The following is a 144,179-nucleotide window of genomic DNA, read 5'->3' as shown; positions in this document are numbered from 1 at the left end:
AGTGTTAATTCAACTTTACTTAGTGTTAATTTAACTTCCTCTAGTGTTAATTTAACTTTTCTTCATGTTAATTCAACTTTACTTAGAGTTAATTCAACTTCTCTTAGTTTTAATTTAACTTCTCCTTTTATTAATTCACCTTTTAGTGTTAATTCAACTTTTTTTAGTGCTAATTCAACTTTACTTAGTGTTAATTTAACTCCCTCTAGTGTTAATTCAACTTCCCCTAGTGTTAAATTAACTTACCTTCATGTTAATTCAACTTTACTTAGAGTTACTTCAACTTCCCTTAGTTTTATTTTAACTTCTCCTTGTATTAATTCACCTTTTATTGTTAATTCAACTTTACTTAGTGTTAATTCAACTTTACTTAGTGTTAATTCAACTTTACTTAGTGTTAATTTAACTTCCTCTAGTGTTAATTTAACTTTTCTTCATGTTAATTCAACTTCTCTTAGTTTTATTTTAACTTCTCCTTGTATTAATTCACCTTTAAGTGTTAATTCAACTTCCCCTAGTGTTAATTCAACTTTACTTAGTGTTAATTCAACTTCCTCTAGTGTTAATTCAACTTCCTCTAGTGTTAATTTAACTTTTCTTCATGTTAATTCAATTTTACTTAGAGTTAATTCAACTTCTCTTAGTTTTAATTTAACTTCTCCTTGTATTAATTCACCTTTAAGTGTTAATTCAACTTCCCCTAGTGTTAATTCAACTTTACTTAGTGTTAATTCAACTTCCTCTAGTGTTAATTCAACTTCCTCTAGTGTTAATTTAACTTTTCTTCATGTTAATTCAATTTTACTTAGAGTTAATTCAACTTCTCTTAGTTTTAATTTAACTTCTCCTTGTATTAATTCACCTTTTAGTGTTAATTCAACTTCCCCTAGTGTTAATTTGGCTCCTCCCACCCACCATTTCAAACTCTGGCGAGAGAGGACCAGTTTGAACCAGTTTTGTGCATAATTTCATTTTAAATGAACAAAAATAAAAAATACAAAACAAAAACTCTGTATAACTCTACAAAGTGTTACTCTCAAAACGTTAATATAACTCTTGATTTCAGTGTTAAACAGGAACTTTGGTCCAGTGTTACTTAATTGACAATTCCATAAAATGTTAAATTAATTCTAGAACAGATTGGACTCATATAAACTCTGAGAAAATGTTAAAATTGATTCTGTGAGAGTCAATTTTAACTCTCCACTTTTTGCCGTGTGTAGTGGTAAACATAAAAAAAAATAAAAAAATCACAGATTGAGTAGGTGTGTCCAAATTTTTGACAGGTACATCTGTATATATGTATGTAATTTTAGTATCATATATGTCCTCCAGCTCCCCAGACGCCTCCCTCTGCTCTCCCCCTCCCCAGACGCCTCCCCCCCTCCCCGATCTCTCTCAGCACGGAGCCTTTTATTCCAGGTTTACGGTTAGTTCCGCACTTGTTCAGTCAGAGCCCCGCGGCGCTTCATCCATCACGGCTCTGGCTCCTGTGGCTCCTTTACCTCCTCTGGCTCCTTTAGCTCCGGCACTTTCTTTGGTCTGAAAGGTCATTTTTTATTTGACTTTTTATGTTTTTTTTTGTTTTTTTTTACTTTTACCTTCCTGGTCACACCTCGTCGCAGAACTGAACTCGTACAAAAATACACTTCCAGTCTTTGATGGATTTTTCTGGATTGCTTCCCAAAATGATTCCCACAGTTTCAAGGATGTGCGGGAAAATCATGGTTGGTAGTTCAATCCCTGCCCTTTGTTTGTGTCGCCTTTGAGTCCTTCTTTTTCAAAATCTGCCAAAATTTTCACTTATTTTCCCTAATTTTCCATATTACTTCTCAGAATTTTCCCCACAATTTCACTTTTATCTCTGGTCCTGTTTGTGTCGCCTTTATGTCCTTGAGCAAGGTTCTTCGCCCACTTTTTCTAAATCTGCCAACATTTTCACTCACTTTTCTACACGTGATTTTTCCAGATTACTTTTGAAAATGTTTTGTAATTTGAAGAATGTGTAAAATATCATTGTTGGCAGTTGAATCTCTTACTTTAGTGTCATTGAGCAAGGTTCTTTACGCAATTTCCCCACGTGAGTTTTCATGATTACTTTTGAAAATGTTCTACAATTTCAAGGATGCACAAAATATCATTGGTAGTTCAATCTCCGCACCTGTTCATGCAACCTTTGTGTCTTTGAGCAAGGTTATTTCCTTTACTTTTTTTGTACAAATGTTCTTGGGTTTCTTTTGTTTGTGTTTTTTTTTTTGTTTTCGTTTTGTTGTTTGAATTACGCAAATTTACCCTGTATTACAGATTAGATCTTTTTTAATTTGATCCGAACTCATTCATCTATACAAAATATTATAATATTATGAACAACCTGAAACTTTAAGAAAAATGCAATTTCAACACAATGTTTTAACATGAACTTGTCTGTAAATAGGAATAAGTCTAATAACCAAGACTGGGACTGACACCGGGATCAGACCTGAACTGAGACCAGGTCTGAAACCAGGACTGAGACTGGGACCAAATCAGGACTGAGACCGGGACCAGACCGGGACTGAGGCCGGGATGAGATTAGGACCAGACCAGGACTGATGCCTGGACCAGACCGGGACCAGACTGTGATTGAGAGCGGGACTGGGACTGAGACCGGGATCAATCAAACCAGAACTGAGACCAGGATTGAGACTGGGAACAGGACCGGGTCTGAAACCGGGACCAGACCGGGACTGAGACTGGGACCAGACCAGGACTGATGTCAGGACCAGACTGGGACCAGACCGGGACTGAGGTCGGGACCAGACTGGGACCAGACCGGGACTGAGGCCAGGACTAGGACGGGACTGAGGTCGGGACCAGACCGGGACTGAGGTCGGGACCAGACTGGGACTGAAGCCAGGACCAGACCGGGACTGAAGCCAGGACCAGACCGGGACTGAGGTCGGGACCAGACTGGGACCAGACCGGGACTGAGGCCAGGACTAGGACGGGACTGAAGCCAGGACCAGACCGGGACTGAAGCCAGGACCAGACCGGGACTGAGGTCGGGACCAGACTGGGACCAGACCGGGACTGATGCTGGGACCAGACCGGGGCCAGACTGTGACTGAGACCGGGACCAGACCAGGACTGAAAATGGTTTAGTCCTGGTTTAGTCCTGGTTTAGTTCTGATTTAGTCACGTAAACGTTTTTTTCATTTTGGTTTTGGAGACAAATAATGAAGAAAACTGTTGTTTTTTCGTTTTCTTATTTTTGGTTTTATTTTGAAAAACAAATGATTCACGGATTTATAGTGACGAAATCGAGTGACAAGAAGATTGTGCCGTGGTCAATGGAGGAGACCAAACATTTGCTGTATCCGTGTTCTTCTGGTAAGTTTCCATCGTCGGACTGGGCGTCGCTGCCTCCTTCTCCTCCGCAGATGTTGTAGCAGAGCTTGACACAAATAAATAATGTTTTGTCTGAGCACAAAGACTCGCTGGTGTCAGTGATTGTTATTTTCCTCGCTGTCACATCCGCTTTTGTACGGCCTTGTTTTGAATTCGGTGGCAAATCCTCAACCTCTGTCGACGTCGCATCATGGGTTCACTTAAACGGTTTGAACGGTTTGAACAGTGAAAGTAGACGGATTCCAGTTCGTACTATTGTTGTGTCCTTCAGCAAGATGTTTCACCATACTTTACTGATATGGATAATTTGCTTTTCTCTAAATCACTTTGTTACAATAATTTTCACTATTGCAAAGTGGAAGGTTTTTGGTTGGATTCCATTTTTCAAACTGTCATCGTGTCCTTGGGCAAGATTCCACTTTGCTTTTGATTTTAGTAACGTTCCCACAATTCCACAAATGTCAAAGGACGGTAGTTACATTTCCATTGTATCTTTGAGCAAGATTCTTCCACCCACTTTGAAAATACTGTATTTATTAGACTATAAAGGCGCACTTAAAATCCTTTAATTTTCTCAAAAATCGACAGCGCACCTTATGTATTCATTCTGTTTGTGCTTACTGACCTTAAACTGATTCTATGTGATACACAGCGCTTAAAAATCTGTCAAAATGTTTTAGTAGAACTTTGGTAAGTACGAAGTTGCACCATTTGATGGATTGTTGGAGCATTACGGCTGCTGTAGTCAGGAGCCTCGCGGAGTAAAGCCCAATTTACGGTTCTTAATCCAACAGAAACTGAACTGCATCAGTACACAAGGAGCGAGCTGTTGTTGTTGTTTTTTCAGCGTTTGTAGTTTATGCAAATGAGCCGTGTGGTTTTAAGTTTTGTTTCTGTAAAATGTAAACAAATGTGTGCAAAGCTGCATTAAACACATTATTACTCAATGTGTATTTGAGTCGTCCTTGTAGGAAATAAAAAAAACAAACTTAATTTATCCACCTTCACATTAATAATACACATTCACTAGCCAGGTTGGCGCCACCTAGTGCCTCTGCTCAATTTCATTTCTCTCCAGCGACTATGTCACTAGACAGTTCACAAAAACCTCGGAAGTGCGAGTTCGGGCACCAGTCAATCAGCGAAGAGACATGCATTCTGTGTTGTCAACGATTCCCAAGATCGAGGATTTAAAGCCGGAACAAAGAGAATGTTTGGTGAATTTTATCAAGGGGAAAGAAGAATTGCCCTTCTTCCGACGGGATTTAAAATTTGGCCCTTGATACAATTATATTTGGCCCGTGAGATCATATCAAACATGTATTAGAGCTACTCGCCAGCTACAGATAGACTATAGAAACATTATTTATTTAAAATTTTGTTATTATTTTATATTTTGCTTGGTCTGGATTCAAGGTTTAAGCAAAACCATTATTAAACACTTATTTTAATAAGAAATGGTTTTACATTACATATCTCAAGAAGAGAAAACATTTTTCAATAAATATTTAGTTTGAACCATGACTTAGTCCCAGGTTTTAATTTTGGCCCTGTGTGAATTTGAGTTTGACACTCCTGGGTTAAATTATAAAAAGTACCCGCTTACTGTCGAGCGAACGAAATCTAAGAATGCGAGGTCAGACGCTTTCTACGAAGTGAAATGATGTAAAACCGGCTGATGAATCAGGCTGCATATTCACCAAGACAGTGGAGGCAACGTCTGACGAATTACGTCACGATCTGCCAATGGATCTAGGACGCCTGGACTAAGGATCAGTCTCAAGTGTTGTCAGTTTGTTTCACTTAGGCTACATTCAGACTGCAGGGCTTAATGCTCAATTTGAATTTTTTTTTTGTGAAATCCGATGTTTTTGCGAGGTCGTTCACATTTCCAATTAAATGTGACTCCAGTGTGAACATTAAACGGCCCAAAAGTGTCCCACATGTGACACTGGAGACACGACGACGTCAACCGCAGCGAGCGTCTCTGTGTTTACGGAAGTTGTCCAAACATGGACGCAGCATCGAGCACCTGGAGATTTTAAAGTTCCTCTCGTACCGGAGCCAGAACATGAACAACTTATGTGTTTTAAGGGAGGAGATTGAGAAGGAGAAGGACGAGGTTTTTGGTCGTGGTGTTTTGTGGGACAGCGGCAGCGACGTCCGTTGAAAGGAACGTGTGGATGTGGAGACGGAGCCAAGAGTGGTGAGTGGTGATGTGCTTCGCTTCAGTGACACGGAGTTTATTAACAATTTTCGCCTACTTCAGCGCAGAATAGTGACGTTTGTGTCTTGTTGATAACGTGTAGGTGGATGAATGCACTTTGGCCGTTCAGACTGAAGTCACATGTCAAAAGATCAGATACAGGTCACATAGGATCTGCGTTCAGACTGCAGCCTGAAGTGACCCAAATCCGATTCTTCTTTTAATGACAGTCTGAACGGCACAGATCCGAATTTTTCAAATGCGACCCAGGACACTTGGATATGTGCTCCTGAATCCGACACATATCTGATCTTTTCACATGCGACTTCAGTCTGAACGGCCAAAGCGCATTCCATCCGACCTACACGTCATTAACAAGCGACAAACGTCACTATTCTGCGCTGAAGCAGGCGGAAACCGGAACTGTAAAATCGCCAGGTGCTCAATGCTCGCGACCATATTTGGACAACTTCTGTAAACACAGAGCACGCTCGGCGGTTGACGTATCATCGTGTCTCCAGTGCGCATGCGGGACACTTTCGGGCCGTTTACCGTTCACACTGAAGTCACAGACAAGTCGCATTTAATTGGAAATGTGAACGACCTCGCAAAAAACATCAGATTTCACAAAAAAATCGGAATTGAGCATTTAAGCCCTGCAGTCTGAACGCAGCCTCAGTGTGCCTTATAGTCCAAAAAATACGGTATTATCCCTTCCCCACTCAAATACTACACGTTAAATTATGTTGCTGCATTTTCCACCAACGCGCAAAACAAAAGTTGGATGATTTGACCCCTGATCTAGATTTCAAGATTCAATTTGGGTTGATGGTTTGATTCCTGACCTTCTTTTTTCTTACAGCAGCAGCACGTCGAACAGGATTTGATGTTCATTAAGTGATTTTCTACGTAAAATCCGTCATAATTACAGCCCATGCTCGTCGTGTGTGAACAGAATAAAGTGACAGCGGCGTCCCGGGGAGTAATGCCTTTAACACACGGACCAATCACGTGTCATTTAAACAGCAGGGAGAGGCGTTCAGGCACAGTGGGAATTCTAAAGGTCTGCGCTTCTGTACAGACGGTTCACACATGTAATGGAGGGCTTTGGCACAGAGTGTTTAGTGGGTTTTTATGTGAAGGAGAGTGCTGTATTGTCCCCCGGAGGGAAGTGTTGTTTTGAAATGACAGATGATTTGAATTATTATAGTCTCATCTGTCCTCGTTCTGTTTAACACAAAATCTCAACCATATATTTACTGGCATGTGTTAGAGTTTTTTTTATCTTTTTCTTTAGTAAAAACAACAGAATTTAACATTTAACAAAATACAATAATCAACATAAAAACATAGAGCAACACCCACAACAAATACAGAACAACAAAACTGCCCACGCCCAGAAAATTTTATATAATTTTGATTGGAAAAAATCTGTTTTGCACATCAATATTGGTTTTGTAAATTAAGTAAATTAAAGTATTGTAAAGGAACATCTTTAATGAGTTGTATGTTAAATAAAATGTGTTAATATGTTGGTTTATTTTTATTTCTTCTATAATAATTCTTTGAATTACTTAATTTACTTAATTCTTTAAATTATTATAGTCTCATCTGTCCTCGTTCTGTTTAATACAAAATCTCAAGCATATATTTACAGGCATGTGTTAGAGAGTTTGTTTCTTTTTTCTTTATTAAAAACAATAGAATAGAACATAAAAAAATAATATATATACAATAATCAACATAAAAACATAGAGCAACACCCACAACAAATACAAAACAAAACTGCCCACCCCCAGAAAACTGTAAATTATTTTGATGGGAAAACCCTATTTTGCACATCAATATTGGTTTTGTAAATTAAGTAAATTAAAGTATTGCAAGGGAATGTCTTAAATAAAATGTATTAATATGTTGGTTTGTTTTTATTTCTTCAGACTGAGATCTTATGAAACCCTTGATTTATTAGTTGCTTCCATTTTTGTTAGTTAGTTTTCGATACATGCAAAAATATTACCTGAGAGAAGCAAGATTTTTTAGTAGATTTTCTTTATTTGCTTCTAAATTGTGTCTTTTTGGCATTTAAATTTTAGTTTGACACAATTTAATGGAGCTTACTGTACTTTATGTCTCAGTTAAAGTGCAGTTTAGCAGGTGGACTGGTCAGGGAGGGTCAGCAGATCTGATGGAAGAGCCGTTTGAGGAGAGGATCAATCCTCAGGACAAAAGTGCCCCTTCTCTGTGTCCTGTAACATTACTCTGTATTTCTTCTGGAAGGTCTTCTGAAACACATTTACTGCCACATATGGAGTAAAAATAGCCAGGCTTGACACCACCTAGGTTGACCTCTGCTGACCTCTGCTCAATTTCATTTCTCTTCAGTGACTAGGTCAGGAATCGGACGGTTTGCAAGAACCTTGGAAGTTGTAGACCGTGCACCAGCCAATCAGAGAAGAGCTGTGAAGCCATGACGTCAAATTAAAGCGTCTGTCTGGGTCCCTTTTGTGGTGCAGCACAACAGTAAACAAAGCGTCGAGATGGATGTAGACGAAGACAGACATTCTGTTTTGGCAACGATTCCCGAGATTGAGGATTTAAAAGAGAATGTTTGGTGAATTTTATCAAGGGGAAAGACGTTATTGCCCTTCTACCTACGGCAGGGGTGCTCACACTTTTTCATCATGCGAGTTACTTACAAAATGACCAAGTCAAAATGATCTACCTAATACAAAACCAAGCAAACTGCACTGAAACACTCTGTGCCCCATTTTTTGACCCTCACCCACAGTTTGAGAACCTCTTCTTTAAGAGAACTTCCTCTGGCACTTTACACAAAACTGTGAAAAAAGTGAAGGAAGATTTTTAAACCTGTTTTTTAAAGTTCCAAACTGGAGTTACATTCTTTTCTGGTTTTGCAGTGATATTTACCAGCCTCTGCACGTTTACCAAACCAAACGCACATCGTGACAAACACAGATGCATTTGTGCACTTTTGTTAGACAAACTTCAGCCAAATGTGGCAGTAGGTCTGTTCTGTAGATCCGCTCTATGCTGTAGACCTGCTTTGTGCCAACACTGGAACACTAAATTTAGACTCGTTTTTGCTTCACGTTTGGTCTTGCTCTTCTAATCAGCCGCACTGTGGGAGGGGCTTGTGTTGGCTGTACGCAGGAAGGAGCGAGAGCGTGAAAAGGCGAGGGGCGGCGTGCTGACGTGAGGCAGATGGACAGGTAGGATGTTTAGGAAGTTGAACCTGCCCTGTGATGCACGCTGGTACACGAGGGCACACGCTGTCGCAGACGAGCCGTGCATAGGGAGCGTGTGTGTTTGTGATGCGCCGTAGAGTCTCCGCGGGTTTCAAATGAGCGCACAGGCTGCACTGAGACGCCCCACACGCTCCTGCACCCGCTACAAGTTTATTACCAACAGCAGCGGCCGTAATGAAATATGATCACACTTGTTGAGTGTCAGACCTCGAGTGAGAGACAAGACCGAGTCCAAACGCGAGTCCAAGACGAGTACTAAGACATGGCGATCTACCCACACGACCTTGGCGATCGACTGGTAGATCACGATCGACGTATTGAGCACCCCTGAGCTACGGGATTTGGCGCATTTCATACATCACGACCAAATAGCAGTGACTGATTAAATAAAAAAATACCCGCTTACTGTCGAGCGAATGAATCCTAATGCTGCCAGGTCAAACAGTTTCCACAAAGTGAAATCAGCTGATGAATCCTGTAGCATCTCAAACGTTCATAGTTAACTACTTAGTCTCCAAGGATACGGGAAAAATAAACAGTGAATCGTGCGTTCGTTTATCTGTTATCTGACCTCAGAAGAACTCAGAGGAGACCGAGCAAAGCCTTGTAGTATGAAGTGTTTTCATTGTGTTTGGACGCTTCGGTGGTTTAAATCACAATTTCAGTCACTCGTATTACTGCAGTACTTTACTGCGACCGTATCTCTGCCTGTGGGTTTGGTAGTCGGTGTCGTCTATGTTTTTAGCCCTTTTCCTGCGAGCTAACGTGTCAAAATGATCGACACCAACATTTTCACCTCACTAATATACTGAATTATATTATTTATACCGAATTCTTGCTTGAGGTTGTGCAGTTGAAGCACAGACTTATTTTGAAGTGCCGGGTACTCAGGAAATGCTAAAGCAACTACAACTTTCCGGTTAGTGTCCACGTTTTTCTCCGAGTCGGACACACGAAACATAATAAAACGAATGATGAATGGTTAAACGAACACAGCATAATTTCACACAATCCAACCGTCTCTTACTTGTGCCCTTTGAACTTTTGAGCACAAAAACCAAAATCTAGTCAAGTTAAGATGACTTGAATTAAGAAAGTCTGATCATGATTTGAGTAAATTCCACTTGACGAGTAAAATTATCTGCTAGAGGAACAAGACGTTTTGTAATTAAATTGAATGAAAATGAAAATGAAAATACAGCTTGCAGCACTTAAAATAAGAAAAACAACACATTTTTGTACTGAAAATAAGAAACAAAATCGATCGTTGCTTGAATTAAGAAAAACACACTTATTCCATTAATAGATAATTTTACTTGTGAAGTTGAATTGACTCAAATAAAGTAAAATGTTATTAATTTAAGTCATTTTAATTTACCTATATTGTTTTTTTTTCCAGTTTGGTTAAAATCTGATGATATTATGTTAAAAATTTAGCTCAGTGTGTGAACCAGGTAGCCACAAGAACAGTCAACCTCTCTGCTGCCATGGGAGTAAAAAAAAATCATATTGAAACACTTTTTTTTTTAATATTATGTTGAGATATCAGTGACAGAATGTTATTATTTGTCCCGCTGTTCACCCTCCACAGCCTTTTAAACTCAACGTGACTGGTGTGTGGTCAGTGTGCTCACGTCCGAGTCAAAAAGCAGCACTTTGGTTTGGCTCTGACCTGCTTTTTGTGATTTCGTTTTAATCTGAGATAATCTCCGTTCAGAGAGGACACGAGGACACGGGGACAAGCTCTGTCAGAGATTATATAAACGCACATCTGCTCCTCTTCCTCTCACAGCCGCTGTTAATCCACACACACGTAATCAAATCAAACACACTTCTGTTTGGTTTTTCAATCTGCAAACAGGAAAAAACGTGTACATTTTAATCAAACGTGTAGTAGCAGGAGCAGCAGTAGTAGTAGTAGTAGTAGTAGTAGTAGTAGTACACAGTTGTAGTACAGTATAACTATCATACTTATGAATAAATTTAGTACATTTGTCTTGGAAAAATCATGCTTTTTATAAATTTTACATTTATTGTGATTTTCGTCAAGCGTGATGAATGACTTTAACTCATTGAGTGCGTTTACATGCACATCAATAACCCGGTTATGATCGGGTTTTTTGAGTATCCCGGTTTCTTGATGGTGCATGTAAACGCAGTAACCCGGTTTCAGTATCCCGGTTATTAGAAACCGGGTTACTGTAGCTGGTTTATTCCGATAATAACCGGGTTACTTGTGGCATGTAAACGCAGTATCCCGGTTACTGCAACATAAAGTTGAGTCGCATGCGTCCAAAAGACACTTTCCAGCCTTTCACCACAACAGTAGTCACATAAATAAATTGACCAACATAAATAAAGTGACCAAACGAGTGAAATGACTGTAAAATTAAGAGCTGCGCTAAACCTGCACACGTACAATCTGCACTCGTACGACCTGCACTCGTGTGACGCTGAAAAGCTAAAACATGAACTATCTCCTATACTCTATATGCACAGAACACACTTACCATCATCAGCACCTCTTCTGTCACAGAAATAACACACATAATCCACAGAGTCGTGTCATTTAGTCCAAAAGAAACTGATCGCATCAGCGGCGCAAGGAGCGAGTTGTTTTTATCGCCGCTAACAGTTTATGCTAATTAGCCAAACGGTCTTAAGTTTCGTTTCTGTAAAACGTAAACAAATGTGATCAGAGCTGAATTATCTGATCAAACGGCCTGATGTGTCTATAGTGTTTATGGTTTATATGTTGTAAAGTTGAGTTTATTTATGCAGAAGATTTTAATGAAGAATCTGCACAGTGGATTGTGGGAGATCTCGTAGCTCCTTAGCTTCTTATGCTAAAGGAGCTCACGGTTTGTATTTTTCCTGGTTTATGAAATTGATTTAAGTTAATTTTTGCGCCTGCGCATTTGTAAGATTATGTCAAGAAACCGGGATACTCCATTTGATCATGTACACGCGGATATGAGTGTCCCGGTTTCTCAGTGCGCATGTAAACGCAGTAACACGAATACTGACATAACCGGGATATGGCTAATAACCGGGATACTGATGTGCATGTATACGCACTCATTGTTGATGGAAGAAACCAGAAACACTTTTGCACTTTATTTTCAGTAGATACTTCAGTAATCTACAAAGCCGCACCACCCGCAGCGCACGCAAACACACACGGAGCAGACAGCGACCGCACAGCGAAACACACCCACAGACACACTCATCACTCCACGCCGACGAGGAACGGACCGAAAAAGTGAGCGCGACGTGCCACTTCTAGACACGACTGAACAACTGAGTCACTGCGAACACGCCGACAATCCGTTGATCCCAGACAGCACCCTCCCTACACGCCACAACTGAACAAAGCCCAGAGTCACCGTGAACAACACAAACAAACAAAACCACTCACCCATCACACTGTTGTGTTTCCTTTAAAGTCCGGTGCGGTTTATTTGTGAAAAAAGTTCGAAAATAGACCATTCAGCGCCTAATAGCCTGGAAAATATGGTATGTACACGCTGCAACTGCCGAGCCTGTTTTTAACTGTGTTTTAATGTAATAAATACACTGAAGACTCTCTCTCGTCCTGGAAATCAAGGCACTTTTTCTACCGTTCATCTACATTGTCCAAGATGCTCACTGGGGGTGTCTGAATTCAAGTACAAAGGCGTCCAACTAAAGGTGTTTAGTGCGTTTTTTGACTCCCCGCTCTGAGCACAGCATAAAAACTCTACCTTATTTTTATTTAGGTGGTTTTATAGCTCAAAAATACATTGCATTCTGACTGTGAGCCGGGTCGTCCCTCCACAGATCTGCCCCGTAACTTGGTCTGGTTTGGTCTCAATGAAGTTTAATACCACACTGTGAAACATTCCAAACAAAGCAAGAACATCTCCATGCAAAAAAAGCATTTAAAGTGACACAGTGCAACTTTTAAGGCTCATTTCTGCTCTGCTTTCGTACGTAAACAGATTGTCTTCCGAGCTTCGTCACGGCGTTTCGTTTATACTTCCAAACGTTTCTGACTGTGTCCTGTTAAACCACCACCAGAGGGCGCTGACAAATTAAACAGAGCGACAAATAAACAAACCCACTGGGAGTTTTTAGATCTGATTTGTTAGAAAAGATCTTTGTTTGAGTTTTGCTTTGTTCACTACTGCCCCTAGTGGTCGGCTCAAGTACAGCTCCACATGTTCTGAGGAGACGGAAACAGAAACCGAAAAAAAAAAAAAAAAACACAGAGTAAAAATGAGTCTTTAATCCAGCTCTTGTCCTGACGTCTTTGTTTCTATATTTTGATTAAAGAGAAAGGACCTCGCCCCTCTTCCTCTTCCTCTTCCAACCCGCTCGGTTTCTCCTTCAGTCCGAGAGGAAGAGGAGAACACGAGCTGCTCACATTTTCCACAATCATCAGGCCGCAGTGATTGAGATGATTGACAGGAGCGCTGAACAGAGAGAGAGAGAGAGAGAGAGAGAGAGAGAGAGAGAGAGAGAGAGAGAGAGAGAGAGAGAGAGAGAGAGAGAGAGAGAGAGAGAGAGAGAGAGAGAGAGAGAGAGAGAGAGAGAGAGAGAGAGAGAGAGAGAGAGAGAGAGAGAGAGAGAGAGAGAGAGAGAGAGAGAGAGAGAGAGAGAGAGAGAGAGAGAGAGAGAGAGGAGAGAGAGAGTGAGAGAGAGAGAGAGAGAGAGAGAGAGAGAGAGAGACTTAAGACTAGAGAGAGAGAGGAGAGAGATAGAGAGAGAGAGAGAGAGAGAGAGAGAGAGAGAGAGAGAAGAGAGACTGCAGAGAGAGAGAGGAGAGAGAGAGAGAGAGAGAGAGGAGAGAGAGAGAGAGAGAGGAGAGAGAGAGAGAGAGAGAGAGAGAGAGAGAGAGAGAGAGAGAGGAGAGAGAGAGAGAGAGAGAGAGAGAGAGAGAGAGAGAGAGAGAGAGAGAGAGGAGAGAGAGAGAGAGAGAGAGAAGGGAGATAGATAGAGAGAGGGACAGAGAGAGAGAGAGAGGAGGAGAAGGGAGAGAGAGAGAAGAGGGAGAGAGAGATGACGGAGAGAGAGAGAGATGAGAGAGAGAAATAAGACTACAGAGAGAGAGGAGGGGAAGACATAAGACTAGAGAGAGAGAAGGGCGATAGAGGGAGAGAGAGAGAGTGATGAGGGAGAGACATAAGACTACAGAGAGAGAGAGAAAGAGAAGAGAGAGGAGGGGGAGAGAGAGAGGGAGAGAGAGAGATGAGGGAGAGACATAAGACTACAGAGAGAGAGAGGAGGGAGAGAGAGAGAAAGAGAGAGGAGGGGAGAGAGAGAGGAAGGAAAGACTTAAGACTAGAGAGAGAAGGGCGATAGATAGAGAGAGAGAGGAGCGAGAAGGGAGAGAGAGAGAGAGAAGAGAGAGGAGGGAGAGGAGGAGAGAGAGAGAGAGGAGAGAGGAGAGAGAGAGAGGAGAGGAGGAGAGAGAGAGAGAGAGAGAGAGAGAAGAGAGAGGAGAGAAGACATAAGACTGCAGAGAGAGGAGGAGAGAGAGAGAGAGAGAGAGAGAGAGAGAGAGAGAGAGAGAGAGAGAGAGAGAGAGGAGAGAGAGAGAAGAGAGAGAGAGAGAGAGAGACTAGAGAGACTAGAGAGAGAGAGAGAGAGAGAGAGAGAGAGAGAGAGAGGGAGAGAGAGAGAAAGATAGAGGGGAGAGACATAAGATTGCAGAGAGAGCGAGGAAGAGAGAGAGAGAGAGTGATGAGAGAGAGACATAAGACTACAGAGAGAGAGAGGAGGGAGAGAGAGAAAGAAAGAGAGAGAGAGGAGGGGGAGAGAGAGAGGGAGAGAGAGTGATGAGGGAGAGACATAAGACTACAGAGAGAGAGAAAGAGAAAGAGACATAACAGTACAACTTATTCATAACTTGAAATGTCAATACTCAAAACAGATCCCATGATGATGAGAACACTTTCTTTAGACAACAGAATGAAGTGATTTTCCACATTAAATGGCACAACTTTCTTTTCTATTCCCATGTTTCCTTATATATGTGTGTGTTTGTAACCCTTTAATGGTCTCTAACTAGTCTGTGTGTACTAGTTTACTCAGAAAAGGTTCATTTCTGTCCTGTAAATGTGATTTTTTAGTATCGATAAAAGCTCAAGTGAGTATCTAGTTTCGATACTAGTGTTTTAGTTTTGGTTAGTGTCTGATTTTCGATACTTTTGAGACGTGGGTGCTCCATGTCGACTCGCTCTTCTCACATTTTCTCCCATGAAAGATAGAAAAAAAGATAAAAGAATCGTTTCGCTCGTCACATGACCGGTGTGTTCTGTCTGATGACGGATAAACATGCAGCTATCGCCACGGAAACCACAAAACGTTTCCTCTGATTGACAGTTTTTCTGCATTTTCACAGCACAGATGGAGGCCAGGAATTTAAAAAAAAAAAAACTGTGATATATTGCGAATAAAAGTGTTATAAAAGAGTGAGTGACAGAGTTAAGCAAAAACGACTTTGGAGCTTTGAGACCAGTGAGTAAAAGAGCAGACGGAACAGAGGAGCAGGCGAGGGACAAATAAAGAGATGTTTATGTTGGGAAGAGTTGGCACTGAGGGCACAGACTGTACAGTGAATGGGGTCACTAACTTTACAGTGTTCAACTTAGAAATCTCCAGAGTAAACCCAGACCAGAACTGAACTCAAGCAAGAATAAAACAGGACTAAACCGGGTCTAAAACTAACCCTGGGGTCGCCGCCTATTCCGACATCCCTGCATTACGACATGTCTTTATTTAGATGTGCCGGTTTTCTGACACTTTTTAGTATCGCTATTCTGTCATGTCTTTTTTTTTTTAGGTAGTCAAATGTTCGTTTTGGGCGGTGATTGAGTTGGTACAATAAACTTGATTAGTTATTTATTTAGGCTGTATGGTGTTCTCCGCAGATCACCTAAATCGGGGTCCACAAAAGCGCAAACACCCCCTGCCATATGTTGCATGGACCGTGCCTCCTCTTGTACATCGCATGGACTGTGTCTTCACGCGTACGCTGCAAGTACGTTTCTCCTCCTGTGCGCTGCATGGACCATGTCTTTATGCATACGTTGTGTGAAATATGCCTCCTTCTGTACAGCACGTGGACCGTGTCTTCACTGTACGCCACGTGGACTGTGTCTCCTCCTGTATGCTGCGTGGACCGTGTCTTCCCCCATACGCCGCATGTACCGTGTCTCCTCCTGTACGCCACATGGACCGTATCTTCACGCGTACGCCGCATGGACGTTTCTCCTCCTGTATGCCGCGTGGACCATGTGTCCTCCTGTACGCCGTGTGTGACGCCTCCTCCTGTACGCCGCGTGTGGACCGTGTCTCCTCCCGTACGCCGCGTGGACCGTGTCTCCTCCCGTACGCCGCGTGGACCGTGTCTCCTCCCGTACGCCGCGTGGACCGTGTCTCCTCCCGCGTGTACGCCCGCGTGGACGCTCCTCCTGTACGCCGCGTGGACCGTGTCTCCTCCCGTACGCCGCGTGGACGTGTCCCTTGTACCGTGTGGACCGTGTCTCCTCCTGTACGCCGCGTGGACCGTGTCTCCTCCTGTACGCCGCGTGGACCGTGTCTCCTCCTGTACGCCGCATGGACGTTTCTCCTCCTGTATGCCGCGTGGACCATGTGTCCTCCTGTACGCCGTGTGTGGACCGTGTGTCCTCCCGTACGCCGCGTGGACCTTGTCCCTCCTGTACGCCGCGTGTGGACCGTGTCTCCTCCCGTACGCCGCGTGGACCGTGTCTCCTCCCGTACGCCGCGCGTGGACGTCTCCTCCGTACGCCGCGTGGATGTTTCTCCTCCTGTACGCCGCGTGGACCGTGTCTCCTCCCGTACGCCGCGTGGACCGTGTCTCCTCCCGTACGCCGCGTGGACGTGTCTCCTCCCGTACTCCGCGTGGACCTTGCCTCCTCCCGTACGCCGCGTGGACCGTGTCTCCTCCTGTACGCCGCGTGGACCGTGTCTCCTCCCGTACGCCGCGTGGACCGTGTCTCCGTACGCCGCGTGGACCGTGTCTCCTCCCGTACGCCGCGTGGGACCGTGTCTCCTCCCGTACGCCGCGTGGACCGTGTCTCCTCCCGTACGCCGCGTGTGGACCGTGTCCCCTCCCGTACGCCGCGTGTGGACCGTGTCTCCTCCCGTACGCCGCGTGGAACTTGCCTCCTCCCGTACGCCACCTCTACTACTTCTAAGTCTACTTCTGCTGCTGCTACTACTATGTCTACAATTACTACTAGTATGTTTACTACTACTACTATAATTGCTATGTCTACTACTACTAACACAACTACTACTACAAGCTCTGCTGTTATACTACTACTCACTGTAATGACTACTACAGTACTTCTACTATTTCTACATCGATCTACAATAAATACTACTACTACTACTGGTTCTAAAACGATAAGTACTACAACAGCTTCTATTCGTGCTCGTAGTAATGTTGTTTTTGTGTGATTGTGGAGCAGTTGTGTGTTTAAATGTGACGGAGAGTGTGTGACGGTTGTGTGTGATCGGGGACGGTTGTGACAGTGTTGTGTGTTTAAATGTGACGGAGAGTGTGTGACGGTTGTGTGTGATCGGGGACAGTGTTGTGTGTTTAAATGTGACGGGGAGTGTGTGACGTCTTGTTTAAACGGCGCGGGTGACGTATGGGCTCTGAAGCCGTTTAATAATGCAGAAGCTTCTATGCTGCGCCTTCACTGTGCCATGTATTATTCATCCACTTCTATACACACTGTTATGAAACCACAACAATACACAGACACGCACTGGAACAGGACTAAACCAGGACTAAACCAGGACTACTAAAACAGGACTCAGGGACTTAAACAGGACTAAACAGGACAGGACTAAAGGACTAGGACTCAACTCAGGACTAAAACAGGACTAAAACAGGACTCAATCAGGACTAAACCAGGACTAAACAGGACTAAATCAGGACTAAAACAGGACTAAACAGGGGACTAAAACAGGACTAAACAGGACTAAACAGGACTAAACCAGGACTAAACTCAAAGGACTAAAACAGGACTAAACCAGGACTAAACAAACTAAAACAGGACTAAACAGGACTAAACAGGACTAAAGGACTAGGACTAAACCAGGACTAAACCAGGACTAAGACTAAACCAGGACTGAAACAGGCTAAACTAAACCAGGACTCAACCAAGGACTAAACCAGGACTAAACAATCAGGACCTAAACTAGGACTAAAAGGACTAAAGGACTAAACCAGGACTAAACCAGGACTAAACAATCAGGACTAAACAGGACTAAACAGGACTAAAAACAGGACTAAACAGGACTAAAACAGGACTAAAGCAGGACTAAACAGGACAGGACTAAACCAGGACTAAACAGGACTAATAAACCAGGACTAAACAACTAAACAAGGACTAAAACTAGGACTAAACCAGGACTAAACCAGGACTGGACTAAACAGGACTAAACCAGGACTCAAACTAAACAGGACTAAACCAGGACTAAAACAGGACTAAAACAGGACTAAACAGGACTAAACTAAACAGGACTAAACCAGGACTAAAACAGGACTAAAACAGGACTAGGACTAAACAAGGACTAAACTAAACAAGGACTAAACCAGGACTCAGGACTAAATAAACAGGACTAAAGGACTAAACCAGGACTAAACCAGGACTAAAACCAGGACTAAAACAGGACTAAACACAAGGACTAAAGGACTAAACAGGACTAAACCAGGACTCAATCAGGACTAAACCAGGACTAAACCAGGACTAAACCAGGACTAAACCAGGACTCAGGACTAAAACAGGACTAAACAGGACTAAACCAGGACTAAACAAGGACTAAACCAGGACTAAACCAGGACTAAACAGGACTACTAAACAGGACTAAACCAGGACTAAACCAGGACTAAACAGGACTCAGGACTAAACCAGGACTAAACAGGACTAAAACAGGACTAAACCAGGACTAAACAGGACTAAACAGGACTAAACTAAACAGGACTAAATCAGGACTAAACCAGGACTAAACCAGGACTAAAACCAGGACTAAACCAGGACTAAAACAGGACTAGGACTAAAACAGGACTAAACTAGGACTGAAACAGGCCTAAACCAGGACTCAACCAGGACTAAACCAGGACTAAAACAGGACTAAACCAGGACTAAAGCAGGACTAAAACAGGACTAAACCAGGACTGAAACAGGACTGAAACAGGCCTAACCCGGACTCAATCAGGACTAAAACAGGACAGAAACTGGACTGAAACAGGACTAAAGCACAAGACTAAATCAAGACTAAATCAAGACTAAAGCAGGACTAAATCAGGACTAAAGCAGGACTAAAACAGGACTAAAGCAGGACTAAATCAGAACTAAAGCAGGACTAAATCAGAACTAAAGCAGGACTAAAGCAGGACTAAATCAGGACTAAAGCAGGACGAAATCAAGACTCAATCAGGACTAAAACAGGACTAAAGCAGGACTAAATCAGGACTAAAGCAGGACTAAAGTAGGACTAAAACAGGACTAAAGCAGGACTAAATCAGTTCTAAATCAAGATTAAAGTAGGACTAAAACAGGACTAAAGCAGGACTGAAACAGGACTAAAACAAGACTAAAACAGGACTAAAGCAGGACTAAAACACATGGCTAAATCAAGACTCAATCAGGACTAAAGCAGAACTAAATCAGGGCTAAATCTGGACTAAATCAGGTCCAAATCAGCCCAGTCCGGCCTGTGTTTGCTCACAGTAAACTTCAGGTCTATCTGAGGTGTGAGGGCTGATGGATGGAAACTTTAACTTGGCCTGGACGACCTGAAAAGCCTCTGAGGAAACTATTATTATTTTATTTAGACTAAACCAGGACTATACCAAGACTAAACCAAAAACACAGGACTAAAACTAGACAAAGGAAAAAGGACTAACCCAGGTCTGAAACACGAAAACCAGGACAAACAAGGACACATTTGGACACTTTAGACATGTGCCAGAAGCCCTCAGATCCTTTTAGTCCGGCTTTAGTCCTCTTTGGTCTGGACTAAATCCTTAAATCCACACTTGGACTGAAAGCGGCGTACGAGCTCGTCTGTCCTCATGGAGAAGAAAATTTAATGAGGTCTGCATCAAGACTAAAACAAACAAGAACTAAACTAAAACTAAACCTAAATTAAACCAGTTTTAAACAAGAACTAAACCGAATTAAACCTCGACTAAATAAAAACAAAATAAATAAATAAAAATTAAAAAGTTAAAACAATTAAACCAGATCTAAACCAGGACAAAGAAGGTCTAAACCGGAACTAAACCAGGACCAGACCAAGACTAAACCAGGATCAAACCAAGACTAAACCAGAACTAAACTGACACTAAACCTAGACTGAACCAGGTCTAAATTGAGACTAAACCAAGACTGAACCAGGTCTAAACCGAGACTAAACCAAGACTGAACCAGGTCTAAACCGAGACTAACCCAGGACTAACCTAAGTCTAAACCAAAACTAAAACACATTTTAACAAAACAAAATTTAAACTAAATCAAGACTAAACCAGGACTAAACAAAGACTAAACCAAGACTTTACTCAGCAAAAAACAGGACTAAACGTAGACTAAAACAGGACTAACCCAGGTCTCAATCTAAACTTAACAAGGACTAAACCAGGTCTAAGCCAAGACTAAACCAGAATCAAACCAAGACTAAACCTGAACTAAACCAGGACTAAACCAGGTCTAAACTGAGACTAAATCAAGATTAAACCAAGACTCAACCAGAACTAAACCAGGACTAAACCAGGTCTAAACTGAGACTAAATCAAGATTAAACCAAGACTCAACCAGAACTAAACCAGGACTAAACCAGTTCAAAACCAAGACTAAATCAGGACTAAACTAGGTCTAAACCGAGACTCAACTAAGTCTAAACCAAAGCTAAACCACATTTTAACAAGACAAAATTTAAACTAAATCAAGACTAAACCAGGACTAAACCAGTTCAAAACCAAGACTAAATCAGGACTAAACTAGGTCTAAACCGAGAGTCAACCAAGTCTAAACCAGGACTAAACTAGGTCTAAACCGAGACTCAACTAAGTCTAAACCAAAGCTAAACCGCATTTTAACAAGACTAAATTTAAACTAAATCAAGACTAAACCAGGACTAATCAAAGACTTAACCAAGACTAAACCAGGACTAAACTAGGTCTAAACCGAGAGTCAACCAAGTCTAAACCAGGACTAAACTAGGTCTAAACCGAGACTCAACTAAGTCTAAACCAAAGCTAAACCGCATTTTAACAAGACTAAATTTAAACTAAATCAAGACTAAACCAGGACTAATCAAAGACTTAACCAAGACTAAACCAGGACTAAACTAGGTCTAAACCGAGACTCAACTAAGTCTAAACCAAAGCTAAACCGCATTTTAACAAGACTAAATTTAAACTAAATCAAGACTAAACCAGGACTAAACCAGAACTAAACCAGGACTAAACCAGTTCAAAACCAAGTCTAAACCAGGACTAAACTAGGTCTAAACCGAGACTTTACTCAGCAAAAAACAGGACTAAACGTAGACTAAAACAGGACTAACCCAGGTCTCAATCTCAAAACCCCGGACACACTAGAACTGACACGTCTGAACCCTTTTGACATGTGCCAGAAGCCCTCAGATCCTTTTAGTCCGGCTTTAGTCCTTCTGGAGAGTCTTTGGTCTGGACTAAATCCTTAAATCCACACTTGGACCGAGAGCGGCGTTCCAGCTCCCGTGTCCTCGTGGAAAGGAGCTGTACCGCTGCATATTTAATGTTCAAATCTGGGACACTGCGCCGCAAAGCCTCATGGGAAAAAGAGCACAGGCGATTCATCACCGGCTCTGACCCGGCCTTCAAAATAAAAGCTCGGGATTGTTCTAATTCCTGCGTTGGTTGGAGAGCGGCGGGATCTCGGAGGAGGGAAGAGGTCGATGAACACGGCCGAGCATTGTCCTGTGTCCGCGGGGTGAAGAGGGATCGGATGATAATGGAGGAGTCGAGATCGGGAGTTTAAAGACGGGCAAGTCCGCGAAATCAACTTTTTGGAGAACAAACGAGAACTAAACTAAAACGAAACTAGGACTAAACCAAAATGAAACCAGTTTTAAACAAGAACTAAATCAGAATTATACCTCGACTAAACAAAAACTAAATCAAAAACTAAAAAACTAAAACTAAACTAAAACTAAAACTAAACAAAACAAACAAACAAAAGATTAAATCAGATCTAAAGCAGGACTAAACCAGGTCTAAACCAAGACTAAACCAGGACTAAACAAAGTGTAAACCAAGACTAAACCAGGACTAGTCCAAGACTGAACCAAGACTAAACCAGGACTAAACCAGGAATAAAGCAGGACTAAACCCAGACTGAACTAGGACTAAACCAGGATCAAACCAGTTTTAAACAAGAACTAAATCAGAATTATACCTCGACTAAACAAAAACTAAATCAAAAACAAAAAACTAAAACTAAAATTAAAACTAAACTAAAACTAAAACTAAAACTAAACAAAACTAAACAAAACAAACAAACAAAAGATTAAATCAGATCTAAAGCAGGACTAAACCAGGTCTAAACCAGGAATAAAGCAGGACTAAACCCAGACTGAACTAGGACTAAACCAGGATCAAACCTACACTAAACCAAGACTGAACCAGGTCTAAACTGAGACTAAATTAGGTTCAAACCAAGACTAAACCAGGACTAAACCATGTGTAAACCTAGACTAAACCAGGTCTAAACCAAGACTAAACCAGGACTAGTCCAAGACTGAACTATGACTAAACCAGAACTAAACCAAGTGTAAAAAAGTGAAGAGTGAAGAGGTCGATGAACACGGCCGAGCATTGTCCTGTGTCCGTGGGGTGAAGAGGGATCGGATGATAATGGAGGAGTCGAGATCGGGAGTTTAAAGACGGGCAAGTCAGCGAAATCAACTTTTTGGAGAACAAACGAGAACTAAACTAAAACGAAACTAGGACTAAACCAAAATGAAACCAGTTTTAAACAAGAACTAAACCAGAATTATACCTCGACTAAACAAAAACTAAATCAAAAACAAAAAACTAAAACTAAACTAAAACTAAAACAAACAAAACAAACAAACAAAAGACTAAACCAGGTCTAAACCAGGAATAAAGCAGGACTAAACCCAGACTGAACTAGGACTAAACCAAAATGAAACCATTTTTAAACAAGAACTAAATCAGAATTATACCTTGACTAAACAAAAAGTGAAAAAACAAAACAAAAACAACAAAAAAACAAAAAATTAAACCAGATCTAAACCAAGACTAAACCAGGACTAGTCCAAGACTGAACTATGACTAAACCAGAACCAATCTGACACTAAACCAGAACTAAACCAGGTCTAAACCAACACTAAACTTGTATATGATTTTTTCTTCTTTATTACACATTTTTTGTGTGGTGCGACTTACACTCCGGAGTGATTTATAGTCCGAAAAAATACGGTATTTGAAATTAAACTTAATTCCGAAGTAAGTGGGTGATTTATTCCGATTTTAAAGCCAAATTAATTTATTCCTCGATCATGTAAATGTTTATTTTCCTTAAAAAAAAATTCCAGGACTAAACCAGGACTGAACCAAGGCTAAACCAGGAGTAAACCAAGTGTAAACCTAGACTAAACCAGGACTGAATCAAGACTAAACCAGGACTAAACCAAGACTAAACCAGAACTAAACCAAGACTAAACCAGGTCTAAACCAGGACTGAACCAAGACTAAACTGAGACTAAATCAGGTTTAAACCAAGACTAAACCAGAACTAAACCTAGACTAAACCAGGTCCAAAATGAAACCAAACCAGGACTAAACCAAGTGTAAACCTAGATTAAACCAGAACTGAACCAAGATTAAACCAGGACTAAACCAGGCCAAAACCAAGATCAAACTAGGACTAAACCAAATGTAAACCTAGACTAAACCAGGACTAAAACTAATCTAAACCAAGGCTAAACTAGGACTAAACCAAGACTAAACCAGGACTAAACCATGTGTAAATGTAGACTAAACCAGGTCCAAACCGAAACCAAACCAGGACTAAACCAAGAATAAACCAGGACTAAACCAGAATTAGACCAAGACTGAACTATGACTAAACCAGGACTAAACCAAGACTAAACCAGGACTAAACCAGAATTAGACCAAGACTGAACTATGACTAAACCAGGACTAAACCAAGACTAAACCAGGACTAAACCATGTGTAAACCTAGACTAAACCAGGTCTAAAACTAATCTAAACCAGGACTAAACCAAGGCTAAACTAGGACTAAACATAGACTAAACCAGGACTAAACCAAGGCTAAACCAGGCCTAAACCGGCTTATTTAAAGTCCACCCGACATGTTTTAAATGACCATTACCTGCTCTGCCCTCTTCCACACACAGAACCATTCTTTCTATATTGACTTTCCCTTCTGTCCCAAACGTCCCGAAGATAAATGTGAATAAACCGTGATTAATTGGCCGCTATCTTCCATCCAACACCTTTACAGCATCCAACAGCATCTCCCCCTGAACGATAGCGCGCTAAATTAAAGCCACCCTCTGATAAATGAAGCGTTTGTGGCGGTTGAAAACGCTCGCTCCCACTTTCAGACGACGCGGCGTTCGCTGGCTCAGACCGCGCGCCGTTATCAAGAGCAACACGTTTTGTTTTAATGAAAATGTAGCGGCGCGCCACAGCCATCAATCACCTCAATTAGCCACCGGGGGCAGCGGCGAGCGGGCACATCCTTTACGGCGCTCTGAGTCTGTGTGGCCAATGAGAGAAGACGGATTAAAGGGGGAGTTCATGAGGAAAAGTGTGGAGCGGTGTGCGGCGGAGGAGAGGAAATCAAAGCAGAACAAACGGACGGATGTATGTGTGTGTGTGTGTGTGTGTGTGTGTGTGTGCGGGGGTGGTTTCGTTAAACGTCCTGTTCTATATTTCTCATGTTCTCAGACTGCGGCAGAGGAAGTTGTGTGCAAACTATTAAACCGCTCTGATTTCTGAAGTATCGTATTTTTATCGCAACTATAAGGCTACGTTCAGACTGCAGGGCTTAACGCTCAATTCCGATTTTTTTGTGAAATCCGATGTTTTTGCGAGGTCGTTCACATTTCCAATTAAATGCGACTTGTATGTGACTCCAGTGTGAACATTAAACGGCCTGAAAGTGTCCCGCATGTGCACTGGAGACACGACGACGTCAACCGCAGCGAGCGTCTCTGTGTTTACAGAAGTTGTCCAAACATGGACGCAGCATTGAGCACCTGGAGATTTTAAAGTTCCTCTCGTACCGGAGCCAGAACATGAACAACTTACTCGTTTTAAGGAGGAGATTGAGAAGGAGAAGGACGAGGTTTTTGGCTGTGGTGTTTTGTGGGACAGCGGCAGCGACGTCCGTTGAAAGGAACGTGTGGATGTGGAGACGGAGCCAAGAGTGGTGAGTGGTGATGTGGTTCGCTTCAGTGACACGGTGTTCATTAACTATCTTCAGCGCAGAATAGTGACGTTTGTGTCTTGTTGATAACGTGTAGGTCGGATGAATGCGCTTTGGCCATTCACACTGAAGTCGCATGTCAAAAGATCAGATATGTATCGGTTTCAGGACCACATATCCAAGTGTCATGGGTCACATTTGAAAAAATTGGATCTGTGTCGTTCAGACTGTCATTAAAAGATCAGATACAGGTCACATAGGGGCCAAAAAATCGGATTTGGGTCTACTACTACTTCAGGCTGCAGTCTAAGTCGCTCCGGAGTACAAGAATGCTTTCCCACCATCGATCATTTCCATTCGAACCAAAAGCTCTTAGTTTGGTTTGTTTTCGTTGGTGTGAAAGCGTCAATCGGACTCGGACCAGCGCCAAATCAAGAGGAACCGAGACCTCAAAAAAGAGGTGGTCTCGGTTCACTTGACAAATCCAAAATTTTGGTGCAGTTCCTCTGGTGTGAATGCAAACTCATTTCCAAACCACAGACAGCAGGTCCAAACGAACTATTCTAGATGCATCATGGGAGGGGCTGTACGACTCCAGCGCAATAACAGATTGTTGTCCAGACGCAGCCGCGATTCATTTACAAATTATTTTGATAACAATGACCAATACAGAGGATGTAAGGGTGCTTTCACCGTGACAGTATTTGGTGTGCACCAAACGGTCCATTCGAACCAAAAGCTCTTAGTTCAGTTTGTTTTCGTTGGTGTGAAAGCGTCAATCGGACTCGGACCAGCGCCAAATCAAGAGGACCGAGACTTCAAGAAAGAGTTGGTCTCGGTTCGCTTGGGTCCGAACCAAATGCCAAACTCTGGTGCGGTTCCTCTGGTGTGAACGCAAACTCGGGTCCAAACCATAGAAAGAAGGTCCAAACAAACAAACATCTCCTCTGCCTGAAATGACGCACTGTACGACTCCAGCGCAGTAAGAGATTGTTGTTCAGACGCAGCCGCGATTCATTTACGAATTATTTTGCCAACAATGACCAATACAGAGAAAGTAAGGGCTACTACTACTACTACTACTACCACAACAATTACTACTACTGCAACTACTACTGCAACTACTACTACAACCACTACTATTACAATTACTACTACTACCGCAACTCCTACTACTACTACTACATCTACTACCACAACAACCACTACAACAATTACTACTACAACAACTACTACTACCACACAAACTACTATTATTACTACAACCACTACCACAACAATTACTACTACTGCTACTACTGCTACTGCTACTACCAAAACAACCACTACAACTACTACCACCACAACAACTACTACTACAACTACTACCACAACAATTACTACTACTACTACCTTCACAACAACTACTATAACTACTACCACAACAATTACTACTACTACTACTACCGCAACAAGTTCAGCTACAACTACCAAAACAACAACTACTGCTACCACAACTACTACTACTACTACCACCACACAAACTACTACTACTCTCCTACTGCCACAACTACACACAGTGCTACTTGGTCTGTGGGAAACACTGATATCGCCTTGTTCCTGATTGATGTTCATTAATTTAACGCAGCGTTACCAGTACCAAGATGGCCGCTTTGTTGACGCATTCATTCCAATAGATAGCGGTCGTCAACGTGAGATCTAGTGTTTTATATCTATGACGAGCACCAGCAGCCACATGTGTCTCTTAACAATAGCATTTGAACGGCGAGTTGAACTTGTTTTGGTGTTGAACTATGTGCGGCTCTCGAGTGCTCAGTTAAACTACAACTTGTACAATAACTACTACTACTACAACTACCACAAAACTACTACAACTATCACAACTACAACTACTACAACAACCACAACTACTACTACAACTACTACCACAACAATTACTACTACTACTCGTACTACTACAACCACAACAACCAGTACCACTTCAACTACTACTACAACTACTACAACTACTACCATAACAATTACTACAACTACCACGACTACTACTACTACAACAATTACAATTACTTACTACTACTACTACTACCACAACAATTATAACTACTACTTACTACTGCAACAACTACTACTGCTACTACTACTACTGCTACCACAACAACCACTACCACAACAATTATTACTACTACAACTACTACCACAACTACTACTACTACAACAACTCTACTACTACCACACAAACTACTATTATTACTACAACCACTATCACAACAACTTCAACCACCACTACAGCTACTACTACTAATACTTCAACTACTACCACAACACTACAACTACTACTGCAACTACTACCACAACAATTACTACTACTACTACTCATACTACTACAACCACAACAAACAGTACAACTACTACCATAACAATTACTACTACTACAACTACTACTACTGCAACAACTCTACTACTACCACACAAACTACTATTACTACTACAACCACTATCACAACAACTTCAACCACCACTACAGCTACTACTACTAATACTTCAACTACTACCACAACACTACTACCACAACAACTAGTACTACTACCACACAAACTAAAACTACTACCACACAAACTACTGTTACTACTACAACCACTACCACAACAACTACAACCATTACTACAAGTACCAAAACTGCTACAACTACTACTACTACTACCACAACAGCTACACACAATGCTACTTGGTCTGACTGACGTTTATTCATTTAAAGCCGCATTTCCCAGTACCAAGATGTCCGCTTTGTTGACACATTCGTTCCCATAGATAGCGGTCGTCAATGTGATATCTATGACGAGCACCAGCAGCCACATGTGTCTCTTAACAATAGCATTTGAACGGCGAGTGTAATCTGCCGCCTCGTTTGGGATCAGCGCTTGTGTAAATAGTCGGGAGCTTGTTTTGGTGTTGAACTATGTGCGGCTCTCGAGTGCTCAGTTAAACTACAACTTGTACAATAACTACTACTACTACAACTACCACAAAACTACTACAACTATCACAACTACAACTACTACAACAACCACAACTACTACTACAACTACTACCACAACAATTACTACTACTACTCGTACTACTACAACCACAACAACCAGTACCACTTCAACTACTACTACAACTACTACAATAACAATTACTACAACTACCACGACTACTACTACTACAACAATTACAATTACTTACTACTACTACTACTACCACAACAATTATAACTACTACTTACTACTGCAACAACTACTACTGCTACTACTACTACTGCTACCACAACAACCACTACCACAACAATTATTACTACTACAACTACCACAACAAACTACTTACTACTTACAACTCTACTACTACTACTATTATTACTACACCACTATCAAACAAACTACTACAGCTACTACTACTAATACTTCAACTACACACAACACTACAACTACTACTGCAACTACTACCACAACAATTACTACTACTACTACTACTCATACTACTATAAACCACAACAACAGTACAACTACTACTAACAATTACTACTACTCAACTACTAACACAACTACTACTACTGCAACAACTCTACTACTACACACAAACTACTATTATTACTACAACCACTATCACAACAACTTCAACCACCACTACAGCTACTACTACTAATACTTCAACTACTACCACAACACTACAACTACTACTGCAACTACTACCACAACAATTACTACTACTACTACTCATACTACTACAACCACAACAAACAGTACAACTACTACCATAACAATTACTACTACTACAACTACTACCACAACTACTACTACTGCAACAACTCTACTACTACCACACAAACTACTATTACTACTACAACCACTATCACAACAACTTCAACCACCACTACAGCTACTACTACTAATACTTCAACTACTACCACAACACTACTACCACAACAACTAGTACTACTACCACACAAACTAAAACTACTACCACACAAACTACTGTTACTACTACAACCACTACCACAACAACTACAACCATTACTACAAGTACCAAAACTGCTACAACTACTACTACTACCACAACAGCTACACACAATGCTACTTGGTCTGACTGACGTTTATTCATTTAAAGCCGCATTTCCCAGTACCAAGATGTCCGCTTTGTTGACACATTCGTTCCCATAGATAGCGGTCGTCAATGTGATATCTATGACGAGCACCAGCAGCCACATGTGTCTCTTAACAATAGCATTTGAACGGCGAGTGTAATCTGCCGCCTCGTTTGGGATCAGCGCTTGTGTAAATAGTCGGGAGCTTGTTTTGGTGTTGAACTATGTGCGGCTCTCGAGTGCTCAGTTAATCTATCGGCGTGTTTACAGCGTACACAGCGGGACGGATTAGACGGGCACAGGTTTGTTTAGCACGTCGCGCGTTAACACTCCGCTCACCTCTGAGGCCGGAGCTGCACTATCTGCTCTCAGCGTTTACTCACAGTTTAGACAGAGCACAGGTGAAAGACGGAAACAAAAGCAGATAAATACACACGGATACGAACCAGGGGGTTTTCAGGGATCTGGAAACAACAACAACTATCACAACTACTACTACTACTACTACTACTAAACTACTACCACTACTACTACTACTATCACAACAACAACAACTATCACAACTACTACTATTACTACAAACTTACTACACTACATAAACAACTACTACTACTACTAACTACTACAACACAACTACTACTACAACTACTACTATCACAACAACAACTAACTACACAACTACTCACTACTACTACTACAACAACTACTACTACTATTACTACAAACTACTCCTACTACTATCATAACAACAACTACAACTACAAACTACTACTATCACAACAACTACTACTACAACTACTACTATCACAACAACAACTGCTACTATCACAACACCTACTACAACTATCACAACTACTACTATTACTACAAACTACTCCTACGACTATCATAACAACAACTACTAACTAACTACTACAATACTACTACAACAACTACACAACTACTTACACAACTACTACAACTATCACAATAACTACTACTACAACTATCACAACTACTACTACTACTACTACTACAACTATACACAACAATACACTACTACACAACTACTACTACTACTACTACACTACTACTACTACAAACTACTACTACTACTGCTACTACTATCACAACAACAACTACTACTACTAAAATCTACTACACTATCACAATAACAACTACTACTACAAAACTACTCACAAAACTACTACACTATTCTACTACTACTAAACTACTACAACTACTACTACTACACTACTACTACATACTAACATACTACTACTACTACTAAACTACTACTACTATCACAATAACAACTACTACTATCAAAACTATCACAACAACTACTACAACTATCACAACAACTACTACTACAACTATCACAACAACTACTACTACCACTATCTACTAACAACTACTACTACTACTACTACAACTATCACAACTACTACTACAACTATCACAACAACTACTACTACCACAACAACTACTACTACTACTACTACTACTACTACTACAACAACTACTACTACAACAAACTACTACTACTACTACCACCTCAAACTACTACTGCTACTATTACTACTATCACAACAACTACTACTACTACTAAAATCTACTACTACTATCACAATAACAACTACAACTACTACTTTCACAGCAACTACTACTACTACCACAAACACTACTACTACTATGACAACAACTTCTGCTACTACTACAACTACTACTACTACCAACACAACAACAACTACTACTACTGACTACACTACTACTACAATACACTAACTACTAACTACTGTACTTACTACTACTAGCTACTACTACTACTACTACCACAACAACTACTCCAACTACCACAACAGCAACTATTACCACAACAACTACTACTACTTCTACAACCACTACCACAACTACAACAACTACTATTACAACAACATCTACAACAGTACTAGTACTACTCAGTGTTGGGAAGGTGACTTTTAAAATGTATTCTATTCCCCTACAGATTATAGATTACATCCCCCAAAATGTAGTTTGTAACGTAATCCATTAAATTACTTAAAGTGAGTAACGTAATCTGAATACTTTGGATTACTTGATATTGTCATGCTTTTTAAAACGACATGAATGTAGCAAACACATCCTGAAAATTCTTGTTTGTTTTCTTCAAATTGTCTGTTGAGCCCAAGTCTCCATGAATAAACAACTGTTTACTGTAGAGAAGCAAAGACCAGGAAATCTTAACATGAGATGTTTTGTTTTTTCTGCTAAAAGAAAATAAAAAGTCCAGACTTTACTTAAGCATATAAAAATATTATTGATAGAGAAATGATTTCTATATGAGATCACTGCTGCTTTAAATTATGTTCACTCTACTGTTAGTGTCTGGTTTAATCCTGGTTTATTGTTTTGTCCTGAATTTGTCTTGTCGGTTTAATCCTGGTTTGGTTTAGTCCTGGTTTTAGTTGTTGTCCTGTTTAGTCTTGTCCTGATCCTTTAGTAGTCCTGGCTGATTTAGTCCCTGGTTTAGTCCTGATTTAGTTTTAGTCCTGTTTGTCCTGGTTTAGTCCTGATTTAGTCCTGGTCCCTGTTTAGTCCTGATTTATAGTTTAGTCCTGGTTTAGTCCTGGTTTAGTCTTGATTTAGTCCTGGTTTAGTCCTGATTTAATCTGGTTTAGTCCTGATTTAGTCCTGCTTTAGTCCTGGTTTTAGTCCTGGTTTAGTCCTGGTTTAGTCTTGGTTTTAGTCCTGATTTAGGTTTATCTGGTTTAGTCCTGGTTTAGTCCTGATTTAGTGAGTCCTGTTTCTGAGTCCTGGTTTATCCTGGTTTTAGTCCTGGTTTAGTCTTGATTTTTAGTCCTGGTTTAGTCTGATTTAGTCCTGATTTAGTCCTGATTTAGTCCTGTTTAGTCCTGGTTTAGTCCTGATTTAGTCCTGGTTTTAGACCTGGTTTTAGTCTTAGTTTTAGTCTTAGTTTAGTCCTGCTTTAGTCCTGATTTTAGTCCTGGTTTAGTCCAAAATGTGAAAACAGGAAAATACCGCCCTGTAATCCATTTATTTCAACAAAGTAACTGTAATCCAATTACCACTCACTGAAACAGTAACTGTAACTGAATACAGTTACTCATAATTTGTACTCTGATTACATAACTCTGGTACATGTAATCTGTTACTCCCCAACACTGGTACTACTGTTTCTACTGTCTTGCTGTTACTAGGGAGTGATTATCCTGTCTCCTCGTCTCAGTGAGGAGGTTGCGGGTTAAACTCTGTGACTCTATCACTGAAGAAAAGCAGAAAATACAATTACATTTGCACACATCTCGTTAAAAATCTTCCAAAATCCAAAATTCTGTCAAAATTCCGGCGGCGTTCTCGCGGATCTCAGAGTGATTTCACAGCCCAGTCGTAATAAATGCAAAATAAACATGAATCCTGCCAATCACGGAGAATATATTCTGGGAGCCGATCCTGATCAAAAGGTGGAAAACTGTAGAAATGCCGAGTCCAAGTAAAAATATCTGGATGAAAGCAGCGCGGCGTGTACTTTCAAAGAGAATACGTAATCTCAAATCAAACCGGATCACACGGCGCTAAAATGCTACGCTAACAGTCAAAACATGCATTATTAATACGGTTTAATATATGCAGGGTTTAGCTAAAAGGAGTATTCACGGGGGGGGCTGCGGAGAGGTGAGTCAGATGCCCTCCCGTTCGCATGAGGAAGGAAACGTGTTTGTGCAGCACATTTCACATTTTCACCGTTTTGATGCAATATTAACTTTGCACAAAAAAAAAAGGTTTAACAAAGACTTTTAATATCACAGACATGATTTAACTACTACTACTGCTACAACTACTACTACTACTACTCTACCACAGACTACTACAACTACTACTAACACTAACTACTGCTACTAAGAACTACTACTACTAACTACTACTACTACTACTACTACAAGACTACTACTAGACAGAACTACTACTACTACTACTAACTACTACTACTACACTACTACTACTACTACTACTACAACTACTGCTACTACTACACTACTGCCACAACTACTAACTACTACTACTACTACTACTACTGCTACAACTACTGCTACACTAACAGACTACTACAACTACTACTACTACTACTACTACTACTACTACTACTGCCACAAGAACTACTACTACTACTACTACTACTACTACTACTACTACTACTACTACTACTACTACTACTACTACTACTACTACTGCTACAACTACTACTACTGCCAACTACTACAACTACGCTACTACAACTACTGACACTACTACTACTACTACTACTACTACTACTACTACAAGCCACAACGAACTACTACTACTACTACTACTACTACTACTACTACTACTACTACTACGCCACAAGAACTACTACTACTACTACTACTACTACACTACTACTACTACTACTGCCACAAGAACTACAACACTACTAACAACTACTACTACTACTACTACTACTACACTACTACTACTACTAGACAACTACTACTACTACTGCCACAACAACTACTACTACTACTACTGCTACTACTACTACTACTACAACTACTGCCACAAGAACTACTACTACTACTACAACTACTATACTGCTACTACTACTACTACTACTACTACTACTACTACTACAACTACTACTACTACTACTACTGACACTACTACTACACTAACTGAACTACTACTACTACTGCACAAAACTACTACTACTACTACTACTACTACTACTACTGCTACTAACAAACTACTGCCACAACTACTACTACTACTACTACTAACTACTACTACTACTACTACTACTGCCACAAGAACTACTACTACTACTACTACTACTGCACAACTAACTACTACTACTACTACTACTACTACTAACTACTACTACTACTACTACTACAACACTACTACTACTACTGCACAAACAACTACTACTACTACTACTACTACTACTACTACTACTACTACTACTACTACTACTACTACTACTACTACTGCCACAACTACTACACTACTACTACTACTACCACAACTACTACTACTACTACTACTACTACTACTACAACAACTACTACTACTACTACTACTGCCACAACAACTACTACTACCACTACTACTACTACTACTAACTACTACTACTACTACTACTACTACTACTACTACTACTACTACTACTAACTACTACTAACTACAACTACTACTACTACTACACTACACTACTACTACACTACTACTACACAAACTACTACTAATACTAATAACTACTACACACTACTACTACTACTACTACTACTTGTGTCCATGGGGATGTTATTACTTTGCCTGGAATGTTCCACAGTATGACATAAAACTAATGACATTTAGTCAATTACAGGTGTTTTCAACAAACATCTTTATGTTTTTAAAATGTGGATAGGAATCTGTGTCTCCCCAAGAACAGAACTCCCCAAAGAACACTCATACATCATTTGTGCTGGATATTTTATTTGGCCTTTATAAAAACATTTTAAGCATCTTAAATTTGCGGATGTGGTCTAATCACGCGCACATCCTTTCGCTCGTTTCCTTTGATAGAGCTTAAGAAAACAAACGTCCCCATCTCGCAGGATTTGTGGGCGGGAGCAGGACTGAAAATTCTGTCCCGCACAGACCTCTTCAATGTACCATTTGTACTATTTACCTTTTTTTTTTTACTTGATTTGACTTAAATTGTACTGCACACTAGTTTTTTAGGTTAGAGATGATGTTATTTGTTATGTTTGTGCACATCAATGTTGTCCTGTGTTGTACTTTAATGTTTGTCCTGTCTTTTCTACGCCTGGAACAGAGAGAAACGTCATTTGGATTCCTTTGTATGTCTAGTACGTGTGAAGATATTGACAATAAAGCAACTTTGAACTTTTGTAATTACAGAAATATGAACCATAGAAGCAGGTCAACAAATCTTCAATGTGACAGACAGTTAAAACTCCACCTCAGACCTGTCTCAGCTCAGTTTAAGCTCTTTGGGAGTCTTGAAAAGTGTTATATAAATGGAAGGTATTGTTATTTAAATTATAGAAACTGTAGACCGTAGTGAAGTCACGTGAGCACATCCTATTCTTTATCCTTCTTCATAAGTACAGGATCACAGCACAGGGAGCGGGGAGGGCATCTGGGGAAATCCGCGCTCTCCAAAACTCTAATTACGTCTTTGTTCAGATTAATTAATTTGAGCCAAATGGAACGTCTGCTCCCGAGATAAACCATGTTCAGTACAATGCAGTGTATGGTGGATGTGGTGTAAGTATCTTTTTAATTAATATTACACAGACAAAAGAGTGAGCCCCCTCCTCTGTGGCCACTCAGGGGTCACGATTACACTGCGCTGTGGCAGAGTGGTTAGCACTTCAGTCTCACACACACAGATCATGCACAGGGGATGTGTGTGGGGAGGGACTGAACAATGTGCAGATTTAATTTAATTTAATTTATACCATTGTGTCAAAATGTGCAAGCAGGAGTGTAGCATAATGAATGAAGCAAAGATCATTTTATTTATTTATACAACTGTGTCAACTTTTATAATGAAGCTAATGTTTTAACGTGTTTAAATATCAGTTCTATTGACTTACTATTACTAATCTACAACTACTACTACAATGATCTTCTACTACTACTGCTTGTCCCACTACTACTACTACCACCACTACTACTAGTACTACTACTAATAGTAAGGCAAGGCAAGGCAAGTTTATTTGTATAGGACAATTCGTACACAAAGTAATTCAAAGTGCTTTACAGAATAAGAAATACATTAAAATCATAATAAAAACAAATCAAAACATAAATAATCATGAAGATTAAAATTAAAAAGAGAGGACATAAATTGGAGAGAAGAGTGCGGAATGAAAACCTTTCAGTTATTTGCACAGTTAAACAGAAATGTTTTGAGTCTGGATTTAAACAGCGTCACAGAAGAGTCTGTCTCACATGTTCAGACTGTTCCAGGTTTTAGCTGCATGAACCTGAAACTCTGACTCCCCTTGTTTAGTCGTGACTCTGGGCACCAGCAGGAGGCCGGTCCCTGAGCTCCTCAGAGTGTGAGATGTTCATATGACACTAACATGTCACAGATGGACTTTGGTGCTCGGCCATGGAGACACTTGTACAAGCAGAGCTGCTTTAAAGTCTCTGAGGCACAGGAGCCAGAGCAGAGACCTGAGCACAGGACTTATGTGCTCGTACTTCCTAGTTCGAGTAAGGACCCGAGCTGCAGCGTTCTGGATGTTCTGGATGTTCTGGATGTTCTGGATGTTCTGCAGCGTCTCACAGCTCGTTTGGAGAGACCAGTGAGCAGAACATTACAGTATCTAACCTACTGGAGACAAACGCATGGATAAGTTTCTCCAAGTCTGATTTAGACAGTAAACCTTTGATTTTTGCTATGTTTTTTAGATGGTAAAAGGCTGCAGATGTTATTGATTTGATGTGGCTGTTAAAGTTCAAGTCTGAGTCCATTATTACCCCGAGATTTCTTGCCTGATTTGAAGGTTTTAGAGAGAGAGACTGGAGGTGACTGCTGATACTGTAGTACTCCTTCTACTACCTTACTAGTCAGAACTAGTCAGAAGATGTAAAGTGCATATCTTCACTAAAACACAGTTCAAGAAATGTAATTTAAAAATTGAACAATGTCTTTTGAGATTGAGAGCCAATTTTAGTGATTTTGAGCATTTGACTTCCCGGTTGGACACTGGCAGCAGGCATAACGCTGCATTCAATTATCCATCCGACTGGGAGGTCCAAGGACGTTGCAACACGCACTGACACCCCCCTTTTCCTCAGATGGCAGAACTCGGAAGCAAGGATTCCGAGATAGAATCCAAGACGGCTGTGCCCAGTGTCACTTGTAAGTATGAACTGTTTTCATTGAGTGCGTACACATGCACATCAATAACCCGGTTATTATCCATATCCCGGTTCTGTCAGTGTTCGGGTTACTGTGTTTACATGCGCACTGAGAAACCGGGACACTCATATCCGCATGTACATGATCAAATGGAGTATCCCGGTTTCTTGACAGAATCTTACAAATGTGCAAGTGCAAAAATGAACTTAAATCAATTTCATAAACCAGGAAAAATACAAACCGTGAGCTCCGTTAGCATAATAAGCTAAGGAGCTACGATACTGTGCAGATCAAACCCAACAGATTCTTCATTAAAATCTTCTGCATAAATAAACTCAACTTTACAACATATAAACCATAACCACTGTAGAGCCACATCAGCCCGTTTGATTGTATAATTCAGCTCTGAGCACATTTGTTTACGTTTTACAGAAACGAAACTTAAGACCGCATCGCTAATTAGCATAAACTGTTAGCGGTGATAAAAACAACTCGCTCCTTGTGCCGCTTCTTATGGACTAAATGACACGACTCAGTGGATTATGTGTGTTCTTTTTATGACAGAAGAGGTGCTGATGATGGTGAGTCTGTTCTGTGCGTGTGTTGTATAGGAGATAGTTCATGTTTTAGTTTTCAGCGATCACATGAGTGCAGGTCGTACGAGTGCAGGTTTAGCGCAGCTCTTAATTTTACAGTCATTTCACTCGTTTGGTCACTTTATTTATGTCGCCACTGTTGTGGTGAAAAGACTGGAAAGTGTCTTTTGGACGCATGCGCACTCAACTTTATGTTGCAGTAACCGGGGTACTGCGTTTACATGCCACAAGTAACCCGGTTACTATCAGAATAAACCAGCTACAGTAACCCGGTTTCTAATAACCGGGTTACTGAAACCGGGTTACTGCGTTTACATGCACCATCAAGAAACCGGGATGCTCAAAAAACCCGATCATAACCGGGTTATTGATGTGCATGTAAACACACTAATTGTGTTTGGACGTGTTGGTGGTTTAATTTCAGTCACTCATATCACTGCAATATCTTACTGCATCTGTATCACTGCCTGTGAGTGTGGAAGTCAGCGTTATGATGAGGCCAAAGACTTGCTAAACGTCCCTAGAGACTGATTCATCAGCCGGTTTCACTTCATAGAAACCGTCTGACCTCGCAGCGTTAGGCACCAAGGCACTGACGTCTCTAGGGTTGCTAAGAGAAGATAAACAACAACAATAACAGCTTTCCGGTCGGCGTCCAAGTTTTTCTCCAAGACAATCAAAATATAATAAAACTGCTGAAGTGTTTACGTGACGTCATATCCGAGATCTGAGCGGGATACAGATGGATAAATCAACGTACCATACTATAAGTAGGCCGTACGGTAAATTCATAACTGTTACCTAGCAACCGTAATGTAATAAGGGCCAAAGCTCGTGAAGTTATGATTTGAGAAATAAGAAGTGTTTTGTCCAAATGGAAGGTTTAAACTCCCAGAAAATGTCAGTTTTTTTGGATGGAGTTTTCCTGTTGACGACATAAACAGAGAGATTCTGTTTTAGAAATCAGTGCTTCTTCTTGTATTTTTCACAGAATGGGAGGGCTTGCAAGTCGTGACTTGGACTCGAGTCAGAGTTGAGTCAGTGTTGTTGTGGGCTTGAGACTTGACTTGATAAAACGGACTGAGACTTGACTCTGACTTGAGCCCGGTGACTTGAGAAGACTTGATAAAATACTTTTCTCTTTTCAGTCGATAAATGCAGTGCTTAATTTTACAGGAACAAACTGGAACATGTCCCTCTCACTTCTGTTTGTTACTTTGGATGTAACTGAAGTACTGTGATGTGGTATCTTCAAAGGTACTACACTAATACATAGTACACTACAGTAATATACAGTACAATACAGTAAAACAGAGGGAACTATATAGAACTTGATCCTTCCATTTCAGTGCAGACAACAAGAAAAAATAACAGATATTTAGCACTTTTACATCTTAATTCTTTCTGTTCTGACATAAAGATTCACACTAAGATCATGTCAAGACATTTTAAAAGAAAAAAATAGCATTTCTACGACTTTTATATAAGTACTTCGGTGCCAATTTCCGATCACGTGATTGGATCGGGACAACCCTAATGAAAACTAACTTGTACTTAAAAAGTCATGGTATATTTACTGTGGAATCGATCCGGACTCGACTGTTAAGGTCCGATCAGGTATCGGATAACAGAGGCTGTGGGGCTTCTGTCATCTCATTTTTATTTGGTAAGATTTTGTATTATGTGGATTTCATAGACGAGCCTAAATGTTTCAAATATAATGCACAAGCAAACATATAATATCAAATATACAAAGTGTAGATTGTGCGGAGTCGAGTCTCAGGTCTGATCTGATTCTGGTCTGGTTCCTGTTTTGTCCAGTTCATTAAGTTTACTACAGTAAGTTACACATTTCAAGACCAGACTGTGAAAAGTCAAGATTTTCAACAGTGATGGTGCATGGTTAAAAAAGTTAACACCAAAAATTAAAGTTTTGGACATTTGATTTTTCACACCAAGTTCAGCCCAAATACTACACATTGAAATCAACACAATCTGATCCCCCCAAACATCCTGGATCTTTCCTGATTCTTTGCTCTTAGTTCATTTTATAATGTCTTATAGAAGTATCGGATCGGGACTCGGTATCGGCAGATACTCAAAATCAAATGACTCGGGCTTGGGGGCAAAAAAATGCCATCGGGACATCCCTAGTTTAAAGTTCATATAAACTGCAAAAATCTAAGCTTTGGTTTAAAGACTTGAAATGACTTGTGGCTCAAAGCAGACGACTTGGACTTACGGGCCAGTGACTCGAGACTCGATTTGGACTTGCCTGTATTTGACTTTCGGACTTGACTCGGACTTGAGATCAAAGACTTGAGACTTGCAAAACAACGACTTGGTCCCACCTCTGATTTTTCAACTTATTATTTCAACTTTTTCCGCTCAAACTGCCACTTAACTGTTATAAAACTATATAAAAAAATGGAAAAATATGAAAACCTGTCATATACTCTATAATCAAAGGTGTTTTCATCGTCATGGGAACCAAAGTGAGAGCAGACAGAGGACAGAGTTCGTTCATGGACTCACATCTGAACCGAGCAGTGAATGGTTCGTACCAGTTTTCGGTCTATTCTCTCTCTTCTTTCTTCCCTCTTTTTCTCTCCCACTTTTCCCTCCTTTGCGGTTTCTCCCTCCCTCCCTCCCTCCTCTCTCCTCGGTGTGACTGAGTTTATTCTAATATTGCTCCAGTTTTCATGGAAGAGAGAGAGGAAAAGAGGAGTGTGAAGTGTAAAAACAGTGTGAGTGTTTTGTTCCAGTCTGCGGATCTGTGTCTCTCTGTTCTTTATTTAACATCAGAGCGAGAGAGTTTCACGTGGACTGTCCCTCCCTCCCTCTCTCGCTCTCTTTTTATGGAATCCACACGTGTTTTTCTGATCATTTCTATTCGTGACAATTATTATTCTCCAACTTGTGGGTTTACATGGACAAAATGAGACAGATTTTAAAGGTGCACTGTGCAACTTTTCAGATAGAGGGGTCGTCAAATGCTTTTCTCCATGGAGATGTTATTGCTATTTTTCTGAAATTTTCTATCTTCAAGGAGACCAAACCGGACTGTTTTTCTAGGTATTTTTGAGCTATAAAATATAGAAGCCCATTTCTGCCAGTAAATAAAAAATAAAAGCCTCACGGGAATCCATAATTATGAGTTTTAAAGTTATAATTAAACTGAATGTGTTCTACACCAGGGGTTTTCAAATTGGGCGAATGTGAGTAGGTAAAGACATATTTTCATATATTTTTTTAAATGCCTTCGTAAACGATTTTTGCAACAGCAAATAATTTCCAACTTCATGCAGACCTAACCGAGAATACTTTTAATTGAACATCAGTAGGACACCAGAACTAAACCAGGTCTAAACCAGGACTAAACCAGGACTAAACCAGAACTAAACCAGAACTAAACCAGGTCTAAACCAGGTCTAAACCAGGACTAAACCAGAACTAAACTAGGACTAGATCAGGGCTAAACTTGGACTTGTGAGCGAGAAAGAGGGAGAACCCCGATCCCGTGAAGCAGGGTGTCCGCACAGCACGATTGGGCGACAGCAGCACTTATCCCCGTGGGGTGCGGAGTTATGCGCCAGTTTGTTCACTTGCAGTCACCTGACAGTCTACATGGGCGCACCTCCAGGCCCGTCTCGACACTCAGTCCTGGTTCAGTTCTGGTTTAGTCCTGGTTCAGTCCTGGTTCAGTCCTGGTTTAGTCCTAGTTTAGTCCTGGTTTAGTCCTAGTTCAATCCTGGTTTAGTCCTAGTTTAGTCCTAGTTCAGTTCTGGTTCAATTCTGGTTCAGTCCTGATTTAGTCCTAGTTTAGTCCTGGTTCAGTCCTGTTTCAGTCCTGGTTTAGTCCTAGTTTAGTCCTAGTTCAGTCCTGGTTTAGTCCTAGTTTAGTCCTAGTCCAGTTCTGGTTCAGTTCTGGTTCAGTCCTGTTTTAGTCCTAGTTTAGTCCTAGTTTAGTCCTGGTTCAGTTCTGGTTCAGTCCTGTTTTAGTCCTAGTTTAGTCCTGGTTCAGTCCTCCTTTAGTCCACATGTTTCGCGTCTTCCCAGTGGCTTTTTGGCACCTCCCAGGTGGGGTGGGCCTCACCTATTGAAAACCACTGTTCTAAATGTTTGAGCCTTGGAAAGTTTGTAAGTATTTGTCTGTTAAAGCAAGCAGAGACACACTTGACTGAGGTCACAAATGTATTTTATTTGAACATGAGCTTGTGGTTGTTCCAGCTGGCTACTTTTATTTTTCACACCAATGTACAGTGTAGTTAATGTGCCTTTTTTCGCTATGTTTGAGTTACTAATTTGCAAGACAGCTCCATAAAGCAAGAAAAGTACGCCTTATGTATGTTGTTTTTTGTTAATTTTCTTTGTTAGTTTTCTAGCTTCACATATTCACATGTTGTAAGGACGGCACATCCACCCAAATCTCACATGAATGACCATGTGTGAAGTGTCCATCTATGTTCCTCTGTCCATGTCCTGGTTTAGTCCAAATCGTGAATGAAGCACCTCTGGCTCTGCGGTGTCCCTGTCCTCCTGGCCCCGACCGGGAACTGATGAGCTTCACTGTGCACTTGGCTCAGGCCACTTCAGGTCGCTCACTGATGAAAACATGGGCTCATAGCAAATCATTTTGATACAGTGTGAAGTGAATTAGTAAAATAACAACTCATTTTTCCTTGTAATGGGTTTATACACGACTTCTCCAAAAAAAAAAAAAAAAAAATCACACCAGCACCACCAAGTCGCACCAGCCCATCTGCTCGCATGGCAAGAGCAGGTTGAGACTCAACTCTGAAAACTCATAATTATGACTTTGAAACTTATAATTGTAACTTTTAAACTCATAATTATAACGTCTAAACTCAGAATTACAACTTTTAAACTCCTAATTATGACTTTTAAACTCTAAAACTCATAATTATTACTTCGAAACTTGTAATTATAACTTTTAAACTCATAATTATAACTTCTAAACTCATAATTATAACTTTAACTTCAAACTCAGAATTATAACTTTAAACTGACTTTTAAACTCAATTATGACTTTTAAACTCTAAAACTCATAATTATTACTTCGAAACTTGTAATTATAACTTTTAAACTCATAATTATAACTTTTACACTCATAATTATGACTTTAAAACTCGTAATTATGATTTTAAAACTCATAATTATAACTTTTTTAAACTCATAATTATAACTTTTAAAAACTCGTAATTATGATTTTAAAACTCATAATTATAACTTCTAAACTCATAATTATAACTTCAAAACTTATAATTATAACTTTTAACCTCATAATTATAGCTTTTAAACTCATAATGATGACTTTAAAACTCATAATTATAACTTCTAAACTCATAATTATGACTTTGAAACTTGTAATTATAAATTTTAAAGACATAATTATAACTTTTAAACTCATAATTATGACTTCCAGTGAGGCTTTTATTTTTTTATGTAAATGAGCTTCCATAATAAAATGCCCTGTAACTGAAGAAATGTAAGATAGAGCTGTTTAATGTCACACTGTGGAACATTCCAGGCAGATCAGTGATATCTCCATAGAAACAAGGTGACGGACCCCCAACCAATAGTGGAGAGAGGGGGATGCAAGGAATGAAGAAAAGAACATTAAATCATGGTTATAAGCTCCTAAAAGTCAGAATAGTTTAGTTCACAGGTGTCAAACATACGGCCCGGGGGCCAGATCCGGCCCTCCAAGACCTTTAATGTGGCCCTTGGGTGATTTTCTACTAAAATATTTTAATTATATTTTCTATTAAAATATTGGTAATTTTCTGCTTGGCTGAGCATAGCAGTGTCTCCAGCGCCTCTGTACGTGGCCCCTCCCACCAGAGCAGCACAAATGAAGACTTGTCTCTTTCCAAACGCTCTTAAAGGACGATCGTTTTGACTGTTTACCGTGACACCCTCATCAGAAAAATGTCCAACATTAGAAAAGCAGACGCTGAGTGCAGGATTTTCCAAGAAAAACTGACTTATTCCTATTTGCAAACAAGTTCATGTTAAAACATTGTGTTGAAATTGTATTTTTCTTAAAGTTTCAGGTTGTTCATAATATTTTAATAGTAAAAGAAAGAGTTCATCAATTAAAAATGATTTCTGTAATAGATTTGTGTTTCTCTGCACAAATATTTGAAGTTATTGTTATTTTTTGGGGTTTATATGACATGAGTTTTCTGACCCGGCCCCTTTGGGATCAAAATAGGTTGGATACGGCCCCCAGACCAAAATGAGTTTGACACCCCTGGTTTAGTTTGTTGGACATTCATTCATAAAGAAGAGTCTGTATTCTTACTGTAACCTCGTGTACTCCAAACGCCCTTCACATGAGGAGAAGAGGAGGAAGAGGAGGAGAAGAGGAGGAAGAGGAGGAGAGTGGAGAGTCCTGGTCTCTGGTCTGATCCTCTTCACCTGCTCTCAGCTCTCATCTGAAGCACCAGAGTCCACGGTGAGGAGGAGCTGAGTGGACCTCGCTCAAGTACGTATTACATTTCCTACAGTTTCACAGGAATTTTCCTTTTTTTATGGATGACGTATGGACCCACGGTAATGGAACGATAGGGCTGCTCTTGTGGCTACCCGGCCCTTGAAACTTTTGTTATTTGAGGTAGAGCTTCTCCATTATGTAAAAAATCATCATCACGATTATTTTTAGTCAATATTGAAATCAGGATTATTCAAACGATTATTATTTTGTTAGACGATGCATTTATTCTGCATTTCTCTCTCAAAAAAACACTTTGTTATTGATAATTTACGCAAAACTTTCAAATTGTAAATAAATATAGGCTACAAATATAAACCTTAGAGCACTTTTGTGATGTATAAAACATTAAATGGATAAAATGTACTTTGAAGATGAAATAAGGCGTCCCCAGGAGCTGGAGGACGTGTCTGGGGTGAGGGAAGTCTAGGAGTCCCCGCTTAGACTGCTGCCCCCATGACCCAGTCCCGGATAAGTGGAAGAAAATGGATGGATGGATGAAATAAGGCATAAAAAACATAAATGTATCCAAAATAAACTATATATCCAGCTCTTCTACCATCTGTGTGTCCCAAAATGAACTTTGTTAAGTGTTTCAACTCGATTATTTGAGTTTGGAGATGGTTTGACACAAAAATCAAAATTACAATCAAATTCAATGAATTGCACAGCCTTAATTTGAGCTCAGTTTTTAATCCTATCATGCGATTTTAACCAACTAAGAAGTGCAGCATGTGCAGTTCAAAAGACACAAGTAAGGAACTGTTGGATTGTGTGAAATTAGCTGTTTTTGGTTTTTGTTGTTGTTGTTTTTTGTTGTTTTTTTTCCCCCAAAAGGCAGGAAGCTCGCTGTGGACATTTGAGATGCTACAGGCTTTTACAAAACCTTATGTGGCTGTAAATGTGTCAGAAGACCTTCCAGAAGAAACACTAGATGGACTATTTCATGAGTGAGACTTGGTAGAGGCCTTTCCTGTTGTGTTCACCTGGCGCCCCCTGGAGGCTGCTGTGATGCTGCAGGACACAGAGGGACACTTTTGGCAGTTCCACTCCTCAAACCGTCCGGACACAGATCTGCTGAGCCAGTCCAGTCTAGACCAGACCAGTCCTCCTGTTAAACCCACCGACATATGTATGTAGAGAGAATTCCAGCTGTTACCTAGCAACCATAATGTTAATGAGGGTCAAAACTGGTTTGGCTCTTGAGTTGTTTGACCTTCTGCCCTCAGGAAGGAGCTGCAGGTGTGTATCAAAGCAAAGACCACCAGACTCAAAAACACTGACTGACCTCATTCATATTCCTCTCCCTCGACCCCCTGATCTCCTTCCATCCACCATGATGTGCAATATTTAATACAGTGCAATCTTAACTGACAGCAATATTGAAAACAGTGCAATATTTTGACTTTGGGCTACATTTAATACAGTGCAATATCTTAATTGTGTGCAATATTTAATATAGTGCAATATCATAATTGTGTGCAATATTTAATACGGTGCAATATCTTGACTGAGTGCAATATTTAATACATGCAATCTTAACTGACAGCAATATTGAAAACAGTGCAATATTTTGACTTTGTGCAATATTTATACAGTGCAATATCTTAACTGAGTGCAATATTTAATACCGTGCAATCTTAACTGACAGCAATATTGAAAACAGTGCAATATTTTGACTTTGTGCTATATTTAATACAGTGCAATATCTTAATTGTGTGCAATATTTAATATAGTGCAATATTTAATATGGTGCAATATCTTGACTGAGTGCAATATTTAACACAGCGCAATATCTTAACTGAGTGCAATATTTAATACCATGCAATCTTAACTGACAGCAATATTGAAAACAGTGCAATATTTTGACTTTGTGCAATATTTAATACAGTGCAATATCTTAATTGTGTGCAATATTTAATATAGTGCGATATTTAATACAGTGCAATATCTTGACTGAGTGCAATATTTAGTACAGTGCAATATATTGTAACTTAATGCAATATTTTATACAGTGCAATATCTTAATTGAGTGCAATATTTAATAGAGTGCAATATCTTGACTGAGTGTAATATTTAGTACAGTGCAATATTGTAACTTAATGCAATATTTAATACAGTGCAATATTTTGACTGACTGTAATATTTAAGAGAGTGCAATATTTTGATTGAGTGCAATATTTAATACAGTATCCTGACTGAGTTTTGTAGTCTTGGGTGTCCCAGCCGTGTTATGTCTTGTACTAACATTTGCGTTCTTATTTATTTACGCTATTCTTCTTTTGTACTGCGTTGTAAATGTCCCATATGCATGTCTGCACTGGATGGTGAGTTGCTTTTAATCTCGTTGTGCTTGTGTACAGTGTGGATTGCACATCAGGGTTCCCACGGTCATGGAAATCCTGGAAAAGTCAAGGAAATTTGTAAATTCAATGAAAGTTTTGAAAAAGTAATGGAATTTTAGTATCTCTTTCACTCAACTGCAGCGTTCTGTTAAGTTCTCATTAGACTAATATGATTATTTCCAAACGTCTGCGCCTTTTGTTTAAAAGAGACGACAATAAATGCACTGACAGTATTTTGAATGTTAAAAAACTATAACCCCAAACCTTAAAGTGAGTGGAAAGACAAAACATTTCATATTTAGCCCTAAAAGTCTGATCACTACACGCACTGAGAATCTCGGACTTCCGGTCATTGCGCAATTCACACTGGGAAGGGTTTTCCGAAAAAGTGAGCATCAAACCGCCATGTTTGATTTCCCAGTGGGATGTGTCTATTGTCAAAGTCGATCTTTTCAAGTCTTTTGAACCATATCACTTTTGTTTCTGGTTCTGATATTGTCATATTTTAGTTTTGGAATTCGAACATCGTAATTGTGTGGTTGTTGGATCCTAACAGCGGAAAACGGCTCGAGAAATTTGTTTGCGAACTCCATAAATGCAAAAGGGAATCAGATGTGTGTGACTCAAACCTCCGTTCAAACTGTTTCTCTTCCCAACGGAATTGAAAAATAGTGAAAGGTGAAGGCGATGGGCAGGATTGATCCACAGGAAGGACGAAAAAAAGGAAACATTTGATTGACTAAATCATCCGAGTTTGCAGAGAACATTTTGTATGTGGAGCGACAACAAAGAGCGATCCCGTTTGTTAATGTAGAGATGCAGAAGACAAACAGACTGAGCTGCACTTTCTTGTTCTTGTGGTTTTACAGCAACATCACGTCTTGGTCTCTTTGCAGTGGAAGGTGTTTCTTGGTGAACAGCTGGTGCCTTTCGCTTTGGCGTTGACTTTTTAAATTTGTAACCAAGGTTGAGCGAGGGATCGGGATTTTGCTTTGTTGGTGCTCCACGTACCAAATGTTCGTTGCAAACTTGGGATGATTTAGGCAGCCAAAGATTACCTTTTTGGTCCTTCTCGTGGATCAATCCTGCCCATCGCCTTCACCTTTCACTATTTTTCAATTCCGATGGGAAGAGAAACAGTTTGAACAGAGGTTTGTAGTCACACACATCTGATTCCCTTTTGCATCTATGGAGTTCGCAAACAAATTTCTTGAGCCGTTTTCCGCTGTTAGGATCCAACAACCACACAATTACGATGTCCGAATCCCAAAACTAAAATATGACAATATCAGAACCAGAAACAAAAGTGATATGGTTCAAAAGACTTGAAAAGATCGACTTTGACAACACATCCCACTGGGAAATTAAACATGGCGGTTTGATGCTTACTTTTTCGGAAAATCCTTCCCAGTATGGATTGCACAATGACCGGAAGTCCGAGATTCTTGATGCGTGTTTTCTACATGTAGGCGCCGTGAAGTCATGGAAAATTCACTTTAGGTAATGAAAAAGTCACGGAAAAGTTTTGAAATGCTGTCAGCGAGAAAGCGTGTGCACCCTGGTACGTGTTTAGTGACAATAAAAGCCATTCCATTCTGTTAAATTTACATAATAATGATATTAGGGTTTGACAAATACAAACAGATGACAACACCTTTTGTTAAATGACGGAGAGAGTCAGAAAAAGTCCGTCCTTGCGCAGAAACTGTTGCTTTTCCGTGTTGATGACAGAGGGAGATGGATTTTAAAGCTGTATTTTTCTTCTTTGCTATTCAGAGTTTCTGCCGTTTCACTGACACGGGCATTATCTCGCCGAAGAAAGTCAGAATTAGAAGAACATGAAAAGGTGTCATAAGCACTTTAAGCCGAGCGTGTGGAAAATAGTCCCCCAAAAGAGAAAATAAAGAGTGTAATTAATGTTAAATCTCATTATGAAGCCCGGGTGTAATCTGATGAGTTTTGCAGACGGAGCCAACGCAGTTTGTTTGTGAATGAGACGCCGCGGGGCACGACTGCACTCATCTGTGCGTGAGAGGAGAAGAAGAAAAAAAAGAAGAAGAGAAGAGAATCAAAGAGCTGTCAGAGGGAGAGAGGGAGGAGAAATAAAGAGAGACGAGAAAGAAATAGAGAGGGGAGAGAGCGCGAGAGAAGATGACGGGGGAGGAAAGCAAAAGAGAGAGAAAGAGAGAGGGAAATGGGCAAAGAAGGAGGTGAAGAGAGAGAGAGAGAATGGTGAGAGGGAGAGAGGAGAAAGAAAGAGAGAGGAGGGAGAGAGAGAGAGAGCACAAGAGAAGAGGATGGGGTTGGAAAGCAAAAGAGAGAAAGAAAGAAAGAAAGAAAGAAAGAGAGGAGGAAGAGAAGGGGAATGGCAAGGAAGAAGATGAAGAGAGAGAGAAGGGTGTGAGTGGCAAAGAGAAGGAGAGGGGAGAGAGAGAAGGAGAGAGGGAGGAGAAATAAAGAGAGACGAGAAAGAAATAGAGAGGGGAGAGAGAGCAAGAGAAGATGACGGGGGAGGAAAGCAAAAGAGAGAGAAAGAAAGAGAGCAGAAAGAGAAAGAGAGAGGGAAATGGGTAAAGAAGGAGGTGAAGAGAGAGAGGAGAGGGGGAGGAAAGGGTGAAAAAAGGAGAGGAGAGAAGGGAGAGAGAGAGGAGAAAGAAAGAGAGAGAAGGGAGAGAGAGCGCAAGAGAAGAGGATGGGGTTGGAAAGCAAAAGAAAGAAAGAAAGAAAGAGAGGAGGAAGAGAAGGGGGAAATGGGCAAGGAAGAGTGTGAAGAGAGATGGAGGGGGAGAGAGGAAGAGAGAGAGAGGGGAGAAAGAGAGAAAGAAAGAGGAGGAAGAGGGGAGAAATAGGCAAGGAAGGAGGTGAAGAGACAGAGAGGCTAGAGGAGGGGAGAGAAAGAGAGAGGGGGGAGAGAGAGCAAGGGAGGAGGATGGGGTGGAAAGTAAGAGAGAGAGAGAGAAAGAAAGAGGAGGAAGAGAAGGGCAAGGAAGGAGGTGAAGGAGAGGGAAAAGAGAGAGGAGAGAAGGAAAGAGGGGGGAGGAAGAGAAGAGGATAGGGTTGGAAAGTAAGAAAGAGACAGAAAGAATAAGAGGAGGAAAAGAAGGAGAAATAGGCAGGGAAGGAGGTGAAGAGAGAGAGAGAAAGGTGAGAGGAGATGGGGGTGTTAGGAAGAAAGGGTGATAGAAGGGAGAGAGGAGCAAGAGAGGAGAAAGACAGAGAGGGAAGAGAGTGAGAGAGGAGGATGGGGTGGGAAAGTAGGAGAGAAAGAAGGAGAGTAGGAAGAGAAGGGAAATGGGTAAGGAAGGAGGTGAAGAGAGAGAGAGAGAGGGGAGAGAGGAGAAAAGGGGAGAGAGAGAACACAAGAGAAGAGGATGGGGTTGGAAAGCAAGAGAGAGAGAAAGAGGAAGAGAGAGAAGGGGGAAAGGAAAGAGGTGAAGAGAGACAGAGGAGAGGGTGAAAGAAGAAGAGGAGAGAAGGAGAGCAAGAGAGAGGAAAGAAAGAGAGAGAGGAGGAAGAGAGGGGGAAATGGGCAAGGAAGGAGGTGAAAAGAGAGATGGCGAGGTGAGAGGGAGAGAAAGATGAAGGGAGTGTGTGGAGAGAGAAGGAGGGAATGATGGAAAAAGAAGAGAAGAAAAGGGGGAGTAAGTCAGACCTGTTCCCGGTGCATGTTGGACTCCACCAGGGCCGCCTCTGTCACCGGTTCTGTTCATTGTGTTTATGGAGAGAATTTGTCGGCGCAGTCAGGGGCTGGAGGGTCCGGTTTGGGGACCACAGGATCATCTCTGCTGTTTGTAGATGATGTCGTCCTGTCAAACCAGGACCTGCAGCACTGGGGAGGTTTGAGCCGAGTGTGAAGCGGCTGGGATGAAGATCAGCTTCAAATCCGAGGTCGTGGTTCTCGACTGGAAAAATGTGTCTTGTCGTCTCCGGGTGGGTGGAGAGTCTCTGCCTCAAGTGGAAGAGTTCAAGTATCTCGGGGTCTCTCTAAAACCTTCAAATCAGGCCAGAAATCTAGGGGTAATAATGGACTCAGACTTGAACTTTAACAGCCACATCAAATCAATAACATCTGCAGTTTTACCATCTAAAAAAACATTGCAAAAATCAAAGGTTTACTGTCTAAATCAGACTTGGAGAAACTTATCCATGCGTTTGTCTCCAGTAGGTTAGATACTGTAATGTTCTGCTCACTGGTCTCTCCAAACGAGCTGTGAGACGCTGCAGAACATCCAGAACATCCAGAACATCCAGAACATCCAGAACGCTGCAGCTCGGGTCCTGACTCGAACTAGGAAGTACGAGCACATAAGTCCTGTGCTCAGGTCTCTGCTCTGGCTCCTGTGCCTCAGAGACTTTAAAGCAGCTCTGTTTGTACAAGTGTCTCCATGGCCGAGCACCAAAGTCCATCTGTGACATGTTAGTGTCATATGAACCATCTCACACTCTGAGGAGCTCAGGGACCAACTCCTGCTGGTGCCCAGAGTCACGACTAAACAAGGGGAGTCAGAGTTTCAGGTTCATGCAGCTAAAACCTGGAACAGTCTGAACATGTGAGACAGACTCTTCTGTGACGCTGTTTAAATCCAGACTCAAAACATTTCTGTTTAACTGTGCAAATAACTGAAAGGTTTTCATTCTGCACTCTTCTCTCCAATTTATGTCTCTCTTTTTTAATTTTAATCTTCATGATTATTTATGTTTTGATTTGTGTTTTTATTATGATTTTAATGTATTTCTTATTCTGTAAAGCACTTTGAATTACTTTGTGTACGAATTGTGCTGTACAAATAAACTTGCCTTGCCTTGAGTGAGGGGAGGATGGAGCGTGAGATTGACAGGTGGATCGGTGCAGCGTCTGCAGTGATGCGGTCGCTGTATCGGACCGTTGTGGTGAAGAGGAGCTGAGCTGAAAGACAAAGCTCTAGATTTACCGTCAATCTTCGTTCCTCCCCTCACCTCTGGTCATGAGCTCTGGGTAATGACCGAAAGGACGAGATCGCCGATACAAGCGCTTGAAATGAGGGTGTCTGGGCGCTCCCTTAGAGACAGGGTGAGGCGCTCAGTCACACGGGAGGAGCTCGGAGTAGAGCCGCTGCTCCTCCACGTCGAGTCTGTTCCGGATGCCTCCTGGACGTCTCCCTGGAGATGTGTTCCGGGCATGTCCCAACGAGAGGAAGGCCCCAGGGAAGACCCAGGACACGCTGGAGGGACTATGTCTCTGGGCTGGCCTGGGAACACCTCAGGGTCCCACCGAAGGAGCTGGAAGGACGTGTCTGGGGTGAAGGAAGTCTGGGAGTCCCTGCTTTGACTGCTGCCCCCGTGACCCGGCCCCGGATAAGTGGAACAAAATGGATGGATGGAGTATTTTGTGACAGTTTTATACAAGAAATGTCCCTATTTTTGAGAAATTTGATCCCTGCCAACAGTAAAAAGTAATTTGTCATTTGTTTAGGAAAAATACAGACAAAAACTACTTAAAAACAATAGAAACACAAAGAAAATGTGACTATACTGACTCACATGTCCGTCATGAATAGGCCAAGTGCAGAACAGTTTTCCTTAAAGGTTGTATGGAGGATTTTTTTTTTTGTTTCAAACTGTCAGTCAAAGATTAAAATACCATTACAGAGACGCAGCAGCTTTGTAATTATGATGACCAAAAAAAAAAAGAACGAAAATCTATCAACTGTGGACGTGTTGAGGCCAAATAAACATCAGCCAATAGAAAACGAGGCTCCCTCATTTTCTATTGGCTGTTAGGTTGTCAATCAAACTCCCTAGTATAACTGACTCGTCGGAGCGCGGGGATCACGTGGTTTATGCAGAGATTCTTAGAGCTTTTTCGAACTGTCGCTTCCTCGCATTTTACACAAAGTTTGTCGCGACGGCGGACGAGAATCCACGATCGGTTCGCCGCAAAAGAAAGTCCGTTTTTGAGGTCGCTGAAAGAAGAAGAGAAGGGGAAAAGGAGCGAAGCCAAACTGAGGTGATTCTTGGAGATCTCGTCCAGCGATGGCGCGACCGAAGCAGGCGAAGGGTCTAAAAACTGACGCGTCGGTCGCTGAATTACTTCTAGACAAGTCACTTCAACAGTAATTCTAAATGCGCACAAGGACTGTCGCTGTATTTCTCTTCCCTTAAAAAAATCCTCTATACAACCTTTAATTACAAGCTCGTTTCACAATTTTATTATTACCAACCATCACAAACTGACTTTTTATTTAGAAAATCTGGTCACTCTAGAATAAAGCTTTTGTAAACACGTGTGAATGAACCAACCAGATCAGAAAATAGCGAAATATTGGCCCTTTAAGATTTCCCCCGGAGACGTAGATGACAAATGTGGAGTGTGGAGCGTTTGTGATTCATGTGATTTTAATGAAACCGAAACCCCCACTGAGACTCTAATGGATCACAGAGGGACGGAGCGCGGCAGAGTGGTTAACCTATTCCCCCTCCCAGGGCCCAGGTCGAGGGTTAGACTCCTGGAAAAGTTGAAACCAGGACTAAACCAGGACTGAACCAGGTCTAAACCAGGTCTAAACCAGGACTAAAGTAGGACAAACCAGAGCTGAACCAGGACTATACCAGGTCTAAACCAGGACTAAAGTAGGACAAACCAGAGCTGAACCAGGACTATACCAAGACTACACCAGGGCTAAACTAGGTCTAAACCAGGTCTAAATACCAGGACTAAACCAGGTCTAAACCAGAACTGACTCAGGACTAAACCAGGACTAAACCAGGTCTAAAGCAGGACTAAACCAGGACTAAATCGGGACTGAACCAGGACTAAACCAGAACTGAACCAGGACTAAACCAGAACTGAACCAGGACTGAACCAGGACTAAACCAGGACTGAACCCGGACTAAACCAGGACTGAATCAGGACAAAACCAGGACTAAACCAGAACTGAACCAGGACTGAACCTGGACTAAACCAGAGCTGAACCAGGACTAAACCAGGACTAAACCAGAACTGAACCAGGTCTAAACCAGAACTGAACCAGGTCTAAACCAGGACTAAACCAGGACTAAACCAGGACTAAACCAGGACTGAACCAGGACTAAACCAGTACTGAACCAGGACTAAACCAGGACCTTTCGCCCGCGGTTGCAGAGTGGTTAGCCCGTCTCCTCCTCTCGGCGAAGCGTCTCTAAACTATTGTGTCTCTGTCGTAATTGATTTTGGAGAATATTTCAGTGTAAACGGCGCTGTTTGTCTGAAAAGCGGGACTTCGATAAGAAAAGCTCTGCCTCTCTCCCCGCGACGGGAATCAATGAGTTTATGGAGCGGAGAGACTGGAGTCAATGCCGAAGTTTTGCTGTAAGCTACGGTTGTATCGCGCGGCAGAAACGGGCTTTGTGTGAAAATAATGACAATTTCAGGTCCATTTGACGCAGACTGTGGTGTGTTGTGTTCTGTGCGACCGATAACGACGTCGAACGGTGAGACAAAGACAAACGTATGGACGAACTGTAGGAGAAATAATGGATCGTGTGCGTGATTGGATTTCGTATTACAGCAAATATAAATACGGATGAAGCCCAATTAGACGCACTCGGAACGGGAAAAAAACCTCATGCCGGTACATTCCCCCGACGGTTTTCAAATGCCGCGACATGAATGTGTGACAAAAAAAAAAAAGTTTAATGCAGAGACGCTGGAATGGGTCAAATGCAGGTTTAACATAGAGACACTGAAGAATGGGTCAAATGCAGAGACAATGAAGAATGGGACAAATGAAGGTTTTACCCAGAGACATAGTGACATGGGATAAATAAAGGCTTAACACAAAGACACTAAAGAATGGATCGAATGCAGGTTTAACATAGAGACACTGAAGGATGGGTCAAATGCAAAGACACTGAAGGATGGGACAAATGAAGGTTTTACCCAGAGACATAGTGACATGGGATAAATAAAGGCTTAACACAAAGACACTAAAGAATGGGTCAAGCAGTTTAACATAGAGACATGAAATGGCAAATGAAAGAAATGAGAATGAAGGTTTAACCCAGAGACTTGACAAGGACATGACCAAATGCAGTTTAAAGAGACAGGGTCAAACACAATGAGAAGAATGGGATTACAAATAAGGTTTAACCGACACAATGCAGGTTTACCAGAGACACTAATGGGTCAAATGCAGGTTGGACACTCAAGAAGGTCCATGCAAGAATGCAGAGAGATGGGTCAAATGCAGGTTTAACCCCAAGACATAGAAGAATGGGATAAATAAATGAACACAAGATACTGGGAAAATGCAGGTTTAACTCAGAGACATTGAAGGATGGGTCAAATGCAGAGACACTGAAGGATGGGACAAATGCAGGTTTAACAGAGTCAGCATGAAGAATGAATGGGTCAATGCAAGGAAACTGCAAGAATGAAGGGTGGTCAAATAAAGGGTTTAACTTGCTGAAGGATGGTGGGTCAAAGAATGCAGGTTTAACAAGAGACACTGAGGATGGGTCAAATGCAGGTTTACCACAGAGACACTGAAGAATGGGTCAAATGGAGAGACACCGCAGAAAGGGACAAAGGCAGGTTTAACCCAGCGACAATAAATGATGGGTCAAATGCAGACACTGAAGAATGGGACAAATGAAATGCCAGGATGGGGTAAATGCAGGTTTACCACCTAAAGAATGGGATGCAGTTTAAATCAGGTTTCAAATGCAGAGACACTGAAGAATGTCAAATGGTCAGTTTACCTCAGAGACATGAGGATGGGGTTAAAAGCAGAGACAACTGAAGAAATGGATCAAAATGCAGGTTTAACATAGAGACACTGAATGAGGGGTCAAATGCAGGTTTAACTCAAAGACATTGAATGGGAAAATGCACTGGGACAGAGGATGCAGATGTTTCCAACCCAAGACTGAACGGATGGGTCAAATGCAGGTTTAACCCAGAGACACTAAAGGATGGGTCAAATGCAGGTTTGACATAGAGACACTAAAGGATGGGTCAAATGCAGGTTTAAATGCACTGTGTCAGAAGAGCAGACACTGAAGGAAGGATGGGTCAAATGCAGGTTTAAACAGAAGGGTGGGTCAAATTGACTGTTTAAGAGACACTGAAATGGTCAAATGCAGGTTTTAACCAGAGACACTGAAGAATGGGTCAAATGCAGAGACACTAAAGGGTGGGTCAAATGCAAGTTTAACCCAGAGACACTGAAACATCAGAGCATCAATACAGATTTAATCTAGAGACACTGATGGGTGGGTCAAAATGAAGGTTTAACCCAGAGACCCTGGAGCATGGGTCAAATGCAGACAATACAGGCGAACCTTACATTAACTTTACCTCATAGGCTGAACAGTAGAACGTCAGTGTTGCTGTTATTATTTAAAACAGTTGCTCAGTTTTATTTATTCATTCTTTTCATATTATTTTTTTAAGCCGACTCAATAAATCAATAAATACATTTAAATAAATAAATACGAACTAAAAACTGTCTGTTTCCTGGTAACTTGTTTTAGATTTTCCTCAGAGCAGGTGTTTGGTCGCGTTCAGGTTTGTGTGGATATTTGGATAAACAGAACAACGCTGCCCTCTACTGTTCAACCACAAAACTGCAGGCGCTTTTATACACTAATAAAATAACATAATCCCTCCTGTTTACTCAAAGGTTCTCAAAAATAACGTCACGTAGATACTAAATGTTCTTCAAATATTGGATCAAAAGTTCAATCCCAGAGTTTACTAGAGTATATTGTGGTTGTTTCCTTGGGCAAGACACTTCACCCTCCCTGACTGAGAATGTAGTGTTTGGTTTACGGGGGTTTTGTGGTTTCGTGGCATCGACAATCAAACTATTTACTAATATATAACGAATTAATTGATGGTTATTGCGTAAATATACAGTCAGTTCCTCTATTTATTTTACAGTTAGAAAAACAAACATGAAGCAATTAACTGATAAAAAAAATATATATAATAATAATAATAATAATAATAATAATAATAATAAAATAAATAAAAAATAAAGATGTACATATCTGCACCGATCCAGAAACATTTCATGAATCTGGATTTTTTTTTTTTCGATTATTTTCATATATTTCTTGTATTTTCTATCTATCCATGTATTTATTTTACTAATTTATTTATTGCACAACGCAATTTGATCTGTTTTGTAATTATTTCAGTATGTCATGAACAGGGGTGGGTTAATATAAGTTGTTTCTGTTTTCTGCTTTTTTGTTTTTTATAATGTATATGTAGTATGTGTATGATTATTGTTTCTCTCCTGGCACGAACTCGAAATAAAAAAAACAAATCAATAAACACGTTTTCATTTCCTGCACTGGTATCAGAGATGTTTAAAGCCACAAAGATCAGTGCAGCTCTAATAAAAACATCTCCCGGTGTATGAGCACTAACATACCCGCCTTCAAATCCTTGAATATGAATAAATAAATAAATAAAACTGTTTTTTTTTTTTTTAATCATTGTTTCAAAATTAAAGGTCTTGTACCCGATTTTTTCCATTGTATTGGGGTAAAATGTGTCTTGTGTCCAGTTCTGATTTATTGTTTAAGCAGCTCTTGAGGTCAGAATAAATCATTTTAACACGTTTTATTGTTTGATAATCGGAAGTGCACATTAGCTTGCTAGTTGTTAACTTTACCGTTAACACAAAACTCCACTCCGGTCTCTGAGAACTGTGAAAATCACTTATAAACTCATCATGGTGAATAATTAGGGGAGTAAGGAATAACTTTGGACCACTGCAAACTGTTAAAAAAGACCTAGTTGTTTTCGAAGGGCAGTTTAAAGGTTGTATGGAGGAATTTTTTTTTTTGTTTCAAATTGTCAGTGAAAGTTTAAAACATCATTACAGAAACGCAGCAGCTTTGTAATTATGATGACCAAAAAAAAAAAAATGAAAATCCAAAAAAAAAAAAGAATGAAAATCTATCAACTGTGGACGTAGTGACGCCAGATAAACATCAGCCAATAGAAAACGAGGCTCCCTCATTTTCTATTGGCTGTTAGATCGTCAATCAAACTTCTTACGTTTCTAGTGTAAGTGACTCGTCGGCGCGCGGGGATTTCGTGGTTTATGCGGCGGTTCTTAGCGGGTTTTTCAAACTGACGCTTCCTCGCAGTTCGCACAAAGTTTGTTGCGATGGCGGACGAGAATCCACGACCGGTTCACCGCAAAAGAAAGTCCGTTTTTGAGGTCGCTGAAAGAAGAAGAGAAGGGGAAAAGGAGCAAAGCCAAACTGAGGTGATTCTTGGAGATCTCTTCCAGCGATTACGCAAACGAAGCAGATGAAGGGTCTAAAAACTGACGCGTCGGTCGCTAAATTATTTCTAGACAGGTCACTTCAACAGTAATTCTGAACACGCACTGGCTGTAAACAAACGTGATTTCTAGAGTAAAGAGGCGGGAGGAGGTGTTTCTACTGAGGGAGCTGTGGAGGAGGAAGGTGGTGTCACGCATGCACGACATTTGAAAAAGGACTGTCGCTGTATTTCTTTTCCCTTAAAAAATCCTCTATACAACCTTTAAGTACAAAAGGTGAGTAACAGCCTTCAGGACAAAAGTGTACCTCCTCTATGTCCGCTGTGTCTCGTAGCACATGCAGAATCCTCCAGCAGTTGCCATATTTGTGTAGAAAGTCTGAAGCGTTGGTGTGAAAAGTCTAAAGCATTTCAGAGCAAACTGGCGAACATACAGTAGATATCTCCCAGCTATGGATCTATTAAAATAACTGGAGGGTGTTGCTGCTTCTAGTTGCCTCCAGTTGATGAAGTGGCCACTCATTGGTACTTCAGCGGAAAAATCCCCTGGGCTGAGAAGGATTTTAGTCATAGAGCGCAATGTAATCAGAAACTGCTCGTGTTCGGCTGACAGGCACCTACAACTTTCAGAAATGTCGGATTTTGTTGCGCTTTTTACCTATATTTAGATCATAAACTTTTTTCTCAGCTCAAAATCCTTCAGTTGTCTTAAAAAACGCTTCATAATCGTTCACTCAGGCTTCTCCTCTCGCTCTGATTGGTCAAATTGATCACGTGATACACAAGACCGAGCTACTTGCGTGCATTGACGTGTGCCTGCGGGAAAAAAGAGCACTACTGCACATGCTCAGTCAACCCAGAGCCATCGGAAGTACGTCACCCGGGATAAAAGCGAATCTGGAGTCCTGCGTCATCGAGTCTCGGCCCATTGACTTGAATGGGCAGGCATTTTAAAACCCCGGGACTTGTTCCCAGCAGGGTCGCCATGAATACAGGAAATACAAACTGCTCAAATCACACAGTCCAATGGGCTCACGTTACAAAACCAGAAGACGTTTGGAAACATGCGGATGACGACTTCCTTTGGGCTCAGTTGGCCCTGTTAGGCAAGTTACTTTAAAACTGTAATGTGTTATTTATGACTTATTACTGTCATTTCAAAGTAATTTGTAACTTTACAATATTACTGCATTTAAAATGTAAAACATTACCCGACTATTGCAGCACTTTTAAGTTACTCCCACCAAAATAACTGAAGATGCTGAACTTTTGCGCCGTATATGGACTGATCCAGGACTAAACCAGATCTGTAAAAGGACTAAACCAGGTCTAAACCAGGACTAAACCACAACTGAACCAAGACTAAACCATGTCTAAACCAAGACTACACCAGGACCAAACCAGGACTAATCTTGGACTAGAACGTGGAATCTAGGAGAGAACCCCAAGTCCATGGAACAGGGCGTCTGCAAGGCGCGATCGGGCATCAGCTGCATTTATCTCCGTGGAGCGTGGAGTTCTGTGCCGGTCCTTTCGCTCGCGATCATGGTCTACACGGGCGTGTCTCTGGCGTTTCACCGCTGCTGATATCGTGATGATTTTAGCGAATTTGTATGAAGAAAAACTAAAAACCCACCACTTCAATCCAGGTTAAAAAAGCATTGTGTGTTACTCACATTTGTATCGACTAAAATATTACCACTTTTTTCCCTGTAAAGCCACATTTCTGCGTTACAGCAAAAAACTGCGCATTACAGTAGTTTATTACTTTTATAACACGTTACTCCCAACACTGTCTGTTGGCAATAATCACTCTGACTAAATCTGCCAAATCTGACAAAAGCCCGGTTTTCTTAATCTTGATGTCATTGTTTACTTTCTTTTTTCCTTTTATAAATTGCCTATTAATTTGTGTATTATAACTTGTCAAATAATGTTTTTTAAAAGGAATAAAAAGATGGCATTGTAGCGTTCCGTTATGTTCGGCAGATCAACAGTTACGTACGACCAGCTGCCTGTAAGAGACACTGAAGCTGCGATTACAGCCCCGTCCCCGATGGAAAGCTTTGGCGACATTTTTAAAAGCTCATTGACTGCTCAGTGTGCCAGCCGGTCAGCCACAAGAGCAGCCAACCACGTCCAATCCAGTAACAGCTCCTTTAAAAGAGCAGACTGAGTAAAATTATCTTGCTAATATTATTAAACCGATGTCATAACTGCTGCTCACTTGAATTGTGTTCCTTCCTGCTCCGCGGTGGACATTTTCATTTAGAGATATAATTTTCTCCAGTGGTCAGTGAATCATCAAAAAGTGCCCAATTTACTGAAAATTATTTCTTTAAAAAAAAAAACTCGGAACGTTAATTTTGTGAGTACGGTCGGTCTAATCAGAGTGGAAATGGTCCAAGCTACAAATGTGGGCTTTTCTACAAGTAAAAGCAGAAGCAGTAGTAGTAGTGGCAATAGCAGTAGAAGTAGTGATACATGGAGATGGAAGGGAATTTTCCTTAAACTAAAAAAAGAAACTAGTATTTAAGTAGTAGACCTATTAGCAGTAGTACTAATGTAGTAGTAGTAAATACATGGGGAAAATCATGTACAGACCCTGAAATTGTGTTTTGCCCCACCCCTTCTTATTCTGGCCTCTTAAAGACGACAAATTATACTTGTCCTGCTTTGCCCTGATCCACTTCCGGTGGTCCAGTGATCCAGACCGCCATTGTAAAGTTGGCACATTTTCAAGTCATTCCTTTAATTTTCACATTAAGACACCTAGTGCACTTTGCACCCGACCCCTATGAAACCCTCTGCGGGTGGTGAGTCCACAGGAGGGCAGGCCCACGTTGTCCCTTCTGCTGAGCTCGGCCGGGACTCACCAGGCGCTTGCTTTCAAGCCCCAACCCCAGGCCTGGCTCCAAGGTAGGGCCCTGACTGCGCCAGGCAATGTCACGGTCCTTGTTCTTTTTCTATTCGTTGGGCTTTATGAACTGCTCTTAGTCTGACCCGTCACCTAGGACCTGTTTGCCATGGGAAACCCTACCCGGGGCATAATGCCCTGGGCAACATAACTCCCAGGATCATTTGGGTACGCAAACTCCCCCACCACGGTAAGGTGGCAGTTCAAGGAGGAGACCTGTGGATCATGATGTTATAATTTGGAAAATTAAATCACAATGTACAAAAAACTGCAGTGTCCAATGGGAAGTGACGTCGCTGCAAACATTGTCGTAACAAAGCTTCGCACTGTATCGGCATGAAATAAAAACAGTACTTTTTTTTCCCTATAAAACTTAATCAATAAAACTGTTCAAGCTCTCAAGCTCTAACAGTGGACGGCGCTCCAACAGCTAAATCAAAGCTGTTTTCCAAATGTCAAAATTCTTCTAAGTCAAAATAAGAATTATAATGCTACAGGGCAACTGCCAAGTGACCAAAACCCACAGGAATGCATGTTCATAGCTCATAGTTGGGTGTAGGCTTCAGAAGTTAATTTGGGTCAGTTCACATATTTGCAAACCAAATACAGGCTGTGTTTATTTGAAACATCATTTAAGAGTAAAGTAAAATCTACAAAGCTGTAACAAACAATGCACAGTACATGATAAATGCAGGACAAAGAAAAAAGTGATGGACGGTGGACCCACGTCAGCAAACAGTGGGCATATTCAGAGTGGCACCTCAGTTTCAGAATGAAAAAAACAAAACACATTCCAGACACCGAACAGCACATAAGATTCTGAAGGTCTTTGTCCGTGGAGCAGTGTGTGGCCGTTTGTATTTGGAAACCGCACAGATAATGAACTAATAAACTAGTGAATAACCTCAAGTTTGATTTGACCATTTGTCCATCACATTTATTTGGTTTAGGTCAATCAACTGCTGTCACCGTTGTTAATCATGTAGTCCACATAATCATGACAGTTCTGTTACATACCACCATCAAAACTCTGCCTGAACTTGATCTTAGAGCAATCATGCAAGGTTTCCCACAATGTGTTGGGGGCGATAGATGCCACCCACATTGGCATTTTAGCTCCTCTGGACAGCCAAGAGGACTACTACATCCACAAAGGATTCTATTCCGTCATATCCTGCAGGGAGAGGTAAACCATTGCCTCCAATTTTGGGATATCATTGTGGGTTGGCGAGGACGAGTGCATGATGCCAGGGTGTTTGGGAACTAGAGATGCGCAGATGGGCTATTTTTTCATCCGCAACCGCAACACAAAACTCATCATCCGCCCGCTGTCCATTTTGCACCGAAGGTTTTCAAAACCGCACCCGCCCGCCATCCGCCGATTGATTTTAGATTTTAGAACAATCATACAGCAAACAAACTAAGGAGCCTCGATAAAAATGCAAACTCTATAGCTCATTCATTCCAAAATTCGCTCAGCGTGTATGTTCGCATTCTTAATTGTCCGTAACAACCCCAGACTTACCTGGTTTTCTTGCGCAGCTAATTAATTGACAACGTTTTTCAACTAGACTATTTTTGAACCTTCTTGCCTTCGTGTTGGATGTTGTTACATTCTGAACATTCTGCCATTGCCCGATGTTATTTCAAAGTCATAGCCTCACTCCATCGGTCTTTCTTTAAGTTTTAAATCCCCCGAGTGGCAGTCTACGCTATAATGTCTGCGTGTTTTAAAATATAACTGATATCGAAACAAAAAAAAAGAAAAGCATAACTAAATAAATATGGCCCTATAGCCACTTACGTGTTGGCAAACAGCTGAAATAAATTAGAAATAATAAAATAAACTGCATATAATATGTGCCTCGTAAACCTTAGGCATCAATAACCCGACACAACCTGAACCTTCAGAACATAAAAACGAGGTCAAATGGGCTAATTAAGGACATGACGTACACTTCATACTACAAGCATAGACAATGACACTCGTCTTTTCAGATGTAGGTAACTAACAATAACTTTTTTTTTTTTTTTTTTTTAGTAGTTAAACCACCACCCGCCCGAATTTAATTAAAATATAATTTTTCGTCACGTCATCCGCCCGACCCGCAGATTAACCACGGATACCGCGGTTGTAACCGCAATCCGCGCATCTCTATTGGGAGCTCCTCATTGTTCCCCAACTTAACTGAGAGGCTTGGAAAGGTGGACCGACCAGTGCCTGTCCTAATTCTTGGGGATGCAGCCATTCCCTTCCTCCCCAGATTTATGAAACTCTACCCTGAGAACCACACCATCACTCCAGCTTCATTTAATCTTTGTCTGAACTGGGCTCGAGTGACTGTGGAGAGGCCTTCAGTCTCCTAAAGGAAAGGTGGCGCTGCCTCATGAAAAATACGACTGTCATTTCTCTAAAATCATTGCTGTCTGCTGTGTTCTTCACAACTTTTGAGAAGATCACAAAGAAGAATATGAAGATGGTCCAAATGAGGAGGACACAAGGGAGAGTGAAGTAACAATTTCCCTCCAAACAACATCCTCTATCGTCAGGGATACACTCTGTGAATATTTTCACACCATTTGAATTTGATGTTTTTATGGCTGTGCAAACTGGGCGAAAGGGTTGTTTTTCTGATTAACATTGTGATCGCAGTATAGGCGAGTTTCAGCTGACGTCATTGTTATTAAAAGAAACACGATAGCGTCAAACACAGTGCGTAACCTCGCATATTTATCCCCGATAATGGCAAATTCCTGCTGCATTATCGGATGCACAAATAGAAGCAAGGAAGAAGGAAAATGTCTTTTTCATATTCTGAGTGAAAAGAACTGCTAACGGCGAATTAAACAGCTTTCAAACATCCGCAGAGCAAACGTAGAAGATCCTAACAAACCGTGGACTCCAACAAGTTCAACAACACATCGAGACTCTTGGAGGTTTTCATCTTTTCTGCTGTGAATGGCCCAGGAGTTTCCACCAAGTCATTGTGGATATCGCCAAAGTGAATATTTGTCCAGGTAGTTGGCGATTCCGACCAGAAATTTGGTTTGGTCCAGGTTTTGTCGGGGTTGAAAAGAGTGATTTGGCGTCCGTCGATGCTTATGACCAATTTCTGGTCAAATCGTCTTCGGTCCTCTGCCGTTAGAGTGGATAAATAACCGGGATCAATACCTATCAATACCTACATTCTACAGGATTCAATTGGACACATCAAGCATTAAATATGTCAGAAAGGGTGTTCTTGCCATATACTTGTTTTTGCAGAAATTAAATTTAAGTAAAAAGTGTGACAACCATCCCCGGTCTCCTCTATTTAAGGTAAATTTCTTGACCCAATTTACATTCATTTGTTGTAATTTATGAGTAATTATTTAAATATTTTTCTTGTCATTTATATTCTAGAAGTTTTGGAAAATAAGCCTCTGTTTTTATAGGAGGTAATTATCTCAAAATATTTGCAGCCTTTGCCTTTAATTATTTGCCTTCTGGGTTTTCTGTTTATGTAAGTGGAATTTATTCATCTACTTGTTAACATGTCAATAAACTCAACCGTTTGAAATGTAACTAAATGTTTTTTATTCAAGTGCAAACAAACATGAAATATGAAACAGTATTAAAAGTGCAAAAGTTCATATAAATAATTCAATCATTTAGAGGTTATGAACATCATTGATGTGAATTTGGAGCAAGTCTTCAGCAAAGGGGAAATGTTGCAGAGTTGAGGTTCTCTGTGGCATTGGTGCAGACTGAATGGGAGAAGGTGACACTGCTGGACCATGGTCTGGGTCTCCAAACGACAATGTTCTTCAAGCTCCTTCTGGGTTGAGGTCCACGGATTGAACATCTCCATCTCCTGAAGATGTTGCTGCTCTTCAGTCTGCAGAAATTCTTGTTGCTGTGTTCTTTGCTCTTCTGTAAAGACCTTAATGGCTCCCTCAGGATCATCAGATTCCCTCTTCCTTTTTTCCCACAGATGGTGTTGTGCCGCTGTCACTGGTAGAAGACTCCTCATCCATCTCCTCCACACTGTCTCATGTGTCCATTAAAACACAATTAATTAAAAATCAACACTAATGGACTGTTTAAAACAGTTGGTTAATAGGGTATGTAAATAATCATAAAATAATGTGTAGGCTCTAGCCTTTTATGTGGGAGTAACAGACTAACAAGTGTATAAATATAAGCCTCTAAAATAAAGAAATCAATTGGTATTTTATTCATTTGGATCAAATGCTGTCTCATTTTAAATGTAAAATCCTGCGCACATGCTCTTGTTTTAAATGAACCGTCTTCCTTCAGAACATGACTGTGCCTCAGTTGGACAGACACCAACCAACAGCCTCTGACTGACTCCTATAAACCGTCTATTGATTTAAGACATGTCAATCATATCCCAGCAAGCACCATCAAAACAAACTGGCATCACATGAGGAATAATATTTTACAGCAGCAGCTTTACAGACTTACACTTTGTATGAATTTCTATGAAATGGCAAAGGCTATTCTTTTCTTGACACACTGCTGAAGTTTTGAGCGTCTTCCCATCCATTGTTTATGGATAAATCTTGAATTACATTGTCTGTATGTCGTCTATGTGACCAATGACAATGAAAACCTAAACACTAAGGTAAAGAGGTAAACTAATGTCTTTCACGTGTTAGGGGGCAAAAAACTAAAACAAGTCTCTTACCTTCTCCAGAGAACTGAAGCAGAGTGAACTGTTGCTCTGCTGTTGGTTCTGTCTCCAAAAGTGTATTATTGTCCAATATGAAGAGATGAAACCATGGTCTAATTCCCCATCCAGTTTTTCTGCGATGTGCATCTGGGAGCCAAGTGCATGAGCTGGTGGATAAACTAGTCTTAATCATACTTCCCACTTAATTCTGAAAGATACGTCCAGTCCGGGGTCCGTCGCTTTTTCCAACATCCCTTCATTACGACATGTCTCTATTTAGACGTGCCGGTTTTCCAAACCTGGCTCATGCTCTTTTTTAAAATCCATGACTGTTTCCCACGGCTCAGTTAGGACATTTTCCCACCGTCTGATATCCTCTGTGGCCTAAGTATTCTCTCATTAAAGTGTTTGCACGGGCCCAAACATCTTATGATGTATGGAAGCATGAAGTATAATAGGCTATCACAATAATATTATTCATGTCATAAAAGCGGAATGTTTAAAAGATGGTAAAGTGCCGCTATTCCGACAATGGAAAAAAAGTGAAGGTTGTGGAACGATTGAAAAACGTTTATGCTGCTACTCTGACAATTAGACGTCAATGTCTAAATAGCGGCATGTCGGAATAGCAGAGTTTAACCGGCCAGTCCATATTGTGTCTAGGGCACCAGGAGGACAATGATCCACTCGTTAGGCACAGGCAGAGGCACTCACATCAGTGAGGGTCGCACTAGCTGCACTAGCTCCTGGGGTGGCAGAGAAGAAGATGTGCCCAGGTCTCAGCTCTCCAACATCTCCTTCATCTCTTTGTTGCAGCAATGACTCGTGTACATTTAAGGTACCTAAACAAGGACGGCTGTAACACTGTCCTTTACTGGAAATGATTTTCAGGTCAGTAGCCTGGCATAACAACAAGTGATGTATAGACGGATTATTTGTCTGTCAACACAGCAGTTGAGTGCAGGAAGAGCCACGGCGGTCCATCTGTCTGGCACCGTCTGATGAACTGACGCAGAAACATCCACATAACCAGCGTTTTTCTTTAAAAAAAAACAAAAACAAATGTCAGTCTTGACTAAAATTAAAATATATTATGAAGTTTTTTGTTTTTTTTTTAAAGAAAAGTTTTGGCCTGGGACCATCAGGCCCACCCATAACGCTGTGCCTGTTACTTGTTGTCCCTGGAGGATGCCGACTCCATTACTGTGGGTGCACTGCAGGGCTCGCTGCAGAGTATGTTATCCATGGTCTTGAACCACAGAAATTTCTCATTTTCTTCTGAGGAGCTACCTGATTTCCTCAGGGCATCCCTTATTTTTAGATACTGGCTGCAGAGTTTTTTTCAGTTTGTCCCTGCATTGCTCTGTTGAACCGTTAAACCCTCTCAGGCTGAGCTCCTCGCTGATCTTCCCTCACACAACAGTGTTTTTTATTAGTTTTATCCAACTCGTTTTGGATATTTTCATCTGTCCAAATTTGTAATAGTGCATCTACTTCTCCATCAGATCATCTTGATCCTTTTGCCACTACCATTTTTAAAGAGAATAGTTACAGTTAATGTGTAACGTTTGGTGTGTCAGAGCACATGTGTGAGCAGTGACTGGGGTAATAGCAACCGTGCCGTGCTTTGGCCCACCTCTTCCAACCGAGCTATTTTTTTGATGGACAAAATAGTGATCATGTAGAGTGGGTTAATACAAACATTTTAAGACCAAAATGACAAAGCTCTTTGCAACAGTTACAGAGAGAGGGGTTGGAGCTTGAGTCAGAAGGAGCCGGAAGAGCCTCCTGGCAAACTTCCTATTTGGCACACGGCAGCTCAGTGCGCTATGTTATCATATACTGTGATATACTATGATAACATAGTGACAATACACGTTCTCTCAATAAGTTTGATTTGAATTTTAGTAAGAACATATCTGTGGAGCTGGTTTATACAGTGTATGCACTATGTTCAACCTGTCTTTAATTCAATTTTCCAAATTAAAATAAAAACCAAAAGCACATAATACTTTTGCTGATATTTTAATTTCACAGTCTAAAAGATCTAATCATAACAGCTTGTTCCTTTGTTCTCATTTAGCCTTTAATTCTTCCTTAATTTAATTTCCTAATATTGTATTACTACACAAAAATTCAAAAAACGCTACAATGCATTTCTCCTTCGCTGACAGCAGATGTCGCTCTCTCTCGCTGTTCTACTTCCGCGTCCAGCTTGTGTTTCCGGCGCAGATCGGGCAGGCTGCGCCGCTCCACGCCGGGGACGTAAACAGAGGATTAAACGCGTGGAAAAGTGAGCCCCCGCGCCCGACACCGCCGCTCCTGCTCTCCGCCCTGGGGCCAAACTAACCGCATGTTTCATCTCCGGCATAACTTCCACCGTTTTGTTTCCTTCTGTTGCTTTTGGTCGATGTTTGCCCGGATCGGAGCGGCTTGGAGCGGCTGTAGCAGAAGGTCATTCCCGCCGGCCGCGTCTTCACACCGGTCTGATCATCGCACGTTTAATCGGTCTCATTACCAAATAAATAATCGCCTCGTAATAATTCATTTACATTTGTTAGTTATATTTAAAATTTTGATAATAATCACCTCGGATTTTGTACGTAATTTAGCTAGATTTGCTGTCAATTGTGTTACCTAATGTCCATTAATGTCACGTAATTACTCTTTCTGCATGTTACGAGTAGTCAGTGTTGGGAAAATTACTTTTAAAATGTATTCCCCTACAGATTACAGATTACATACTCCAAAATGTAGTTTGTAACGGAATTCATTAAATTATTTAAAGTGAGTAATGTAATCTGAATACTTTGGATTACTTGGTTTGCTGTAGAGAAGCAAAGACGAGGAAATCTTCACATAAGATGTTTTGTCTCATAAAAGAAAATGAAAAGCCCAGACTTTGCTTAACCAAATTCAAAATATTATTGATAGAAGAGGAGGAGACATGGTCCACACAGCCTGTTTTAGTCCTGGTTTAGACCTGGTTTTAGACCTCGTGTAGACCTGTTTTAGACCTGGTTTACATCTAGTTTAGACCTTGTTTTAGTCCTGGTTTAGATCTAGTTTAGACCTGGTTTTAGTCCTGGCTTAGGTCTAGTTTAGATCTAGTTTAGACCTGCTTTAGTTGTGGTTTAGTCCTGGTTTAGACTTGGTTTAGTTTCGGCAATGAGTGGAATTACAGGGAAAAAAAAAGGGGGGGGGGATATAGCTCAAAATGTGAAAACAGGAAAATACCGCCGTGTAATCAATTTATTTCAACAAAGTAACTGTAATCTAATTACCAATCACTGAAACAGTAAGTGTAACCGAATACAGTTACTCATAATTTGTACTCTGATTACGTAACTCCGGTACATGTAATCTGTTACTCCCCAACACTGCGAGTAATTAACAGTGTCTATGTTAATTTTGCTCAATAAACTTGGTCATAGTAGGAGGAGAGTAGCTAAAAACTTAATCAAATCAGAGTGTTATTGTTAAAATTTTCCTTTAAAAGTGCAATTTCATAAAACAGATGTTACGCAGTCCATTTGTCCCCAAGGTTCAAAAGTCAGTCTAGAAGATAAACACATTGTGTTAATGATCTTATCTATAACACAAGATTACTGTATTTTATTATGGTTCAACTGGAAATGGATTTTAACAGCTAGAAGCATTATTTGAGAGTAGACTGAAATATAAACAGCTAAACGTATTAAAAAATGACTGTATATATGGTTAGGTTTTCTTCAGGCTCATCATGTTTCCCTATTCAACTTAAAAAATGTACGTTTGGCAAAATAACAGGCAAAAATCCTTCAGATAAGTAGCAGAGACAGATCGTCACCTTCCCTTGACCCGTAGCGTTCAGCTGCAGCTCACGAGGCCAGCGATTATAGAGAGCGGTTCCACATTAGGAATAGGAATTTATTTTACAAACATAATAGAAAAATTAAAACAGCGGTAGGCCTGTAACGATAACAGATTTCGCTGGACGATTAATTGACCAAGAATTTATTGCGATAAACGATAATGTTGACATTTTGAGACCAATTTCAACTAATATAATGACCATGGAATAAAAATGCAAATACACCCTTTCAAAGATCAACAAACCTTACTTTCTAAAGAACATTTAACACAGGAACTGTAAGACAACCAAAAACAATAAAACTTGTTAACATAAGAATAGCCTTATGTAGTCTGACTGACAGGTAGGACTTGATAACAAAAATGGACTTGAACAAACCACTGTTGAACCAAACACAACCAAAGCAATAAATAAAATGAATTATTAAGTCTCTGTAACAAAATTGCCCTTAAAAGTGATTTTAGTCACTGACTTACATTGGTGTATAGTGGACACTCTCTCTGTGGCTGCTGCTGTGACCCTCTGCATTTTGGTCTTGAAGTGTTCGTATTAACCTGATCCAGTTTCGCTATGAGGGAGCCACTGTCCTGTCTGTGTCGTGTTGGTCATCCCGGGGGCGGGGCTAGTTTGTGTCGCTCGGGTTTTGGGTTTATATCGGCTGTTGGGGTTTGAGACATTTCTTCTCGTCGTTTGTGTTTCTCACCGGTGTTGATTCGGCATCGTGACTTGTTTTGCCACTCTGCGATGAACTTTTTGGTTCTGACAACGGCGCTTGCTTGTGCTTCATGTTCACCGCACAGACAGCGGCCGCGATAAATAGAGTTTGTCGCGGCCGGAAAAATGATCAAGCACGTTAAAAGTTATCGTACGATTAATTGATTTATTGATTATCGTTACAGGCCTAAACACCAGGATCATGTAGAGCGGGGTAATGCAAATATTTTAAGACGAAAATGACGATGCTCACAGCAGCAGTAACAGAGAGGGCCGACGATTTTTCAACGTAAAGTCAATTGGGGCCAGAATTGATGGAACAGGAAACACCCCCATGTTCTCTTCCTGTTTGGATAGTGGGTTCGCTATGTCCATTTGTATAGAGTCTATGGTTGGGATCAGCAATCTGTTTGTCTCCATGGAGATGCCATTGCTTTGTCTGGATGTTCCACAGTGTGTCGTTAAACATTTCTACTTGACATTTATTACGTTTCACATGTAGAGCTCCAGAATACCTTAGGAAAGTCTTAGTATAAGGGGGGCTGCTTCTCCACAGATCTGACTTGGCACCTGCTTGTTTTCGCGTGTTGATTCATGGGTTTCAGGCAAACGATTCCTTCCTGATTTGAAGGATTTTGTGAAGGCCTCATAATGTTTAGGTTTGAGTTATAACAACTAGGCCTGTCGTGATAACACATTTTGAAGTGCGATATATTTTTTTTGTAAAATTGATGATGAATGAATGAGTTTATTCGGACAGTAATGCAAAGAACATGCATAGACAACGTAAATACATAGATATAATACAAAAATTATCTTCTTTTCCATAACAGTAAATAAAAACAGATGTCACGCAGATTTTACTTGTGTCTGAAAAGGAGTGGGAGGAAGTAAATACTTATTATGTCACTTTTTTATATTATCATAAATGATAATATAGAAACCAAACCATAAAGCAAAATCCAATCCCTCCAAAAAAGTATTCTATCTGTATGGTTAAAAATGTAACTAAAAAACAAATATTAGAATGCAACACTTGCAAGTTTATGCAAGTTTAGTGCACTAGTCCAAAGAAAAAAAATACTCAAAATTAAATATCGTCCCCCTGACTGCTCCATCTATCAGTGGTTGTAATAATTATGACAACAAAGAACAGTGGCCAAGTTAAATATTTCAAATCAAGAAGGAATTTTTATGTCTGGAACTGTTGAGTAGATACTGTAGGTGCCACAGTCTTCACCGAAAAAGATGTGGTGGCATGTGACCTGCATGACTGCATGGAAGTAGGAACATTGGGACATTCTCCGTGGAGATAGATTTGTTTTATGCCACATTTGCCAAGTTTACATGAGAGCTTTAATTCTGAATAAAAATTATTCTGCTTTAAAAAGACCATGGAAACACTTAATTCCAAATAAAAATGATTATACAGAGTTAAACTTAATTCCAAAGTAAGTGGCTGGTTTATTCCAATTTTAAAGCTGAATTAATTTAGTCTTTGAACATGTAAATGTTTATTCTTCTTAAAAATAATATTGGTGGTTAATCCGTGTATCATTCGTTCATTCGTTTTTCAATATAAAACCAAAAATAAGAAAACAAAAAAACAACTGTTTTCTTCGTTATTTGTCTCCAAAACCAAAATGAAAAAACGGATAATGATTTGTTTTTTCAGTTTTCGATTTTGTGTTAAAATGAAGAATGGAAAAAACGGATAACGGCCGTTTCCCGTTTATGTGACTTCCGTGACTGCGATACTGAACCTTTGCACCGCGTACGGACTGAACCAGGACTGATCCAGGTCCGAGACCAGACCGAGACCAGACCGGGACCAGAGCGGGACTGAGACCGGGACCAGAGCAGGATCAGAGCGGAACTGAGACCGAGACCAGCGGTCCGAGCGGTTCCGTGTCATCGTCTCCGCGCTGGTTCCGTGCGGGGAAAGTGAGAATGTGCTGTGGACTACAGGTCCGGACGGGCTGCTCTGGTCCTCCGTGCTCAAGAACCGCGGCTGGTTCCGAGGTGGTGCAAAGCATCCAACTGACGCTTTCACACCAACGAAAACGAACTGAACTAAGAGCTTTTGGTTCAAATGGACCAGGTCCGGGACCAGACCGGGACCAGAGCGCTACTGAGACCGAGACCAGACCGGAGGCTCAGAGCCCACGACAGGGCCGGAGCTCGAAGCTGAGGCTTGGACCCCGCGGAGGCTCAGAGTCAAAGCTTGGAGTCCGCCCCAGTCCCGCTCTGGTACTGGTCTGGTCCCGCTCTAGTCCCGGTCTGGTCTCAGACCTGGATCAGTCCTAGTTTAGTCCATACCCAGTGCAAAAGTTCGGCATCGCAGTCACGGAAGTCACGTAAACGGGAAACGGCCGTTATACGTTTTTTCCATTCTTCATTTAAACACAAAATCGAAAACTGAAAAAACGAATCGTTATCCGTTTTTTCATTTTGGTTTTGGAGACAAATAACGAAGAAAACAGTTGTTTTTTCGTTTTCTTATTTTTGGTTTTATATTGAAAAACGAATGAACGAATGATACACGGATTGTGGTTCAGTGCATGTTCGTTGTGTCGCCCTTCTGACGCGATCCGGATGATCCGGCACCACTAGTCCTCATTTCGGACTTTCATCCACGTCTCTTTGGATTTGCGAGCGGGATGCGGGAGTGGGCTGAGGTAGATCTGCCGTGGACTCAGTTTGTCTTCTTCCTCCCTTTTCCGTCACGCTTCCCTTCTCCTCCTCAGCTGACAGACGTAAAACGTGATGAGAGAATTCCCCAGCTGCTGCGCAATTATCATCAAAACAACTGCGGAAAAAGTTTGGATCGTGTTTGTGTCCGTGGCGCAATGACAAACCGAGTGTTTTCTTCCGGTTGACGTAAATACGTTCATGTCTGTCCAATCAGAACCCTTATCCACCCCCAGACGTTGAGTGGAATTAAATAAAGACGATTTAACAAGTTTTCCATGTAAACTTGAAGGAGAATATTTTAATTCAGAACAATTAATTCAGAATTCAAAAATATCATGTAAACGTGGCCAGTGTGGAATAAAATTAGAGCCAGAGGAACAACTTTTCCATGGAAACAAGCAGATGAAGGCCCTCCTCCTCCAAGCCAAATAAGAGTCGGGTTTGTGGAGATGCAAGCCCACTCACAGTAAAGATGTTTTTCAGTCCAATAAATTCAGCCAAAATGAAAAACACATGCTTTTATTTTTGTCTTTTATTGGCTAAAAAAAGTTACAAACTGTTCAAAATCGAATCTGTTTGTGCTCGATGCTACCAGTCAAATTTTCATATTGACTGTTGTTTTGGTTTTTTTGGCTGCAAACTACAAAAATGCCAGCCTATCGGAGCTTGCATTGTTCCCTCAAAGCGTGGCGAGGCTTTCCTCTTCATACTATCACCTCCTCTTTGTGTCTGCTTGTAATTCGTGTGAGTTAATCCAGGATTAGTGTTTCCTGAAGCAACCCTCTCGTCTCCACTTCTCCACTCCACGTTTACATATCAAATATCTAACAATGGCCTTCTCAAACGGAGTCTTTGTTTTGCAGATCTTTTTGACCTTGTTCGTCTGCATTGCCTCTTGTGATGTCTTCGCGTTTCTAAGGTTAATTCATGCATGATGTCCATAGACTTGATCATTGATTGTGCATTGTGGTGTGGGAACGGCTTCACTGGTTAACTTTGGTCTAATAAGAGCTGCTGAATTGTGTTTTTCAGAATGGGGAACTTTACTTCTACGTCTACATCCGCGTCCACCACGGCGTGCGTGAAGTACGTCCAGGTAAGAAAATGCACGGATGTTCTAGGATAAACAGTTTAATTGTGATCAAATCCCTACATTATATCATCAAAATTCACAAACTTTCTCTTAAAGGCAGTTCTGTTCAGTTTAAGGCTGCAATAATTAATAGACTAAAATGTGGCAGGTCGACCAAAAAAAACTAATATTGTATCTTGATTGTCTTAATTTTTACACACAAAATGACCTTTTATAACAACAACCGAAGCATAATTAGATCAAAATCAGTTTCTGAATTTCATCAATATGCACTTAACGTGATTTCCAGACTGTTGAGCGCACCTGAATATAAGCCACGTCAACTAAATTTAAAAAGAAAATTAAAAATTGTACATGTGCGTGTACCTGTCTATAAGCCACAGGTGTCCAGGTTGTAACTTGAGATATTTACGCAGACAGATGGTACACAGATTTTATTTTTAATTAATTAAATACCGGTGCATGCTTTTTCCAAACTGTTTGTCACATGGCAGTTAAATGACAGGATTACAACAGGATTATCAGACTACGTCACTTCTGCGCATGTTTCCTGCAAAATGAGCCTCTGTCCTGTCTGTATCATGTCAGCGTCTTGTAGGATTTCATAAGCGTATCGATCAAGTATGAGTGGATGTCAGACTGCTGAAGTTTGAGATGTTTCTTCTCGTCCTTCATGCACTCACCTGCATTTAACACATACGGGTCATTCGAAAAACACCCGCAGACACACTCATCACTCCACGGCGACGAGGAACGGAACGGAGGAACGAACCGAAAAATCGAGCGCAATGTGCCGCTTCTAGACACGACTGAACAACTGAGTCACTGCGAACACGCCGACAATCCGTTGGTCCCAGACAGCACCTCCCTACACGCCACAACTGAACAAAGCCCAGAGTCACTGTGAACGAACAAACAAACAAAACAACTCACCCATTCAAAGTCCAGTGCAGTTTATTTGTGAAAAAAGTTCGAAAATAGACCATTTAATGACAGTGTGTCTTATAATCCAAAGCACCTAATAGCCTGGAAAATACGGTATGTACAATTTTAAAATTTAGTTGATGCGGCTTGATGTGCGCTCAATAGTCCGGAATTTACAGTACTATTATTATTTTACTACGACTAAAATCATTTAATTCCTGCTTCAATTGAATGTGTTTTTGTAGAGCCCAAAGTTACAAAAGCAGTCGCCTCACACAGATTAACAAGATCATGGATTTAACCAACAGAAAGTTTGAAAACCAAACAGTGACAGTCACTGGTCAAACAAAGACTCACCCACACTTAAGAATAATAGTCCACATGTTTTGTCAAAGCCTGTCGACGTGCTCTCAACTGTCGTCATTATTCGCTCTGTCCACACAAAAAGTCTTTTAAAGTGCCTTGAAAAAAGAATCCATTATGAGTTAACTGATTCACACAGGCGATTAAATGGATAATGTGCGTGTTTGGAGTGTCCTGAGCAAACCGCAAAACACTGAAAATAATTATCATCGAGAGTTCGCCAGACACGGCAGCACAATATTTACACCACATTGTTAGTATTCATCTGGCCCATTGTCTGTTCTTGCTTTCCCACTCTGCTTGTTCGTTTCTCCAGGAGGTGGTGTCTCAGAACTGCGTGGTGATCTTCTCGAAGACCACGTGTCCTTACTGTAAAATGGCCAAAAACGTCTTCAACGAGATCGGAGCGCGCTACAAAGTCATCGAGCTGGACGAGCACGACGACGGGAGGAGACTGCAGGAGGCTCTGGCCCAGATGACCGGAGCTCGAACTGTAAGGAAGCCTCTTTATAGTGGAATTTAGATCTCAAAATAATGAAAAAATAATAATATTCAAGACAGCTGACAGTACAGCTTTTCAGTTGTTGCGAGAAGTGCAAATCTTAACAATATATTTCATTTCCAGACCAGTGGTTCTGAAATCACACACCATCTAAACTTGAGTCTATAAAAGGACTAAACCAGGTCTAAAATAAGATTAAAACCGGTCTCGTCCTGGTCCAATTCCAAACATTTGAGGCTGGGAGAGAAGACAAAATATAGGGAGTCAAATTTAAGGTAGAGTTGGATAGAATTTAGGTTGAACTCAGTAGGCAACTATATTTAACGTCTATAGCCACGAAAGTAGTTCTACTGATATTTGAGGCTGGTAATTTGGAAAAGAAGTCTCACACACTGTCGTAACTTATTTACAAAATAACAGCAACGTTCCAGCTATTGGCCTTCATCATAAAACATTTACTAAGTTTGGCAGGCGGTGTGTGTACTCTCTCTAAAGCCAAACGTACACTGTGAGATTTTTGGCCCTTTTTGAGCCAATTTTTCACTTGTGCGACAGGTTTTGGGATCGGGCCGACTTTTCCCTTGATCGTGTGTCGTGCTTCGAGTAGTAAACATGGGGTAAAGAGAACCGAGTAATACCTCAAGACCAGCTTCCGATGGGCAATCGTAGGTCGCAAGAATATCAAACCGGTTTGAAATCCAGTCGCCTCTCGTGAGGTTTTCGCACCGAGCATCGAATCGTATTTTGTGAGAACATGAATCGTGAGCTGTGAACTTTTTTAAACCTGTGATTTGATCGTACAGCTTGAGCTGGAGCTGAGTGAAACGATCGAAAATATCGCACAGTGTATGTCCGGCGTTGTACATCCGTCCTAGAGTAGGATGTGCAAAGTTTGCCTTTTGTAAAGACTCTTTCTTTCACATCAATAAAGAGAAAGAAGTGTAGTGGAACAGTAGGCAATAGGAATGCACCGATACTATGTTTTTGAAAACCAGTACGACTATAATCATTTTTGTACTTGTCAATGCTGAGTACCGAAACTGATACTGTCAGGGAATTTACTCAAACACTCAATCATTAACTCTTTCCCCTTGGACGCCGACTAGGAACAACCCATACATATGTTACTCGGGCTACACCCATAGAGCATAATTGCATAAAAGAAAACAGACTTCCACGAGTGATTTCAGGGCAATTTTGGTTCATAATCGAGTATAAAGCCCGGATAGTTTGTTCGGATATCGCAGGACTCCACACAGACGCATCAGCGGCATTCTCATCTTCGTAAGATTCACTCTTTGTAAGTCCGTCGCTATCGCTGTTTTCCACTTTATAATCACCCTCATCATCACTTTGAAATCTATAAAAGTCACTTTCTCTAAACTTATCCATAAAATACGTCCGCTCCTCATTATTTCCAAAACTGTGCGCCGCAGCGCGATCTTTCCATTGCACGTGTTTCGTGTTGTGTTTTTTCCGGAAGCTACCATCGTCACTACTTCGATTAACTTCGGAAAAAATCTGCGAAAACATATCCTTGAATCCTAATGGTCAGTCTAGTGTGGGTTGTAGTGGCCCCCACCGATCACAGTCTCTGTTTAAATGTGAAAAACCGAGCCGTTTCTAAAGGTCGTCAAATCACGTCTTTAGTGATACAGCGGAGGTGTCAAAAGTCGTCATAAGTCGTCATTAAGGGTTCAGGAGGGGTCGTCAAATGTCGTCTTCATGGGGGAAAGAGTTAAAGAACAAGCCAGAGACGACACAGTAGTTGGTTTTATTTGCAGCAAGGAGTGCGAAAGCTGACTGCCCTTTAACCCCCACCTCCATGAACATACACTTGAGTGCGTTTACATATATGAGAGTTTATATATATGAGTGGACATAGTTAATGCTCTAGCCACCGTTTGCCAAATAAGAAGTTCGCCAGGAGGCTTTTCCGGCTCTTTCTGACCCCGGCTCCAGTTGACTTACATTTTAGATCTTGTCGTCCCTCTCTCTGTAACTGCAGCAGTGAGCCTCGTCAATTTGGTCTTAAAATGTTCATATTAACCCGCTCTACGTGAACCTTAATTTTTTTCCCCGCTATTTTGTCCGTCAAAAAATCCAAACTCCAGATTCGCAACTGTAACCGTGAGCATCTCGAGCCTCATTTGAGCGTCGCTGAACGCTACGGGTGACGTCACACTCGCTTAGTCCACTGCTTTTATACAGTCTATGGTTTACATGCACATCAGTATCCCGGTTATGGCATTATTGAGGATCTGCTGTTTACATGCGCGCTTTTCCCTGTGTACATGATCAAATGTAATATCCCTGTTTCTTGACATAATCGTACAAATACACAAGCGCAAAAGTTATATATTTAATAAACCAGGAAAAACACAAACAGCCATGAATGTGTTTAATTCAGCTTTACCCACATTTGTTTACGTTTTACAGAAACTAAACTTAAAACCACATGGCTAATTTGCATAAACTGAATCTCTGGGAAAAAAAGCTCTTTCCTTGCAGCTTCTGTCGGACTAAAGGACACGACTCAGTGGAATATGAGTGTTCTGTGACAGAGGGGTGTTCTACTGATGCTGAGTCTGTTCTGTGCTTTTATCGCGTTGGAGACGGTTCATGTTAAACTTTTCTGAGGTTATAAGTCTGCAGGTCGTACGTGTGCAGCACCTCTCTTTATTAAACAGTCATTTCACTCATGTACAGTCTCTTTATTTACAATTTCTACTGGTTTCTCATAACCGGGATACTGGTTTATTCGGGATACTGAAACCGGAATAGTGGTATCGACAAATGTTAAACGAGTACGAGTATATTAAGGGAGTATTGGGAAGTACCGTGCATCCTTAGTGTTCAACCATTCAAACACAGCTTTAACAGGCCAGATATCATTGCACCATTTGGCTCTTTTTTAGTAGCTACAGCCTAAGTTTAATTGTATTCATATCAAAGCTTGACACTTTTATTGTGAGTTTATTCTTAGAAATGGAAACAATCCCAAAAGTTTGTTGTTTTACTTAATTCTGCTCTGCTCAGATAACGTTTATGAACACTTTAAATGCATTTTTCACAGACTTTGAGCAAGTTTTCTCAGTAACACTTTATATTCCAAGAGTAAATTTGATAGAACTAATCTAAAAAAATTATTTATCTAAAGTCTGGTCACGTCGGGCACTGACCCCGGCCGTAGCGGTCAGTGGGCAGAAGTGTTTAATGAATGTAAATTTTCTGCAGTGAATCATTCATTCTCCTCCTCTTCCTCTCAGGTCCCCAGAGTGTTCATCAACGGGAACTGTATCGGGGGCGGCTCTGACACGAAGCAGCTCCATCAGCAGGGCAAACTCCTGCCTATGATCGAGCAGTGTGCCCCCTGCTGTTCCTCCGAGGGCTCGGGCAGTGGGCAGCCTGAACCGGTCCAATGACTAACCGTTCTGCTGCTCGTTTTAAACCCATTTTTAATAACATCTGTTCTCCAGGTTATTTTACTGTTGTTTTATTATTTAAGGACACTTTTGCCTTTTGTTCTGCCAAGCACTGCCGTTTCTTGATACAAATACAGTTATTAAATATGAATAAGAATATGTGAAGACTGTTTTGATGCAGGTTAAAAAGGATCTAATGCCTTTTTATCAACACAGTCAGTCAGTTTTACATGTGGTCAGTAGGTCAAGGTTCATATCTTTGGCTACGTTCAGACTGCAGCCTGAAGTGACCCAAATCCGATTTTTTTTTAGCCCCTTTGTGACCTGCATCTGATCTTTTAATGACAGTCTGAACGACACAGATCCGATTTTTTCAAATGCGACCCAGGATTTGTGCTCCTGAAACTGATACATATCTGATCTTTTGACATGCGACTTCAGTCTGAACGGCCAAAGCGCATTCATCCGACCTAAACGTTCTCAACAAGCAACAAATGTACACAAATGTTCTTCTCGTCATACGAAAATTGTTAATGAACTCCGTGTCACTGAAGTGAAGCACATCACCACTCACCACTCTTGGCTGCGTCTCCACATCCACACGTTCCTTTCAACAGACGTCGCTGCCGCTGTCCCACAAAACACCACGACCAAAAACCTCGTCCTTCTCAATCTCCTCCTTAAAACAAGTAAGTTGTTAATGTTCTGGCTCTGGTACGAGAGGAACTTAAAAATCTCCAGGTGCTCGATGCTGCGTCCATGTTTGGACAACTTCCATAAACACAGAGCACGCTCGCTGCGGTTGACGTCGTCGTGTCTCCAGTGCACATGTGGGACACTTTTGGCCCGTTTAATGTTCACACTGGAGACACATACAAGTCACATTTAATTGGAAATGTGAACGACCTCGCAAAAACATCAGATTTCACAAAAAAAATTGAGCGTTAAGCCCTGCAGTCTGAACGTAGCCTTTGTTTTTGGAGTTATTGACAAAAGTTTATAAAAAGTGTTATAATTAAATAAATACATATGGTGATATCATATATGTTATAATTTGCATGTTGAACACAGATGGCTGGACTGTGAACGTTTGAATGCTGCAAACCTTAAAAGCATGAAAGAATGTCTCTTTTCGCGTACACATTTCAACTCAAAGCCTCATCTGAAGTTCTATGAATGTTTGTTTGCATGTTGGTTCAAATATTAATTTATTGCTAATAAATAAATTCATTATTCAGTGGGTCCAATGTTTTTATTTTAGCATCTGTTCATGTTTGAGCAGTAAGTAAATATTGGAATTAATGTGAAGATTATTAATAGAGATTGAGTATTTCTTTTAGGACTGAGATGTGAGGACCGTTTTTATTATTTTTTTTATTTTATTCTTAATCTAATATTAACTAAATACATTAGACACTAGGAGGTTACTGCAAAGAAATATGATGTTATATATAACCACATTGGAATATTTTAATTGTTTTATTTATTTTGATATATTTAAAATGTTGAAAGTATTAAAAACTGATTTGTGTATGTAGGTAATGTAATTCATTTCTGTTCCTTGTGTCCTTCAGATGCCAAAACATCAGACATCAGACAAACAAAACTGAATGCATAATTCATTCCAGAGCTCTATAGGTTTCAAAACTTAATGCTTTATACTCTTTTCTAAAGGCTTCTACAGTGTTAGACATTTTTAAAACATCACTCGGGTTGTTCCATACATTAACGCCAATAACAGAAATGCAATCACTTTTTTTTTTTCTTAGTTCTTATCTTATTTATTTATTTTAAAGATGCCTGTTCTTCTAAGGTTATACTGACTCTCTCTGCTCGAATAACTCATGTAAACAAGGAGGGAGCATATGATTATAGGCCTTGTACATCACTACGGCTGTGCTCGGATCAACAAGATAAAATAATAACAATAATAATAATAAATGATAATAAAGAAAGAAAGAAAGAAAACTTGTAATATTAGTTATATAAGTTGTTTGATTTCTTATTATGACATTTAAAATTATTATTAAAGTAAAATTCAATGAGTTAAAAAAAAAAAAATTAAATAAAAAAAATAAAACTTGTAATATTAGTTATATATGTTGTTTGATTTCTTATTATGACATTTAAAATTATTATTAAAGTAAAATTAAATGAGTTAAAAATAATAATTTAATAAATAAATAAAACTTGTAATATTAGTTATATAAGTTGTTTGATTTCTTATTATAAAATTCAAATTCAATGAGTTAAAAAAAAAAAAAAAAAAAAAAAGTCGGTCCGGGCTGCAGCTGTGGAACGTGGCGTTTGATTTGCGCACCCTGTAAACCATTTCTGTTTTCAGTGTTTTTCTATCGTCAAAATATTTTATGAAATTGTAGTGAAATTCAAAAACTGTGTTTAAGTTTAGTTTAGGTAAATAAAATGGATTCACTTTTAAATTATATGTATTTTATTTACTGTTTAGTTTAACTCCGTGCGCGATGGGTCACAAATCAAACGCACCCTTCCTCACGTTGCAGTGAAATCCGCCGCTGTGTCACTTCGCTCAAACCCACCCGCTTCTAAGTTCATGAAATCAGGGACGAGGTGATCTGCAGTGTCGCCAAAATGTCTGGAAGTGCGGGAGAATGGTGCCTGATGGAGAGCGACCCCGGCGTCTTCACGGAGCTCATAAAAGGTTTCGGTAAGTCCCAAGAATGCTAAGATGCTAAATGCTAATGCTAAATTCTCCCCATTGAAGTGAATGGGGGAGCTGCTAAATGCTAATATGTGTTGTATTAATTCACCTGGGAGCTTGGATGAGCTGTGAAAATGCCCAGTTTGTTCCAGAGAAGTGGTGTTTACATTGCAGCGATAGATCTAGCTCATCAATAAATCCTAAATGTGAATAAAGTGCATGTTTTGGGGGAGTTTAGCTGAATGAATTAACCCGCTAGCCTTAGCATTAGTCAGCGTTCAAACTGCGGCGCGTGAAACATGTGTTTGTTTTGGTTCACGTTTGACTTGTTTACCGTGAGATCTGACTAAAAAACCCGTATTCTGAAGATTTATACTTATACCTGTCACCCGTTTGGATTTACATTATGCGCATTCTGTCTATAATGTGCTTTTTTTCCTTTTCTAACCCAAGACATCCACATTTTTGCTCATTTTTTAAGATCTACATTTAGATTAGGGTGACCAGACGTCCCTGTTTACCCGGGACAGTCCCACTTTTGAGCCCTGTGTCCCCTGTCCCAGCAGGTTTATCCAAAACCAGTGATCTGACCCAGTTTTATACAAGAAATATTGCTATTTTTGACCAATTTGATCCCTGTCAGCAGTAAAGAGAAGCATAAATTGTCATTTGTTTAAGTAAAATACAGAAAAGCTGCTTAAAAATAACCAAAACACAAAGAAAATGTGGTTAAAATGGCTCACATGTTAGTTGAGTGCTTAAAAATTACGCACTTTATCACAATTTTATTATTATCAACCACAACAAACTGAGGGAGTTGATTGAGATAATCTGGTCACCCCAATTTAGTTGTCAAAGCTAAAGCGAGGCATACATTATTATTTCTTTAAGTAAAATACAGAAAAGCTGCTTATAAATTACCAAAACACAAAGAAAATGTGGCTATATTGGGGCACATATTAGGTGAATGCTTAAATTGCACACTTGTTTCACAATATTGTGGGAGTCCCAGTTTTTGATTTAGAAAGTCTGGTCACCCTAATTTAGTTGTCAAAGCTAAAGCAAGGCATACATTGTCATTTCTTTAAGTAAAATGCAGAAAATCTACTTAAAAATGATCAAAACACAAAGAAAATGTGGCTAAAGTGGCTCATATGTTAGTTGAATGCTTAACAATTTTCCTTAATTGTGCACTTGTTTCACAATTTTATTATTACCAACCACAACAAACCAAGGGAATCCCAGTTTTTGATTTAGAAAGTCTGGTCACCCTAATTTAGTTGTCAAAGCTAGACAAAAATCCTCAGAACTAAAACATGGAACAAAAATGGCAGTTGTGTTGGACTCTGCTGTCATGACTTCATCTAAAAAGTATCAACAAAAACATGGGCATTAGACTGCAATGAAAATGGTTCATGGTTCATGGTACAACCGATTCCAACATCCACCATTTGTCTTGCATAGGGTGACCAGACGTCTCTATTTACTCGGGACAGTCCCAGTTTTGAGCCCTGTCTCCCCTGGTCCCAGCTGATTTATCCAAAACCAGTGATTTGTCATAATTTTTATAAGAAATGTTGCTATTTTTGACCAATTTGATCCCTGCCAACAGTTAAAGAGAGGCATACCTTGTCATTTGTTTAAATAAAATCCAGGAAAGCTGCTTAAAAATGACCAAAACACAAAGAAAATGTGAATATACTGGTTCACATATTAGTCAGAAATGGGCCGAGTGCAGAACAGTTCTTCTTAATTACGTAGTCGTTTCACAATTTTATTATTACCAACCACTCCAGGACTGTCCCAGTTTTTTATTTTGAAAATCTGGTCACCCTAGTCTTGCTGTTTTGCTTTTGAAATTTTAAACAATAGACTACTCTTTTTTTTTTTTTTTTTTTTTTTTAGGTTATCAGAGTGATTCCTCAGATAAATATAGTTTTTACAAGATTACAGTGGCACAAATGATCTTCATTTGAATAATATAATCTAATTTAAATTGTGTTGTATACACTTAGACTTAGACAAACGTTATTGATCCACAAGGGAAATTATTATCACAATACAACAACCAACAACAAAACAGCAACCCAACAACAACTTGGTAATAATAAATTCTGAGTAAGTAACAAAAAAGAGAGGAAGAGACAGGTGTCAAATAAGGCGTAATTATGTAAATGTATACATACAAATCAAAATAAAATAGAAAAATAAGTAATAAAATAATAAAATCTGTTATATACAAGAGGTCAATGATAAGATGATTGACAGGACATAGGGTTTTCCCTTACATACATTGTCACTTTCTGCCTATCTTAAGCTTTAAGGTAATTTTGACTAGTGTAGTCTCTTTTTATAAGGCAATGATAATACAATGAGCAACAAAGTCTAATGTTGTTGTTTTGAGACTGAGATCATGGTTAGATAGAAGTAAACAGCCATCGCTTTAGCTTCATCTCTGCTGTTGACATTGTAACTTGCTACTCTGTTTAAAAAGACGGACATGTAGAGATTGGGGCACTGATATTATCCATCACAACAGCATTACACCATCAATGTTCCAAACGTTACAACATTCATGTCAAATTTAGTACAAGTCAGGTTATGTTTTTTGTACTGAAACTTTTTTTTTTTCTCTTGAATGTGCCTGTGATTTTGATTGATGGACCTGACTTCTATCACCAGTAAAGATAAGATCTACTCTTTACATTGACTTAAACATGTTGTACACATTAAAAGCACCGATTTCCTCCAGGGATTTGGGAATTTGTCAGACATGACAGTGATGTGTGTAAAACTGACATAAGAGCAAAGGAACTACACTGCAGTTTCTCTGATCTGGACAAGATTTTAAAACTTATATCAGGTTTTTCATCTTTTTCAGGTTTATTATCTACTTAATAGCTCTGAGACGTCTTAATTCTAGTCTAGAGGCCGTTTATTTTACTTGACAAGTTATCTTAAAATAATCTTGCTGCATGGACGGATAATTTCACTACTTTTAAGTCATTTTCTGATAGATTTAAGTGTTTATATCTTCAATTTTGGCCCAGCGTTTTACAGCGTATTCTTGAGATACCAGCTCGAGCGTCCCCTTCTCTTGGGCGGCACACGGTAACTGCTGTGCCCAGGAGAGGGGGGACATTCTCGCCGGCCTTAACTCGGCCGCATCACGCACTGTAATGTATTGAGTTAGAAAATCAGCGTCTATATCATAATAAAAATGAAATGTGAATGTAGCGAGACCAAATGTCGGGCCTCGTTTATGTCATTTTACCGATCTTCCCGCAGCGGCACATATTTTCCAGTCTGTAATATCAATATAATCCTCATTTGCTCGCAGATGTTTACTAAATCATATAAATGTTTTTCTTGTTCCCCATGTCCTGTAGCATCTGTAACTGCTAATTTGGGAGGAAATGTTTGTTATTTCCTTGCCTACTTGCCATGAAACTTAGAAAGAATTTGTTCAAAAATCATTCTGAATCACTTTTAGGAAGGTCTTAAACTTGTAAAGCTTGAATCTCTTGGTTAATAATCCTGTGCCACTATAAATGTGCCTGTATCTGCTTCCATTCTGGGAAACTTTGCAGCTGATTTGTGCATTTTTGTGTCCTCAGGCTGCAAAGGGGCACAGGTGGAGGAGATCTGGAGCATGGAGCCGGAGAACTTTGAGAATCTAAAGTAGGTATCAGTACATGTTCTTGGATTACTTGATTTTGTATATGTTTTGTTGTATTAATGGCACATTTGTCGTCCTCAGACCCGTGCACGGACTCATCTTCCTGTTTAAGTGGCAGGCCGGAGAGGAGCCCGCCGGATCCATCGTCCAGGACTCACGACTTGACAGCATCTTCTTCGCAAAACAAGTGAGACTCTATTCGCTGTTTACAATGTCCTGTGTGGTAAAGGTACACTATGGAATCTTTCTTTGGGGGAGGCGCCACTATGGAGAGCTTATTGCCTCGCTTGAAATGTTCCACAGTCTGGTCAAATGCATTTATTCAGGTGATTTTAATGCACAAAAAACTTAAACTTTTGATCCACAAGGGAAATTATTTGGTCACAGTAGCTCACACATCACAATGTAATATGGTCATTATTATTGTAATGTGATGATACAGTATCGATATGGTGGGCTACTGTATCGATATAGAGTATTTGTACGTGTGTTTTACTAAATTATTTTGTTACAGCTACAGTTTTGTTGCTTGTGGAGTGAAAGGAAACTCATTTATTCGACACATTTGACATTTTTACTGTTTTGAGGATTAAAATGTTTGTGTTTCATATGAACTTTGCACAAGAAGTGATTTAACAAAGACTTTTAGTATCACAGCCACGATTTAGCCTTTATTTTGTATTGAACTGTATCGAATCGATTTGAAATGCATCATATTGAATCGAAAGTGCACTGTATCGAGATATGTATCGTATCGTGGCCTGTGTATCGAGGTATGTATCGTATCGGCAACTTCTTAATGATACCCAGCCCTAGTCCTTAGGCAAGGCACTTCACCCTCATTGCCTAGTATGAAAGTATGAAAGTGGTGTGTGTGTGAGTGGTGGTGGTGGTCGGAGGGGCCGATGGCGCAGATTGGCAGCCTCACTTCCGTCAGTCTGCCCCAGGGCAGCTGTGGCTACAGTAGCAGCTTACCATCACCAGGTCACCAGGTGAATGAATAATGAACTGTAAAGTGTCTTTGAGTGTCCAGAAAAGCGCTATATAAAAATGATGCATTATAATATAATAATAAAGAGTTAAAAATCTAAATGGTAATAATACATTCTAGTAGCTAAAAAGAGCAAGAGACAGGTCTCAAATAAGACAATTATATAAATGTAAATGTACAAGTCAAAATAAATTGGAAAAATAAGTAATAAAATATAAAAAATCTCAGCTATATACAAGAGGTCATAGGAAGACAGTGGAAAAATTATATGATGATTAATAAAAATGATTCCAAACAGCACATACGTATGCAGTCTTCATCTTACCGCTGGTTTGATCACAGTCTGTCGGCGAGCCCAGTGTCGGGAACTACACCGGAAGTCGTCAACGCATGTTTCCAAACGTCTTCCTGGTTTGTGACGTAAACGTGAAAGAGCCCGTTCCCTCCCAGCTGTAGAAATCTACGTGTAAAAGTTCCACTGAATGACCCGTGTCTCTTTGTGTGTGTTGCAGGTGATAAACAACGCGTGTGCGACCCAGGCCATCGTCAGTGTGCTGCTCAACTGCACCCACCCCGACATCGAGCTCGGAGACACGCTGTCCGAGTTCAGGGAGTTCTCTCAGAGCTTCGACGCCGCTGTACGCATCCTTTGTTTACACCATTTTGCAGGGAAATAAGTCTGTTCAGTCCAGTAGATCACAGTGCACATTTTAAACACAAGCCATTGCAACATGAGGGAAGAACATGTTTAGAAAAGCTCTGATATTTTGTTATTTGAAGAGGACATTCTAATATCTCTATCAATACTCTGGGCTCTAATGAAAGTAAAACGATTCAGTATTTTCGGAGCCCTCCTCACTCCATCCATTCCGGTTCTTTTAAGCTGGAGCTCTCGTCTTGATCCTCTCAGCGATGATGACAGAGCTGTTTGTCGCTAAGAGCTGTCCTTTTCATCCTTAATTCTCGGTTGTGTAATCTCTCTCAAACCTCAGACTTTGAAGAGACACTTTTCTGAAGTTTTAGAGTCTAGCTGACAGCCTTCCAGATGTGATGTAACAGCAGCATCGTATTTTCACTCAGGATCCCGATAAACGGACACTTTACTGCAATTAAAGGTTCTATATTACACTAAACTGACTCTTCCGAGCTTTAAGCCATGTTACAATGTTTTCTCCTCAAAAATATCTGGAGGTTTGTTTGGTTTCATTCACACGTTTGTCCACATCTGAAGCTCAGAATGCTCTGTTCCACCTTGTGATGTCATGAAGTGCTATTTTCCAGGGTAATTGTTCCTTTAGTAGAGATAAATGGCATGGGCTGCTGTATCGATATATCGCAAAGAGTAATTTTTTGGGTTTAAGTTACTAAATTATTTTGTGAAAGAAGTGTAATTATGTTGCTTGTTTGGAGAAAGTTCACCTGTTTATGCAATACATTTGGCATTTTCACTGTTAAAATGTAAAATGTGTGTTTTTCATTTTCACTGAAAAACACACATTGGTGGTTTAAAGGTTGTATAGAGGATTTTTTAAGGGAGGTGAAATACAGCGACCATCCTTTTTCAAATGTTGTGCATGTGTGACTCCACCTTCCTCAGTAGAAACATCTCCTCCTCCCGCCTCTTTACTCTAGAAATCACATTTGTTTACATCCAGTGCATGTTCAGAATTACTGTTGAAGTGACCTGCCTAGAAATATTTTAGCGACCGACGCGTCAGTTTTTAGACCCTTCGGACTTTCTTTTGCGGCGAACTGGTCGTGGATTCTCGTCCGCCATCGCAACAAACTTTGTGCGAATTGCAAGGGAGCTACAGTTTGAAAAAGCCTCTAAGAACCGCTGCATAAACCACGTAATCCCCGAGCGCCGACGACTCAGTTACACTAAAAACGTAGGGAGTTTGATTGACAACCTAACAGCCAATAGAAAAAGAGGGAGCCTCGTTTTCTGTTGGCTGATGTTTATCTGGCCTCACTACGTCCACAACTGATAGATTTTCATTCTTTCTTTTTTTTTTTCCGGTCATCATAATTAAAAGCTGCTGCATCTCTGTAATGGTATTTTAAACTTTCAATGACAATTTTAAACAAAAAAAAAAATCCTCCATACAACCTTTAAGGCTACGTCCATACGACAATGGTCCTGGATATTTTTTTTTTGTAGGTTGAAAAAAATTATCCACGTCCAGCCAGCAACAGGAGCACTGAGTGAAAATGATGTATTATATACGCCACACCTGTATGTGGTGCTGTAAACAGAATACAGCCAGAGCCAAGGGACACATAAGAACTAGAAAGAGCTCATGCGCATAAAGTCCTTCCTCTTCCGCAACAAACAAACACAAGACCAAGAGGTTTTGATGCAACAGTGCGAATAAACTTGGAAGCATCCGAATCCGTGTATCATTCGTTCATTCGTTTTTCAATATAAAACCAAAAATAAGAAAACGAAAAAAACAACAGTTTTCTTCATTATTTGTCTCCAAAACCAAAATGAAAAAATGGAAAACGATCAGTCCTGGTTCAGTCCGTATGCAGTGTAAAAGTCCGGCATCGCAGTCACAGAAGTCACGTAAACGGAACACGGCCGTTATCCGTTTTTTTTCCATTCTTCATTTAAACACAAAATCGAAAACTGAAAAAACAAATCATTATCCGTTTTTTCATTTTGGTTTTGGAGACAAATAACAAAGAAAACAGTTTTTCGTTTTTTTTTTATTTATGGTTTTATATTGAAAAACGAATGAACAAATGATACATGGATTCATCCGCAGCACAAACTCAACTCCATTGTCTGATTGTTGCGCGGGTTTTTTTTTCTCCTGGTCACGTGACGATGACATGGTTGTGACATCATCGTTTTCCAAAAGCTGCGGTTTGATTGTCCACACGACGACGCAACGCAAAACCGAGGTTTCGCCCACTCGAAACGCCGTCGTCTGTGTGGACGAAAGGCCAAAACGAGTAAAAACTTCACGGTTTTGACCAAAAAACTTTGTTGTGTTGACACCACATAATAAAGACTTTTGGTAACACTTCAGGCTAAGGACCACAAATTAATAGTTAGTTAATAGTAAAATGCATAATAAGTACTTATATACGTCTTTGTTAATATTTATAAAGTACTTTCAATGCATTTTTGTCTAAGGCCGTATTTTGCGAGGACTAACCCATGAACTCTTTTCTTCCCATTAAAGTAGTGGAGATTACAATAGATATTTTTGTGCATAGACTGAAACCTCAATAAGCATGACTAAGTGTTTGATTAATACCAACTAATATCGAAGTAACAGCTAATTAATAAACCAATTACCACTTCGTCGGCTATTAATATGTGCTCCCTAAACTAAAGTGTTACCAGACTTTAAAGGTTGTATAGAGGATTTTTTTAAGGGAAGAGAAATACAGCGACAGTTCTTTTACAAATGTTGTGCATGCGAGTTTTTAGACCCTTCGTCCGCTTCACTCGCGCAATCGCTGGAAGGAATCTCCAAGAATCACCTCAGTTTGTCTTCGCTCCTTTTCCCCTTCTCTTCTTCTTTCAGCGACCTCAAGAACCGACTTTCTTTTGCGGCGAACTGGTCGTGGATTCTCGTCCGCCATCGCAACAAACTTTGTGAGGAAGTGACAGTTTGAAAAAGCCTCTAAGAACCGCTGCATAAACCACGTGATCCCTGCATCCCGACGAGTCAATTACACTAGAAACGTAGGGAGTTTGATTGATGACCTGACAGCCAATAGGTAAAGAGGCAGCCTCGTTTTCTATTGGCTGATGTTTATCTGGCCTAAACACGTCCACAGTTGATAAATTTTCATTCTTTTTTTTTTGGTCATCGTAATTACAAGGCTGCTGCGTCTCTGTAATGGTATTTTAAACTTTCATTGACAATTTGAAACAAAAAAAAAATCCTCCATACAACCTTTAAGTATCAGAGCGATGATTTAGCCTTTGTTTTTTACTTTATCGAATCGTATTGAATGGAAAGTGCACTGTGAAGTTGTGTCGTGTTTAAAAAAATAGTGGAGAATTTCCTTTATCACCGCATGACATCACAAGGTGGAACAGTGTTTTCAGTTTGTGACAAGAACTGCAGGATTTTTGATTTAAACTCGTGTAAATGAATCGAAACACAACTCCAGGTCTGTTTGTGATGAAGGAAACATTATCGCGTAAACATTGAGAGTTGAAAGTCGTAGGTTGTAAGTTTTTCTGTCATATTTTTGAGGTTGTTTTTAAGCTTCGTTTCTCTGCTCGTCTGAAGCTCGGAGGATTCGGTGGTGGGTTGGTGTATTTTTAAACCGTCTCGTCTCGTCTCTCGTCTCTCCACAGATGAAAGGTTTGGCTCTGAGCAACTCTGAAGTCATCCGGCAGGTGCACAACGGCTTTGCCAGGTGAAACGCTCTCCCTTCTGTTTCTCTCTCTTCCTCTCCCTCTCCTTTCCTCCTTTCCACCTCTTTCCCGATCTCTCTTCTTTCTCCTCTCCCAACAGTCTCCCTTAGTCTCTCCACTTCCTCTTCTCCTTCTCTTCCTTTACTCCTTTTCTCCCTCTTCTCCTTCTTCTTCACTCCCTATCTTCCCTCCCCCCCTTCTTTCTTTTCCTCTTTCTTCTCTTCATCCCTGCCCTCCCCTTCTCCTTCTCTTGCTGCTTTCTTTCGTCTCTTCACCCCGTCTTCTCTCCTCCTCTTCTCCTTCTCTTCCTTCTCTTCTCCTCCTCCTTCTTTTTTCTCTTCACCCCACCACCTCTTCTCTGCTTCTCCTTCTCATCCTCCTCTCTTCCTTCTCTTCACCACCTAGCTCCTTCTCTCCTCTTCTCCTTCTCTTCCTCTACTCCTTCTCTCCCTCTTTTCCTACTCTTCATCCTCCTTTTTCTTCTCTTTAACCCCATCTCTGCTCCTCCTCTTCTCATTCTTTCCCTCTTCTCCTTCTTTCTTCTCTTCACCCCATATTTCTGCTCCCCCTCTTCTCCTTCTCTTCGTCCTTTCTTCTCTTCACCCACCTTGTTCTCTCCCCCTCTTCTTTGTCTTCCTCCTCTCCCCCTCTTCTCCTTCTCTTCCTCCTCTTTCTTCTCTTCACCCCATGTCCTCTCCCCCTTTTAACCTTCTCTCCCTCTTCTCCTTCTCTTCCTCCTTTTTTCTCTTCACCACCTATCTGCTTACTCCCTCTTTCCTTTCTCTTCCTATTCTTTCTTGTCTTCACCCCTGTCCCTTCTCCCTCTTCTCCTTCTCTCCTCTTCCTCCTCTTCTCTCCTCTTTTCCTCTTTCTCTCCCTCTTTTCCTCTTTCTCTCCCTCTTTTCCTCTTTCTCTCCCTCTTTTCCTCTTACTCTCCCTCTTCTCCTTCTTTCTTCTCTTCACCCCTTATTTCTGCTCCCCCTCTTCTCCTTCTCTTTGTCCTTTCTTCTCTTCACCCACCTTGTTCTCTCCCCCTCTTCTCTTTCTCTTCCTCTTCTCCCCCTCTTCTCCTTCTCTTCCTCCTCTCCCCCTCTTCTCCTTCTCTTCCTCCTCTCCCCCTCTTCTCCTTCTCTTCCTCCTCTCTCTTCTCTCCCCCATGTCTCTCCCCCTTTTAACCTTCTCTCCCTCTTCTCCTTCTCTCCCTCTTTTCCTCTTTCTCTCCCTCTTCCTTCTCTCTCCCTCTCCTTCTTCTCTCTCCCTCTCCTTCTTCTCTCCCCCTCTTCTCCTTCTCTCCCCCTCTTCTCCTTCCCTCCCCCTCTTCTCCTTCTCTCCCTCTTTTCCTCTTTCTCTCCCTCTTTTCCTCTTTCTCTCCCTCTTTTCCTCTTTCTCTCCCTCTTTTCCTCCTTCTCTCCCCCTCTTCTCTTCTCTCCCCCCTCTCCCTCTCTACTCCTCCTTCTCTTCCTCATTTTTTCCCCCTTCACCACCTATCTGCTTTCCCCCCTCTTCTCCTTCTCTCCCCCTCTTCTCCTTTTCCTCCTCTTTCTTCTCTTCATCCCCTATCTCCTCTCCCTCTTCTCCCTTTTATCACTTTCAGCTTCCAGTCTTTCCCTCCCGCTTTGTAATTCTCTTTTCTCTCTCCTGGTGGCGTCTTGGTGTTTTAAGTCTCATCTTAAGACCCACTTTTATTCTTTTTTTGTTTGTTTGTTTGTTTTTAACCCTTTTTATTACTTATCGGTATTCTTGCTCTTATTTGATTTTACCAGTTTTATTGTCTTAGTGAGATTTAGAGGAGTTAAGTTGAGCTTTATTTTGTTTTCCTATTGGATGTTTTTTATTTGTGCAGCACTTTGGAAACGGTTTTGTTTATGAAATGTGCTGTAGAAATAAAGCGAACTGGATTATCCCCTTTGAGATGAGACACACGATCGTTGATTACTGAAAAAAATAAAACTAGATGCTCGTTTTTGCTGAGTAATTTATCAAATAACTTATTTCATATCAACTTGTCACCATTTTGTTTTTAAAAGAACTGAATGTAAGAAACCCCAGATACAAGTTCAAGAAGAACATGTTTAAATCAAATAGAGCGTTTACGAAGAACAGTTTTAATGCTGATTTATTCCTAGTTACAAAAACACTGGACATGATGCTATTGATGTTCCTCAAAATGCCTCTGAGTCTTGTTTTTTTTTTAGTTTTATTGGATGATTCTTAAATGAAATGTGTAAATTAAAACCACAGTATTCGTCGTTCGTCTCGTTCACAGGCAGCAGATGTTCGAGTTTGATGCCAAGTCTACGTCTAAAGATGAAGATGCGTTCCACTTTGTGAGTTACGTCCCTGTGAACGGGCGCCTGTACGAGCTGGACGGGCTCCGGGAGGGGCCCATAGACCTGGGTGAGAGACAGTTTTGACATGTTTAACAAGTTTACTGGGTAACACTTTATAATAACTACACCTTATTTAGCCTTAATAAAGGATGAACAAAGACTTAATTAATAATGATTCACGCTTAGTAACTACTTAATTACTACCTTATTTAGTACTTGCACTTAATTTGCCTGTGCTGTAAATATTTACTCATAATTATTTCATACTTAATTACTCATGAACTAACCATTTGAGCATTTATTAATCATTAGTTAGCTATGAGAGAATGATTTACTAATAATGCAATGATAATTCAGGCAGCTGTTATCTGTTAAGTCTTTTTGAGAGCTTTTCTAAAGTGAAGACAAATTATCCTTTATTAAGCATTTACTAAGCATGAATCATTATTAATTAAATCTTTGTTCATTATTAATTAAGTCTTTGTTCATGCTTTATTAAGGCTAAGTAAGGTGTAGTTATTATAAAGTGTTACAGTTTACTGACAAAAACAAAACCCCTTGTAGATTTTTTTCAGACATTTGCAGATTAAACCATAAAAATGAAGTTAAATTCAATGTTAATAAATAGAGACGGGAGATACCCCAATGTACATTTAAGAGAAAATATTTCGATACGGATACTGGACTAACGTTACGAAGACATTTCAGTAGAACTTATTTGAAACTTGTTTGCATTTTTTTTGGCTGGAAAATATGGTAATTGACATAAGTCGCATTTTTCGTCACATTATGAACAGTTCTTCAGATAAATGTAACATAAAGAACAGAACAGAATAAGCTTAACAAACGCTCCATCTCACTCCAAATCACTGAATCCATTCAATTCTTCATCCCCAGTGAGCTTTTTCCTTTTCTTCATTGCAGTTAGAGAGTCCTTCGCTTTTCTTCAGTCACTCACAAGTTTCTCACTCACTCCAGACTTTCTTTCTTTTTGCTGCTTGATTACCGTTTTCAGCTGCATATTTTACGACTTGCAGCTTGCAGAATATGATTAACAGTTTATCGCCGTGTGATAAAATAAGTTATGATGCTAAATTAACATTAGTGAGTGGGATACATCTTAATAACTACAGCTAAATGTGTGCGTTAAATGCAGGCGAGTGCGTAAATGACAAGAAGAAATGTCTCAGACTTCAGTCGCCGGACATCCACTCACTCAGAGGCTCTTTCTGCAGGAGACATGAAGTGATGAAGTGATGAGTAGAGTGAAGTCACAGTGGTACAGGAGGAACAGGAGCAGCAGATACTGACAAACAAGACTAGAGCGCCCTCTCATGGCTGTCAGTGTGAAAATAATAAACATTGAAATTATATATTTTAATATGTTGCACTGGAGTATAAGTTGCAGCAGCACCCAAACCATGAAAAAAGTGCCACTTATAGTCCAAAAAATACAGTAGTATTAATGTTTGCATAGCTGTGTCCTTACCCACTAATGTACACTACCGTTCAAAAGTTTAGGGTCACCCAGACAATTTAGTGTTTTCCATGAAAAGTCACACTTTTAGTTACCACCATGAGTTGTAAAATGAATAGAAAATATAATCAAGACATTGACAATTTGTATTTGAAATAATTTTTTTCCTTCAAAGCTTTCGTCAAAGAATCCTCCATTTGCAGCAATTAAAGCATAGCAGACCTTTAGCATTCTAGCTGTTAATTTGTTGAGATAATCTGGAGATATTTCACCCCACGCTTCAAGAATCCCCTCCCACAAATCAGATTGGCTGGATGGGCACTTCTCTTTCTACTCTGGTTAGAGCCTTTTTGTGCTGTTCTCTGAAGGGAGTAGAACACACCGTTGTAGGAAATCTTCAGTTTCTTGACAATTTCTCACATGGAACAGCCTTCATTTCTAAGAACAAGAACAGAGTCTGGAGTTTCACATGAAATTTCTCTCTTTCTGGCCATTTTGAGCTTTTAATTGACCCAAAATGTGACGCTCCAGATACTCAACCTGCTCAAAGAAAGGTCAGTTTTATAGCTTCTCTAACCAAAACTAAACTGTTTTCATCTGTTCTAACATGATGCACAAGGGTTTTTTTATCATCCTTTAGTCTTCTGACGCAGTAAACAAACACATTGTACCGTTAAAACACTGGAGTGACAGTTGCTGGAAATGGGCCTCTGTACACCTGTGCAGATATTGCGTCAAAAACCAGACATTTGCATCTTGAATAATCATTTACCACAGTAACAATGTATAGAGTGTGTTTCTGATTAGTTTAAAGTTATCTTCATTGAAAAAAACAGTGCTTTTCTTTCAAAAATAAGGACATTTCTAAGTGACCCCAAACTTTTGAATGGTAGTGTAACTGTAATTGAGTCACTATTAATATATTGATATTTTGATACCAATACTCCCATCCCTGCCTAAAGGTTGTATAGAGGATTTTTTTAAGGGAAGAGAAATACAGTGACAGTCTTTGTGCGCATTTAGAATTAGTGTTGAAGTTTCCTGTCTAGAAGTAATTCAGCGACCGACGCGTCAGTTTTTACACCCTTCGCCTGCTTCGGTCGCGCCATCGCTGGACGAGATCTCCAAGAATCACCTCAGTTTGGCTTTGCTCCTTTTCCACTTCTCTTCTTCTTTCAGCGACCTCAAAAACGGACTTTCTTTTGCGGCGAACCGATCGTGGATTCTCGTCCGCCGTCGCGACAAACTTTGTGTAAAATGCGAGGAAGCGACAGTTCGAAAAAGCCTCTAAGAACCTCTGCATAAACCACGTAATCCCCGCGCTCCGACGAATCAGTTATACTAGGGAGTTTGATTGACAACCTAACAGCCAATAGAAAATGAGGGAGCCTCGTTTTCTATTGGCTGATGTTTATCTGGCCTCAACACGTCCACAGTTGATAGATTTTCGTTCTTTTTTTTTTTTGGTCATCATAATTACAAAGCTGCTGCGTCTCTGTAATGGTATTTTAATCTTTGACCGACAGTTTGAAACAAAACAAAAATCCTCCATACAACCTTTAATAACAATAATAAGAAACAATGGCTTAATAAACTCTTGTCTAACAGTTAAAAATAGCACAACATTATATCAAATGCAGAACAAAAGAACCTAAAAGACAAGAATATTAACTGTGAACTGTTGTTTTTTTTTCCAGGTGTTTGTAATCAGGACAACTGGATCAGCGCCGTGCACCCGGTCATCGAGAAGAGGATACAGAAGTACACACATACACTCTCTGTCACTCTGTTTGGACTGAAACGCGCGTGCTTCTAAACTGAATCGTTTGTCACGCTTTCTGCAGGTACAGCGAAGGAGAGATCCGCTTTAACCTCATGGCCATCGTGTCGGACAGAAAAATGATCTACGAACGCAAAATCACAGAGCTGCAGACACAACTCACAGAGGTACACGCAGAGAAAACAACAAATTTAATGAGAAAAACACATACAATTGTTTAGAAATGCACAAGGATGGAACAGACATATCACTCCAATGACGTGAATGAGTCAAATGAGCACTTGGTGGCGCTGTAGTCTCACATTCTGATAAAAATACAGCTAATATTCATTCAGTAAAGCGCCAACAAAATTGATGGACTGTGGCTGATAACTGGTGTTCAGTGTCAAGATTCACACTTTGAACACTGCAAATTTCTCAGATCTGGGCAAGATTTCAAAACTTCTATCAGGTTATTACCTTCGCCAAGGAGGTTATGTTTTTGCCGGCGTTTTGTCTTGTTTGTTTGTTTGTTTGTTTGTTTGTCTGTTAGCAACATAACTCAAAAAGTTATGGACAGATTTTGATGAAATTTTCAGGATTTGTTGGAAATGTGAAAAGGAAGAACTGATTTCATTTTGGGGGTGATCCGGAAGAAATCCTGGATTCTGGATCACTTTGAAATTTTAGTTAACATTGTGGTAAATGGGGCCAAAAAATTTGTTTCTCAGTATCTCGGTTAATTATTGACCAAACCCCATGAAATTTGACTCAGGGATGGACAATGGGATCCTCTTTCATATTCCAAAGGCTGATCCGGATCTGATCCAGAAGACTGATTTTATCGCAATTTATATAAAAAATGGGGGTAGTCCTTGGCGGAGGTCTGCGCTCTCTGAGTGCTTTTCTAGTTCATCTTGTTTTCAGATTTATATTTCATTATACTGTATAATGACAATGAAGATATTCTATTCTGTTCTTACTAGTTCTGAGACTGCTGTATTCTAGTATCAAGTTCATTTTAAGTCAAATTATCTGTCCGTGGAGCAAGATAATTTCACTATTTTTAAGTCATTTTCTGATAGATTGAAGTGTTTATATCTTAAGCTTCTTTGCAGTGAACTTTAGACTTTGTTGTAAAAAAAAAAAAGGAGTTTCCTCTGGTAATGTGTAAATATTGAGTTTTTTGAGTTTTTCTCCTCTGTCAGGACGAGCCCATGGACACAGACCAGAGCAGCTCGTTCGTCAGCTCAGAAATCGCCAAATACCAACTTCTCATCGAGGCCGAGAACCAGAAACTACAGAGATATAAGGTACGGACTCGGAGCTGTACTGACCAGTGTTACGCAAAGAGGGTCATTAAACATAAAAAAAAAAAAAATTGTATTCAAAGTTTTTATCATTTTATCAAAAGGTTCTACAATAAAATGTGTAGTTGTAGGAAAAAAATAAACACTGCAGGGTTAATTCTCATTTTTTATTTATGTTACCGTAATTTCTGGACTATTTCGGGCACCTGAATAAAAGCTGCATCAACGAAATATTAAAAGAAAAAGAAAAATTGTACATATATAGGGGCATGTCTATAAGCCGCAGGTGTCCACATCTTCAAGAAGGTTTTCAAGTTTGGGCCATCTTTTTTTTTTTTTTTTTTTAAGGGATTTCAGCAGATTTCAGGCTCTCTTGGGGGTCATTTTCAACTCAAACTCAAATGTTCTGTTCCACCTTGTGATGTCATGAAGCTGTCATTTTCAAGTTTACATCTACATTTTACCTTTTAGTTCAGTAGAGATCGGCAATTCCAGAGCTGAAATGATCCAAATGATTCTAGTGAAGGTGTGTGCAGTTTAAAAACACAGTGGAGCTCTTCCTGTATTACCACATGACATCACAAGGTGGAACAGTATTTTCACTTGGAGAGAAATAAAAGTTTAACATGTGTGAATGAAACAAAACACAACTCCAGGTCTGTTTGTGATTATTATTATTTTTTTAATGTGTCTATATTTTGAAGTCCTAACGTGATGTGCTCTTTTTTATTTATTTTTTTACTCAGATTGAAAACATCCGACGGAAACACAACTACCTTCCGTTCATCATGGAGCTGTTGAAGACGTTGGCAGAGTACCAGCAGCTCATGCCGTTGGTAGAGAAGGTACGACGCGTGTTTCTGTGCAAGACAAATAAAACCCAAACGCCGTAATGGGCGAAGGATAAACACCAGGGGGTTCATTAGTCGACAAAATCCCACTGAAACTGTCGCTTGGAGGATATAAAAAGTTAGAATATCGAGCGTTCATTAAGTTGGGGGAATGATTCGAGGAGTTCATCGACCATAAATGAGTATAGATTAGGGCTTGGGATGTGCATTGCCTTGAGTCTGACGATACAATTCAGTAGATCACGATGCATCCCAACACTAAAATAATAGATGCTATATTGCGATTTATCAATAATTACTTCCAGAGTTGGGGACTTGTAAGTCGTGACTTGGACTTGAGTCACTATTTTTAGGACTTGAGACTTGACTTGATAAAATGGAGTAAGACTTGGAACTCGACTTGGACTTGAAGGTCAGTGACTTGGGACTTCACTTTTACTTGAGGCCTGTGACTTGAGAAGACTTTGAAGCACTTTTAACTCTAAATTCTTTCTATTCTGACCATAATGATTCACTCTAAGATCTTGTCAAGACATTTAAAAAGGAAAAATTAACTAAATTAATTTCTACATCTTTTATATCCTCTTTAAATACTCATATATATAAATATACCATGACTTTTTAAGTACGGTTTAGTTTAAAACGATGAAGCTGCAGGTTACATGCAGTTCCATTTTTAATAAACCAAACTGTAGAAACATTTTAAAAACACCCTGTTACTGCTACAGTCCACTAGATGGCACTGTCTCCTTTTCACTTGCTTGGTTTGTAGTGACTATAAAATACTCCTCCTATCATAGACTGTAAAAATCTTTGAGCTATAATAAAAACTGGATAAGTCATTCCCCCTCTGTCCCAGCTCCAGGCCGACTAGTGGTCACTCCCGGTACTGCAGCTCCCGGGGGTTTGGGCCCAGAAATAATTCTCCCATAGAAGCACAATGCACTTTTTGGGAATTCAAACTGCCCGTGTTCAGCTGACAGGGCGTCCACAACTTTCACAACGGTCAGATTTTGTAGGGATCCTTTTCTATTTTCACAACATAAGCTTTTTAAATGTTTAAATTAGGGATGGGCATGATTAGTCGATTAATCGATAATTGATCATTAAGAATTTAATCGATTACGTTGGTAGGTTGCTGTGAGTAGTGTGACCAAACGGAGGCCCATACATGTGTCTCTCTTCACTCAGAAGGAGCGAGACACAAACAGTGGGTCAGTCTGCAACGTACCGAAGCACAAATGTGTATTTAACGATGATTTGTACAAGAAATTCCACACTTTCCGTTGCGTTCGGGACAAGTGTGAGTCCATGTGCACAGTGTATAAAGCAGCACATATGTTTCTGTGTCCAGTGGGAAAAAGTTTTACCAGGTGAGAGTCGCTCAATGTCGATGACGAGTCCCCACCTCCCTCCCCCCGTACGCTGTCCTGGTTTTGACAAACGCAAATCTGGTCACACTAACCTGTATTCACCTGAGTCATGTCTTTTAATCCAACAGAAGTTGAACCGCATCAGCGACACAAGAGCTGTATTTTTATCTTCGCTTAGTTTATGCAAATTTGCCATGTAGTTTTAAGTTTTGTTTCTGTGAGAGTTGTGCAAATCTGAATTAAACACATTATAATGTCAAACGGGCTGATGTGGCTCTAGAGTCGTTACGATTTATATGTTGTAAAGTTGAATTTATTTATGCAGATTAGTGCAGATAGTAATAATAATGATGGTAATTTTAATATTAAAACGTTAATGATTAATCAATAATCGATCGTTAATTCTCTCGACGATCGATTTAAGAAAATTTCATCGAATGCCCATCCTTAGTTTAAATCGTCAAAGCGCCTAAAAGTTAGTTGGTAAGCTAAAGTAAGAGTTAGTTTGTCCCCGCTCTGAGCTCGCACTCGCTCTGCTTCAGCATCTCTCGCTCTGATTGGTCTACTCTAAACGCTCCACGCCGTACACATTACAGACGTTACTCGGGTGGGAGGAGCTCGCCCAGATTGGTGAAGCAAATGGGGAAAAGGAAATTTATTTTTGGGCCCATGAGCCAACGAACACAGGCCACTGAAAACAACACGACGCCATCTTGGGTTCACCTTCAGATTTTATTATAATTCTGCTGTATAAATGGTCTAAATAGGAAGTGAGCGCCGGAGAACTTCCAACTCCGTCGACTCCAGCTCCAATTCAGTGAAAAAAATGTTTCCCTTCTCTAAAACTGCTTCTGTCAGACTCTTTATTTTGGCTTTAAAATGTTCGTATTAACCCGCTTTATATGATCCTGGTGTTTTTCATTTCACTATTTTGTCTGCAAATCAATTCCTATTCGTAATATGGACCTGGCTCCAAATTTTCTCCTCGATGAGCTTCATTTGACTGGAACTGAACACTCGCTTCGTCCTCTTCTCCATTTACTCTGATTTGTACAGAATTTTAAAAATGCTCTTTGTATGTTTAGGAAGAAATGTGCCGGTTAAATAATAGTTCTGACAAGTCGTGCTTACATTTTTTTTTTTTTTTTTCCCCCCTTGCAGGCAAAAGAGAAACAAAGCGCCAAAAAAGCACAAGAGGCCAAATGAAGTTCAATGTTTAAACCATCAACATCACCACCCCGACGTGTCCAGACCAGTCCTACACCCACGTCCCACAGAAGAGAGCTGCTTCTACTAGCTCCGTGTTAGTCCCCAAAATGTACCACAACACAAAAGGACATGCAACTCGTGGAGCTCGGACGTTTTATTTTCTTTGTTCAACTTGTAAACTACAAAATGTAAAGTGTGTAATTGCTGTTTAAGTCCCTGTACCTGATTTTCAGTCTCAAAAATGTGAAAAACAGAACTCAGTCCATTTTAAACAGTTTGCAGTGATCCAAAGTTAGTCCTCGTTTATCTTTTGCATTCAGAGCATCATAGTTACCGTATTTTTTGGAGTATAAGTCGCACCAGCCCAAAAATTGCGTAATGAAGAAGTAAAAAAACATAAGTCGCACTTTTGGGGGGAGATTTAGTTATAAAATCAGAGACCAGGAACCGACATTTGATCTTAAAAGTCAAGTTCTAGTAAAAACAACAGACTGTTAACGTCACATATGAACAGTTCTTCAGATAAATATAACAAACAACAGAACAAACTCTCCATCTCACTCCAAATCACTAAATCCATTCAATTCTTCATCCTCGGTGTCACTTCTGAGCAACTCCTTGACCTCCGGAGGTAAACGGAGCGCCGCTTCCTCTTCAGCATCAGTTCCAGTTAGAATTATTCCGGCCTTTCTGAATCCCGACAGGATGGTTTCGGTGTCTTTCGGATTTTTTAAGGGAAGTGAAATACAGCGACAGTCCTTTTGCAAATGTTGCGCATGCGTGACACCACCTTCCTCCTCCGCAGCTCCCTCAGGAGAAACACCTCCTCCTGCCTCTTTATTCTAGAAATCACGTTTGTTTACATCCAGTGCGCTTTCAGAATTACTGTTGAAGTGACCTGTCTAGAAATATTTTAGCGACCGACGCGTCAAGTTTTTAGACCCTTCGTCTGCTTCAGTCGCGCCGTCGCTGGAAGGAAATCTCCAAGAATCACCTCAGTTTGTCTTTGTCCCTTTTCCCCTTCTCTTCTCCTTTCAGCGACCTCAAAAACGGACTTTCTTTTGCGGCGAACCGGTCGTGGATTCTCGTCCGCGATCGCAACAAACTTCGTGCGAATTGCGAGGAAGCAGCAGTTTGAAAAACCCTCTAAGAACCGCTTACCAGGTTTTGTCCATACATCTAGTGACTTCCAGGAAAGTTTCATGGTGCATCCTCCCAGTGTCACAAGTTTCTCGGTCACTCCAAACTTTCTTTCTGCTGCTCGATTACCGTTTTCATCTGAAGATTTCACTATTTGCAGTTTGTAATCTGCAAAATATAACTTTCTTTTTGAGGACATTTGTGTTCAGTCTTCTCTGTCGTCTTTATAAGTTTGTTTAAATTGTTCAATGTTACAGAAATGATGGTGCGATCGACTGATACGATACAGACAGGACAGAGGCTCTTTCTGCAGGAGACATGCGCAGCAGAGCCAAGTGACACACAAGACTAGAGCCTCTCGCCGCTTCAGTGTGAAAATTATAAACGTATAAGTCGCAGGAAACGCCCAAATCATGAAAAAAAAGCAACTTATAGTCTGAAAAATACGGTGTTCACTGTGATGACTTCATAAGCGCTTTTCACAACTTTTTGCTCGGACAATAAAACGTACACGGTGGTTTTATTTTGACCCCGAGAGCTGCTTTTACGATATATCTGACACATTTTGCTTAAATACACGGGGGAAAATCTGGTACAGGACATTTTAAACCTTATCGAAATGCTTGTATTCAACTTTGAAACATAAAATCTGCAAACATGTTTACGTTATTGTCCATATTATCCCAGCTACGATCGCGTGAATTCTGTCCGACGGATAATTTGGCGTTTAATGTATTTCGTAGGAAAAGACGCTTGATGCACTTGAAATCTGACTAATGAACTGATGTCTTGTTTAAATCGTGTTTTTTGTGTCTGTAATCTGTCATGATCGGTTCGTCTCGCTCTTAGCCCACCTCGTGATGTCATCGGGTGGGCAAACAGAAGCGCTCCTCCATGTTTTCGAAGCCCACGCAACCATCAAAGTTAATCTGACGTTTCTCATCGCTGAATTGTTGGAATATGTGATTTAAGCTGCATTATGAGACCAGTATTTTTTGTTTTAACGTGTACAGCGCAAAAAAATGTATCTATAGGAGTTAATTATCGAGTTTAATTCAGTTATTTAAGTAATTTTTACCAGTTTTTTGGACTGGTTTCAATGCATTTCATTTTCAAGCAGTATTAGCCATAGATTTTTTTTTTTTTTTCTTTTAGACATTTTATTTTGTGAAACTTCTACCCTGATAGGATTTTTTTTCTGGAAAATAAAATGATAAAAATGGGAGAATAAATCAAACCAGTCAAAACACGTTTGAACTCAAATCCAAAAATCTAAAGTATTTAAAGGGCCAGGACCTAATTTCGAAACATGAGTGAGGAACGTGTTTTAGTTTGAACTTTTAGAAGAAGTTCAGACTGCAAGAGTTAATGCTCAGTGTGGATTTTTTGGGGGGAAATCAGATTTTTTTTTTTTTTTTGCGAGTTGTGCGCATTTCCAATTAAATGTGTCTTGTTTATGATCTCCAGTGTGAACTTTAAACGCCCCAAATGTGTCCCGAAGCGAGCGTGCTCAGGGTTTACGGAAGTCGCCTAAACTCTGAGCTTGTCTCCCAAAATCCGGTCCAGTTCTTCGTAAAATGGACGGGTTATAAGTCCATGGCCTCTTCGTTTATTTGAGTCTTTATCCTCCTTGTATTTGGGTCGCAGGATCCTCATTTTTCGTTGACGTTGGAGTCAGGACCGTCTGTAACCGCGCTCGGACATTTCTTTGGCAATCATAAAAAAAAACTAAAAAAAAAAACGCCCGGTTCCAATGAGACTCCTCCAATTTGACCTAAATACCGCGATCTCCCCAAATATTAATAAACTCTCTAACCTCGCTTTCCTTCCATTGACGAGACTCCGAGCCTGACGTGAAGGTGACCTGACCGTTCAGACAGAAGTCGCACGTCAAAAGATCGGATATGTATCGGTTTTTAGGAGCACGTATCCAAGTGACCTGAAAAAATCGGATCTGTGTCATTAAAAGATCAGATACAGGAGCATAGCGGCGAAAAAAAATCGGATTTGGGTCACTTCAGGCTGCAGTCTGAACGTCGCCTTCGTCAGTTGGCTTTAATTCACGTTTACGTCACAAATCAGAAAGACGTTCGGAAACATGCGATGACAAGTTCCGGTGTTGTTCCCGCCGCTGGACTCGCCGACCGATCGTAATCAAACCCACTGAAGTAAATGTGATCGGCGTTAAAATGAAGACTGTAGACGTACGTGCTTTTTTGGAATCATCTTGAATTTGGCGCCTCGTCGCTTCTACCCAGTGCGCTCGGAGTTGTTCGTCAGTGGGGAAATGATGAAAACTGAGGTATGGTTGGAATCATTGATCAGCCGAACATAACGGAACGCAACAATGACACGGAGATGAAGAAAACTTTTTCATTTCTCCTAGGTTTTGTCAGACTTACTACAGCGAACAGAAATTGCCGGAAGTTGGCATCGCATCTTTCCAAACGTTTTCCTGGTTTGTGACATAAGCACGAATAGATTCTGTCATTTCCTTTTACCTCTCACTTCTCTACTTAGTATTTATAACTTGAAAATGCACCACGACAGAGAATAAAGTGTCTAGGTTAAGGTTGGGGAGTCAGTTTATTATAATTCTTAGTTATAACTCACCTGATTGGACAATAAAATAAACCAGACGTCTCTGTTTACTTGGAACAGTCCCAGTTTTGTCCCGTGTCCCAACGGATTTATCAAAAAATAAAACTGATTTATCCCAGTTTTATTCCAGAAATGTCCAAATCTGATCCTTGCCGACAGTAAAAAGAAGCATAAGTTGTAATTTTTGTCGGTAAAATACACAAAATCTGCTTAAAAAACGACCAAAACTCAAAGAAAATGTGACCACTAACACATGAATGGCCCTACATTTTTCCTTAATTACGCACTCGCTTCACAGTGTCACAGTTTTTTATTTTGAAAATCTGGTCACCCTCAATCTGCAGCTTCTGTTTTAGTTATTACAAGAGGAAATGTGTCAAATGAGTAGATTTTTTCTTCTTCAACAGCTTTTATCATGAGCATATCTTGACGAGAATGAGTTAAAATCACGTACAGGCCTTTTAAGTCCATCTAAACTTTTTTTCTTTTTGTTTTTGACATGTTAATAACTTGTATAGATACACTCTTTTGCAGTGTAGGTGCTCTCTCTTGGACTAGGTCTGTAAATTTAACGTTAAACCCGGGCAAACATCCAAACCTGCATGTGTAGTTAGGCCTGTCACGATAATTTCTGCATCGACTAAAGCTGGAACAATACATTTTTGGGGTCAATATTTATCAAATGTATGAAATTTTTGGTTGTTTTTTTAGCTATACAATAAGATTTGAGGTATAAAGACTGAATTTATAACTTCTACGATTCAAAACAGATGCAAACTAAGAACTGAAATGCTTTGTTCTGCTGTTTATTTACTGCAGCTCATGAAAAATATTGTAGATTTTGATTTATTTAGGTACTCCTCTTGGGTTTTTTGTCTCAGTGGCATAAATTAGTTTCAATATCACAATATATTGGTCTTTAAAAGTTATTATCATGACGGGTCTATGTGTAGTTTGAATAAGCTTTGATCGCATGAACGAAAACGAAGGAGAAGTGTTGAGATTGTGTTCTGTCTTATTTTCGTAATAAAACGTTTTGCTGTTTTTGTTTTGTGGTTTTTCTTTGATTATACTGAACGTACGAGCAGGAAATGATGAGCTTACACTGCCATCTGCTGGTTACGAGGTGGTAAAGGTGGTGTTCTAGTGTAGACGACACTGATTGAGACCAAGACCAGGCCGAGACCACAGGGTCACGAGACCAGGACGAGACCGAGACTGAGACAACTGAGACTTTCAAAGGCCGAGACCGAGACCATCTTGGTCATTTTCAGCATGTATTTGTATTTTACAGTTATTTTGGCACATTTATATCAATGTTTTTATAAATGTACCAACTTCATTTTATCGTTGAGTGTCAGACCGAGACAAGGCCGAGTCCAAGCGCCTTCAAGACTGAGACGAGACTGAGTCCAAGTGATTTCAAGACTGACACAAGACTGAGTCCAAGCGCCTTTAAGACTGAGACAAGACCGAGTCCAAATGCCTTCAAGACTGAGACAAGGCCGAGTCCAAGTGATTTCAAGACTGACACAAGACTGAGTCCAAGCGCCTTTAAGACTGAGACAAGACCGAGTCCAAATGCCTTCAAGACCGAGACTGAGCCCAAGCGATTTCAAGACCGAATCCAAGCGCCTTCAAGACTGAGACGAGACTGAGTCCAAGTGATTTCAAGACTGACACAAGACTGAGTCCAAGTGATTTCAAGACCGAATCCAAGCGCCTTCAAGACTGAGACGAGACTGAGTCCAAGTGATTTCAAGACCGAATCCAAACGCCTTCAAGACTGAGACGAGACTGAGTCCAAGTGATTTCAAGACTGACACAAGACTGAGTCCAAGCGATTTCAAGACCAAATCCAAGCGCCTTCAAGACTGAGACGAGACTGAGTCCAAGCGCCTTCAAGACCAAGATAAGACCGAGTCCAAATGCCTTCAAGACCGAGACCGAGCCCAAGCGATTTCAAGACCGAATCCAAGCGCCTTCAAGACTGACACAAGACCGAGTCCAAACGCCTTCAAGACTGAGACAAGACCGAGTCCAAACGCCTTCAAGACTGAGACAAGACCGAGTCCAAACGCCTTCAAGACTGAGACAAGACCGAGTCCAAACGCCTTCAAGACTGAGACAAGACCGAGTCCAAACGCCTTCAAGACTGAGACAAGGCCGAGTCCAAGTGATTTCAAGACCGACACAAGACCGAGTCCAAATGCCTTCAAGACCGAGACGAGACCGAGTCCAAACGCCTCCGAGACCGAGACTGAGCCCAAGCAATTTCAAGACTGAGTCCAAGCGCCTTCAAGACCGAGACGAGACCGAGTCCAAACGCAGTTGAGTCTGAGACGAGATCAAGACCGCAAAAAAAAAAAGTCGTGAGGCCAGTCTCAAGACCAAGACCGGTCTCTTTGTACATTTTCTTTGGACATTGCTGAATAAGATTTGCTGATTTGCTTTATATATAATTTTTAAAATATGAAGTTCTCCCAATTAATTGAATTTCGGTATTTTTAAAGGTTTAAATATTGGGTTTGTTGAGTCTCTTCGCTGATGATTCTTACAGCTATTTTCTATAAAAGGAAAGTTAGATTTATATTGGATGACACCGAGAGGAAGACCCAGGACACACTGGAGGGACTATGGGTCTGGGCTGGCCTGGGAACACCTTGGGGTCCCCGCAGAGGAGCTGGAGGAAGTGTCTGGGGTGAGGGAAGTCTGGGAGTCCCTGCTTAGACTGATGCCCCCGTGACCCGGCCCCGGATAAAACGGACAAAATAATACACTTTAAATAAATGAAGCCAGGGTTACAGAGCACATCAGGTCTAAACCGGGGCTAAACCAGGACAAAACCAGGTCTAAACTAGATCTAAACCAGGTCTAAACTAGATCTAAACCAGGTCTAAACCAGGACAAAACCAGGTCTAAACTAGGTCTAAACTTGATCTAAAACCAGGACTAAACCAGGTCTAAACCAGGAAAACCAGGTCTAAACCAGGTCTAAACTAGATCTAAACCAGGTCTAAAACTCTAGATCTAAACCAGGTCTAAACTTGATCTAAACCAGGTCTAAACCAGGTCTAAACCAGGTCTAAACCAGGTCTAAAATCTAAACCAGGTCTAAACCAGGTCTAAAACCAGATCTAAACCAGGTCTAAACCAGGACTAAACCAGGTCTAAACCAGGTCTAAACTTGATCTAAACCAGATCTAAACCAGGTCTAAACCAGATCTAAAACCAGGTCTAAACCGGGACTAAACCAGGACAAAACCAGGTCTAAACTAGATCTAAACCAGGTCTAAACTTGATCTAAACCAGGTCTAAAACCAGGTCTAAACCAGGACTAAACCAGGTCTAAACTTGATCTAAACCAGGTCTTAAACCAGGTCTAAACTTGATCTAAACCAGGTCTAAACCAGGTCTAAAACCAGGATCTAAAAACCAGGTCTCTAAACCAGGACAAAACTAGATCTAAACCAAGTCTAAACTAGATCTAAACCAGGACAAAACCAGGTCTAAACTAGATCTAAACCAGGTCTAAACTTGATCTAAACCAGGTCTAAACCAGGTCTAAACCAGGAAAACCAGGAAACTAGGTCTAAACCAGGACTAAACCAGGTCTAAACTTGATCTAAACCAGGTCTAAACTTGATCTAAAACCAGATCTAAAACCTCTAAACCAGTAAACCAGGTCTAAAACCAGGTCTAAAACCAGGACTAAACCAGGTAAACCAAAACCAGGTCTAAACCAGATCTAAACCAGATCTAAACCAGGTCTAAACCAGGATAACCAGGAAAAACCAGGTCTAAATCTAAAAACTTCTAAACCAGGTCTAAAACCAGGTCTAAACCAGGACTAAACCAGGACTAAACCAGGTCTAAACCAGGTCTAAACCAGGACTAAACCAGGTCTAAACCAGGTCTAAACTAGATTTAAACTAGATCTAAACCAGGTCTAAACCAGATCTAAACCAGGACTAAAACAGGACTAAATCATGCTGTGTGGATGTGTCTCTTCTATCAATAATATTTTTAATTTGGTTCAGTAAAATCTGGTCTTTTCATTTTCTTTTATCAGACAAAACATCTTATGTGAAGATTTCCTCGTCTTTGCTTCTCTACAACAAATCAAGTAATCCAAAGTATTCAGATTACATTACTCACTTTAAATAACTTAATGAATTCTGTTACAAACTACATTTTGGTGTATGTAATCTGTAATCTGTAGGGGATTACATTTTAAAAGTCACCTTCCCAGCACTGGTTGTGGTACATTTTTATACATGTAAGAGCACAGGTTACGTATAGTTCCTTTAATCACTTTGGTAACGTTACAAAACCGTTAGATAATTTACAACGCTCCTCCTTCTGTACACATCAACCTCTCGTGTCTATTTAAACCTTTACAAACAACTCTACACTTTTATAACGCACACGGAGGCACGTTTACGTCGAATTCAAGTCCATTTTCTCGTTCACAAACTCCTCCTGACTGGTGCCTCGGGACTGTCTGGTGCGTACGTAGCAAAGGCATCCGCAGACCTGTAGCGGCTTGTTCAAAAACGTCACAGATCGTCTTTTTTTCCTCTGGAGATTGAAGTAAAACGAGGAGAGTCGAGGTTTGAACCGACTCTTACTTCAGCGTAGAGGCCCGAGGATGGAAACATGCCCAAAATGTTGTTCTCAAAAATCAGGTTTTACGACATTAAGGATCTGATCAGTGGAGCCAAGAGGCCGAAACGGTGAGAATATTACACAACGGAACAAATAATATCAACATTTTGGTTTATTCTATGTCTTCAAATCTAGTTTCTTTGTTTACTTGAGAACTTTTGACTAATAAGTTACGTGTAAGTGAAAAAAATGCACTTTTAATAGTATTCTTCTAACACTGTACTTTTCTTAAATAATATTTGAAGTAACATTACTCAAACTTATAAACAAAGGTGGTCAGAGTAGCAAAAAATTGTACTCAAGTAAGAGTTACTTTACTTCAAAATGCTTAAAAATAGTAAAACAAATGATTTATATTAACTTAATTAATTTCTTATTGTCAACATAAAGTTTTTCTCAGGAACCACAACTTTTACTTAAGTGAGAGTACTTTTACTTCAATAAAAACATTACTCAAGTAGAAGTAAAAGTATGCTGTTAGAAAAGTAGTTGAGTAAATCTAATTGCACGCCACCCACATCTGTACTTTGTTTACTTGAGTACTCTTTACTAATAAGTTACGTGTAAGTGAACAAACTGTACTTCTAGTAAAAAGTACTTAGCAAGTAATAACTGTAGTAATAACTTCTGTACTTAGTTTATTTAAGTACTGTTTACTAGTAAGTTACGTGTAAGTGAACAAATTGTACTTCTATTATTATAGTATTTTTCTAACACTTTACTTTTTCTGCATAATATTTGAAGAAACATTACTCATATTTCTAAGCGAAGGTGGTCAGAGTAGCCAAAAATTTTACTCAAGTACAAGTTATTTTACTTCAAAATAGTAAAAAAGAAACTGCTAGTGTCAACGTAAAGTTTTCCTCAGGAACCACAACTTTTACTCAAGTGAGAGTACTTTTACTTCAATAAAAACATTACTCAAGTAGAAGTAAAAGTATGCTGTTAGAAAAGTAGTTGAGTAAATCTAATTGCGCGCCACCCACTTTTGTACTTCATTTACTTGAGTACTGTTTACTAATAAGTTACAAGTAAGGTATTGAAGAAAAGTACTTGTAAAAGTATTTTTCTAATACTGTACTTTTTATGTGTAATATTTTAAGTAACACTACTCAATAAATTATAAGCGAATGTCATCAGAGTAGCCAAAAATTGTACTCAAGTAAGAGTTACTTTACTTCAAAATAGCCTGCTTAAGAAATAACTTAAAAAGTAGTTTAAAAAAAAAAAAACTTACTTCAATACAAACATTACTCAAGTAGAAGTAAAAGTTTGCTGTTAGAAAAGTAGTTGCATAAATCTAATTGAGCACTACCCACTTCTGTACTTCGTTTACTTGAGTACAAATTGAACTTCGTATAGTACTTACACTACTCATACTTAAGCGGTTAGAGTAGCCAAAAAAATGTACTCAAGTAAGAGTTACTTTACTTTAAATGAAACAAATTACTTAAAGTAAAAGTATGCTGTTAGAAAAGTACTCTGAAAAGTAGTTAAGTCAAGTAAATCTAACTGAGTAAATCTAACTGAGTACTACCCACTTCTGTACTTAGTTTACTTGAGTATTGTTTACAAATAAGTTACAAGTAAGTTATTGAAGAAAAGTACTTTTAAGAGTATTTTTCTAACACTGTACTTTGTTTTACTTTGTTTTCTAATTGGATCATTTTATTTTACCCATCAGTGTTGATAAGTGAAGGTGAATTGTACTTATGTACGAGTATCTTTACTTAAAAATAATCTACTTAACAAATTATTTAAATAAGAGTTTAAAAACTATTAAGTAAAAGTAACTTTAGAGTAACTGTCAGGACGTAACATCTGATTTATATCATTTCATATTGTCAACATCAAGTTTTTCACAAGAACCACAACTTTTACTCAAGTGAGAGTACTTTTACTTCAATAAAAACATTACTCAAGTAGAAGTAAACATATACTGTTAGAAAAGTACTCTAAGATTGAGTAAATCTAATTAAGCACTACCCACTTCTGTAATTCTGTAAGTATTTAGGGAAACAGCTACTAAAGTAAGAGTAACTATCAGCTTGTTTTGTTTACATAAAGTTTTTCTCAGGGACCACAACTTTTACTCAAGTGAGAGTACTTTTACTTCTATAAAAATAGTAAGAGTACTGTTACTTCAATAAAAAATATTACTCAATCAAGTTACAAGTAAGTTATTGAAGAAAAGTACTTTTAAGAATATTTTTCTGACATTGAACTTTGTTTTCTACTTGGGTAATTTTATTTGAAGCAACCAGTGTTTATAAGCGAAGGTTGAATTGTACTTAAGTAAGAGTAACTTTACTTAAAAATAATCTGCTTAAGAAAAACAAAAAGTATTAAGTATTTGTAGTAAGAGTAACTTGAGTGAGTTCTATTATTTAATTTTGTCACATGAAGCTTTTGTCACTTTAGATTTACTCAGAGGGGAAAGAAAAACCACAACTTTTACTCAAGTAAGAGTACTGTTACTTCAATAAAAATATTACTCAAGTAGAAGTAAAAGTTTGCTGCTAGAAAACCACTCGAAAAAGTACAAATTCTTTAAAAAGTTACTCAAGTAAACGTAACTTCTGTACTGTTTAATTTAAGTTAATAAGTAAGAAGAAAAGTACTTCTAAGAGTATTTTTCTAACACTACTACTACTACTACTACTACTACTACAAGTGACAAAAGCTTTGAGTTATTTAATGTAATAGTTTCATAAATCTCTAAAAGTTTACTCGAGTATGTGAGTAGTACAGACTTTGTTTACCTGAGCTGTTGCTGAGTCAGTACTTTTACTAGTACTACAGTTTATGCAAATATTACTTTTCTCATCCGTGTTCCGCTTGGCAAATTAAATGTTCAAATGTTTATATAATCAGAGTTCGTTATGCAAGATGATAAACTCTCAATCAAGTTCAATCAGGTTCAGGCCTTTGTGGTTTGGACGGAGATGTTCTTAAAGCTGGAGGTGTTTGTTTTGGATTTAAAAAAAACTCAGCAGTACACGTGGAAAAGTGACATCATGTGTACAGAACGTTTTATGGTTGAACGTTTGGTAACAATAATAACTGCACCTTATTTAGCTTTAATTAAACATGAACAAAGACTAACAAAGACAAAGATGTTTTCTATCCATGTTTGTTGGATTCCTTTGTTGTGTAGAGTTGATTCTCGCTGCTGCTAAAGTTAAAATTTAGAGCAAAATGGGTCATGACACACCGGGCTTAGATAATGGCTAGTACAGTACCTTCACGAAAGAAAAAAATAAAATAAATAAATAAATAAATTGCACTGCACAAACAGACAGCTGATGTTCAAAAGCTTTTTTAAAAATAAATAAATAAATAACGTTTTGGCAAAAAAAGCCGTCATATATTTTTCTTGCCTTGGACAAGGGATGGGCATGATTAGTCGGTTAATCGATAATTGATCATTAAGAATTTCATCGATTACGTTCATTTTAATTGACAAACTGAATGTAGGTTGCTGTGTGTGTCGTGACCAAACAGGTGTGTACATGTGTCTCTGCATCAGAAGGAGCGAGACACAAACAGTGGGTCAGTCTGTAACGAACCGAAGCACAAATGTGGATTTAACGATGATTTGTACAAGAAATTCCACACTTTCCGTTGCGTTGGGACAAGTGTGAGTCCATGTGCACAGTGTATAAAGCAGCACATATGTTTCTGTGTCCAGTGGGAAAAAGTTTTACCAGGTGAGAGTCGCTCAATGTGGATGACGAGGCCCCGCCTCCCTCCCCCCGTACGCTGTCCTGGTTTTGACAAACGCAAATCTGGTCACACTAACCTGTATTCACCTGAGTCATGTCTTTTAATCCAACAGAAGTTGAACCACATCAGCGACACAAGAGCTGGAGTTTTATCTTCGCTGAGTTTATGCAAATTAGCGATGTGGTTTTAAGTTTTGTTTCTGTGAGATTTGAACAAAACTGAATTAAACACATTATAATGTCAAACGGGCTGATGTGGCTCTAGAATCGTTACGGTTTATATGTCGTAAAGTTGAATTTATTTATGCAGATTAGTAGTGCAGATAGTAATAATAATGATGATCATTTTAATATAAAAACGTTAATGATTAATCGATAATTGATCGTTAATTCTTCCGACGATCGATTAAGAAAATTTCATCGAATGCCCGTCCCTACCTTGGACCACAGCATATGTCAGATATTTTTGGCTCTTTGGGTGTGCTGTGTATTTTTTCACTTTTCTTTTACTATTCCTTACATTTGCACCTGTGTGAGGACTTGCTAGAAAAGTCATAAATGTCGTTAATACGATTAAAGGTTGTATAGAGGATTTTTTTAAGGGAAGAGAAATACAGCGACAGTTCTTTTACAAATGTTGTGCATGCGAGTTTTTAGACCCTTCGTCCGCTTCACTCGCGCAATCGCTGGAAGGAATCTCCAAGAATCACCTCAGTTTGTCTTCGCTCCTTTTCCCCTTCTCTTCTTCTTTCAGCGACCTCAAGAACCGACTTTCTTTTGCGGCGAACTGGTCGTGGATTCTCGTCCGCCATCGCAACAAACTTTGTGAGGAAGTGACAGTTTGAAAAAGCCTCTAAGAACCGCTGCATAAACCACGTGATCCCTGCATCCCGACGAGTCAATTACACTAGAAACGTAGGGAGTTTGATTGATGACCTGACAGCCAATAGGTAAAGAGGCAGCCTCGTTTTCTATTGGCTGATGTTTATCTGGCCTCAACACGTCCACAGTTGATAAATTTTCATTCTTTTTTTTTTTTTGGTCATCGTAATTACAAGGCTGCTGCGTCTCTGTAATGGTATTTTAAACTTTCATTGACAATTTGAAACAAAAAAAAAATCCTCCATACAACCTTTAAGAGAGATTCAGGAGCAGGTCGACGCCTCAGCCGCCCTCTCCTCTCACCAGCGAACCACAACTCACCTCCACCTCGCCTCGAATTTCCTTCATTTCTAATTCATTTTAGAAGCCAATACGTAGCAGCCTTTTCCATCATCCCAGTTGGTCTCGGCGAACTCGACCCCGCCCTCGCCATCGTCTATTTTGTCTTTCAATCGTAAGACCCGTTCAAGGGGGGTCCTGTTCCGGCTGGGATAATTGTAGATTGAGACGAAGCCCCCACCCAGAGTCTCAGCCCAGTCATCTCTGTCCCGCTCCGTACATTATCAATAAACTTCTTCGCACTATAACTTCTTAGGTTCTTTTTAAAGACAATGCAGTAAAGTGTGTTTACCTTGTTGACATGTTTCGGCTGCTGCTGCGAGTCATCTTCAGAACTGTCCTCGGTGTTGGTGGTGACGTGTCGTGTATCAGCTGTTGTTACTTCCTGTAGGTCAGACCTGATGGACCTGCAGGTCGCTCAGACTGACCACGCCTCCCGTCGCCCGGTGTCTCTGGAGGAGGGTGTCCCAGGTGTGTGAAAGGAGGAACGCTCCGTCATCACGGTTAACGCTGTCCGTGCCTCGTTTCCTGATTTCACCGTCCTCCTTGATCCAGCGTTTGAACTTGTTGTTTTCCGATCCAATGATCCCGAGCCCCGTCCCGATCCATAATGTGGTTGTTCCTTTTACAGTGGGTCTGATATGGCGGATTTTAGGTTTTCCTGTTCCTGCTTCTTCGAACTATGTCGTTGTTGGTGTGGTCCTCGCTCGTGAATTATGACTTATAAACTCATAATTATGACTTTCTGTGAGGCTTTAATATTTTTATTTACTGGCGGAAATGGGCTTCCATCGATCATGGTATATGTACTTCAGTTTTTATTTTATTTTTTATTTTCTATTGCTGCACCAAAACTATTAATTTAAGCAAAAAATAAAATAAAAAAATTATGATAGATTGTGACAGTCCACAATATTATTTTTATGTTTTTTATTATTATTTTATTATTACATTGTCATGATATTTCTGTGATTGTTACATCCCTACATGTAGAACACCCCCAGCCTGATGTCACTGCAGTGAATCAACGTGGGACTGGAGTTTTTTCATCGTAATTTTCTCTTAAAATAATCTCTTATGTCTTTGATAGTTTTAGAATCACAAATATGCCATTATATGTCCATTTTAACCCTTTAATCAGTTCATTTTCTGGCTTTTTTTTTTTGCACAAAACCAGAAGACGTTTGGAAACATGCGGATGACGACTTTTTTTTGTGTTGGCGACAGTAACTCTGACAAAATCTGGTCAAACTGAGAAAATTTCCTTGGTTTCTTCATCTAGATTTCAGTGTATTCTCTCTTTTTTTTAAATAAATTGCCTTTTAATTTGTGTTCACGGCAACAAACAGAGTCCATATCTTTCTGTAGTCATTTGTAGAACACGTCGTCTAAAACTTCACAAAGCCCTTTTTTAATTTCTTTCTGTGTAAAAGTGTACGGCCGTGTCCTCGCCTTTCCTTCCTCTTCCTGGTGAGCCGACTTCCTCTTTTCTTTTCTCCTCTTCCTCTTCAGTAAAGTTGTGTTTGTTCCGTGGCAGGTTGGACTTCATCCTGAGCAGAAGAGCGCACAAAGATGAGGCGGTGCGGTGCGTTATGGTGCGCAAAATGAACCATGAAACGCGCTGGAAAAGTCACAGGTCAGTGCTCGCGTGTGATCCTCGCGATAATCCTGATAATAATCGTGCAGATGTCGATAACGGCGGCGGGGTTTTTTGGTGTGAGGCAACTCTGGACAAGACAAAACGGTAGTGTGTAAAATCACTTTTTTATCTGTTTAATTGTAAAACTTTTTATGTCTGGTTTAGTTTTTCTTTGTCTGTTTGTCAAGTCTTTAAATCTAGAGTGAGCAGAATTTCAAAATAAAAAAAAATGGGGCATTGCGAGGTTTTTTTTGGTGGTTGTTAATAATAAAATAGTGAAACGAGTGCGTAATTAAGGAAATTTCTTATACATTTGAGTCGGTATAGTCACATTTTGTCGTCGTTTTCAAGCGGCTTTTCCGTATTTTACCTAAACAAATGTCAATATATGCCTCTCTTTACTGATCAAATTGGTCAAAAATCGGGACATTTTTTGTTTAAAACTGGGACAAATCGCTGGTTTTGGCTCTAAACTTGGACTGTCCCGGGTAAATAGAGACATCTGGTCACCTTATGTTAAATCTGTTGCTTGTCAGACAATTTAAGTCTTACGCAATGTGCCAAATTATTGCTTGGTTTTGATTTCGTTTGGTTTTGATTCCGGTTTGACGTATAATATAACAAATAATACAAAATAAGAAATATAAAATAGCAACTTAAATGTCAAACCGGAGCTACTGGCACTGGTGAAAACAACCTGCACAGGCTCATGATGTCTGCACTACTGTCCTGTAGTGACCTGAGACATGAGGGACCAGGACTAAACCAGGTCTCAACCAGGTCTAAACCAGGTCTAAACCAGGACTGAGTGTCGGCACGGGCCCGGAGGTGTGCCCGCGTAGGCTGTCGGTGACCGCAGGCGAAAGGATCGGTGTCAGTCGTCGCCTGATCGCTCTGTGCGGACACCCTGCTCCACGGGCTTTGGGTTCTCTCTCTGTCTCTCTCTCGCTCTCAAGTCCAAGAGTAGTCCTGGTTTAGTCCTGGTTCCTGGTTTAGTCCTGGTTTAGCCTGGTTTAATCCTGGTTTAGTCCTGGTTTAGTAGACCTGGTTTTGGTTCTGGTTTAAGTCCTGGTTTAGACCTGGTTTTAGTCCTGGTTTAGTCCTGGTTTAGTCTGGTTTAGTCCTGTTTAGTCCTGGTTTAGTGTTCAGTCCTGGTTTAGACCTGGTTTAGTCCTGTTTAGTCCTGGTTTAGTCCTGGTTTAGTCCTGGTTTAGTTTAGTGGTTTAGTCTTGTTTAGTCCTGGTTTAGTCCCTGGTTCAGTCCTGGTTTAGACCTGGTTTAGCCCTGGTTTAGTCCTGGTTTAGTCTTGGTTTAGTCCTGGTTCAGACCTGGTTTAGATCTGGTTTAGTCCTGGTTTAGTCTTTAGTCCTGGTTCAGTCCTGGTTTTTAGTCCTGGTTTAGACCTGGTTTAGTCCTGGTTTAGACCTGGTTTAGTCCTGGTTTAGTCCTGGTTTAGTCCTTGTTCAGTCCTGGTTCAATTCTGGTTTAGACCTGGTTTAATCCTTGTTCAGTCCTGGTTTAGACCTGTTTTAGTCCTGGTTTAGACCTTGTTCAGCCCTGGTTTAGTCCTGGTTTAGCCCTGGTTTAGTCTTGGTTCAGTCCTTGTTTAGTCCTGGTTCAGTCCAGGTTTAGTCCTGGTTTAGTCTTGGTTCAGTCCTTGTTTAGTCCTGGTTCAGTCCTTGTTTAGACTTGGTTCAGTCCTGGTTTAGTCCTTGTTTTGTCCTGGTTCAGTCCTGGTTTAGACCTGGTTTAGTCCTGGTTCAGTCCTTGTTTAGACTTGGTTCAGTCCTGGTTCAGTCCTGGTTTAGTCCTGGTTTAGTCCTTGGTTTAGTCCTTGTTTTGTCCTGGTTCAGTCCTGGTTTAGACCTGGTTTAGTCCTGGTTCAGTCCTTGTTTAGACTTGGTTCAGTCCTGGTTCAGTCCTGGTTTAGTCCTGGTTTAGTCTTGGTTTAGTCCTTGTTTTGTCCTGGTTCAGTCCTGGTTTAGACCTGGTTTAGTCCTTGTTCAGTCCTGGTTCAGACCTGGTTTAGTCCTTGTTTTGTCCTGATCTTCTGCTCTCAGGGAAATTCTCACACTTTAAAAATGAAAATCAAACCAGACTCAGGAGGAACCAGGTCTGCGGTCACTGAACCTCAGAGTACACACAGTACACACAGTACACACAGTACACACAGTACACACAGTACACACAGTACTGGTTGTAACGTGTGTACTGTGTGTACTTTAGTGAACGTGTGAACAGCGTAAATGCCGTTTCCAGGGACGACACATAGAAACGTTTTGTTCGAATTGCAACTCATTCTATGCCACTAACATCGTCTGCTCATTTATTTACTAAACTTAACATTCTTAATATTTATGGGATTAATATTTATCAAATTTTTATTTTTATGTATAAAATTCTTTACAATTCAACAACGATCCCCGAACATTTCACATTTTATTTTAAAACTAATGCAGAGATTCATAGATACAAAACTCGTCAAATTCATAATTTTCGTGTTCCAAAATTTGTCACATCAAGAGCTCAGTTTTGCTTCGATACAGAGTTTGTAAATTCTGGAGCAGGTTTCACGTCTGGTTAGTGACGACAGATCAGAGGCGTTGCTTAAAAAGAGTTTGAGGAAATGTTTGATATTTTATGCTAATGTTTGATAATCTTTCAATTGTGGATTTTTTATTGTGTTTTAATCCATGTTTGAATCAAAAGAATTTAATGCACAGGTGTCAAACATGCGGCCCGGGGGCTAGATCCGGCCCTCCAAGACCTTTAATCTGGCCCTCGGCTGATTTTCTACTAAAATATTTTAATTATATTTTCTATTAAAATATTGTTAATTTTCTGTGGTGTTTATCACAGCAGCGTCTCCAGCGTCTCTGTACGTGGCCCCTCCCACCAGAGCAGCACAAATGAAGACTTGTCTCTTTCCAAACGCTCTTAAAGGACGATCGTTTTGACTGTTGACCGTGACACCCTCATCAGAAAAATGACAAAAATAAGAAAAGTGGAGCCGAGCGCAGGATTTAAAAAAAAAAATTGACTTATTCCTATTTACATACAAGTTCATGTTAAAATGTTGAAACTGCATTTTTCTTAAAGTTTCAGGTTGTTCATAATATTACAATATTTTGTAAAGGAAAGAGTTCAAAAATTTAAAAAGATTTCTGTAATAGATTTGTGTTTCTCTGCACAAATATTTGAACTTATTGTTATTTTTGGGGTTTATATGACATGAGTTTTCTGATCCGACCCCTTTGAGATCAAAGTCGGTTGGATACGGCCCCCGGACCAAAATGAGTTTGACACCCCTGGTTTAATGCATGGTGGTTAAATGTAATATTTATATATATATACATTTTTATGCACAATGATACTGTAAAAGTTTTAATGTATTCATAAGGTGGAGGCTTTAATATTTCGCCCTATTGGGTTTTTTGCCTCTTCCAGCACCTACTTTTCATCTAGTGCAGGGGTGTCCAAACTTTTTTCATCAAGGGCCACATATCTAAACACAGATGAAGCAGAGGGTTGATCGAGGGCCACAGACTGATGCTCAGTACAGTGAATAATTGAAATATCTGCATGTTTAACACGTTAGAATGAACTATCAGACTTTATTCACGTTAAGATCCTTAAAACCACAAACTAAATATTAAATATGAGCTTTATCAAGGTAGATTTTCCAACAACTTGCAGTAAAAAAATATTTTATTTTAATTGATGCAAGGTAATTTGGGGCAATTCACCTGGAAGTCTGAGGGCCAAGAAAAATTTGTCTGAGGGCCGCATTTGGCCCCCGGGCCGTAGTTTGGACATGCCTGATCTAGTGTGTTTCTTTTTATTGTCATGTTATATGTGCAAAATAAAAAAAAAAAAAAAAAAACTGGGCTGATTTTGTCATATTTACTTAAACGCATTCTCCCTTTAAATAAGCAAAATTAAAAATGTACGTAAGCATTTATATAATCCAGCAGCTCTCCACCCTTTTCCAAGTACAATATCGGTCAAAAGTTTTCGAACACTCACATGTTTAAAAATAAAAAGCAGGAAACCAGTGCAATTCTAGACTTCTCAAACTTCCTCCTTCTCCAAATAGTTCTAGTCACAGCTGCTTTTAAACCCACAACAACAAGAAATATTATTATTATTACTATTTATTAAGTTAAGTTTATGTTTTAATTCATGTTATTGCTTGTACCAATATTAAAATGTTTATTTTATTGTATTTTTTTGCAGTTTGAAGCCTGACTGTACCCTCCAACCGTCTTTGGAGCAACTTCTGCAAGACAAAGGTAAGAAAACGTTTTAGAGTTTATCCTAGGGAATCCAACCCACAACCTCCTCACTGAGGGGAGGAGACAGGATAACCACTCTGCCACAGGAGCACAGGGAGAACACGCACGCTCCACTCACAGAGATCAGGAGTCTAAACCACAACAAACCCTATTTTTCGGACGATAAGTCGCTCCGGAGTATAAGTCACACCAGACAAAAAATGTGTAATGAAGAAGAAAAAACACATATGTAAGTCGCACTTTTTGGGGAAATTTATTTTATAAAATCAGAGACCAGGAACCGACATTTCATCTTGAAAGTTCTAGTAATAATAGAACAGAGAACAACAGACTGATGCATGTGTCATTCGTTCATTAGTTTTTTTCAAAATAAAACCAAAAATAAGAAAACAGAAAAAAAAACTAAAAAAAAAAACTATTTTCTTCTTTATTTGTGTCCAAAATCAAAATGAAAAAATGGATAATGCTTTGTTTTTTCAGTTTTTCGATAACGGCCGACAGGTAACGGCCGACTTAAATTGCGACATCGGACTTTTGTGCCAAATACGGACAGAAACCGGACTGAACCAGGACCAGGACTGAACCAGGACTGAACCAGGACTGAACCAGCACTGAGTGTTTGAAGAAGTGCTCGCGTAGACTGTCGGGTGATCAGGACTGAGACTGGGACCAGACCGGGACTGAGACTGGGACTAGACTGGGACCAAAATCAGGACTAGACTGGGACTGAGATCAGGACTAGACTGGGACCAGACTGGGACTGAGACCCGGACTGAGACTGGTTTAGTCCTGGTTCAGTCCTGGTTTAGACCTGGTTTTGCGGCGCAAAAGTCCGGCATCGCAGTTAAAGTCATGAAAACGGGAAACATTATTCATTTTTTTCCATTCTTCATTTAAACACAAAATCGAAAACTGAAAAAAAACGAAACATTTTCCGTTTTTTCATTTTGGTTTTGGAGACAAATAATGAAGAAAATAGTTGATTTTTCGTTTTCTTATTTTTGGTTTTATTTTGAAAAATGGATGAACAAATGACACACGGATTCAGACTGTTAACGTCACATATGAACAGTTCTTCAGATAAACTATAACATAAACAACAGAACAGAACAAGTTTAACCAAACTCTCCATCTCACTCCAAATCACTAAATCCATTCAATTCTTCATCCTCGGTGTCACTTCTGAGCAACTCCTCGACCTCCAGAGGTAAACAGAGCGACGCTTCCTCTTCTGTGTCGCTGTCGTCAGACTCAGCATCAGTTTCAGTTAGAATTATTCGGGTCTTTCTGAATCCCGACAGGATGGTTTTGATGTCACTGAAGTCCAGGCTTTGTCCATCCATCCAGTGACTTTCAGGAAAGTTTCATGGTGCATCCTCCAGGTGTCACAGGTTGACAGTGATACAGGAGGAACAGGAGCAGCAGAAACTGACACACAAGACTAGAGCCTCTCGTGGCCGTTAGTGTGAAAATATTCATACATAAGTCACCCTGGAGTATAAGGCTGCAGGGCTTAACGCTCAATTCCGATTTTTTTGTGAAATCCGATGTTTTTACGAGGTCGTTCACATTTCCAATTAAATGTGACTTGTATGTGACTCCAGTGTGAACATTAAACGGCCCGAAAGTGTCCCACATGTGACACTGGAGACACGACGACGTCAACCGCAGCGAGCGTCTCTGTGTTTACAGAAGTTGTCCAAACATGGACGCAGCATCGAGCACCTGGAGATTTTAAAGTTCCTCTCGTACCGGAGCCAGAACATGAACAACTTACTTGTTTTAAGGAGGAGATTGAGAAGGAGAAGGACGAGGTTTTTGGTCGTGGTGTTTTGTGGGACAGCGGCAGCGACGTCCGTTGAAAGGAACGTGTGGATGTGGAGACGGAGCCAAGAGTGGTGAGTGGTGATGTGCTTCGCTTCAGTGACACGGAGTTCATCAACAATTTTCGCCGACTTCAGCGCAGAATAGTGACGTTTGTGTCTTGTTGGTAACGTGTGGGTGGATGAATGCACTTTGGCCGTTCACACTGAAGTCACATGTCAAAAGATCAGATATGTATCAGTTTCAGGAGCACATATCCAAGTGTCCTGGGTCACATTTGAAAAAAATCGGATCTGTGTCGTTCAGACTGTCATTAAAAGATCAGATACAGGAACATAGAAGCCAAAAAATCGGATTTGGGTCACTTCAGGCTGCAGTCAGAACGCAGGAAACACCCAAACCATGAAAAAAGTGTGATTTACAGTCTGAAAAATACAGCAGTCACACTGAGAGGAGGAGACAGGCTAACCACTCTGCCACAGTAAAAGCCTTGTGTTTTGCAGAGTACCAGCGCTCGTTCCGCTCGTTCCTTCAGTCGGAGTACAGCGAGGAGAACCTGGACTTCTGGTTGGCCTGTGAGGACTTCAGGACCATCAGCTCAGAGGAGGAGCTGCAGAGGAGAGCTCAGCAGATCTACCAAGAGTTCCTCCTGACCACGGCCAAGAGAGAGGTACGGACTCTGTGCTCTCAGGACGGATTTACTTTTACTTTTTTAGGTGCACTGTGGATGTTTTTGGTAGGGAGTGATTTTATTGTTTGTAAATCTTGGTCAGATCTCGTGAGGTAAGCCAGGTTGGGCCTGGTTAGTATTTGGATGGGAGACCACTTGGAATTCCAGGTGCCACAGTGGGGCAGCAGTGGTAAAAACAGTAATTGTTGGTGGTTGGTTTTAGTCCTCTTTAGACCTGTTTTAATCTTATTTAGACCTGTTTTAGTCCTCTTTAGACCTGATTTAGTCCTCTTTAGACCTGATTTTCTTTAGACCTGATTCAGTCCTCTTTAGACCTGATTTAGTCCTCTTTAGACCTGATTTAGTCCTCTTTAGACCTGATTTAGTTCTCTTTAGTCCAGTTTTAGTCCTCTTTAGACCTGATTTAGTCCTCTTTAGACCTGATTTAGTCCTCTTTAGACCTGATTTAGTTCTCTTTAGTCCAGTTTTAGTCCTCTTTAGACCTGATTTAGTCTTCTTTAGACCTGATTTAGTTCTCTTTAGTCCAGTTTTAGTCTTCTTTAGACCTGATTTAGTCCTCTTTAGACCTGATTTAGTTCTCTTTAGTCCAGTTTTAGTCCTCTTTAGACCTGATTTAGTTCTCTTTAGTCCAGTTTTAGTCCTCTTTAGACCTGATTTAGTCCTCTTTAGACCTGATTTAGTTCTCTTTAGTCCAGTTTTAGTCCTCTTTAGACCTGATTTAGTTCCTCTTTAGTCCAGTTTTAGTCCTCTTTAGACCTGATTTAGTCCTCTTTAGACCTGATTTAGTCCTCTTTAGTCCTGATTTTAGTTCCTCTTTAGACCTGATTTAGTCCTCTTTAGACCTGATTTAGTTCTCTTTAGTCCAGTTTTAGTCCTCTTTAGACCTGATTTAGTTCTCTTTAGTCCAGTTTTAGTCCTCTTTAGACCGGTTTTAGTCCTATTTAGATGTGTTTTAGTCCTATGTAGATGTGTTTTATTCCTCTTTAGATCAGCTTTAATCCTCTTTAGATCCGTTTTAATCCTCTTTAGATCTGTTTTCATCCTCTTTAGATCAGCTTTAATCCTCTTTAGATCCGTTTTAATCCTCTTTAGATCTGTTTTCGTCCTCTCCTGTTTTATTCCTTACCCGGTCGCGTCTCGAACTCTTCCTTGTTTGTGTGTGATCTCCAGGTGAACGTGGACCACTGGATCAGGGAGAAGATCCTGGTTTCTCTGGACAAACCCAGCTCGTCGTGTTTCCGAGAGGCTCAGAAACACGTGTACGCTCTGATGGAGAAGGACTCCTGGCCTCGCTACACCCACAGCCAGAAGTGCCAAAGCCTGGGCCCCAAGGTCACGCACGCTCTGGTACATCTAGACTTGGCGTAGACCTGGGTTAGACCTGATTGAGTCCTGGTTTAGACCTGGATTTGACTTGGTTTGGATTGGCAGAAAGACAAGTACAGCCTGGTACATTAAGTTGGGGGGGAAAAGGAGGAGCCATAAATTTTGATGGAACTTTGTTTAGACTTGGGTTAGACCAAGATTAGACCTGGTTTAGTCCTGGTTTAGACCTGAATGAGTCCAGGTGTAGACCTTGTTTGAGTTTGCCGCACACCTGCTGTTAGGTTTAGGACAAAATTCACACAAATTGAGGTTCATCATGTCACATTAGCGCCGTTTTAGTCCAGTTTAGACTTGAGTTAGACTGGTTCTAGCTCAGTCTTATCATAGTCCTGGTTTAGATCCTTTCTACTCTTAAATCTTTCATTATTGTCCTAAAATGTGTCTGAAAACCGCTCATTGCATTAAGATGGTTTGGAAAAAGTCGAGGATTGTCATATCGCACGTGAACAAAAATGACTGAAAACTGTGTTGGTTCAGAATTTACAAAAGTGTCGATGTAAGTTTGACTGAAAGCTTTAAGTGTTACAAATGTTTACTGTTCGAAATAAAGATGAGTTTTCTTATTTGTCAATGCGTGGTGTAATGTTTGTTAAAGCTAAACTCCGCAACCTCCTGTCACGCTTGTGGTTTCCAAGTAAGAGGATGTTTCTTTAACGATGGGGTATTCTGCGAAATCAACTTTCTAGAGCTTTCTACCACATTGTTCCCTCATTAAAAACACAAAGAGGTTTAAGATGGGATCCATGTATGCTTGAGTATTTTAGCAATGTTTCCTGCGCACTATTCTAACCCTCCTTATGTTAGCTGTAAGATTTTGTCCAATGCTCAGCTCAGAAATCTACATCACCCACACGTAAAATACACCACAACCTCATAAACTGGATGTGTTGTGCAGTAGATGCATCAGATTCAGAAAACTTTATTGATCCCATAAGGCAATTCATTAGCAGCATCTCACTTCTCACACACACAAACAAACACAAAGTGTGTCAGTCCGTTACAGTCGACCAGTGGAACCCAATAATAAACTACATATTACAGTGCAAAACATTCAGAAAACTGTAATATGTAGTTTATTATTGGTTCCACTGGTCGACTTGTACTTAATTATGGCTCCTTAATTTCATAGTTCATTTTTGTTTAAATTCTTTTATTTTGCTACTACTTTTCTTAGTTTTTTTTTTTCCCCCTACACTGTAAAATAATAAATCCACATTTTTGGTTAAACTTTAAACATCTTGTTTTTTTAATTGTTCCTTCCCTTCTCCCTTAACAAAGGAAACATAACATCTTCACTGTCTGAATCAGAATGTTGCTGCATCTTGTCAGTTGACATTGAACAATCTGAACAAATATTAAAAAACAGTATAAAGAAGAGGAGCTGAGTCACACGGGAGGAGCTCGGAGTAGAGCCGCTGCTCCTCCACATCAAGTGGAGCAGCTAAGGTGACTGGGGCATCTGTTCCGGATGCCTCCTGGGCGTGTCCCTCGGGAGGTGTTCCGGGCATGTCCCACCGGGAGGAGGCGCCGGGGAAGACCCAGGACACACTGGAGGGACTATGTCTCTGGGCTGGCCTGGGAACGCCTTGGGGTCCCCCCGGAGGAGCTGGAGGAAGTGTCTGGGGTGAAGGAAGTCTGGGAGTCCCTGCTTAGACTGCTGCCCCCGTGACCCGGCCCTGGATAAGTGGAAGAAAATGGATGGATATAAAGAAATACTTGAAAAACTAAATAAAGATGATTATATTGTTATATAATTTAATGAGAAAATAAGAAATACAGTTCTTTCAAAATAAAATGCTTTGAGAAGAAGTGAGAATTTGCACAAGAAAGGCCAACATATTTTCACTAACTGGTCAAACAAAGACAGAAATCTCTGACCCGCTCCCTCTCTCCTTTTGTGTCAGGGCTGACTCCTCTTTGGCCTCAGACTCTTTTTTTGGCTGCCTCCTCCTTTTAGATTGTTCCCGGAAGAACTGGAGCGAATCTCCAGCTGCAGGGCTCCTTCTCCCACCTGCTCACGACGGGCCTGGTTCTTCTGGAGACACAATCAGCTCAGCAGCAGAGACAGAGACGTTTACGGGCGGTGATGCTGCTCATGGAGGATGTCGTACGTCACATGAGGCTGAACCAAGGCCATGTGGCTGCAGTAACAGACCCTGCATCAGCTCCTCACCGGACGATCACGGAGCTCCTAAAACGATACACAGTTCATGGGTCAATGAAAATTAAAAAATACATTTCTAGTGAAGTGCTGCCAATAGTTTACCCTTTAATGACAACATATAAAGGCTAACGTTGAGTCTAGAGTGACACTTACTCATCAGTCTGTGTGTCGTTCGTTCATTCGTTTTTCAATATAAAACCAAAAATAAGAAAATGAAAAAACAACAGTTTTCTTCATTATTTGTCTCCAAAACCAAAATGAAAAAACAGATAACGATTGTTTTTTTCAGTTTTCGATTTTATGTTTAAATGAAGAATGGAAAAAACGGATAACGACCGTTTCCCGTTTACGTGACTTCCGTGACTGCGATGCCGAACTTTTGCACCGTGTACGGACTGAACCAGGACTGATCCAGGACCGGGACCAGACCGGGACCAGAGCGGGACTGAGACCCGGACAGACCGGGACCAGACCGGGACCAGTATGTAGATGGATACGTACCAGCGTCTGTATTTTTTGAGGAGACTCGAGGCTGCTGGACTAGGCCTCCTGCTCTCATGTCTTTTTATCGATGTGGAGTGGAAAGTGTGTTGACCCAGTCCATCACAGTGTGGAACGGCCACTGCTCAGCCCAGGACAGGACAGATCTACAGCAGGGGCCGGGTCAGAAAACTCATGTCATATAAACCCCAAAAAATAACAATAACTTCAAATAGTTGTGCAGAGAAACACAAATCTATTACAGAAATCATTTTTAATTGATGAACTCTTTCTTTTACTATTAAAATATTATGAACAACCTGAAACTTTAAGAAAAATACAATTTCAACACAATGTTTTAACATTAACTTGTTTGCAAATAGGAATAAGTCCGTTTTTCTTGGAAAATCCTGCACTCAGCGTCTGCTTTTCTCATTTTTGACATTTTGTTGATGAGGGTGTCACGGTCAACAGTCAAAACGATCGTCCTTTAAGAGCGTTTGGAAAGAGACAAGTCTTCATTTGTGCTGCTCTGGTGGGAGGGGCCACGTACAGAGACGCTGGAGACGCTGCTATGCTCAGCCAAGCAGAAAATTACCAATATTTTAATAGAAAATATAATTAAAATATTTTAGTAGAAAATCACCCAAGGGCCACATTAAAGGTCTTGGAGGGCCGGATCTGGCCCCCGGGCCGTATGTTTGACACCTGTGCTCTACAGCGTGTGGTCAGAGCAGCAGAGAAGATCACTGGATGTGACTTTACACCCACCTGTGAAATTTATGAGGAGCGTTGTAGAAGACGGGCCTCCAGGATCATGGGGGGGACCCTCGCACCCTCCCACCCCCTGTGTGTCCCTCTGCCTCTGGGAGGAAACTGAGGAGCATTAAAACTAGAACTTCTCTTTCCTGAGGCTGTCAGACTTGTGAACTGTGCACACTGACTTCCTGCTTTGGTTGCCTCTCTCTCTGTCTTGCCACGTTTTACTACTTGTTCACTGGAACTGCTAAATGTTGTTGTTTTAAATGTATTTTTTTAACATTGCTTATTTATTATTGTTTTCTGGATCACTGGGCCTCGAGGAGCACATTTCGTTCTGTCATGTGTTTCTCTCGCATGTTTGAATGACAAAATAAAGAACCTTGAACCTTGAACCTTGAATATATGTGTGTGTCTAGGTATGACGTATGAAGTATAGGTATAATATGTATTGTTTGGTTGGGGGGTGGGAAGGACAAAGACAACTTATTACTTTGCTTTAATAAAAAAAAAACAACAACAACAAAAAAAAAAATGCCTTTAACAGCTACTTACTTACTTACTGCAAAAAAAAAAACGCAGCTTTGACGCTCCCTAAATAAATCGTATTGTCTGAGCGATCCAAAACGTTAGATCGTTCGGCCCTAATTGACAGGATTTTGAATTTTTTTTAAAAAACTATAATACCAAACCATAAGGAGAGCGGAAAGAGTGAACATTTCATATTTACCCTAAAAGTCTGATCAGTTCTACACATGTAGAGTCATGGAAAATTCACTTTAGGTCATGAAAATTTTTGAAATTTTGTCAGTGAAAAAGAGCGGGAACCTTGTCTTTCTCTCTGCCTCCTTCTCTTCTCTTGTGTTTTGGTTTTGCAGCTTTAACAGACGACCCCCCCCTCTCTCTCTTTCCTTCTTTCTTCTCCTCTCTCCTCCTCCCTCTCTTTCTCTTCTCCTCCTCTCCCTCTTTCACCTCTCGTCTGTGGTCTTTCGGTGTTGCGCTTCGTGGACGGCGTGTGGAAAAGCCCTGGCCTCGTGCTCTCTACATGGACACATTCGCGCAGATTGTGCCTTAAAAAGGAGCCCGGCTCAGGCTAAAAATACCCCCAGGCCCGGGCCCCGGATCAGGGCAGCGGTGTGGAACTGAGGCCCCCGGACGCCTCCATCTTAGGGAGACTGACGGAGAGAAAGAGAGAGACGGGTGAAGGAAAGGAACGCTCTCTTAGTTTTATATAGAAATCTGGATCATGTGTCATATACTCAACTTTTTGAACAACTTTTGAGTCGAACTTTTCTGGTGCAGGGTCCGTGGAGATGTTCTTGGTTTGTCTGGAATGTTTCACAGTGCGGCATTAAACCTTTCAGTCGTCATGGAGACCAAACCAGACCAAGTTACAGGTCAGATCTGTGGAGAGGCGACCCCGCTCACGGTCAGAAGGCCGCGCAGTTCAGCCCCGCACCCGCCCAGACCCGTTAACATTCCACCCGTTACCCGCCCTTGCCCGTGATAAATCGGGGTCAGTCATTAGTCTGACAGCCCAATAGTCCAGGACTAAACCAGGACTAAACCAGGACTGAACCAGGACTAAACCAGGACTAAACCAGGTCTGAACCAGGACTAAACCAGGACTGAACCAGGACTGAACCAGGACTGAACCAGGACTGAACCTACACCGTGTCATTAGCGGATTATAAATACATACACGCCGCAACTGCCGAGCCGATCACCAGGACTGGACCAGGATTGAACCAGGACTAAACCAGGACTAAGCCAGGACTAAACCAGGACTAACCAGGACTAAACCAGGTCTAAACCAGGAGGACTAACCAGGACTAAACCCAGGACTAAACCAGGACTAAACCAGGACTAAACCAGGACTAAACCAGGTCTAAACCAGGACTAAAGGACTAAACAGGTCTAAACCAGGACTAAACCAGGTCTAAACCAGGACTGAACCAAGACTAAACCAGGTCTAAACCAAGACTAAACCAGGTCTAAACCAGGAACCAGGACTAAACCAGGTCTAAACCAAGAGTTAACCAGGTCTAAACCAGGTCTTATCCTAGGACTAAGCCATGACTAAGCCAGGTCTAAAACCAGGACTAAACCAGGACTCTAAACCAGGACTAAACCAGGTCTAAACTAAACCAGGTCTAAACCAGGACTAAACCAGGTCTAAACCAGGTCTAAACTCTAAACCAGGTCTACCAGGACTAAACCAAACCAGGACTAAAACCAGGACCAGGACTAAACCAGGACTAAACCAGGACTAAAACCAGGTCTAACCAGGACCTAAACCAGGACTAAACCAGGTCTAAACCAGGTAAACCAGGAAACCAGTAAAAGGTCTAAACCAAGACTAAACCAGGTCTAAACCAGGACTAAACCAGGTCTAAACCAGGACTAAACCAAGACTAAACCAGGTCTAAACCAGGACTAAACCAGGTCTAAACCAAGAGTTAACCAGGTCTAAACCAGGTCTTATCCTAGGACTAAGCCATGACTAAGCCAGGTCTAAAACCAGGACTAAACCAGGACTAGACCAGGACTAGACCAGGTCTAGACCAGGACTAAACCAGGACTAAACCAGGTCTAAACCAGGACTAAACCAGGTCTAAACCAGGACTAAACCAGGTCTAAACCAAGACTAAACCAGGTCTAAACCAAGATTTAACCAGGTCTAAACGAGGTCTTATCCTAGGACTAAGCCATGACTAAGCCAGGTCTAAACCAGGACTAAACCAGGTCTAAACCAGGACTAAACCAGGTCTAAACCAGAAACCAGAAGCGCAGCCGTCGAGCTGATCTCATTCGCTGATGGTTTTATTTAACAAAAACACTAAAGTCTCTCTCAGTCTGCTCCATCGTTCCGGGAAAAGTCCAGGAAAAGTCTCTTGTTTCCAGGGCAACGGACGTCCTGGACACACATCAAGTATTTTTCTCCCGTTCGTCTTTCATGTGATTCACCTGACCCGCCCGTGTGTCATCACTACCCGCCCGAAAAAACCCAGAACGTTAAAACCCGACCGTTTCATTAACCCGTGGTGCAGGACTCTGAGGTCAGGCTATTTAATGTCGTACTGTGGAACATTCCGGGCAAAGCAATGACATCTCCATAGAAACAGACCCTCAACCAAAACGTTATATAATACACCTTTAAAGTTTAACACGTTTTATAAGTTTCACTTTAGTTTTTGACGCTGTGAGTCTGAGGCGTTAAGTCACCCCCCCTTCAGAGCGCGATCACAACACAAGATGATAATTCAAGTATCGTCGCGCTAATGAGACTCGCGCACATCACATCAGGTTTGTCACGTCGCTGCGTACAGTTTTGTATCCTGTTTTTGTGTATTTATGGAGAACTGTCGCGCGGGAGCCTGGGTGATGACGACTTGTGAACGAGGCACTGCACAAAATCTTACAGCTGAGTGAGGAGGGTTTGAGTAGGGGCCAGGAGAGATCGTTTAAATTACTCAAACATGCAGAGATGATCTGAAATAATGCCCCCTCCCCCTTTAATTTAGTGAAGAAAAGTTTAAAGAAAAGTGGAAAATAGAATTGCATCTAAAAACAATGCCTCTGGGTTCGGTCAAGTGGTAACAGAGGGAAACAGGGGCAGATTTTTGACATTCAAATGTCTCTTATTCAGAAACTAGAGGAACTATTGAAATAAGTAAAGTATCAGAATGTAGGAAAGAGTTACACTCCAACAGGGTCAAGTTAAACCTGTGATATTCTTTCAAGTTGTTGACAAAAAATTAAAAAACTCATGTCGGTAACGGAGGGAATGAAATATGCAGCACTTTTTGGGCAATAAATCCAAACAGTGATAACTCTTGGTTCTCACTTACATATCCTTAACAAACTGGTTTGAATATTTGCTTCATATAGTTTTCTACCATATGGTACAAGATTAGGTTGAAAAACCTCTTACTTTTTGAATAATGAGATTTTTTATTAAGAAAGGTCATGGTAACGGAAGGGAAAAGTAACGGAGGGAAAATTGTTCAAACAAGTAGAAGGTGCAGGATTTTACATCATTTGTCGCTTTTTTTCTTCCGAATACTTTAATATTATTTTAAAATGAAAGGAAACTATTTCTATAAAATATGTCAGTCCTTCCAAGAACATTTTTATCATTTTAAATACATTTTTTTTTTTTTTTTAAATCCTGTACCCTTCATCAACAGTTCAAAGATGGAATAACACAAGATATGATGAAATACATCCATTTATTTACATGATTTTTGGGTCTTTGAAATTTGGGAAATAATTTTTGTTCCATGTTTCATACATGGTCTGTTTAAAACCTATGGAACTTTAGAACCAAAAATGGTCCAGAAAAAAGGTCAACAGTTTCATAAACTAGAGTACATATGTATCTGTTCAATACATTTTTATATCAGATGCATTAACTTAAATTTTTGGCCTTGCTGTTTACTTCTGCTTGACCGGGGCCCATATACTAACATCTACATGGACTCATAAAAGATGATTTTTATATATATATTTCTGCCATCTTATATTCTATTCTATATGTTATTAGGGTTAGTTAAAACTCCAGCCTAAACCCATTTGATCTGTAAAATAACTTTAGTGCTACGCATAATTTCTGTGTTATATCGTTGTAATTAATGATGATTAATGATTATGTTAACTGACCAAAGAAAAATAAACTTACTTACATGATAATCTGATATACATTTTGATATGACATCACATTCTGATACGATATCAAATCTATGAAGTCACAGTTGTCATAATCTCTGTTTATTTGCTTGTTATGACACATATTTATTGATGTTTGGGATGAAGTTCAACTCGGTGTACAAGAGTGAGGGTTCGAGCTGGACGATTTGGGAATAATATCTGAATTGTGTATGCTTTAATAACTGGTCTATAATTTTTGACTTCAATATTTGTAAGTAAAAAAAAACAGTCAAAATAAACAACAGTACTGATTGTGAGTTGTGTAATCATTTTTACAGCGTGTTTCTCGGTGATTCACGGCTCTGTGGTCTTCTCAGAGTGTGACCCTCCACAGCTCCTCGTGTCATGGCCGCCGCTTCACTTCCTGGTTCTTCCTGGCCGGTTTCCATGGAGACCGTGTTTGTTTTCGGTCCAAACAGCGACAGATCAGGCGAGAAGTTCCACAGAGGGAGAGGATTTCAGGAACAAGCCCTGCGAGCCCCGGTCTAAAAAGGGCTCTGACGTGAGAGGAGCTGCTCGACCAAGTGGAAGACTGAACCCAGCTCTAAATATGTCCACGGCTCATTTTATTACGGCTTATTTATAACTTTATCAAAACATTCATGAATTTATTATTTAGCTCTATGTTTATTTCATCATCAAAGCATAAAATAAGACAATTAAATTAAAAAGCTTAAAAAAGACCGAAGGCAAAATCAACAAACAGTCAGATTTTTTAACCATGTTATGGGCTGTTTCCCGTTCTCACTGACGCTCTCAAAGTTCTGATCAGAGTGATTCATGTTTGACCAATGTCCAACCTGCCTGTCCTCATTTTCACCTCCAATTTTTATTTTCTTTATCAGCTTCGTGTAGGTTGTAGTGTTATGATGGTGTTCATGGCAATGTACCAGCCTGGAAGTGAGTGGACTTGTTTTAGACAGATTTGATTTAAAATGTCTAAAATAAAACATAATGATCCTCTGGTGCCATATTACAATTACAACTACAGGTTATAGCAGAGCAAAAGCACAATATTTGGCCCCGGTCAAGCAGAAGTAAACAGCAAGGCCAAAAATTCAAGTTAATGCATCTGATATAAAAATGTATTGAACAGATACATATGTACTCTAGTTTATGAAACTGTTGACCTTTTTTCTGGACCATTTTTGGTTCTAAAGTTCCATATGTTTTAAACAGACCATGTATGAAACATGGAACAAAAAATTATTTCCCAAATTTCAAAGACCTGCAAATCATGTAAATAAATGGATGTATTTCATCATATCTTGTGTTATTCCATCTTTGAACTGTTGATGAAGGTACATGATTTTTCAAAAAAAAAGAAAAATTATTTAAAATGATAAAAAAAATTTGTTTGGAAGGACTGACATATTTTATAGAAATAGTTTCCTTTCATTCTGAAGTAATATTAAAGTATTCAGAAGAAAAAAGTTGACAAATTATGTAAAATCCTGCACCTTCTACTTGTTTGCACAATTTTTCCCTCTGTTACTTTTCCCTCCGTTACCATGACCTTTCTTATTAAAAAATCTCTGTTACCACTTGACCGGACCCAGATTTGATTTAAAATGTCTAAAATATAACATAATGATCCACTGGTGCCATATTACAATTACAACTACAGGCTTTAGTAGACAAAAGCATAATATTTGTCATGTGCAACAAGATGGCAAAGTGGTTAGTTCTCTGTCTCGCAGCAAAAAGGTCCTGGGTTTGATTCTGGGGCAGTGCGGCGCCTTTCTGTGTGGTATTTGCATGTTCTACCTCTGCTTGTGTAGGTTTCCTGTCAGTGCTCTAGTTTCCCCAACCACTAAAAACATGTACAGTTTGGCCAGGACTCCCTGAAAATGAGATTCTAGACTATTCTGGTGAAATAAAGGTCAGAAAGTAAAATAAAATGAAGGAGTGCTGCAGTAGTTGCACTGAAATAACATGGTCTACTGTAGATTCACACCGTGCTCCAGAATACACACGTCTTTCATACTTGGCGTCTGGTTCGCGGGAAATCTCCTCGAGTTCAGATAAACTGCCCCCTCCCTCTTTTACGATGCAGTTTACAGTTTAGATGCTTTCCTCGGTGTAAAATGGTGAAGTATCTTGGTGGTTTATGGGGCACATCTAAAGTGTCTCTGGGGGTAGATCATGTGCTGTTCCACTTCACAGCGCCGCTCCCTGTTTGGGCAAAGACTGAGGCTCTGAAGTCATGGAACAAGTCTACAGGTAAGTCCTACTCTGCTGTGAGCGAGTGGTCCTTTTGACCTCATGTACCCTCCTGAAAAACACATCTGCACTTGTGTTTCCTCCATGTATGTCTGAGTCATCTTAAACACTAATGTAGAGCAGAATAATGTAGTGGCACATACATCTGCTGATGGGACAAATGTAGCAAAGGTCATTTAGGGATCTTACCTTCATTACCTTTTGCTCTCCTCTGACCTTTAACCTTAAGAGCCCATATATATTGCCTTATGCATATTGTTTTTATCTGGGTCTGGTCAAGTGGTAACGGAGGGAAACAGGCAGATTTTTGACATTCAAATGTCTCTTATTCAGAAACTAGAGGGACTATTGAAATAAGTAAAGTATCAGAATGTAGGAAAGAGTTACACTCCAACAGGGTCAAGTTAAACCTGTGATATTCTTTCAAGTTGTTGACAAAAAATGTAAAACCTCATGTCGGTAACGGAGGGAATGAAATATGCAGCACTTTTTGGGCAATAAATCCAAACAGTGATAACTCTTGGTTCTCACTTACATATCCTTAACAAACTGGTTTGAATATTTGCTTCATATAGTTTTCTACCATATGGAACAAGATTAGGTTGAAAAACCTCTTACTTTTTGAGTAGATTTTTTATGAAGAAAGGTCATGGTCAACGGAGGGAAAAGTAACAGAGGGAAAATTGTGCAAACAAGTAGAAGGTGCAGGATTTTACATCAATTTGTTTTTTCGTTTTTATCATTTTAAATAAATTTTATTTTGAAAAATCATGTACCTTCATCAACAGTTCAAAGATGGAATAACACAAGATATGATGAAATACATCCATTTATTTACATGATTTGCAGGTCTTTGAAATTTGGGAAATAATTTTTGTTCCATGTTTCATACATGGTCTGTTTAAAACATATGGAACTTTAGAACCAAAAATGGTGCAGAAAAAAGGTCAACAGTTTCATAAACTAGAGTACATATGTATCTGTTCAATACATTTTTATATCAGATGCATTAACTTGAATTTTTGGCCTTTGCTGTTTACTTCTGCTTGAAAAGTCTACAATCTACACCAACAGCACTGTAGATGTTTTTAGTCCGGTCAGTGCCGATTCCCGCTCCAGTTACACGGGAAACCAAAGCGCTGACGAGTAAACGACCCGCGTTCAAACCATTTAAGTGAACCCATGAAGCGTCATCGACAGAGGGTCTGGATTTGCCACCAAATAAAAACAAGGCCATACAAAAGCGGATGTCACAGCGAGGAAAATAACAATCATGGATCGCATTATCGACATCAGCGAATAGTCACACGAATCATTATTTATCTTCTCCAAGCTACAACATCTGCTGTGGAGAAGGAGGCAGCAACACCGAATCCAAAGACATAACCTTACCAAGCGAACACGGACAAAGCAGTGGCCTCCTCCTCCGCCGGCCACTGCGCAATCTTCTTTTTACTTGATTTCTTCACCACATTCCACACACATGTTTTCTTTGTTTATTTATTTTACCACGTGTGTCCCAGATGAACCTTCTGACATCTACTGGGTCATCACAGTTCGCTTGGAGAAAACAAGTTTTGCTTGATTCTCATCTGGAACCAACTTTGCAGTTCCCGAACGTTATGATTTTCGGTGTGAACACGTCAGTCGGTTCGAGAATAGGTGTGGGAATCTACGGAAGCCGAGAATGCAAACGCCGCAACAAATACAAATGCGACAACACAACAAAAAGCCACAACACAACAAAAAAAGCCACAACGGAAATTACAGTAGGACTCTATTTTAATGCAAACGCCGCAACAAATACAAACACCACAACACAAACGCAAATGCCACAACACATTAAAAAGCCACAACACATTAAAAAGCCACAATGGAAGTGACCGCGGGACTCTATTTTCTGACGGACCGATGAAGCGGCAAGTGAAGAAGAAGAACTACAACGTGAAACGAATAATGATAAAACAATAAATTACTTTTACTTACGTTTCCAACTTCTCTGTTCCTTTACTTTTCACGTTGTAGTTCTTCTTCTTCACTTGCCGCTTGATCGGTCCGTCGGAAAATAGAGTCCCACGGTCATTTACACTGTGGCTTTTTTTGTTGTGTTGTGTTGTCTCATTTGTATTTTTTGCGGCATTTGCGTTTGTTGTGACCCCTCTCGGCTTCCGTAGGAACCAGCACTGGCGCGGTTCTCTGTTGGCCTGAAAACACTGTGTATGTGCATTGCTCTGATTAGCAGTTCAGGCACATGGTTTTCAAATAAACGTCTGATACCCTTTCAAAATAAGTTATCTAAAAACACTACATTTGCAACATGTGTCACATCCAGGACCTCGGGGAAGCACTCATGGTGGACTGCAGCAAGGTTAAGTGTCGAAGAAATACAGCCTAATCAACTTTACGATGTCAAACATTCATTTTATGAGACGCAAGCACCTACAGCCTCTCGGTCCAAAATTAGGGTGACCAAACGTCTGTTTTTCCCCAGACATGTCCGTATTTTGTCTGGGGCATCGGGTTTTTTTCTTTTTTTAAAGTGATGCAAATGTCCAGGTTTTCATTATCGTTCACTGGGGGCATTAAACTGAGCGTCTCTCGTAGCGTCTGTGACTCAGAAGGAGCGAGACACAAACAGTCGGTCAGTCTGCAACATTCCAAAGCACAAATGTGCATTTAACAATGACTTGTACAAGAAATTCTCAGTTTTCCATCCTGGTCGGGACAAGTGTGAGTCCATGTGCACAGGTTGCGAGGTGAGAGTACAGTGTCCCTCGTTTATCACGGGAGTTACGTTCTAAAAATAACCCGGGATAGGTGAAATCCGCGAAGTATTTTACAATTATTCTATCTGTTTTAAGTCTGTAAAACCCCTCACCACAAACTTTATACACTTTTCTCACACAGGACAGTTAAAACCCTTTTTGCATCCTTCTTAAAACTTATTGCTGCTGTCGTCCTTTTGTTATTTTCCTCCGTCTTTATGTAATGAACTGAAGATTAATTTATTCCGTAATGGAGCCGAACAGCGCAGAGTCCTGCACCGCTCAGTACAACACCACACCCGCCCATTAACCTGAGATTATATCAAACTTTTGCGCCGCCTATGCCACAGACTGAACCAAGACTAAACCAGGACTAACCTAAGACTGATTCCAGGATTGAAGAGGAGGACTAAACCAGGACTGAACTAGGACTCACTGTCGGAGGTGACCGCAGGAGAAAGGAACGATGGAGATCTTTGCACCTCACGGAGGTAAACGCGGCAATTGCCTGATCGCGCTTTGCCCGGGGTTCTCTCTCGTAAGTCCAAGAGTAGTCCTGGTTTAGACCTGGTTTAGTCCTGACCCACCCGTGTGTAAAAAAAAAAAACAAAAAAACATGCAAAATTGACACACACAAAAAAAAAAAATCAGTGAAATGGCACGACTGCGAAAGGTGAACCGCAATATAGCGAGGGACGACTGTAGCTCAATGTCGAGGCCCCAACTCCCTCCTCCGGTAAGATGTAAGATAAGATAAGATAAGATAATCCTTTATTGTCTCCCATGGGAGAAATTTGTCTTGGGACAGGGGGTAACATGTTTTATCAAAAAAACAGGACAACACAACACAAAGCAGCACATAAACAAACACCATAAAACAAAGTAAATATGAGACCAGTATGACCACGAGTGATGCACCAACAGGACCCTTAAATTATCCTTAACAGGCCCTTGCATTCTTCTGTTCTATTAATTATTGCACATTCCCTAAGCCTATGTGCAGTTTTAGTTATAATTATTGCACATTCCCTAAGCCTATGTGCAGATTTAATTATTGCACATTCCCTAAGCCTATGTGCAGTTTTAGTTATAATTATTGCACATTCCCTAAGCCTATGTGCAGTTTTAGTTATAATTATTGCACATTCCTAAGCCTATGTGCAGTTTTAGTTATAATTATTGCACATTCCCTTAGCCTATGTGCAGATTTAATTATTGCACATTCCTTAAGCCTATGTGCAGTTTTAGTTATTATTGCACATTCCCTAAGCCTATGTGTAGTTTTAATAATTATTGCACATTCCCTAAGCCTATGTGCAGTTTTAGTTATAATTATTGCACATTCCCTTAGCCTATGTGCAGATTTAATTATTGCACATTCCTTAAGCCTATGTGTAGTTTTAATTGCACATTCCCTACACCTATGTGCAGTTTTGATTGCACAATCCCTAAGCCTTTTATAATTATTTTTTAACTGCATTATCTGAGTTTAGCAGTTTAACAGCTAGTGGCACAAAAGAATGTTTGAATCTGTTCAGTTTACAGTTTGGGACCCTGTACCTTCTGCCTGATGTCCGGGTTTTCACAAATGGAAATATGGTCACCCTATCCAAAATCCTTCAGTTGTCTTGGTTCATTCTCTTTTAACATGTTCAGACCTCGAGACTTGGGTCAACATCATAGTCTTTCCATCAAAGTCCACCACTAACTAAGCCAAACTTCTGTATTTTAAAAGTTTAATTTATTAATTTGTTTGGTAAATATTGATGAAATCCGATTGACAAATATTTATGGACTTATATTTATCATACGCGTTTTAGTTCATTTCAGATCTGATGTCATTGCTGAACTTTTGCCCGAGCCCAATAATGTTCGCCGCTTTACACCGTAATGGTTTATAAAAGGGCCTGTGCACATTTTTTCCCACGTATTTTAGCTAAATCTGCCTTGCCCCAGTTCAGATATCTTGTAAACACAGCTCAAAATAAACCTGCTGTGTATTGTATTCATCAAATTATAAAGTGTTTTACTGTCTGACAACCAGGAAGTGCATTGTTAGTGTGCTCGTCGCTTTTGGCTTTTACCGTGACCGCTCCAAAACTAAACTCATCGCCGTGAATAATCAGGATGCTCAGAATTTGTACGGTAAGCGAGCAAACCGGGTAAAATAACAACGTTTCGAGGAGCACTGTGGGGAATTTTTGCGTGACTTTTCAACCACTGGACATTCGGACAGCACTAAAAAATGGCGTGACCCCAAAATAGTGTCTCTGGTGTGTACTAGCGCGAGCTTTGGGACTCAGCCACGGTGGTGTTTACAAGAAATAGGAACTCATGACTTCCTGGTTTGAGCCTTTTTAGAAACACATGACGTAAACACAGATGACGTGCGGATTTCATATTCAAACGAGCAGATGAAATGAATAAACACGTCGGCATTTTGTTACTTCAGGGTGCTTTTGGGTTCACCTTCCTCTGAACATAACATCCCCGTACTATTCCGCAGAGCTGTACTCAAAATGTCAATAGGGAAATACCATAAACTTCTGAGTAATATGAGTATCGATTTAGTAATGTGTGATACTTTTAAAGGTCAAAAAACATACTTTGAGTTGTGCTTTGTTTCATTCACACATGTTTAAGTTTTTATTATTAGTCTGTCTGCATCTCCAAAGCTCAAAATGCTCTGCTACACCTTGTGATGTCATGAAGATAGTGGTAGTTTTCAGCGACTTTTTATCTTTACTTCAGTAGAGATTGGCAATTGTAAAAAAAAAAAAAAAAAGTCTGAAAGCATCCAGATGATTCTACATTGTAAAATCTAACAAAGATCTAAGGAAAATCTAGGAAACTGATTGCCGTGAAAAATCTGACTAAAGTGGACTGTGAAACTAAAACTGAGCTCCCAAGTAATTACTCAAAAAAGAGGTGGTCTCCTAGAGTTTTGTTTCATACCTGACAGTTTCGACTGCTCACTAGCGTCTTCCTCAGAGTGGTCATGTGATGTTGCTGTGACGTGTCTGGTAAGTTGATTTAAACAGGTTTTGGCGCTGTCTTCCTACAGGTGGAGGCAGGACGACAGCGCCACCTGCAGTCCGACTTCCTCAGGACAATATCCCAGGTGTGTGAGAGTAATATGGAAATACAGAAACGTGCCCACAGGACGATAAACCGGGACGAGGGGGCTTTTTTACTCTCACACACCTGGGATACTGTCCTGAGGAAGTCAGATTGCAGATGGCGCTGTCGTCCTGCCTCCACCGGTAGGAAGACAGCGCCAAAACCTGTTTAAATCAGCTGACCGGACACGTCACAGCAACATCACATGACCACTCTGAGGAAGACGCTAGTGAGCAGTCGAAACTGTCAGGTATGAAACAAAACTCTAGGTCTGAAAAAAGAACCTAATAACATAAAATATCAGAAAACCAAATAAAATCTCATTGGACTAAGAGTTGGTCTCGGTTCGCTTGACTCCGTACCAAATCCCAAACTCTGGCGCGGTTCCTCTGGTGTGAACACAAACTCGGGTCCAAACCATAGACAGTAGGTCCAAACGAACTATTTGAAATGCATCATGGGAGGACACACGTCTCCTCTGCCTGAAATGACGCACTGTACGACTCCAGGGCAATAACAGATTGTTGTCCACATGCAGCCGTGACTCTTTTTAGAATTTTTTTGCCAACAATGACCAATACAGAGAATGTAATACACGATGAACTAAGGAAGTACCAGTGTGCGAACGTGTGGCTCCAGAGTGAGTGAAAATTGGGGGTGTGTACCTCTGTTCGGGACCTGCACACACAGAGAAGTCCCGGTGTTCCTCGTTTTCACGTAGCAACCAGCATTTGTTATTTTAGGCTATTAATTAACCAAATAATTTTATGGCAATAGGCAATAGCCTGTTCAATTGATTCAACTTAAAAAATGCCCTGCTTTTAGCCTCGTGTGAGAAATGCTACAGCCGGATTACATCCAATCCAGAGTCCTGATCCAGTGGGAGCAGCTCCGGTTCAGGCCAGGCTCAGATGATGTGGAGCGGGGAGTGATGTTAGGAGCTTCGGCCTGAGAAGCGCTTTCCCCAGGAATAACCGAACATATGACGAACCAAACTGGATTCATCCTTCTGTCCGGATGTTTTGCACCACCTTGGAACCAGCCACGGTTGTTGAGAAGGAGAACCGGACCAGCCCGCCCGGACCTGTAATCCACAGCATATTTTTGCTTTCCCCACATGGAACCAGTGCGCAGAGGACGGCACGGAACCGCTCGGCTGAATGAACAGAGACGTAGACACAGAGACACTCTGGGAGGATCTGGGAATGATTGGTGGTTGTAGGAAAAACAGGGAGGGAGCAAAAGGAGGACCGGAACAGACTGGGAAATGGATCTGGACTCTTGGCAATAACACGTCACTGTTGAAGTTACTCGTCTCATTCAAGTTGATCTTAGTCTAAATGACAAGTAATTTGCTTTTTTTCGCCCTGAGAGTCACTGTTACTTTACCACAGGGCCCGGTCAAGCAGAAGTAAACAACAAGGCCAAAAATTCAAGTTAATGCATCTGATATAAAAATGTATTGAACAGATACATATGTACTCTAGTTTATGAAACTGTTGACCTTTTTTCTGCACCATTTTTGGTTCTAAAGTTCCATACGTTTTAAACAGACCATGTATGAAACATGGAACAAAAATTATTTCCCAAATTTCAAAGACCTGCAAATCATGTAAATAAATGGATGTATTTCATCATATCTTGTGTTATTCCATCTTTGAACTGTTGATGAAGGTACATGATTTTATTTTATTTTTTAATGTATTTAAAATTATAAAAATTTGCTTGGAAGGACTGACATATTTTATAGAAATAGTTTCCTTTCATTTTGAAGTAATATTAAAGTATTCAGAAGAAAAAAGCGACAAATTATGTAAAATCCTGCACCTTCTACTTGTTTGCACGATTTTCCCTCCGTTACTTTTCCCTCCGTTACCATGACCTTTCTTAATAAAAAAATCATGAGTCAAAAAGTCAGAGGTTTTTCAACCTAATCTTGTACCATATGGTAGAAAACTATATGAAGCAAATATTCAAACCAGTTTGTTAAGGATATGTAAGTGAGAACCAAGAGTTATCACTGTTTGGATTTATTGCCCAAAAAGTGCTGCATATTTCATTCCCTCCGTTACCGACATGAGTTTTAAAATTTTTTGTCAACAACTTGAAAGAATATCACAGGTTTAACTTGACCCTGTTGGAGTGTAACTCTTTCCTACATTCTGATACTTTACTTATTTCAATAGTTCCTCTAGTTTCTGAATAAGAGACATTTGAATGTCAAAAATCTGCCTGTTTCCCTCCGTTACCACTTGACCGGACCCCACAATCATTAAAATCCACAAATTTCTAGCTGTGAGTAAAGTAAACGAGATAAATGCAATTTAACCCTAGTGTTAGAGTTTACAGTGTAGAGAAGGCGTATGGAGTTTGAAAACACAGTGGATCATCTTCTGTATTATCACGTATTATCTCTTTAAGGGAAGCCCAAGTCCATGAGGATGTGTATCGTATCAAGGTCAGAGTCTGGAGATTCATGTCAGATCCGTATCGTGGAGCCCTCACACTGTCTGCCCCACGTTTAGCTCCAAAATGTCCACACAGCAGGATTATACTTACTTCAGTTTCAGTCTCATTTCTCCTCTTCACTTCTGCAAACTGGAAACTGCTGACTTCTGTGTCTACTACAGCGACGTTCAGCTCTGTGCTTTTCGACTGTTGTTATCACGGCGAGGATCGGGAGCATGGACAATATCTGCTGATGCTATAATAAGAACAGAACAGGACAATCCCCGCTCTCCTGACGCAAGTGGCCGCTCCATTGAGTCCAAAAAATTATTCTCCCACAGAACACAAACATTTTAATGACAACATTTACTTTTAGATTTATTTAAATCCTCAAAGCGCCTCAGAATGTAGTAGATTTGTAATAATTATCCAAGCCTCGATACACAGGCTGCGATAAGATCTTCTTGATACAGTGAGCTTTCGATTCAGTACGATATCAGCTCGATACGGTTCAATAAAAATAATGGCTAAATCAGAGTCCTGCACCGGGGAAATAGTTGCTGAAACGGGCGGGTTTTAACTTTCTGGAATTTTACGGGCGAGTAGTGATGACACACGGGCGGGTCAGGACTAAACCAGGACTATACCAGGACTAATCTTGGACTCAAGAGAGAGGGAGAACCCTGAACTCGTGGAGCAGGGTGTCCTCAGCTGCACTAACTTCCGTGCGGTGCTTGAGTTCTGCGCCGGTGCTTTCGCCTGCGGTCACTCAACGGTCTACACGGGCGCACCTCCGAGAGTCCGAGTCCGTCCTGACAGTGAGTCCTGGTTCAGTCCTGGTTTAGTCCATTTTTAATCCTGGTTTAGTCTTGGTTTAGTCCTGGTTCAGTCCTGGTTTAGTCCTGGTTTTGTCCTGGTTCAGTCCTGGCTTACTCCTGGTTTAGTCCTGGTTTAGTCCTAGTTCAGTCCTGGTTTAGTCCTGGTTCAGTTTTGGTTTAGTCCTGGTTTAGACCTGGTTTAGTC

At 40.3% G+C, this 144,179-nt stretch overlaps 3 protein-coding genes across 11 annotated transcripts; all 3 read left to right on the top strand.

Annotated features, from left to right (window-relative positions):
* Window positions 1-67,898: 67,898 nt before the first annotated feature.
* Window positions 67,899-80,488, top strand: glrx2 (glutaredoxin 2). 7 transcript variants are annotated; one of them, XM_055165055.1, is made up of 5 exons: window positions 67,899-67,976; window positions 73,808-73,863; window positions 73,977-74,040; window positions 75,641-75,817; window positions 79,096-80,488. In XM_055165055.1, the coding sequence occupies exons 3-5, from the start codon at window positions 73,978-73,980 to the stop codon at window positions 79,249-79,251; spliced, it is 396 nt and encodes a 131-aa protein (XP_055021030.1). In that variant the 5' UTR covers window positions 67,899-67,976; window positions 73,808-73,863; window position 73,977; the 3' UTR covers window positions 79,252-80,488. The 7 variants fall into 7 exon arrangements, with proteins under 7 accessions (XP_055021030.1, XP_055021031.1, XP_055021027.1 ...); XM_055165053.1 differs by having other exon boundaries at window positions 67,927-68,167; XM_055165054.1 differs by having other exon boundaries at window positions 67,927-68,191.
* Window positions 80,489-81,733: 1,245 nt separating this feature from the next.
* Window positions 81,734-106,082, top strand: uchl5 (ubiquitin carboxyl-terminal hydrolase L5). The gene is made up of 11 exons (XM_055164629.1): window positions 81,734-81,937; window positions 85,549-85,612; window positions 85,692-85,797; window positions 87,114-87,239; window positions 90,929-90,990; window positions 93,255-93,385; window positions 96,493-96,556; window positions 96,640-96,742; window positions 97,763-97,867; window positions 98,611-98,709; window positions 101,250-106,082. The coding sequence occupies exons 1-11, from the start codon at window positions 81,862-81,864 to the stop codon at window positions 101,292-101,294; spliced, it is 981 nt and encodes a 326-aa protein (XP_055020604.1). The 5' UTR covers window positions 81,734-81,861; the 3' UTR covers window positions 101,295-106,082.
* A 3,600-nt stretch (window positions 106,083-109,682) lies between these two features.
* LOC110161344 (regulator of G-protein signaling 5-like) lies at window positions 109,683-125,058 on the top strand. Of its 3 annotated transcripts, none has more exons than XM_020926075.2 (5): window positions 109,683-109,774; window positions 116,190-116,288; window positions 120,528-120,583; window positions 122,914-123,080; window positions 124,272-125,058. In XM_020926075.2, the coding sequence occupies exons 1-5, from the start codon at window positions 109,698-109,700 to the stop codon at window positions 124,467-124,469; spliced, it is 597 nt and encodes a 198-aa protein (XP_020781734.2). In that variant the 5' UTR covers window positions 109,683-109,697; the 3' UTR covers window positions 124,470-125,058. The 3 variants fall into 3 exon arrangements, with proteins under 3 accessions (XP_020781734.2, XP_020781733.2, XP_055020987.1); XM_020926074.2 differs by having other exon boundaries at window positions 116,190-116,396; XM_055165012.1 differs by having other exon boundaries at window positions 116,190-116,399.
* The last annotated feature ends 19,121 nt before the right edge of the window (window positions 125,059-144,179 follow it).

The sequence above is a fragment of the Boleophthalmus pectinirostris genome, unplaced genomic scaffold (assembly GCF_026225935.1).
Source record: "Boleophthalmus pectinirostris isolate CB_2022bp ecotype Guang Dong unplaced genomic scaffold, ASM2622593v1 HiC_scaffold_7, whole genome shotgun sequence".
Lineage (NCBI taxonomy): Eukaryota > Metazoa > Chordata > Actinopteri > Gobiiformes > Gobiidae > Boleophthalmus > Boleophthalmus pectinirostris.
Note: the sequence above shows the minus strand (reverse complement) of the source record. Positions and strands in the feature narration are given on the sequence as shown.

Coding starts and splice junctions, on each gene's coding strand:
- glrx2 (XM_055165051.1), top strand. CDS start 68,037: ATGTTTCATCTCCGGCATAACTTCCACCGTTTTGTTTCCTTCTGTTGC. Junction 68,168..73,976: donor CCGGCCGCGTCTTCACACCG/GTCTGATCATCG, acceptor TGTGTTTTTCAG/AATGGGGAACTTTACTTCTA. Junction 75,818..79,095: donor AGATGACCGGAGCTCGAACT/GTAAGGAAGCCT, acceptor TCTTCCTCTCAG/GTCCCCAGAGTGTTCATCAA.
- LOC110161344 (XM_055165012.1), top strand. CDS start 109,698: ATGCCCAAAATGTTGTTCTCAAAAATCAGGTTTTACGACATTAAGGAT. Junction 116,400..120,527: donor CTGGACAAGACAAAACGGTA/GTGTGTAAAATC, acceptor ATTTTTTTGCAG/TTTGAAGCCTGACTGTACCC. Junction 123,081..124,271: donor TGACCACGGCCAAGAGAGAG/GTACGGACTCTG, acceptor TGTGATCTCCAG/GTGAACGTGGACCACTGGAT.
- uchl5 (XM_055164629.1), top strand. CDS start 81,862: ATGTCTGGAAGTGCGGGAGAATGGTGCCTGATGGAGAGCGACCCCGGC. Junction 81,938..85,548: donor GGAGCTCATAAAAGGTTTCG/GTAAGTCCCAAG, acceptor TTGTGTCCTCAG/GCTGCAAAGGGGCACAGGTG. Junction 93,386..96,492: donor GGAGGGGCCCATAGACCTGG/GTGAGAGACAGT, acceptor TTTTTTTTCCAG/GTGTTTGTAATCAGGACAAC.